This window comes from Prionailurus viverrinus, chromosome A1 (assembly GCF_022837055.1).
Source record: "Prionailurus viverrinus isolate Anna chromosome A1, UM_Priviv_1.0, whole genome shotgun sequence".
NCBI lineage: Eukaryota > Metazoa > Chordata > Mammalia > Carnivora > Felidae > Prionailurus > Prionailurus viverrinus.
In genome coordinates, this window is record NC_062561.1 from 176,586,190 (window position 1) to 176,706,502 (window position 120,313).

The 120,313-nt window shown below is 45.1% G+C and overlaps 2 protein-coding genes and 1 long non-coding RNA gene across 3 annotated transcripts; 1 reads left to right on the forward strand and 2 right to left on the reverse strand.

The window, feature by feature from the left end:
• Nucleotides 1-10,463: 10,463 nt before the first annotated feature.
• On the reverse strand, nucleotides 10,464-65,738 carry NSG2 (neuronal vesicle trafficking associated 2). Its single transcript, XM_047872386.1, has 5 exons — nucleotides 65,616-65,738; nucleotides 64,564-64,714; nucleotides 47,872-47,955; nucleotides 11,575-11,685; nucleotides 10,464-10,655 (listed from the first exon to the last, which is right to left on the reverse strand). The coding sequence occupies exons 2-5, from the start codon at nucleotides 64,690-64,692 to the stop codon at nucleotides 10,464-10,466; spliced, it is 516 nt and encodes a 171-aa protein (XP_047728342.1). The 5' UTR covers nucleotides 64,693-64,714; nucleotides 65,616-65,738.
• Nucleotides 65,739-88,668: 22,930 nt separating this feature from the next.
• Nucleotides 88,669-103,684, reverse strand: CA1H5orf47 (chromosome A1 C5orf47 homolog; the record flags this gene model as incomplete). The annotated part of the gene is made up of 4 exons (XM_047857450.1): nucleotides 88,669-89,083; nucleotides 93,791-93,939; nucleotides 95,176-95,261; nucleotides 103,528-103,684. Coding segments are annotated over 3 exons (369 nt in total), but the record flags the coding sequence as incomplete, so codon positions are not given.
• Nucleotides 103,685-103,780: 96 nt separating this feature from the next.
• LOC125175548 (uncharacterized) lies at nucleotides 103,781-112,953 on the forward strand. The gene is made up of 3 exons (XR_007155871.1): nucleotides 103,781-103,866; nucleotides 111,367-111,542; nucleotides 112,628-112,953. It is a non-coding gene; the product is annotated as an uncharacterized LOC125175548 (long non-coding RNA).
• Nucleotides 112,954-120,313: the final 7,360 nt, after the last annotated feature.

Consider the following 120,313-nt stretch of genomic DNA (forward strand, 5'->3'; position numbering starts at 1 on the left):
CTGCGTTGTTTTTTCTTTATCAATTAGTTGGACAATTTGCATAGAACGGAATAAATTGCCAACATGAAGAGATACATCCTCCTAATCACATGTGTTTGTTTTAAGCTGCAGGGGGAGGGATGCCTGGGTGGCTCAGTCCGTTAAGTGTCTGATTCCCGGTCTCAGCTCAGGTCTTGATCTCACAGTCGCGAGGTCAAACCCCGTGTTGCGCTCTGAGCTGGACGTGACGTCTATTTAAAAACATAAAAATAAAAAATAAAAAAAAGCTGCCAGGGGAAAAGCTCAGCCCCACAGACAGTCAGTGGACGCTCTCTGTCCTGCAGGAGAGGAGGACCCGGGAGCCTCCAAGCCAGAGGGCAGAGGCTGTGAGGAGGGGGGAGGACGGCGGATGGCGAGGGCAGACACAAATGACAGCACACAGGGGTTCAAAGGTCCGAACCCAGGAGCTGGAGCAGCAGGGCAGGTTCAAACCCCATCTTTGCCTCTCTGAGCCTCCATTTCTTCATCCGTAAACTGAAATGATAATGATAACACCTAGCACATATTCTACGGAGTGAATCAACAATTCTAAAATAAGTAATACACTAGAAAGATAGACGAGATGCAGTGAGGGCCCAGGAGACGGGCTAACTCGGAGAAAATCTCCTGCAGAGTGAGCACATAAACACTGAAGAGATGGAAATGGTGAGAAGGGCAGAGGGAATGCGAACCTTGGGGCACCTGAGTGGCTCAGCTGGTTTAGCGTCTGGCTCCTGATTTCGGCTCAGGTCATGATCTCATGGTTCATGGGTACAAGCCCCACACTGGGCTCTGTGCTGGCAGCATGGGGCCTGCTTGAGATTCTCCCTCTCTCTCTCTCTCTCTCTCTCTCTCTCTCTGTGTCTTCCCTGCTTGCTGTCTTTCAAAATAAATCAATAACTATTTTAAAAATTGTTTAAAAAGAGTGGGAACCTCACTCTGTAAATTCAAGTGGACAAGATCTCCCTCTTTTTTTCCCCCAAACTCAGTTACATTCTTATCTGAGCCCCCAGTCTGCTAGGCTAGCAAGAGACATAACCTCAGTCCTTTGAGGCATTTGGTTCTGGAATCTTAGGCATCTCTTAGCAACAAGTGTGCCTGTCTCCATGGCCTCTTTCAGGCGTCTTCTGAGCTGCCTCCAGTCTTTGAAGGCCCATCCATCCTCTTGGACATGCCACCATAGCCATTCCTCTGGGAGGGGGTCACCCTTGGTGGGGGTAAGCGGTATGCAGGGCTCCCTCCTCTCCATGACCCACAGAACTATCTCTTCTATCGTCTGCTCCCTTCAGAGGATCCTTTTTTCTGGACTAAGACAAATCTTTCCCCATGTTTCTTCAAGACACTTCATCTGTATGCAGGAACTATCTCCCCTCGGTGGTATAGATTTTGGAAACAAAAGCAAGAAGGTCAGGAAGGCACTTTCTGCTATACTCCCTGCCATATCCCTTTCCCACACAATGAACACAAAGACATTTGCCTATTTCACTCGGGCGTGGTGAGGAGGATGGAGAAAGGGGAAAAAATCAAATCAAAACATCATCCCAGATGAAAGGGCATTTGAGGCTGTGGGTGCCATCCATGAAGGGCCAGTTTGGTGGGATTGAGTGTGGGTAGGAAGGGCGGGTCATCCACAGAAGACGCGAGGGGGTAGGAGGAGCCAGGGTTAAGACTGCGATGGGCTTTCGGAGCCTGGATTTGATCCTGAGGGCCAGGAAGAGCCAAAAAGAGACTGGAGGCAGGTGAATGATAGGGTCAATGCAAGCCCTTGAGAGAGTGGAGGGAGACAGTGAGGCTGTGCGACAAGAGGTGAGGAGGTCATGATCTCAGGTTCTGGCAGGTGAAGGGGCATGCTCGAGTCATACTTTGAAAGTGGAGTGGGCAGAACTTAGCAGCTGACCAAATGTTGGTTGATTTGGGCGGCGGCGGAGGCGGGGTGGGGAGGACGCATCTAAAGCGATACCTCGGTTTCCAGTCTGGAAAGCTAAGTAGGTGATGAAGTCATCACCCAGTTTAAGGGCTGTGAAAAGTGAAGCGTATTTGGATAAAATACAATGAAGCTTTTGAGGGACATACTGAGTTTGAGGTGCAGGCAAGGGTATTCAGTTAGAGATCAGCAGGAAGAGGTGTATGTGAGTGTGATTCTCCGGGAGAAGGTGTGCACCGGGGACGGACACTTAGAGGAGTTATTGACACAGAGACTTTTTTCATCCATTGATTTAATCATCTGCCCAGGAGTTCACAGACAAGTCATTTGATCATAAAAATAGATTGTGTGCCTCTGTGATGCAGGGGAGGATTCAACCCAGTTTGGGAGAGATGGGAAGACTTCACAGAACAAGTGATGCCTGAACTGCATCCTGAAGCATGAACTAGAATGTGCATGATGGGTGAGAGAGGTCGGAGGCTGAGGAGTTGTCTGGAGACTGCTCATCTGAAGGATCACGGAGCTGGTCATGAGCCCAGCCCCGTGTAAGTCCTCACCACTGTTACAATCAACCTGAAACAAGAGATGGGGTCCAGATGGAAAACGGACTTCTTTGCGTATTGGTCTGGACAATGCTGTCTACAATGAAACCTAAAATTCCATTAATAACATCATAAAAGTTGTTTTTCGTTCATGTAATAACCCGGTATAGGCAGGTGGCTCTCCTCCCCATGGAGATTCAGGAATCCAGGCTCCTTCCATTATTCCAAAGCCCGAGAGTCCTTGGCTTCAAGATGTTGCAGAGGAGGGGGGAACGGGAGGGAAGAGAGTAGAGAAGCCCCATCACCTGCTTCTACGTGCCAACCTAGAAGTGGCACACATCACTTTCACTCACATTTGAATGGTGAACACTAGTCTGCCATCAAGCTTGGAAACAAGGTGGGCTGGGAAAGACGATCCCTCATCAGTCCGTCAGGGCCCTCTTAGGGATAACTCCACGCTCTACCATGGGGTCAGGGCACGTTTTAGAGAGCCAGCAATGTCCGTCACCAACAATAACAAATTGAGCAATAGAGGAAGTATGGAAAACTGGTATAAGGAGAGATTCCTTGGCTGCAACAGGGCCCAGGGAGAAAGAGAGATGCAATTGATTGACAGCCTGCCATAGGTGCAGATAGGAGGAGTGAGGGTGGTGGTCGTCTCCTTCCCACCCAAGCATGTTACTCCCATTTGTCTTTCAGTGCAATCCCTGTGGATTCACACAGTGGTCCCATGTAAGGCACAGAGGAGGTAGGAATGCTGAGGGTACAATAAAGGAATAAAGAAAGCTCTATAGGGCTCTAGAGGCACAAGCAGTCGTGCGCTGGGCCCCTGGTAATAGAGAGAAATTCAAAGGAACACTGTCTTCCCTTATCTCACCAGAGCCTGAGGAAACGAAACCACATGGACTCTAAGGTATCTGTGACATTGTCCAGCAGTGTCTAAGAACGTCTGGGGCATCCGTGGGGCTCAGCAGACCAGCAGAACCCAGCAGGTTCACATCTGGTCTCAAGCACATGTGAGACTCCACCTGGGCCAGGGAGGAAGGTCTTTAAGAGGAGCTGGAATCCTCCATGAGCAGATGGAGGCATGTGTTCAGGACATTTAAGGTATTGTTGTTAATAAGATCCCATCGTTACTCTCACTGGTGAGGCCTTGGGAGACCGAGCTTCGATATAACACAAGGCATTGACCTCCAAAAGTGTTAACGTTCAGAAAACAAATGGCTCTATCTGTGAGTCTTTACAATTAAACACAAAGGAAAGTGACAGACTCTCAAACACAAAGTTAACGATTCAAAAACTCTCTAGTGATGTTAGAAATGCTAAGTGTCAAAAAAATGCATGTATCTAAAATGAATTTACCTGTATACTAGAGACAAATAAATAAGTAAATACATAGTAGATAATGACATCATATTTTCCACAGCCAGAGATAGCGAGCAAGCAAGCGGTGGGGGGGGGGGGGGGGGGGGGGGGGGATGCTAGAATGAACCCTTTGGTTCTGCATGAGAAACAGAGTTAGCAAAATAAATTTATGCGTGTTTGATTTTTATAGATGGATAAATGGTAGACGATAGATAGACAAAAAGAGAGACAGAGGCGTATACATGATTTATGATACATTTATGATTTCCAAACCCTGCCTGCTGAGAAGGTCTGGAAACAATGACACCCCTCTAGCAATAAGCTCACACAATACCCAGGTCTTGGTTGCTAAACACCACTCCTCAAAGAGGGAACCAGGGCTCCTTCGAAACATGGCTGATTCCAGATCCGGGAAAGGGAAAACACACAATGGGCCTGGAACATCCATGGTGCCAGAAAATAAGGAAGTACCAAAAAAAAAAAAAAAATGTATTTAAAGAACATGGGAGCTAACCTGAAAGCAACCTGAAAGCACTCCCAAAGACAAACCTGAAACAATTTGAGCAGTAAAATAAATAATGACAGTATTTGATGATAACCCAAAGTATAAATAAATATCTGAGTTCATAATAATATAAACAAATGATGGAATCAGCAAATCAATGAGAAGAAGGGACAACAACCCTTTCTTACAGAAGAATCCCAATTCATAAATGTAGAAGAAATGAGGGAAATAAAAAATGACTATTAGAACACTCCAGTAGCAATTGCTACAGGCAGGATCTACTGATGAATGCTAAAAATAGTTCGTGCAAGTTTAAGGAGATACAGGGTATTTGTATATTCTCCAAGTACCTTCCCCAAATTTTTACTAATTAAAGAGAAAAATAGTAACATCACAATGGAGAAACCTGCCAAACAAATACCACCTAAACTTGAAGATCAAGGTTAACATCACCAGGAGTAAGATCACTATCACCCACCCCCTGAGGTGATGCTCTGAAAACAGGAGATTTCGTCTGTGTCATCCTTCCCCCAAATCCATATTCTCCATGTAACCATGGAAAACATCAGACAAACCCAAACTGAAGGACAATCTACAAAATACCTGACCCGCAGTCTTCAAAGTATCAAGGTTGTGAAAGACAGTAAGACTGAGGAACTGTCACAAATCGACGGAGGCTAAGGTACAACTAAATACCCACATGGGGTCCTGGAACATATCCTGGCACAGAAAAAGAATTTTAGTAGAAAACTGGCGAAATCTGAATAAAATCTGTAGGATGGTTATTTTTTTTTTGATACATGTAAAGAGTTTGATCAAAATTGCCTAAATTAATGTTATCATTAAAATGATATATTTGTGTAACTGAATTTATAAATTAAAAGTCATCGGAGGGGCACCTGGGTGGCTCAGTCGGTTAAGCATCAGCTCAGGTCATGGTCTCACGGTTCATGAGTTCAAGCCCTGCATCAGGCTCTGTGCTGACATTTTAGAGCCTGGAGCCTGTTTTGGATTCTGTGTCTCCCTTTCTCTCTGCTCCTCCCCCACTTGCTCTCTCTCTCTCTCTCTCAAAAATAAAATAAACATTAAAAATCATTTTAATAAAAAAAAATTATTGGAAGACATGAGGAAAATGAGGACATGTGGTCTGTGTTAAGCAGCCTCTGGACATCCTTCCCTTGGAAGGAGACAGAGAGGCAGAGACAGAGAAAGACAAAGAGAGAAGAGAGACAGAGGGAGAGAGTGTCTGGAGAGGGGGTGGCCATCTTTGAGGGCAACTTTGACTAATGAACTCTGGGTCTGGATTCTCAGAAACAGACCATTTCTGACAAAAGGGCAGAATCAGATAAACACCCGGCTGTGCCAGATCTGAGTCTGATCTGTGGGGAACAACGCTGATGTTGCCATGGAAACCAGTCTTTTTTTTTTTTTTTTTTTCCGCCTCAACTGTTCAGGAGCTCTATTTTTCTAAAGAGATGGTGATGCGTGCTTCTTGGAAAAATTGTCAGGGATTTCTTTCTTCTTCTTCTTCTCCTTCCCTTTCTCCTCCTCCTCCTCCTTTTCCTTCCACGTGATGCCCCAGTCAGATTAGAACACAATGTAGGGGGAGGGGAGGGGAGCAGGATAAGTTGATCAACAGCAGTTCTGACAGGTAGTCTTTCGATTTTCCAGAAAAATGTATGTCTCCCTAAATGTCTCCTGAAGTGACTGACAGCTGGGAACATCCTGGTGCCGTCACTGCCTCTCCCCAAGGTGCAGCAATTGTCTCTTCATGCCTGTCCCTTCCCCTCCCCCCCCCCCCCCCCCCCCCGCCCCCCCCCCCCCCCCCCCCCCCCCCGCTCAGCCTGGGTCGGGAGCCCCAGGGGAGCAGCCCCTACTTCCTGTGCGTGTTTAATCTTTGCATCCGGCACAGGCAAGAGGAGACATCCCAGGAGCATTTGTGAGGAGCAGCCCAGAGCTGTCTCTCCCCTACACCTCTGTGGTGCTCTTCTGCTACTGGGGAGCCCTCTGCTCAGTGGTGTCTTCTCTCCACACTCATAAATTCTCACCATCAAAATGCAACTCGTCCTTCAAGGCTTACCTTTTTTTTTTAATTTTTTTTTTTTCAACGTTTATTTATTTTGGGGACAGAGAGAGACAGAGCATGAACGGGGAGGGGCAGAGAGAGAGGGAGACACAGAATCGGAAGCAGGCTCCAGGCTCCGAGCCATCAGCCCAGAGCCCGACGCGGGGCTCGAACTCGCGGACCGCGAGATCGTGACCTGGCCGAAGTCGGACGCTTAACCGACTGCGCCACCCAGGCGCCCCATCAAGGCTTACTTCTAAAGCCAGTTCCCCCCAAGGACCCCTGACTGATGCCCACACTGTCACGCTCTCCCTTCCACCCTTCCTTCACACCTTCCCTTCTGTCTTATCTCCCTGTCAACTGTGTGCCTCTCCAGGGAGCGGTTCCCAATGTCGGTGAGTAGGTTAAAAAGTGTGCCAAAGCCACAAACGGAGCCTATTCTGTGAACCAAGGTGCTGTTTTATCATGACTTCCTGTCTTCCCGTAACTCTCCATCAGCTAGCAGTGCTCAAAACCCCATCCTCCAAACCCCAGAGCTGCTTTTCCCTGACAAGCCCCTCTGGTTAACTGTTCTAGAATGAATCCCCCCATTCCTTAGGTATTGTGGGAGGAGTTAGGTAGCCTCTTTTTTGTTCTGCTGGGGAAGCTGTGACTCCACCAAGAATAGCACATGGCCCCAGGGTTGCCCCTAAAACCAGAAGTGTCTGTCCCCCGTCTCCTATCTGTCATCCTCTCCCTTCTTTCCGGTCACACACTCACAGTCTCTTCCTTCCAGAGAAAAGATGACTTTGGCTTATTTTTTGAGGCGATGGAGTGGCAAATCCATTTATGACACAATGTTTGAACATGTGTTCATTAAGTCTTCAGTTGACTTTGTGTAATTGAAAAAAATAGCGGGTGTTTACACGTTGGCCATATGGTCAGCCTGCCTTGATGACTGGGATGCCAGCCCAGATCCCTGCCCTGGCTTCACGGTGCCCTGAACAGAGGCTGAATTCCAGGGCTCTGTGGGTGCGGGTAGGGTTGTCTAATGCCGGAGCTCAGCAGCCTGTGCAGCCCCAAAGGCAGGAGGCCTGCTATCTTCCTTCCCCTTCCCACCAGGCATGCATGAATGGCCCCAATCCCCAGTGTTAGCAATGGGCTTGGAGCCTCAGCTTCCAACTCTGCCCAGAGTCAATCCCGGTCTCTCCCTCCAATATCTGGTCATTCAAGTTTGAGAAGAACCGTGAACACAAACCACGAACCACCAAGCAAAGTACAGGGATGAGCAGTTACTGCCGAGGGGCACCGTGGTTAAGACCCCAGTACCAAAACCTGTAGGTCAGAATCGTGGCCCGGCCATTTCTTAACCCCATGGCCTGGTACAGGGTGCTGCACGGCTCCGTGCCTCCACATTCCTCCATCCCAAAGTGGGGAGGACGATGTCGGCATGGCGACAGTGACGCCAACGATGGGGGGGGGGGTCCTTACCTCATGGAGCTGGTGGAGGGTTATATGACATGCTTAGCACCCGGCACGCAGCAAAGGGCATCCATGTGCTGGTTATTCTTTTGTTTTTCCTTAAGATTTTTTGCTTTTAAGTAATCTCGACACCCTACGTGGGGCTCCAACTGGCAGCCCTGACGTCAAGATTTGCATGTTCTACCAGGTGAACCAGCCGGGCGCCCCACGTGTTGGCTGTTCTTAACCTTACCCACTGATGCCAAGCCCCAGCGGAGAATGAGCCGGTTTGCTTTTGTGATAGCTGTGACTCGACTTTGGGGGGAATGAACTATAACCTTGACAGGGCTGCTCAAGGTCTTACAAAAGCGGGCTGGCGGGGGGGGGGGGGTGGGGGACAAAGGAATCACACGCACCTGGGTTCGGATCCCAGCTCATCTGCTATGGCCCTAGGGTCTTTATCCCTCTGAGCGAGCCTCAGTCGCTTTCTCTGTAAAATGAGGGTCACCAGCTCCTCCCTGCCGTGGTTATAATAAACCCTACAGCTAATTAGGCAAAGGACCCCAGTGATCACTCATCACCTCCTTCCTCAAGCTGTTGGCTCACAGCCAATGGTATTATCTCAGTGGCATCCTCAAACTTGCCTTGTGCCATATCTGTGCCCATATCCGGGTCTGTCTCCAGACGTCAGGGCGGTGACTATGCATCATTCATCATTGAATGCCCCGTGCCCGGCACAGCCTGGCCCTCCACGGGTGCTCAGCTGACACTGAAGGGGTGAAGGACGCTGCACTGTAAGACAAGGGACCAGGTGTATCTCTTAGCCCCAGCTTCTGACCATAGCATCATTTCCGGGCCCGCCTGCCCGAGATTTCCCCCCACAGCCCATTTCCAGCCCCAGTCTAACAGGATACTCTGCCCCCAGAGCCCACTCTGGCCCCAGCATCTTCCCTCCCCCACCAGGCTCACCGAGCCAGAAGACAAAGAAAGTGGCAAAGGGAGGTCAAGACTTTTCAGACACATCTATCTTTATTTGTCTCCTGTCAGAAAAGTTCAAGAGTTACACCAAAAAATACTTCAGCCTCTGCTGCCTACTGACAAAAATACGCCACAAAATTATAAAGCGCTCAGCGGTGTTGCCAGGGACAATTTGTTATTCCGCTTCGATGACAAATGAATTTACAGGTGACCGGAGGGGATGTGGTGGGAGGAGGAACGTCAGATGATCGCGTTTGGCAGGATAGTTTGAGCTATGCCAGTCTTATTACCCGGCTGTTGGGTACGAAGATTTCGGCAACATAGCAAGCCAGGAGAAAATGCCCGTTAAACGGCCTGTCACCGCTTCATGGGGAGACGGTACTGCATCTCGAACAACCAACTCTCCCAGCCCGTTCTGGCCCTGGAGGCACCTGCCACAGCATGGGCCTCCCGGAACCCTTTGCAGGAGAGCTGGGTGGGAGTAGGCACAGGCTGATGTGGTCCCAGGCAGCAGGAGGCCCGGCCAATGCCAGATGCTGCCCCCCTAGCCAGGAGCTTCTGAAACTAGATTGGGGACTTTGGGTGCTTGTCCAACGGCTGTCAGTGCAACAGGTGGGCAAAAGAAGGTCCACATTTTTCAGCTTCTCTGAGGACCGATTTGGCATTGCTGCAGCCCCCATCTTTACGTCTCCCTGGCTGTCACCTGAGGCTCCTGGTTATGACCCTTATCATAAGAAGAACAAACACGAATTTTAAAATGTGGTCTAGCTTGGCCGAATGTTACATCTGCCTGTCCTGTGCCTTCTTTCTTCCCGCAGCCTCTCCTCTCCTCTCCTCTCCACCCTCGCTGTCTCTTAAACATAGGCGGTACCCACGTGTAGATCTAGAAACACTAGAAAAAGACAGAGAACGTCTGCCTGCTGCTCAGAGTTTGCTTGTATCCATCCCCGGGCTCCCTGGGTCAGCCCGAGCCCTAGCTTAGATTCCCATATGGACAGTTTGTGCTAATTTGGCCAAACACACCGGTGGTGGGAGCTCCTCACTTTGGGTCGTGTGTGTTCCGGGCTTACCAATGCCGAAATCAGCCCTTCTCTCCAGCTAGGCCGGTCCTAACTTCCCATAGTCCTCTCCTGCAGACCAGAGGCCAGCCACACAGCCCCAGCCTGCATCACTCACATTTTCGGTACCTTCCAAACCCCATGCTGAAACTACAGTTTCTCTGCTAAGAAGCCCAGAGGCTGTGCTCTTTACGGCCCGTCAGCGTCTTCCAGATCCAGCCAGTTGACTCTTTCTGTTCATTTTGTTTCCCTTCCTGTTTTTAAATTTTCCTAACAAGTAATAAGCAGTGGCTTTGAAAATATCTTACATGGGAACAATCAACACGAAACATGCCTTTGTACATAATCCTGACTTGGGGACGAATCAACAATACCAAAAGACAAAAAGAAATATCGATTCAGACAACTCCAGTGCACGATATTTTCGGTGAGTTCCCTCCCCCTACCCACCCCGGCCCCGCCCCCACCCCCATATCCCAGGAGTACAGTGGTGTCTTGTAACTGGAGCTTGGCTTAGCCAATGGGGGGGTCCCCCTCCGCACCCCCCACTCTGGCTGGGGGTGGGCCTCTAATGGCCCTGGGTCTTGGGCGGCTTGGGCTCATGGATGACAGCAGCCGCCGACAGCCACGGCCCGATGGCCCGAGCAGTGCTCTGCTTGGCCACACTGTAGTGGCTGATGACCGTGTAGAAGCGGCTTCTGGAATTGGGGTCCTGGGATGAGTAGTAAGCATCCAGAGAGGCCGGGATACAGCGCTTGTGCTGAGGACGAGAGACACAGAGTCAGGGGGAGCTCAGCAGACTGCTTCCAACCCAACCTACGCCGGGGCCCCCCCATCTGGGGGCCACCGCCACATAGGGTTCTCAGCCAGAGGCCAGGTGATGTCACCTGGCCTGGGCCAGGCCACATTACAACTCAGGTAATGTTTATGCAAATAGCTAAGAAAGGGTGTGACTTATAATAGGTACTCGGTAAATGGCAATTTATAAATATTTCTATCACCTGATTTTGCTGAAAAGCAGATTCTGTCTTTAGTGCAACTAATATTTGTCGAGAGCCCATCATCTAACAGGTCCTTTGCTAACTGGTTTTACCTAAATTCTCTCCTTTAAGGCCTCACAAAAATCCTGGGGGCAGGTATTCCCGGAGCCCATTTTGCAGGCAAGAGAACTGAGGCTCAGAGGGGCGAGGAGATGCCCTAAAGCCACGTAGCTGGCTCGGTTTTTCAAGGGAAGGAGCCCAGAGCGGGGTGCAGGGCAAAGGGCCCACCAGTAGGACTCAGGGAGACCTCAAAAGCACCCACCCCCTGTGCTCGCATCTCTACGGGGCCACCACAGGACCTGGGAATCAGACATCAAACCGGGAAGACTGGTGCCCAGGGCCGAGCTTTCTGTAGAGGGACCAGCCTATCTCAAGCAGGAGTGAGCTCTCCCTGACCGCCGGCCTGTACCCCAAAGTGGGACCACCTCCGGACTCCTGACTCTGGAGAGCACTATCTGGGAGGAAGAACTCTACGGCCTGCCGGAAGGAAGCCAAGTCCTTCGTGAAACTCCTTGCGTGACGCATCTTCCATTTTAATCAGTCTGCAGGGAGGTTGCCTGAATTTGGGTGAGCTTGATTAACCCTCTGACTGAAGCTGGCAGTCACTTGGGGGCCACTCACCTGCCAGAAGTCCCTTACCTTATACACAAATCCCTCTGGGCAGCTGTGGTCATAGGTGAAGGCTTTGTAAACCACCAGGAACACGATGCAGGCGAGGAAAGCGAGGGCCAGGCTGACGAGAATGGTGACCTGGAGGAACACAAAACTGGGAGTCATCCAGCCTCAGCCCACCCTGCCTTCCGTCCGCCGCACAGCCGCCTTCGAATTCCGGAGCTGTAGGCCACGTGGCGCGTCCGAAAGAGCAGGGGCCTGGGGCCCAGAGAACGCGCTCTGTCTCACTCCGTCACTAACCTGCAGGGTGACCTGGAGAAGAGCGCCTGTACTCTTTGGGCCTCCGTTTCCCCCGTCTGCTAGATACTCTCCGAAGCCCCTTCTCGGCCCAAGCGTGATTCTCCCCGTTTACGTTTCCTGTTAATTGTGTGCAGGTGCACGGAGGGTAGGGGGGGCGGTGATCCTTAAGCCACCTGTCCCTTCCGGCGCTCCCGCCTTCCTCCACCACCACCCTCCCTACCACTACTGAATTCCCATCTCAGACACAACGGCCTCTTCCACCTCCACTTGGACATGCCATAGGCACCGCAGACACACCGTGGACGCGTTACCAAACCAACCCCCTGCTCCTCCTGCCTTTTTTCCCCAGCTCCACTCAGGCCAAAACCCTGGGAGTCATCCTTGACTCCTTTTCTCACATTCGACATCCAATCTACAGCGGAACTTACTGTTTCTCCCTTCCGACATAGCCGTAATCCGACAGCTTCTTACCACCCCGGCCATCTCCAACCCGGCCAAGCCAGCAACAATTCTCTCGTGTGCAGTTCCAAAGCAGCCCCTGACTAGCAGCCTCCTCGACCCAGGCAACGCAGTCACGCACAGTCCTTTCAAAATCTAAGTCAGGGCACGTCCCTTCTCTGCTCAGAAGCATCTAACCGTCTCTAAATTACTCACACTGAAAGCCCAGCTCCTAACCATTATCTACAAGCAAGCTTTAAAAAAATAACACAACGCTAAACAGACTGAGGGCACCATGAGGATTTATCAGAAAGGAGTAAATGTCTACTTTCGGGGTTCCCTCCAGGCTTGCGCTGGCCCCATCCCACTCCGTGTACAAAGTGGTGGGGTAACCCCCACGACATTGGGTGCCTTGTGTCACAAGCAGAATGTTTTTTCGTGTTATTTTTAAAAGCTGGTGGCCTTTTGAGTCAGTTGGCCCAGAAATAGGGCAGAATTCCTCTCACGGAGAGAAGATTTCTTTGATTCAGGATAAAAATCAAATCAACCTAGGGGGTCCCCAATCCTATCTCCTTCCCAAACCAGGAAGGACAGAGGGGATGGAAGTCTATGTGGCTGCATGTGTATATCAAGTTTTAGGACAGTGTGCTATGATGATGTAAGAAAAATATATAGTTGGGTCTTGTTCCCAGTTCCTGGCACAGAACTCCTAAAACCCTTGTAATTTCCTAAATGATAGAGTACTAGAAGCATCTTTTGTTCTAATATTTGGGTTTTGTGCCCAGTTCCTGAAATAGCCCAGATCCATAAAGATGAAAGGAGTGTTTTTTAGGATTCATAACAAGTCCCTTTCGACCACACCTGAGTTTATGTTAATGACGGGACTTTTGGAAAATCCCAACGGATAGGGGTCAGTTGCCAGGGAGTCAACTTAGTGATTAGAGGGTTGGGACTTTCGATCCCATCCCCTCGCCCCCCGGGAGAGGGGAGAGATTGAGTTCAATTAGAGGGTTGGAACTTTCGACCCCATCCCCTCGCCCCCCGGGGGAGGGGAGAGATTGAGTTCAATCGCTGATGGCCAGTGATTTCATCAATAACGCCTATGTAACAAAACCTCTATAAAAGTCTCAACTGAAGAGATTCAGAGAACGTCCATGTTGGTGAACAAGAACGCGTCCATATGGGGGGAGTGCGACTCATCCTGTACTCCACGCGGGGACAGATGCCCTGTGCTCAGGACCCTTCCAGACTTTGCCCTGTGTATCTCCCCTGGGGGCTGTTCGTTTGTATCCTTCGTAACAAATCAGTAATACTAAGTAAAGCACTTTACTGAGTTCTGGAAGCCGTTCTAGCAAATCATCAAAACCGGAGAGGAGGCTATAGGAGCCCTCAGTGAACGGCGAGTCGGTGAGGAGTACAGATGCAACCTGGGACTTGGGACCCGCATCTGAACTGGGGCAGGCTTGTGGGACTGAGCCCTTAACCTTGGGGGGGGGGGGGGTTTGCACTAAGTCCAGCGGCCACCGTCAGAGTCCAGCTAAATTCTAGGACGTCTACTCAGCGTCCACCGAGAATTGGAGGATTACTTGGTGTGGGAACACCACCGCACGTCTGATGTCAGAAGTGGTGAAAGCATGGAGGAAAAGGTAGCTCTAGATGGTGACATGTGAAAGTCACTTCTAAACTCTCGTCAGCACAGTGCACTGTGCACCCCCTCCGGGTGCACGCTGAACCCTCAGCAGCCTCCTGCCCAAGGTTGGCGTGGGGGAGCGCAGAGATCAGACCAGAAGCACTCGGGTAAGATGTGGAGAGAGCTGGAGATACCAGCAGAGGCTGGAACCTGGAGCAAGGGAGAGATGCCCCAAACCCGCATACACCCCCTTACACACTCTGAAGATAGTACTTGATGAGTACAAGGCCACTAGCTAATGTTAAGGACCTAGGAATACCTGGTCAGCGGATGTGTGAAGTAGACGGAAAGAATTTTCAATGCCCAGATTTCCCAATAGCCAAAGGCAGAAACAGCCCCAATGTCCATCAAGTGATGGATGAAGAAGCACATCGTCTGTCCATACGCATAGAGACGGAATGCAGATCGGTGGTTGCCAGGGCCTGGGGGTAAGGGGAGTGGCAAGTGACAGCTCATGGGAACCGAGTTTCCTTCTGGGGTGACGAAAATGTTTTGGAACTAGGGAGAGGTGGTAGTTTGCCCAATACTGTGAATGCGTTAAATGGCCCCGAGTTCTTTGCTTCAGTTAATATTGTATGTGAATTTTACCCCGATTGAAAGACACATGCCCAGAGCTCAGGTTGATTCTGTCCCTCAAAAGGACCTTAAGGTCCTGCTAGCATCCCCTCACCAGAGCTGCGCGTGAGACAGACCCAGACATGCTTGCAGACGCAGCCACCCACAAAGGGCAGCTGTAGAGCTCATGCGTGGCAAGGTGCATGCAGCCCCCCCCCCCCCGCCTCCACTGCTGACCCGATGCCGGGTCTTGGGGAACCCCCAGAAAGCCCCCATCCTAATGTGACCATGTGCGATCCCTGACTGGGCAGAGACAGTCTCTTTGCCTAGCCCAGCATGCGCGTCCCCAAGTCAGCAGCAGGTCGGTGAGGAGGAGGAAGCACCGGGAGCTGGAGCAGGGCCCAGCACACCTGCCCATGGGACACGTTCCCCTTAAGGGGACGGAGGCCCTTCCCTTCCTAATGTCCCTGAGTGAACAACCCCCATCTAGGAGGGGCAGGGTGTGATTTACCATAGCGGTCCCAGAGCTGGACCGGTTAAGCACAACAAGTGTTTCTGGAACAAGAAGAGAGAAGGAGGGAGGGGAGGAGGGCGGGAGGGAAGGTCCTGTAGGAATCAGTGCTGAGGCCAGGATTCTGATGTTTTGGGTCCGGGACGGTGGGTCCCGGACATGGGCAATCTTATGAACTCTCTGGGTGATTGTAACGCACAACCAGGGACGAGGACCGCCACCGTAGCATGACTAGGTGTGAGTGGTTCTCAAGCTGGCTACCCATTCTTAGAATCACCTGGGCAGTGTTTGAAATAATGCTGATGCTCTGGACCTGCCCCAGACCAATCACCCCAGCGTCTCTGATGGTCGAGTCCAAGCCCCAAGGTGGCTGTCGTGCACAAGAAGTGTAGGGAAGAGTGTGGCACGTAGGCGCTGGGCAGGGTGCCCTATGTCACTGCCAGAGACAAGGGTCTGGCGCTGAGAAGGACGCCAGAAGTGCCACCCACCCGAGGGGCTTTGCTGAGCGAGTCTAACTTCTTCCACATGTTCCGTAGCCCCAGAACTAGGGTGAGAAGAGGCCATTTGAACCAAAGAAGAGTGTGTGTCCCTGTCCTGAATCTTGGTAACTTCTGCAGCTGGAAGCCAGTCATTTCCTAAAAGCCTGTCAGGGAACACAGGGCTGTGAATGAAGCACAGGCCCTCCCTCGGAGCCTCACAGCCTACTGGGTGAGGGAGAGGTGGACAGATGGGGGCGGGCACGTGCAACACAAGGGCTGGCACCGTGAGGGCAGCAGCACGGGGGACTCCTGGGCCTAACCAGTCTGGAAGTGGGGGGCCGGGGAGAGGATCAGGGAAGGCCTCCTGGAGGAGGCAACGTTGGAAGTGACTCCAGGGAGGAACGCCAGGATAGGGAAGGAAGAAGGTTCTGAGCAGAGAAGTCGTATCTGCCACGGGGTGGAAGCTGGGACTGTTCTGGAAGCATCACATGGTTCACCGTGGCTGGCCCAGAGGATGCAAATGAGGGAGAGAGGGGTCTGGTGCAACGGGATGGTGGCAAGAGAACAGATAAGGAAGGGCCAGGCTACAACTTGGGCTTTATCTCCAGGGGAACAGGGAGCCCCTGAAGGTCTTAAGGAGGGAAGTGACAGGATACAAATTATGTTTTGGAACGATGCCTCTGTGAGCAACACGGAGGCAGGTTTGCAGGGGCTGGAGGCAGAGAGGCCAGCGAGAGCTGATGCGTGAGGCCATGCCCCCAGCGCTGAGACCGGGCCTGGGGCCGTGAGGGTGGAGGGGTGGATGTTTTGAGAAGCTCCTGGGAGGTAAGCAGAGTGAGGTGAAAGGGAAGGAGGGAGGGGACTCTGGGGACGAAGGGTGACATTAGGGCTGGTCTGGATTCTTGTGAGCTGAGCAGCATTGGTTGTCTGAAGGGAAATGGGGAGGAGGAGTAGACCAAGGTTCCCGTTGTGGTACCTGGATGAGCTACTCCCTGAGGAGGGGTCTCCACGGGGCATCCGGGGGAGCCGGCCGTCCTCAGCTGGCCTATCCCTTTCTGGCAGATTCGTTAGTGCTTTGGTCCCTACAGTAAAACTCCCAGCACAGAGGGGGATCCCCAGAGAGGACCCCAGAGAGAAGCTCCCACCTCCCCACGAGCACCTCGGAATGTGAAGACCTAACTACACGCCAGGAGTCACTGACTCGATCATCTAGCCTCAGAGAGGCCCCAAAGCCCTCGGCCCCACTTCTCGATGCAACAACCTGGGACTAGAAATAAATCCAGGCTAGATTTGGGTTTCTGCAGGGATGGCATCCTCACCGCTGGGAATACCCGCCGCTCCCCGTCTCCGGGCCCGCCCCTCGCGCGTTCATCCGAGCATCCGCTCAACACACATTGATGCAGGGCCCACAGCGGGCCAGCTGCTGCCATACGGTCACCGCCTCCAGAGCCTATGGCAGAGACGGGATCAGATGCTGAACAAGCGAATCACAAAGAAATAATCATGAAACGAGTCCTGAGCAGGACCTGGAATTGTGCGGACCAGGGATAGGGTGGGCCAGGGTGGGAGAAGGGGCTTCACCTAAGAGAGTGGCCCAGGATGAGGTGCCAGCCCAAAGACCCACAGAGAGAGTCTAGGGTCCCAGTGGGCCTGGAAGGAGCAGTGTAGCTGAGACAGGGGACAAGAGGAGAGGCCGCTGAGATGAGGCACCATAGGGCTTTGAGACCAAGGTCACCCTTGTCCTGTCCAGGAGAGGCACTTCCCACGACATCCATCCCCGTGCTTTCAGCTAACAACCTGCTCAGCCTCGCCCCCCAGGGCCAGTCTGGCCCGTCTCTGCCAGCCTCCAGCTCCGGCCACCACTCCCTGGCTCCACACGGTCCCCTCCAGCCATGCCCAGCCCCACAGAGTTCTCCTGTCCTTGTGCTTCTCAGCCCGGAACTCCCGTGTGTCCTTCCTCGTCAGGGAGAATGGCTCCTCAGCCTTTCCGTCCAGCCCCACTGTCCCCTCTCTGCCCGGCTCTGGACAGGGTCTTCTGAGGCTGCTCTGAGGGTGCTTACTCTGTCATCATGACCTCTTCATACCTCTGAACCCTCCGTTTCCCAGGGAACGCTTCAGGCAGTGAGTATATCTCATCTTTTCCTCTGTGCCCAGCACCATGACTCCTACACAGGGGGACGAGTAAACATCTCCTGAACTGGAATGCTGAATCGAATGAAGACCGTGCAATGCACACGTGCACGCACGCACACACATGCACACACACACACACACACACACACACACACACTCTTCCCCAGACATACACAAGCAGACAGACGTGCAACCTGGTCCAAACCACGCTGCGTGTATCCTGGATGGAGCGCTGAATTACCTGCACTTGGCCTTCTGGTCTTTTCCATCCCCTATTCTCAATCCCATCCACTACAGCCCCCCAACACGCGCTCAAACGAAAGCACCTTAACCTTGAAAAGGATCAGGATTGGGGTTGGAATCTGCTAACACCTGCCTGAGATTTCTCCTCAAACTTTCGAGCGTAGGTCAGAGAGAGAGAAGACAAAGAACTCAACACGGGGTATGCAGCTCGCAGTTCTGGCAAAGCCGTGCCAAGACGGGCCATAACGACCACCCACCATGAGCCATATGTCCATACAATGACAGTAACAGTGGTAGGAATAGCAATACTAACCATAGGTGCTAAGAGTTGTTGGGAACTCACTGTATATGAATATTGGCACAATTGTAGGCAACAGGTAGCATTATTATCCCCACTTAGCCAACGGGTAAACTGAGGCTCGGAGAGGTTAAATGACTTGCCCGAGTTCCCACAGTTGGTAGCAGCTAGGTGCAGACAATACACTGAGGCGCCTAAACGGCACCTTGACCTCTCCATTCCAGAACCAGCCCGGTATCTTCCACCTCAGTCAGAAGACAAGGCCTTTCCTGATTTGTCTTCAACATCCCCCCTGGGGCTCAGCCCCTTTCCTCCCACTGCCTGATGCACCCTGACTCCCCCACCTCTACGCTCTTGCACCTGCTGGCCCTGTATGACCCGGATCAGGTAGCTCCTCTTCCCCAAAGTCTTCCCCAAAAGTCTTCTTAGCCCCTCCCCTGGCTGCTCACAGCTCCCTGGCACCTTTCTCAGTGTGCCATAATTAACCACCCCTGGTCTGCTTCCCCTCTTGAGCGGCAGTGTGGAATAACACTTCACATTTCTATTTACTAAGCACTGGTTATGTGCCAGGCACTGTTTTGGGCACTGGATATGGATTTATCCTTGTAAGCCGCCCAACAGCCCTATGAGGTAGATACATCTTCATTTTTTTGGATGAGGAAACTAAGGCACAGAGAGGCTACCTCATTGTCGGACTCATACAGTTAATTAAACAATACAGTCTGGAGTCTAACTCAATGAAGTATTGGCCCGGGCTCTTCAGCCCATGCGATATTCCCCATAAGGCATTTATTCGCTAAATATCAGCTGAGCACCTACAATGTGCCAAAAATAATTCTACACATTGGGCATCCAACGCCAAGGACAGGGGAGGTCCCTGCTCTCATAAAGGTTACCCTTTTAGCGAGTTTCTTCTTGCATAAAAGGGGAACAACAATAGTTTCTGCCTCTCAGAGGCTGGAGGATTACATCAGATAATGCGAAGCCTTGGAGTGAGTTGAGCAGTGGCCCCCCCAAGAGATACGTGCATGTCCTAATCTCTGGAACCTGTAAATGTGACCGTATTCGGAAATGAAGTCTTTGTAGGTACAATTAAGTCAAAGATCTTAAGATGAAATCATCCTGGACTATGGGGGCCGGCTCTAAATCCAAGAGTAAGTGCCCTTCTATGGGACACACAGAGGAAGACGAACACCCAAGGAGAAGAGGGGTTATTTGAATACAGAGGCAGAAACTGGAATAATACCCTGGTGAGCCGAGGGACAGCTGAAGCCACCAGAATCCAGAAGAGGCAGGGAAAGACCCTTCAGAGGGTGCGCAAGCCTGCCTTGATTTTGGACTTCTGGTCTCCAGAACCGTGAGCCTAAATTTCTATTGCATTAAGCCACACGGTTTGCGGTAATGTGTTCTGCCACGGCCACTGTAGTGCCCTCCCACAGTGGCCGGCCATGCTGCACCTGGGAGAGCTCCTTGATTTCTCCCTGTCACCTGCCACGTTCCTCAGCGTGTTCTTCAGAAGCTCCGGCCACTCGGGAAGACCGTCACTTTTCTCAACGTGTGTGGCTCTGGTGCGCTTTCTCAGCCCTTCCCCCTTTAGTGAACTCCTAGTCATGCTTCAAAACCCAACTCACAGCACGTTGCCTTTGCTGGGAAGGTGCCCTCACTACATTTTTTTTTCCTGCACCACTTAGCGCTCAGCTCCCGTACCGTACCACGGTTGTCTGTTCTCTTGAGTGTGTGTCACGGGGGCAGGGACCTGATCTTGTTTGTCTCTTTGGCCCCAGCTTCCAGCTCACGAGCTGGCACGGGGTACGGGGCCAGGCGGATGCAAATGCATATCCCACATTCCCTCCCCCACACCCCCTTTCTCATTTTTTGGCACAAAGCACTGCCAGCAGCGAATTTCCAGGGCCCTTCTTAACTGTTCCGCAGCCTTGCAGGGTGACCGGATACAATCACTGCACGAGGTCGTCTGCAGTCGTTTGCCTGCTGCTGGAAGAATTCTTGGTTGCCCCTGAAGCGATTTCCTTGCCTGTCTGCTGTGCCGGTCAAAGATGAGAGGCTTCCTTCAGATGGCTGGGAGGACAGACCCGCCATTCTGGGCAGTGTCCACGAAGTTCTTTGGAGGGGGTGGGGGAACCCCAACCCAATAGGGTTCTCACCCTGCATCTGTCTCTGGTGAGCTGTGTGATCTGGGCAAACACTTCACCTCTCTGAGCCCGTTTCCTCATCTGTTAAATGGGGACAAATATCCCAGCCCACAGGACCGCTGGGAGGATTAAATGAGATGACGCCTGTAACGTTGCCTGGGGCTGTCCTGGTGCTCAGGGAGGGCAGGGAGGGGGGGAGCTTAACCAATAACAGCAATCACTTACCGCCTGTGCAGTACTGTGCTGGGTACTGTGTCGAGCACTTTTTGTGTATTATCTTTTAAAATCTTTCACGGTAAACCTACAAGCCCAATTATTACCCACACTTGACAGCTGTGCAAACAAAGGCACAGAGGCACAATGTAGCCGGCCCCAGGCCACCTGGTTATTGAGTAGCGGAGCCGGATTGGAAGTCTGGAATATTTGATCCTGCAGTTCCCCCCACCCTAACCACTGCCTTTTGGTAAACATGTTTCTGTCCTGCTGCTGCCTTGGCTTGGAATAGTGCAACGAAACAACAGACAGCGCGGACTCTAAACTTGCTAGGGGTATGTCACCTAGACGTGGAAATCCCAGGAGTAAGGAAGACAGAGGAGAAAAACAGAACCCTTCCACCGACTGCCAAGGATCTAAGATCCTCATTAGGGCAGGAACCATGAATTTCATTAACATTCATGTACTAGAGCCTCGCGGCATCACAATGCCCAATAAACCGCCCTTTTTATGAAAAATGCAAACCCTGGAAACCTCAAAGCAATCCAACCACTCACATCGGGGAAATTAAACTTTGTGGGGACATAAAAACGGAGCTGCCCGACACACATTCATCTTTTTGCGTGTGACAGCTGGAACCTCCAGAGACGGAATTAGGCCACCCGGTGCCTTGCTCCTGGCTCGGTCCCAAAGATCCTGACAATAGGCCTTGAGTGGAAAGTGCGAGGGGATGGTAGCTTCCATAAATTCTGCCCCGGTGACATTCTGGTTCCCCTAGCCCTCTCCCTAGCACCAAGCTCTAAACTGGAGTAGAGCTTTAGAGCCAGATTGTCTGGACCGAAAGCCCAGCTCTGTCACTAACCTGCTGTGTGACCCTGGGCAAGTTGCTTGCCCTTGGGAATCCCTGACCTACTTGTCTCTAAAATGGGGGTGATACTGATGGCTACCTCATACTGGCTATTGTAAGACAGCATGTGGTAATGCATGAAGCCTTCGGGATGGGCCCCGCCTGTGATAATGACCTTAGTTAGCACCCATGGAGCACGTACATTTCATGTCCTCAAAACTCGGTGGGGAAGGTATTATCAATGTGCCCATTTCACAGATGGCAATGACTTTACATATGTGAAGGCAGAGTGAAGAGTTAAACTCAGGTCTGCCTAACTCAGAAACACAGCTGCCTTACCATATGCTATACTGCTGATAAATCTATAACTTTGTTACAGTTTATTTTTATTCAAAGCGCATGGCACCATTATAATAAGAACAACATTGGAAATCCAAGAGGAAAACACCCATTACAATCGCGCCATCATCTCAAGTCTGTTTTTACACACTTGCTATTTATTCTTATCAACACGCATCCCCGCATAAATCTCGATTCCTTCCACTTCTTTCCATTTTACCCATTTGTGGCCCATCCAACTTCCTGTGATCACATAGAAAGCATCCTCACATACCGAGTCTGACTCCTCCTTGCCCAAGGCAGACCTCCACTGTATCTATCACCTGCCGAAGGGCTCTGAGTCATTACCCTAATCCACACAAAACCGTCACGAGGTACAACCAAGATGAATAATGCAAAAGGCAAAAGCACCATGTAAATGCTAACACTCCTTGCGGCCGTCACTGTTGCTGTTATAATCTTGCAGGATTAGAGCTGATTTCGGTCCGGGTGTTTCCTCGGCGTGAGGACCATCGGGTGTTCCCCTGGGCTGCCCTCACCTGTGGCCCGTCCTCCCTGACTGACAGGGCGATGGCATCTGTCTTTGGGCTTCCAAGGGCCTGAGGGTCCTACTGGTGATTCTTGTCGCTGGGGCAGAAAGGCGCCTCTGATGGGGGGCATCCCTTCTCTGGTTTTTCCTGCCTTCCCCTCCCAATCCACCATCCCTGCTGGCCCCCAAAAGGATCTTCCTAAATTATCCCTCAGCGCATTTTATCGTGGGGCTGAAGATCCCATCTCAGCCTCCGGCGGGCCTGACCTCCTGTCCCGACAGAGTGCGTCTACGATTTGCGGAGCATCAGAACCGTCTAAGGAGACTGACCGGCTGCAGGCTTCTGGGCCTCACACCCAGAGACTCTGGTTCCCTCCATCTGCCCTGACACCCAGAAACCAGCATTTCCACGCAAGCCCAACAGGTTGGGACGCAGATGGCCTGGAAACTGTAGTTAGAGCAAGGCAAAGACCAAAACTTTGTCCGGCTTCTAGGAGAAGAGAGCAAGAAGCTCACATCCTCGATTGGCAAGTGCTCGACACGTTACGCATACGAGCTCGCTCAGTCCCAGCCGGCATCCCAGAGAGTGCGTACGGTTGATGCTCCTGCTTTTCAGACGATGAGCCTGAGCATTGCAGGCACTGGGTAAGTTGCCAGAATTCTCCAGCCCATCAGTAGTGGAGCAAGATCTAGAAGCCGGATCTGTTGAGATCCAAAACACATTTTCTTTCTTCAGCACTGCCCTGGCCCCTGTGTTCCTGGCCCACATCACCAACTGCTACGGCCCCAGGAACCCTCACACACACATGCACACGCACACACTGACGCACGCAGGCAAACACACACACACACCAACACAGACACACATATGCACACCAACACAGAGATTCACAGAGACCTACACACGGACACACACACACACACTCCCTCTCTCCCCCTCTCTCTCGCCCTCCCCATTTCCCTCCCTACTTCCCGAAAGTTTTAGACTTCCTGCTACTGGCATGACTTTCCACTCCCTTCCCCCTGGAGGGTATCTCACAACACACACCAGGAAGCCTTCCTGGACCTATCCCTCCGGAGGGACACCTCTCTGAAGCTCCATGTGCTGAGTCCTGGCCACAGTCACTTACTGCTCTGCGTTTACACGACTTCTTGTCCCAACAACCCACCCCACCGGAACCACGAGCTTCTCCAGGGCAGGGGCTGTGCCTCAGTGACCTGCCCAGTTCTTGTTCCGGCCCTGCCACAAAGAACATACGCGTCAGCTTTGAAGGACTCACACCCATTTGCTTCAGCCACAGCCAGAGCCAGACCCCAGAGCAGGGCGGGTCTCCTCCACCCAGGAAGCCCTCCGTGCACATCACGGCCACCCTCAGACGCACACAGCTGTCTCCCTGCATCGCAGCCGACCGCGTCTAGACGCAGCCTGCAGCCGTATCTCCATGGAAACACCGGCCCTGCAGCCCAGATAGCCCATTCCATTAAGCTACTTTCATTCCTCAATCCCCTTTCTTGGCGGAAGAGTTGATTTTTAAAAAAAGGAGAGAGAGAATCAGGTCAGCAAAACTGGTTTGGGAAATTAGAAATCATCCTCCGAGCTCCGAAGTGTGGCATTGCTGGGAACGCCAGTAGGGCGTTTCTAAGCCACATAAGCTACCCCACGTCTTCCCATAAATCTTGCAAGGGTGCGAAAGCAGTCCTGCCATTGCTACAACAGCCACACGGCAGAGGGTCCTCGGGCGGGGGTCAGCTGTGCTTGGGGGAGGCAGCAGCTCGGCTCCTCTCTTCCATTTGCCACCTCGGTCCGCAAGGAGGAAGGAATCCGTACCCCATCTTCTACCTGTTCGCCCCTCCCGCCCCCCACACATAACACATGTACCCATCCGGCCCGGAGGAGTCTTGGAGGAATCTTTACAGAGACCATCACCCTTGGAAAGGTCCACTTGCAAGGCTGGCGCTTGGCTGGTGTCTGGGAGCTTGCGCATCAGGAGGGCCCCGCCATTCCCAGACCTAAGAAGAGTGGCTCACTGTGCCTTAACTGTACACATCACATGGGTTGTGCTGAACACCGGCCTTCCTTCGGGGGCTCTGGAACTTGGGTACGTGCTGGGCGAGGGGTGCCGACGCGACCAGCTCCTAGGAAAAACCCTGGGCGCTGAGTCTCTAACGAGTTGCCTGGTAGACACCACCTCACGCATGTCACAGCTCACTGCTGGGGGAATTGGGTGTGTCCAGTGTGACTCCGAGAGGAGAGGACTCTGGAAGCTCGTGCTCAGCTTTGGACTTTGGGCTTTATCCCATGTACCTCCTTCCTTTACCAACAGCGTTTTGTATCCTTTCGCTATAATAAAGCATAGTGCCGAATACAGCCATACCCTGGGCCCTGCGAGCCCTTCAAATGAATCTAGAGGTGGTCCCGGGGACCTCTGATACAGCGCCCCTCACTGTCCCCCTTTCTGGTTCCCCTAAAGGAGAGGCATCGTGGATCTTATTTTTCAGAGCCCAGCAGGCAAATCTATGGACGCTATGTCTTCAAAGACGGGCCCCAGGTTCCAGCCCGTAATCTTGCCCTCCCTGCCCCTCTGAGTTCAGGCCCCACGAATATCTCTTCTTTTCTTGCTTCGTGGATCATGACAGGGTAAGGGTCTCCTCCTTCCTGCACAGGAGGAGTCTGAGCCATCTCTTCTCCGGTCTGTACCTCCTTTCCCTGTGGGTGATCACTGGGTCAGCCTGACGTTAGGATTTGGGAGCAAACGCTCTCTCTCTCCTATCTCCCGGCTCATGTTTCCTCCCTCTGGTGAAGCATCTTCCCTCAGATGCTTTCGATTGCCCTTTCCTCCGACCATAGTACGAGATCCCTCTTTGGGGTGAGGGTGGGCAAACCAAGAGGAGAAGCCAGTGACTCTCTAGGCCTCCCCCCAATAGATACAAGCCCACTCTGCTCATGGAAGAAGCTGTCTCTCAGGTTATCGGGTGTTCACCAGGAGTACTTTGCCTCCTAATGTACGGACATCCGTGGCAGGGAGCCTCGGAAGGAAAGAATGGAAAGATTCTGGCACCCAAAACTCTTCCTAGCTCTGGTCAATCTACGGATGTGGGTATGTGGACTGACTCCACAGCCTCTCGGCCCATTCAAGATGCTCACCATTGTCAAGTTCAGGTAATACCTAGAAGCTGAGCCTTCCCTCAAGGCCCAAATAATCTCGGGTCAGCCGGAGATGTTTCAGTGTGGCCTCAAGGTGGAATATTTTTCCATCAGTCTGTTCTGTCCTGATGAAGAGAGAAAAGTGCAATGGTGGTCCCATTTACACGTCCCCGGCCTCAGCTTTCTCATCTGGAAATTGGGATCATAATAACTACCTCGAAGCCCCAGGGTAAGGGTAAAATGAGATCACTATGTGAAAATACTGAGTACAGTGCCTGTCACGGAGTCAGTGCCCAGAGATGTCCATCCCCTTCTTAGTCCTCACCAAGGATCTGGGAGGAATAAACATACCTCAGGATCTAAAATCTTATTTCCTCTGACTGCCCCACAGTCCCACGCTTTGAATGGTGGTTTGTCTGTTTGTTTTTCATGCCAAACAAACTGCACTTATTGAATGCTAATGAGTTCATTCTCTTATTTTTAGATTCCTTGGACTGAAGGACAGACCTGTGAAGGAGAGATAAGCAGAGTGACCCAGACAAAGACCCATGATGTTTTTGTAGGTCTGTTTGCCTAGTCAGAAGGAAAGAAAGTGTTTGGGTCTTAGGAAATACCTGGCCAAGACTGAAGACGGCCATCACTACAGGCCAGGGCTGGTCTGAAGCCGGTGCAGACTCAGAACGGACGTGCTCTCTACTTCCAGCTCCTCCCCCTGCTTTTTTGCATGACTTTGGACAAGTTCTGCGACGTCTCTAAGCCTCAGTGTCTTCATCTCTAAGACGGGTGTTACAATGATTCCTAGCCCACAGAAGCACTGAAAGGTGCCGTGAGGTGATCCAGATCGGGTTAGCTTTGCTCTGAAGCAGTACACGTTCAGCAAATGGCAGAATGATTTCTGTCACGTTACCTCTTGGACAGAACTGCTGACCCTAAAATGGTGTGATAGGCCTCGAGAGTGAGCATTCGTTTTGTTCACGCCCATATTCTGTTTAATTCCCCTGCCGGGGTCAGTTCCTGGAGAAGGAGTTGCTTTTGTTTATAGGCTGTGCTTCCATATCCAAGATGATTGCATTGCAAAGGTTTAAGAGGGACAGTAAGAATTATTAAACACAGTATAGTCGTTTTAACCTTATTTCTTATTTGTAACTTTTAAAACCAACCCTATAAGGTAGGTCTTACCATTTATAAACGAGGAACATAACGGGCTCCTGGGTGGCTCAGTCGGTTGAGCGTCCGACTTTGGCTCAGGTCATGATCTCGCATTTCATGGGTTCGAGCCCTGTGTCAGGCTCTGTGCTGACAGCTCAGAGCCTGGAGCCTGCTTCGGATTCTGTGTCTCCCTGTCTCTCTGGGCCTCCCCCACTCATGCTCTGTCTCTCTCACATGCTCTCTCAAAAATAAATAAACATTTAAAAAAATTTTTTTAATAAAATACATGAGGAACATAAGACCCAAAGACATTAAGTCACTCTCCTAAGTAAACTCAAATAATGAACTGAGAAGCAGAATTTGAACTCAGGTATGATCCCAAAGGCTGGGATCTTCCACTCCTTCTGCTTCCTCTGGAATGGCTACTATTAGAGTGGCTGTTTGGAATACAAAGGTCTTCTCCATCCCTAAACCAAAAGGATTGTATTATTACACTCTTTGGCCAGCTCCCCACGGAAGCCCCCAAAAACCCATTAAAAAAACCTATTCTCCTGGGCCCCAATGAATCCCGCTAAGTAAATTGCTTTTTGAAAGGAAAAGGAAAAGGAAACATCTGTGGCCTGAAACTTTATATGAACAATAATTCAAGGGTCTTTCTCAGAACCCGGAAAGGGAAACCCCCTATGGAAGAGGTGTAGAAGTGTGGACCGAGGTAGAGCCAGGAATTCATTGATGTTTGTAGAGCCCTTGAAAGAGGAAAAGCAGAATTTAAACTGGAACATTCCAAAGCAATTCTTTTCTCAGTTTAATTTGCTATTGGCATAATCATGAGAAAGAAGAAATGAGGGTCTGGGGGCCCAGCTTATGTGGGAGACAAACCTCTGGCCTCCTGAAGTATTTTTCATTTCCAAAGTACAAACCATTGTTCGACTTGGGCCAGAGGACGTGAAGACCTCTGACAGGGAGGCTGTTACAGGATGGAGAGGCTGAGGGCTTACTTCACAAGGTTGTGCCTTTCTAAGTTGACGAATGAAACACCAACACAGAATAGAGATATAAGCAAGTGCATCCTTGATCCAAACAACCTATTAGGATGCAAGGAGTCAGCATTTCCTGGTCATCTACTATGTGCAAGTACAGAACAGCCAAGCAACATAAATGAGAGAAGAGGGTTGGTGGTGAGGCAATAGGACTGCGGTAACTGAGGTGGGGGGGAAAGGCCACATCGACAGGGGGCAGCAGCAGCTCAGACCCAGGCAAATGCCGCCAAGGACAGGAATGAGGACCTATTACAGCTGATTTTCTGCTTTTTCAAGAAAAGACGGAGATTCTGAACTTCAAGTGAAACATCCCGATTTTCAAATTAGGGGCCGCAGGTGCAAAATTATGTTTTCTTTCATTACTCATCTTAAATGTTTCAAAGACCTTATAAAATTGGCCTTTGCAGCCCTACTTTATAGGAAATAAGTTTCCAAAAGTGGTTGGGTCAGGGTCAGGTAGCGACAAAGGTTGAAACGAGGACTTGGCCCCTGGAAGGATTCTAGGAGGGAAGGGATGAGGTCCGAGGTGAGCGGTTTGGAGCTGAGTGGAAAGCCAGCTCCCAGGTGGCACCATGAACACGTATGACCAATTACTGGACAGGGCAGGGGGCTGGTATTAAAGGGCTCTGGAGCATGTGTCCACAAAACATCTCCAAAGAGGCCTAGCACCTTCTACCACAGTGGATGCGGGGGATGTGGGGGTGTGGAGAAGACGGACCTGACATTTATTGAGTATCTGCTACGAGCCAGGCCCTGGGTTTTGCACGCATCACTCCACTGAGTCGACACAACGACTGTTTGATGAAGATATGACTGTCCCTGTTTTACCGAGGTGAGGTGAGGGGACTTACCCGGGTCACACGGCAAGGCCAGGTCAAGGCCTGCTTTCTAACATGTGCTGGGCTGGGCCTTCTTCCTGCCTGGGCTGCCGAGCAAGGTGAGTCCTGGAGCAACCTTGTCACTCACCAGCATTTTGTAAATAGGGTCCAGACAAGGAGACGCTCACAAATCTGGCCAGGGCTCTTTTGCACAAGGTGAAACTCAGGAAATTAAGATGTCACACAAGCCTTGCTGTTTCCACAAGGAGTGATTGTAGCTACAAATCTGACCCAACATGCAGGCAAAATGGGCTGTGGGCAGGTAGGTAGGTCAGGCGCTTTATTTACTGCTGCCACGATTATGATTTTAATTTGGTGTGAAGGAAACAAAAGGCTTCTGAGGGATCAACATACAGGTGGCACGGAAGTTCAGTGTTGGCTTCGCAGAGACGGGGAAGCAGGGGCTTAAAAGGGAAGCAGTGGGAGGTGGGAGAAGGAGGTAGGCTCAAGCACCAGACTGGCCTGGGATCCGGTCTCTGCTCCACCATCTCCTGGCTGTGTGACCTTAACCAAGTAGCGCCACCTCTCAGAGCCTCACTCTCCCATCTGCAAAAATGGGATTATCATGCCAGCTAGGTACCTACCAGCCACATTGGAAGGACTCGCAAAGACACTGGATGTAAAGCTTCCAACAACGCTGAGTATCATCACTGTCGTTATTACTGAAATACATTCCCGAAGCGGTCACCCGTAGAAGCAACTGCTTCACTTCCTGTCACTGAAATCGTCGACGCTTAGCTGTACCTCTTAATTTCATCAGAAATGGTCTGGTGAGTCAGAGCCTTAATTAACTTTTGCATGGTGTTTTTGGGGCAGGGATCGCGCCCTTGCATTTCGCCCGTTCTCCCTGGCTCCCAATAATGGAAGTGCATGTCCCTCATAAATTGTTCTGACTCTACAAACACGAGCCCATCACCCAGTAGACACACAAAGTAGTGCACGCAGCCAGCCTGCAAGGCCGCAGAGAGACCTCTCCCCAGCAGCACACTAAAGCAAGGGGTTGGAACCTAATGAAATTACCTTCCCTCTGCCGAGTTCCCTGCAGAGATTGCAGTCTGGGCTCCTGTTTGTGTGCTCATTCGGCTGTGACCTCAGGCTTTCCCCTCTCGGCAGTCCCTCCCCGGTAGGATGAGTTGGGCATTGTGACCCAGAGTGAAGGGTCATGTCCTTTCCTATCCGCCGCTCTTTGCAGGATTGCAGAAAACCAAAGGGTTGGGAGTGAGGTTCAGGTCAGGGCTGCTTCCCAGACGTGGAAATCAAGCAGGGCAAAAGACGCAGAGAGTAGGACGTTGTTAACAACAGGCTCCGTGGCTGAGATAGTCAGTGCGACGTTCGCCTGTGCCGTCTTCTCCTTGAGAGTCCCCAGCCTTGAGGATTCATCTTGGCAGCCCCTGTATCTGGCCAGGGCTTGGCTGCAGTAGGTGTTCAATGAATCCGTATGGAGTAAGTAAATGCCACCTAACTAGTTTCATTCGTCTTATTTTTATGACACCCCTCCCCCGCCCATCTTTTCCCAGAAGTGATCGAAAGCAACCTACATGCTACGTGATCTAGTAATCACTAACATTCACTGAGGGCTCACAGTGTGCCAGGTTCTGCCCTGAGTCCCTTACAGGGCTTCTCCCCTGTGTCTTCATAACAATCCTTTGTGCCAGGTATTGTTAGGATTACCCACATTTCGCAGATGAGGAAAATAGTAGGGAAGTAAGCGGAAGGAACAAAGATGGGATAAATGGGAGGCAGGTGTTATCACAGTGCCCATACTTGGAGCAGAGGGGCAAAAATCGACTCGGGGTTTAGAGCAGCCTGACCAAAGAAAGGAAGTAGATCTCTTAGAGTCCGGAAGATAAAAACAAACCGCTCGGAAGATGCACAAATGGTTTTCGTCTGACTTGTGTGGCCTTGGGCAAATCAGCTCTGTCTCACCCTCTGTGTCTTCCTCTGTACAAAGGCAGTGCTTACAGTACTGTCCCCCTACCGGGGCAGTTATGAAGGTCCAGGCGACGATAAAGACGGCAAGCCCAGTGCCTGGAGCCCAGAAGACACTCCATCAATATTCGCCCTCCTATATTTTCTCTGGCCTTTTTCCCCATCCACTTATTGAAGGAGGCATCTTGGAGTGTGGGTGTTTAACTGTAAAATCATCGGCAAGGCTGCCCAGCCAGCTCATTATTACTTAAAAAGAAGAAAGGAGCTGTGCAAGGCGTCTCGGGGCTTTTCAAACACGCCCGCTCCTGAATTTCACGAGCAGTGGGTGGCTGAATGGTTTGGTGAGTTCCAGCCTGGGCCCTGCTTGAGATCCACGTTAAATGAAAGGTGCCTCCAACTCCCCATTATGGTGCCGTGCCCTGGGAGGCTCGGGAAAGTCACGCTTTTCCGACATCGCCTGCAGCCGAGAAATGCAATTGATTTTCCTGGCCTCATTTTTCGTGTTTTAAAGAACTATTTCCCCAGGGCTCCTCTGAGAGCTGAAACGGAGAAAAATCTCATTCATATGTTACCATGTAACCTAAAGACTAATCATGCACCTGACAACAGATAGGGGCGGAACACCTAGTCCATGGCAGATCCAGGGCCAGGCACATGGGCCGCAGGGACGTGGACAGCTACATGGTCTCTACCGTCAAAAGAGCCCTTTAGAAAGAAAGCTGTGAGGAAGACAGCACCACGCAAGGAAGCCAGCCTGGAAGGAGAGCGGGAAGAGTGACGTGGGCAGAGAGAACAGCGTGTGTAAAGGCGTGGGGATGTGGATGTTACCAGACGGTGAAAGAGGAAGCTTGATGGGTAAATAGAGGCAAGCTCAAGAAGGAGTATGGGGTCAGACTAGAGTTTATTGGGAAGACAGGAGAGCTAACATGTGTGTAATATCTGGTGTCCGCTGACATGCTTCCATTTGAACATTAAATATTGCTCTGGCAGTTTGGATGGAGATTCGATTGGAGGGGGTAAAATTGGGAGGTGGGAAGACCAGTCAAGGGCTCTAAAAATAGTCCAGCCCTGAACACATATTCCACGAGTGGCTTCTTCAGGGCCTAGCACGGAGCTAGGTAGCCGGGGAAATAAACCTAGGTCTGCTGGGTGCCCGCTGCATTTTGATGCTTTACAAATGTTTTCTCGTCTAAGTATTACTAAACAAGATTGGTGTCTCCATTTTACAGATTAAAAAAAAAACAAAAAAACCTAGCTCAGGGAAGTAAAGAGAGGTGAATCACACTGGGAGCTCCACGGCTGAAAATAAGTGTGGCTCTACTCTGCAGACCAGCGTCAGAGATGACAGCAGGCTCCAACACGAAAGGAGAGACAATGTGCTGTCTCTTCAGAGTGAGATGCTGTAATCTAGAGCCAAAAATAATTCATGTGTGCCTAAAGGGTAAACTGTAAATACAGAGCCCCGAGCTCTATTGGTATTCAATGATAAGTGATGTTGCTTTAAAATCAAATAAATATGCACACATGGAGGTTTTAACTGTATGCCATCATCTCCGGAACATTAGATTGTGGGCCAGGTCTGGTACTTCCATGAATCACCCATACCACCTACCCCAAGGCTTGGGTCACGGTGGCTATTTGGTAAATACTTATTGACTGAATGGGGCCACTTAGAAAAAAATTGCTGAAGGAGGTTACAATTAAGAGAATGACAATGGGTGCATTAAAAAAAAAAAAAAAGCTTTCAAAGCTTTAGAGAGGCATCGGGGAAATACAAAACAAAACCACACTCAGATATCACCTCACGCCAGTCAGAGTGGCCAAAATGAACAAATCAGGAGACTATAGATGCTGGAGAGGATGTGGAGAAAGGGGAACCCTCTTGCACTGTCGGTGGGAATGCAAATTGGTGCAGCCGCTCTGGAAAACAGTGTGGAGGTTCCTCAAAAAATTAAAAATAGACCTACCCTATGACCCAGCAATAGCACTGCTAGGCATTTACCCAAGGGATACAGGAGTGCTGATGCATAGGGGCACTTGTCCCAATGTTTATAGCAGCACTCTCAATAATAGCCAAATTATGGAAAGAGCCTAAATATCCATCAACGGATGAATGGATAAAGAAATTGTGGTTTATATATTCAATGAAGTATTATGTGGCAATGAGAAAGAATGAAATATGGCCCTTTGTAGCAACGTGGATGGAACTGGAGAGTGTGATGCTAAGTGAAATAAGCCATACAGAGAAAGACAGATACCATATGTTTTCACTCTTATGTGGATCCTGAGAGACTTAACAGAAGACCATGGGGGAGGGGAAGGAAAAAAAAAAAGAGGTTAGAGTGGGAGAGAGCCAAAGCATAAGAGACTTAAAAACTGAGAACAAACTGAGGGTTGATGGGGGGTGGGAGGGAGGGGGGGGTGGGTGATGTGTACTGAGGAGGGCACCTTTTGGGATGAGCACTGGGTGTTGTATGGAAACCAATTTGACAATAAATTTCATATATTGAAATAAAAGCTATAGAGAGGTAGCTGGGTACAAACAAATTTTGTTTATTAATTTTTCACATATTTACTGAAAACTACCTACACCCTCCTAATAATACTAAGCCAGATGACTTTATGTTTTAATTCTTTTTTTAAAAAGTTCAAAGAAACAGATGATTTCTCTGTTCTTTCAAATTTTCTAGAGCACTGAGAAAGAAAAAGGCATGTTCATTCTCTTTACAAAGACAACATAATAATAATACCATACCTGACAAAGACAGCACACACACAAAATCACTCAACGTAACCTCACAACATTATTAAAGCCAAATTTCCAAATAATATATTATCAGACAGAATTCAGGAGTATACCGTGACCAAATGTGGACATGTGAGAATGGCTTAGTATTTAAAAATCTGTTTGCATAATTTACCATAATGCCAGGCCAAAGAAGACAAACCATACATGCAGAAAAGGCATTTGGGGAAAAAAAATCCATGAAAATATAAATGGCGAAATGTTAGGAATAGCAGACCTGAAGGTACTGGCCAATGCAATTAGACAAGAAAATGACATGAGGAGTCTAAAAACAAACTACAGGGGAAAGAGCACAAGGAGACTAAATATCAGATAGGAGAGCAATATTAGCATTAGTGGCAGATGGTACAATTACATATGTAGAGAACACAAAGGGTTACATTTTTAAACAAAGTATTAAAAACAGGAGAAGTTAGTAACAACTACCCGGTGGGCAAAGAAATGTACAAAATTCAAAAGGATTTTTATCAAGTGTAAATAACAACCAGTTAGCAAATATAATGGAAGGAAAGGTCCCTTTTACAATATCAACAAAAAAATAGATAAAATACTTTGGAATAAACTTAATCAGAACTGTAAGATGATTTTAAAGTTCAGCTAGAACCTCTAAAAAAGACTTTGGCAGATGCAAGGTTAAATGTGTAGCTACATAGACCCAATACTTTACAGATGTAGCTTCTCCTCAAATGATCTATTAATTCTTGTAACTAATACGAAAAAGTAGCATGGGTTTTTTTGGAACCTGAAAATTATATTAGTATTTATCTGGAAAAGGAAACACACTAGAAGGGGGTAAGGTGTCTCTGAAAAATCAAAGGAATGAGGGAAGCACAGTTTACACAGATTGTAAGATGTGTCATAAAATTATGTAATGGAGACAACTTGGTATGGTCTCCATTTTCAATAGCAAACAGTTATAAGATCAATGAAAGAAGAGAGAGCCCAGCAGTACATTCAAATATTTACGGGAATGCAGTATCTAAAAACAGTGGCATGACATGTCCGGGAGAGGAAAGGTTAACTAATGAATGTGGAACGAGTGGCAAACTGCCATTCACAAAGAGAGAAAGCTGGATTCCTACCTTACTCATTGCAAATTCCAGATGGATCAAGATTTTAACATAGAAAATAAAATCATAAAAGTGTCAGAAGAAAACATGAGTTCAGGGTGGGAGAAGGCCTTGATTTTCATAGAATCAAATGTATCAGTATTTTCCCTTATGCCTTCTGGAGTTGGTGATTAATTTAAGTTAAAGCAAAAGTAGGAAATCCTGCAGGCTTAATAAATAAGTTACACCCTACACAAAACCAAAAGGCAAAGGTCAACTGAGAAAATACCAAATAAGTGAGAATGACTAAGTTCTCAGCTTTGGGAAGAGGCCACGCCCATCAGTAGGAAGGAACAGCAAGTGGTCCACCCAAATACGATGTTTTCCAGGAAGGAAACAAAGGTCAAACAGTCAATTAGTAAACAGAAAGGGGCTCCATCCCACTGATAATGAAAGATACACAAACCTAAACAAAGGTGAGGTGCCATTTACTACGTATCAGATTGGTAAAGCTTTTAAAGATTGTTAAAATCAGCAATGTGGGGAAGAGCACACTTTCAGGCATGATGGAGGAAGAACACACTGGTGGAAACATTTTAGTAGATAACTTGGCCAAACCTATTAAAATTGAAGACCCAAAGACTCTTTGGCAAAGCTTGTAAGATAAAGATTCTCATATTCTACAAATATACTTGAAAAATATATGAAAGATGTGTGTGTGTGTGTGTGTGTGTGTGTGGACACGCACACTAGGAGGTTCACTGCAGCAGAGTTTCTCACGACAAAAGACTGAAAGCTAGAACAACAATAGGGCACTGATTTTGAAAGATTATGAAAACCCTCAGTCGACAGTCATTAACAAGAACAAAAAAGGATCTCAATGTGCTGATGTGGAAAGATCTCTGAGACGTATTATTAAGAGAAATCAAGCAAGGTGCCGGAGAATATATATAAAATGGTCCCATTTGAGAAAACAAAATGGATATCAAATGTATCTATGCATACGTAAATCTATATATGCTGACATGTAGAAAATGTCTCTAGATGGGAACATAAACCATTCCTGGACCATCCAATAGAGCTTTCTGCAATGATGGGAATGTCCGATAAATTTGAGCCATCCAATATGGTAGCCACTAGACTCCTGTGGCTATTAAACACTTGAAATGTAGCTTGTGTGACTGAGGAATTAGATTTTGAATTTTATTTCATTTTGATTAATTTCAGTGAGTATAGCCACATCTGGCTAGAGGCTTCCAGTTTGGACAGCATAGACATAGACAATGGCTAGTTGAGGTGGGAAGGATTAGGAAGGGAGAGAAAAGGAGACATTTTTCAGTTTATGCTTCTTATACTGTAGGAACTTTGCACATGTAGATGTGTTACTCTTATTTAAAGAGAAAAGTTACGGACCACCTATTGTTTTCAAGGCCACAGGGGATGTAGAACTCAGGCAGGGGTGACATCTGTCTTCAAGAGCCCAGGCTTTCACAGGGCATTGGAAAATTGTAGTTAAGAAAATAGCTGCACAAAGGAGGTGAAGTTGACCAGCTCTCTCCAGTGAGGAAAATCCCAGAGGAAACAGTTCCACATCTGACAGAGGGGAAGGGAGGACAAGCTACTAGGATGGTGTTCATCCAGGAGGTGATGTTTGAGCCAGGTCAATGAGATAAATAGGTGGGCGCTAGACCCTGGGGGAGAGAAAAGTATTCAGGGTGCAGGAAACAGCTAAGCCGAGGAGTGGAGGAGATAGGCCAGAGTGTGCCCAGGATCCTGTGAGTAATATAGGTTGGCAGGAGGAACTTGAAGGCAGGAAGGAGGGGAGATTGAAGAGATGAGCAAAAGACAGGTCATGAGGACCGCGTGCAATGAACTAAGCAGTTCAGATATCACTGTGAAGGCCAGGGAAAGCCCCAAAATGATTTCAAGCAAGTGTAAAAAGTGATCACAATGATTTTGAGAAGAGACACACATTGGCTGTGACATGGAAAGTCAAAATCAAAGGTTGAAGGTGGAAGTGAAGGTGCAGTTGAAATATATACAAGACTTATTTTTAGCCTCTATAGAGAAATAATAAGAAAGCTATTTATGGGTCTTAAATTGCATTCTGCTCATGAAACAATCACATTTGGTCTGTTTAGAGTTATGCAGTACCAAGGGAAAAGAAAATTCAAAGGGCAGTATTTTTCCCAGCTCCCAAGGCCATCTCATTTTTTTTTTTAATTTTTTTTTCGACGTTTTTTATTTATTTTTGGGACAGAGAGAGACAGAGCATGAATGGGTGAGGGGCAGAGAGAGAGGGAGACACAGAATCCGAAACAGGCTCCAGGCTCTGAGCCATCAGCCCAGAGCCCGACACGGGGCTCGAACTCACAGACCGCGAGATCGTGACCTGGCTGAAGTCGGACGCTTAACCGACTGCGCCACCCAGGCACCCCATGGCCATCTCATTTTTCTTGAACCCCTAGGACCTTGAGAAGTCTTTTGTCTTTACCTTAACTAATTTTTCCAGGGCTTCAAATCTCCAGGAGATGGCTAGGATAAGAAACTGAATAACTCAACAAATCTGACACATCTCAGTGGGGCAAGAGTGGCGTGATTCCTGTTTTTCGACCAATAAACATGGTGGCAAATCCTAGACCAACGCTTCTTCTCCTTGGCACCCATGACATTTGGTGCAGGATAATACTTTGTAGGGGTCATCCAGTGCGATACAGGCTGTTTAGCAGCATCCCTGGCCTCTACCTACTAAATGCCAATAGTATACACACACGGGTGCACACACAAACACACGCACAGGCCACAGCCGAGACAGCCATAAATGTCTCCATCCATTGCCAAGTGTCCCCCGGATGCAAAATCACCCCTGGTCGAGAACCACTGTAAGAACATCAAAGACAGAGGAGCCCTTGGAGACAATCCTACCCAACTTCCTCATTTTACAGATGGGAAAACTGAGGTCCAGAGACTGAGCCTGGAAGTCAGGCATCCTCACCCAGGTTAGAGATTTGTTGTGGACACTAGAGATCTTTTTCTTAGCTTCAAAGAAATGCAGTTAAAAACAAATCGGCAGAATTTTCATTCAAGTCAGCTTCATCTACGTGTGTATTCATTTATACTTTCTCTCTCTCCTCTCTCTGCCTTCTCTCTTTCTTTCCCTGATATACATGATTCATCCTAGAACTTCTATTTGCTGATTTGGTTTTCTAGCCACAAATGCGACCAAAATTATTATTATTATTGTTGTTGTTGTTGTTATCTAAAAAAATTTTAAGTTTGTTTATTTACTTATGGAAAGAGAGAGCGAGAGAATGCAAGCAGGGGAGGGGAAGAGAGAGAGAATCCCAAGCAGTCTTGGTGCTGTCGGTACAGAACCCAACCTGGGGCTCGAACTCACGAACTGTGAAATCACGACCTGAATCAAAATCAAGAGTCAGACGTTCAACTGACTGAGCCATCCAGGTGCCCCTATTATAATTATGTTATTAGTAAAACATCCATTCTCTCTAATTCGGCATTTTTGTTTCTTTGTTTTCCCCTTGTTCACAGTGAAGAGGGTAAGCGGAAGATATCTAATATATACCAGGGGCTACTGTGTGCCAGAGCCTCTGACAGGCACATCACAAACATAATCAGGGGCGCCTGGGTGGCTCAGTCGGTTGAGCGTCCGACTTCGGCTCAGGTCATGATCTCGCGGTTTGTGAGTTCGAGCCCCGCGTCGGGCGCTGTGCTGATAGCTCAGAGCCTGTTTCAGATTCTGTGTCTTCCTCTCTCTCTGCCCCTCCCCTGCTGGTGCCCTGTCTCTCTCTCTCCCTCAAAATAAACACTAAAAAAACAAAAATTAAAAAAAAAAAAGTAAACGTTACAACAATCCTTGGAAGTGGGCATGGGTAACCCCATTTTGCAAAAGAGGAAACTGAGACCCATGGAGGTGAGGTGACTTGCCCAAGGTCAAACAGCCAATGAGTGTTCTAGAACTAAGTTCAAACCAGCACCCGTCAGATTGCATAACGCGACTGAGTTCAAGTTGTGGAGAATTAGAATGAGCTCACGATTAACACCCAAGTAAGAGTTGACTGTTCCCAGAGAACTGAATTCCCTCCCAGTTTCTCAGATCGTGGAGCTGAGGGGCTTGTCAGCACCTCCAGGAGGAAGCTAGGCCTGTGTGGCAGTTGCTATGACAACTAATTTTCTTATAATTATAGAACATGGTGGGGACACATGAGCTGCACATACAGTCACTTTGTTAGGACCTGTCTACCTCTGACAGTTCCAGGAGCTTAAACATCACAAATTTTTTTAAATCACATTTAATATAATCATGCATTGTGGCAACGGAGGCCCAGAGAGCAAGAAAGTCAGGAGACGAACCCTCCCACCATGTGATGGGACCGAGAGGCAAAGCCACGTGACAAGCAGTGAGGAAAATGGCATTTCTCCCTTGGGAACTTCTGCTTCTCTTTTTCCTTCTTGGATCAATGCATTTCAGGGCTTGGCCAAACAGTGTATGCAAAGAAAAGAAAGAAGAAAAGAGCCAAAGCAAAATTAGACTAATGCTTGGCAAACAGCAAGGACAGGCAGCAAAATTTAGCATTCTAACAGAACAACACTTCTCAGTTTAGTTTAATTTAGCCAATTCCCAAAATGTGTAGGTTTTCCCAATTTGGAAGATGGGTATAGACAAAAGACCACATATAGACACTCACACATACACCCAAGAACGCCCATAGAGGGGTGCCTGGGTGGCTCAGTCAGTTAAGCGTCTGACTCTTGATTTTGGCTCAGGTCATGATCTCAGGGTCGTGAGATTGAGCCCCGACTTGGGTTCTGCATTGGGCGTGGAGCCTGCTTAAGATTCTCTCTCTCTCTCTCTCTCTCTCTCTCTCTCTCTCTCTCTCCCCCTCTGCCACTCCCCGACTTTCTCTCTCTCTCTCAAAACAAAAAAAAGAAAGAAAGAAGGAAAACATCCATAGACACACACATCACAGTGGGTCAGAAAAGCCTGATTCTACCCTTTATTGGCTGTGTGATCTTGAGTATCTTAACTAACATCTCTGATCCTCAGTTTTCTCCTCTGTATGTTGAAAACTGATCTCTCCTTCATGAGTTATTGTGAAGATAGCATGGAAAGTGACTAGCAAACTACCTGACACATACAGAAGCTCAATAAAATGGAAGTTATTGTTATTAATTAATTCATTGCAAACAATAATTTTTAAATATTGTTTTACTTTCCACGAACACCTTCCTCTTATGACCCCAATGTGGGACTGGAGAAAACATCATGAAGTCCTGCCTTCGGTGGCACGTTCAGCAACCTAGCCAGGTAGCAAGAGATCTCTGCCGAAGCAGAGACGGGCACAGGGGCCGAGGGAAATGTTGGGACCGTGGGGCTCCCAGGTGAAGAATTAACGTGGGGGATCGAGGACTGGTTTCTGGAGGAGGTGACAGTTGAGCTGGGCCACAAGACAGAGCACGTGGGGTAGAGTCGAGTGAAAAGTTCACGGGCAAAGACCTGGAGGTGAGAACGGGCATACGTACGGCAGACTTGCAGAACTATGTGAAAGTTGAAGCCCTGGGCGTGCAGGAGGTCAGTGGCAGAGGGACAGGAACTAGCAGCAAGGACCACCTCTGGACAAGCCTGCAATGCCATGCTGTTGGCCTGTAGGAAGTAGGGAGCCACTGAAGATTCCTCAAGCAAGATAGAGTGATCTGATGCGATTTTGCTCATGCTGGGTGGAAGGGGGTGAGATGGAGACAGAAGTTCAAAAGCCGGCACTGTGGACAGGGTGAGTGAGGAGGGACACGTGTGCCAAGACAACGTCAGTTGAGACGGAGGGCCAACCGAGATGGAACGAGGCACGGCTTTGCCTTGGAGGCCCAGCCTAGGTGGATGCATCCCATCGGGTCACGTGGCTGACTCCCCAGAAATATATTATTGCGTAAGTACAAGGGCGCCCATGGTACGGTGTTAGTTTACATTAACTCCGTCCTCACACCAGGCTTAGACTGTGGACATCACTAGCCCATTTTACAGATAGGGAAACAGAGGTTCAGAAAGGTGAAATGACCTGCTTTAGTCACACAAATCCCCAACCCATGTATTCCCCCTTCTTCCGTGTGGCCTTTCGTCACGCTCTTGGGGACGGGGCGTGATTCGTCATGTTTGCCCATTTCCATGGTTCGTTACGAGCTTCCAACAGTTTAACAACTGGTTTGCAGACTTTTCATAACTGGCTCTCAGGACAGGGTGTGAGCCAGCTCCAGCCCACCCTGCAGGAGTCCCATAGGAAAGAAGAATGTTCACAACACTCTAGCAGTCTTCTTGGCCATCAGATGTATTCACCCAGTCACTTGCTTTCTTGTAGCACTTACTTACCAAGGCTTGTTTGCATCGACGAGAATGAGAAGCCAGCACTAAAAGCAGCTTCAGTTATTTGACTATGGAGTGGTCACTGAGTCTCCCCGGCCCTCCCTGAAACCCTGAGCACATTCCTTCTGAGACAGCACCATGGATGTTTTTGTTAAAAACAAAACAAAACAGAAAAGCCACATTTGGTTTTCAACGATCAATTAACAACAACACGCATTTCTGAAAGCTACCCTAACAGTACAATTCCATCAGGCTCCGAGAAAGTGCCCAGACAAAAGCATAGGCCAGCATCTTTATTCTGATTTTCAGTAACACCCTAGCCAAAAATGCAAGCATAAACATCAAATACTATCATGGCCTTTCTCCACCGGGTACTCATATGCAGATTCTTCCCGTGCCAGATAATGACTCTGCTCTTAACCCAGCAGGCAATGTTTTTAATAACTCACCTATGACATTCCTCACAATAAAAAAATAGGAGAGCCATAAAAACCAAGACAACAGATAATAAAGTAAAGCATCTTATCTCCATTTGCCCCTGTCAGCAAAGATTAGAATCCCTCCCGAGGAAAGCAGCCCCTGGGGTTTTGATGAAAACTTGGCAGAAGCAAATGGCAAAGGTAGAAATGGGGTCTCACCTCCCTCGGAATGTGGCGTCAAAAAGAGACATTTATAAGAATGTGTCATTGTCAAGGAGCTGAGAAGCAAAGATGAGGCCCCGATTTTAAATAAAGATATTGAAGATGAGGCAGGCAGAGCTCTGGTGTTATTAATAAAGGCAGAATTTCTCGGTCAGCCAGGGGGATTTTTTTTTTTTTTTTTTTTTTTTTTTTTTTTTTTTTTTTGGTCTACTCATTCATCTGTTCACTCAGTTATCGAAGCCATCTTTTGGTTCCTAAGGTGGCCAGACACTGGCTAGGCTCTTGGGGTCCGCAGATGAAGAAGATACCACTGTGGCCCCCAGTGAGTGCAAGACGCGGCAGGTAACTCGATGACGTCCACAGCATGTTACTGGTGCTAGAACAGAGGCTCGTACAGCAGGTGCAGGAAACCCAAAAGGAAGGATAGACCATGCGGGCAAGCTGGCAGAACCACACGGGCCAGGGGCCACTCGGGTTGGGTGTTGAGGGATGAGTAGGGAATGTGTGCAATGGTGAAGGCAGCCAAGGCATTCTGGCTGGAAGGGACAGCACGAACAGAGGAAGGCAGGCAGTGGGGGGAGCGCTTTGGGCAGTCGGAGCTTGTGGGAGAGGCAGGCGAGCAGCGGAACTGCAGACGGGTTTTAAAGGTGGCAAAGCCCTCATGGGATGGGCTCCTTCGGAAGAGTCCTTCTCTGGGGCGGTGAGGACAGGCGCCTGAGAAAGGAGGCAGGGGGACCCAGGACGAGGCCGGGCCTTGAGAGGATGGGTGAACGGAGAAGAGAGTACAGTTATTGGAGACTTTCAGGAGGGAAAGAGGCCTGGACTCTTCCAGCTTTTAGACGTGGCCACCGACCCTGGCAGGCTGGTTCTGGCACGGCACTATGTCCTTTCTTATGTTGGTGCACGAGCGGAGCAGAGGCCTGAGACAGAGGGCGGAGACCCCGTCCCTCGGTCACCCAGAAGAGAAGGAGAAGGAGGAAAGGAAAACCTGGCAGGCAAATTGGCTTAGCAGCGTCCCCGGGGAGCTACTCACTCGTAGCTCAGTTCCCTTCCACTGTAAGCAGCCTTGAGAACTGAGTGGGTCAAAGAATTGAGTGGATCAGTGGATGGATTTTTGTTTATTTTGTGTTGTTTCTTTGTTGTTGCTTGCTTTTAGTAATAACCCACAGGCCCCTGTTCTCTAAGAATTACTAGCCCTCCCACTCTCAGGGCTCCCCCACCCTACTTCCTGTTAATGTGTCCATTTGTCTGACAGGAACGTTGAGTTCTGGTCCCTTTGCACTAATGCATTCCTCCCATTCCGTCTTCTCCCACTGATCATGCTCTGGGTGTCCTCCAGATATCCCCAGGATCTTTCCCCACGCACTTGGACGGCCCCCAATCTGCGCTTGCCTAGGCCATGGCCACCAGAGTCAGACTTTCTAGACCCTGAATCAGGATGTGGTCAGACACGAATACTGAGGCAGTTCCAAAAGACTGGGATTCCAGTTGCCACACACCAGCCCCCCAGTCTATGCCAGGCCCTGTGCTGGGAACCGTGTGGGTAGGCCCTCCAGGGATCAGAGGCTGGGGGCCAGGCTGCGGATGCGAGAGCAGCCAATTACCCTACAGCGGCATTCAAGGCCCCCATGTTACTTGCAGAACCAAGAGGAGGCACCAAACCCAGCTGAGAGGATCAGGGGAAGCAGCCCAGAGTTGCTGATCTGACAGGGACAATACAGCTGAGAAGGTGGCCAGAATGTTCTCGACTAATCCACATTTGTGAGCTCCTTCCAGAGCGAGAGAATTCTGTCTCATGCACTCTTCGTCTCCCGGCAACGGGCCTTTGGCCCCAGCTCGGAGCAAATACTGATAAAGGCAAAAAAGAAAGGGGAGGAAGAACAAGGAAGGAAAGAAGGCAAGCCAGCCACAGAATTGGCAAGGGCAATCCCAGGGTGGCACGAAGGTGTGGCAGAGGGAGTGGGATAGGGTTGGGTTCTTATTTTGTTCTAACATAACCGGGCTGAATGGCCTTCGGAGCCACTTCACTTCTCTGACCATCAGTTTCCGCATCTGCAAAATGGAGATAACAATAGGAGTACCTCTGGGTTGTTATTAGGCTGAAAAGTGGATTAAAAGCATATTTTAACAAATACTAGGATTATTCCTATTATAACCGATCTATTGAGGAACAGCCTACCAAAAAATCTGCCTACACTCCTCAGTAGGCAAAAAGGTGGCTCCAGAGGTCCCTGTAGATAGCCAGAGAGACTGCCCATGAATCCAGACATTGAACTGGCTTCTCCTTGAACAATTCCTGCACTTTCCCAAGGGGGAAAGCTGGAAGGGGAGGCCCAGATTTGCCTCCAGCCAGCAGACAAAAGCTGGCTAATTAGGCAGGAAGCTAAGAACCCAGGAGGAAGAAAGGGGATCTGAACAGGAAGGAGATAAAATGATCATTCATTAAGACCTAGAGGGTACCAAGGACTTACACTATTTGTTATGTCAACTGTGTGGCCTGGTTTATTACTGAGGAATCAGGAGCTCAGAAAGGTGAAGGGACTTTCCCAAGGTCACGGAGCCAAGAGGTGACAGGGACGTGATCTCAGTTGCCCAGGTCATTCTAGCCCCAAAGACCCAGAACACCTCTCATTCACCTGATACGCTGGCCTCCAAATGCAACACTCAGTTCCTTCTCACACCAGCCTGGGGGACAAGCGGGTCTGACAGCATGGCCAGATGCACCAGCACTTTCCACAACACCAACATCCTCCCCAGCACCAGCACCTTGCACGGTGCCAGCACCCTCCATAGCACCTTTCACGGCAAAATCAACTTTAGAAGAACACCTAGGTCCCAGGACTAAGAAAGAAGGAAGGGCTCCTCTCTGCATGCTCCTGTTGTCTCAAATAGCCTGATGAACAGTTTCTCAAGTCTGTGACCCCTCGCAAGAGCCTTCTTGGTTTTAGAAAAGGCAAACATTCCAGGTGATTCTTTCAGCCAGTCTTTTTCGGTTCATCTCCCCTGCCCGGTCCTGTCCTCTCATTCTCTCATGTTGCCCCCAGCTGCTCTGTCCGGGTCAGTTTTGAAATGTGAAGCAGTGAGCTGTTCTTCCCCTGTGAAGGTCCTGGAATGAGGGGCAGGTGTCTCCTGGTCAGCCCCACAGTCACCCCTGCCGGTGAGCAAGACCGCGGGGAGGCAGCCCAGCCACTGTTTACCAGCACCACACTCTCTAAGACTAGCTGGGAACTCTCTGACTTCCGGTGCTGGTTCTCCAGCACAAAACTCCATCCTGAGTTCCAGGACATTTACATCCAAGGGCAACGAGACCACCATCCTTGGCCATCACCCCCAGGCACCTCTCACTCCAGGCATCCCCCCAGCCTAGATCTCCCAGCTCCTGCTCCAGTGGACAGCATGCCCCTGCCCAGCCAGCCAAACGAGACACTAAGGAATGTCCCCAATAGCCCTTTGTTCTACCAGGAAAAAGTCCTATAAATCCCATCTTCAGAACAGCCCACCGGATCCCTGAGCCCTGCTGCAGCCAACAGCTCAGACCCTAAACTCTTCCTAATTGCCTTCAAAGCCTCCTCCCAGGCCCCTGAGATACAGGCCCCCTCACCCCTACAGATATACCCTCCACACCGCTCAGGGGCAGCTCTCTTTGAGAAAGCAGAGAGGCTTGTGAATGCTCACTGCTTTACGTAAACAAACGGGGCTCCCGCCCACACCTGACAGTCAGTGCTGACGAAGGACAGGTGCCCCCAAACCCAATACCTTCCTTCCCGACTCCCAGGACCAATCGAGTCAAGCTGCATGGGGAGCTTCCGCAGGCCCAGACCCTGACTGAGCCCCTCCTTTTCTCTTAGTTGACCCACTTCTGTTTGAGCGGGAAGTGACCACCGTGGGCAACCTGGATGAACAGAAAGGCCAGTCTGGCCCAGCTCTGAGCCCTGGCCCTGCTACCTGCTGGCTAGAGGAGCAGGCCACGGTCACTGTCCTGAGCCATGGTTCCCCTTGGAGACACGGAGGGATACATCAGTCTCTCGGGGGCTTGTGGACGTTAAATAGGATTAAATGGCAACATACCAAAAGTGCTCAGAGAAGAGGAAAAAAAAAATCATCCAGCACCACCCCAGATAACACGGCCACAGACGGCATATGTTGATACATTTCCTTCCACGTTTCTCCCCCCTCTGTTTACTTGTGTGTGTGTGTGTGTGTTTTTTCCCATAGTTCCAATCCTGGAAAACACACAATTTTAATCTCTGCTTTTTTCACTTAACTTTCTCTCTGAAGTATTTGCCCAAATTATTGTGTGTCTTCATCACCATCATTTTAAAATGACTGCCAAATAAAGAATAATTCCACCAGAAGCTTGTAACACTCTATTTGGTAAAGATAAATAAATAAATAAATAAATAAATAATAAATAAATAATAATTCTACTTCTTTTCTGATTACTGAAATAATGCATGCTCATATCAAATTTGGAAAGCAGGGGAAAGTCAAAAGAAGACGAAAATAATCTCATGGGTAATTCAGAGTAAACTAACTACTCTCTCAGAAAAAGGAAACCTTGAGAAACTGCCAAAATAGCCCATCATAGGGACACGGGGCTTGTTTACAGAATCCTGAGGAGGTTGGTGACAATGTAGCATTGCTTCAAATATTTTGATTTTATAAATAACACCGCAGTGCACATTGTGGTTCGTGAATCCGGGCATATTTCTGATGGTCTCCGCTGCGGGGGGGGGGGGGAGGGGGGGGGGCACAGGTCAGCTCACTCTCTGGCCCAGTGCGTCCTTATGCTCCAGGATGGCCCCGGCCTCCCCTGGAAGCTCAGTGCTCATTCTTTTAAGGTCTGCAGTTCAGGCCACGCCCATAGTCACCGGGCCCACGCTGAGCCAGACAGGAAAGCCACAGCCCAAAGTAAGAGAACCCGGCCCTCAGAGGTGGGGGAGGTGGTCAGCATCCAAGGAATTCTCACCCTCCCGAGGGATGCATACAGAGGGACCGCATTCCCTCCCGGGCTCACACACCCAGATGCGCTAACACAGATTTAGCAGGGAGATGGGGAACGGCTTGTTTACCATATACACACTCCAGTCCCAGAAAACCAACCAAGAGCTGTTTTTACTTTCAAAATCCCCAGTCACGGTTGACACTAAATAGCTACGGTTTGTTGGGTACTTACCATGAACAGATCCAAAGGCTCTGCATGTCTTCTGTATTTCACCCTCCCAGCAACCCTAGTATCACCTCCATTCGACAAATGAGGTTTGCTGGCTGGGCGCGGCCCCTTGACTGGTCTAAGGTGGAGACAGGGCTCCTACCCAGTCAGACTGCTCCCATATCCATTGTCAGAACCACTGGTTCTAGTAAAATCATGGCTGATTTTGCTTCCTAGATATCTTTTAGGTCTTCCCGTGTCTATCTGCTTGCTATCCTTGTTCAAGCCACCGTCTCTTTCTACTCGGACGATTGCAGTAGCCTAATAGTCTCCCCACGCTCCCTCGTGTCTGCTGCAGTCCATCAGCCACATAAAAGCCAGCGTGCTTTATTTAAAACCCACTTAAATTGGGGCGCCTGGGTGGCTCAGTCGGTTAAGCGTCCGACTTCGGCTCAGGTCACGATCTCACGGTCCATGAGTTCGAGCCCCGCGTCGGGCTCTGGGCTGATGGCTCAGAGCCTGGAGCCTGCTTCCGATTCTGTGTCTCCCTCTCTCTCTGCCCCTCCCCTGTTCATGCTCTGTCTCTGTCTCAAAAATAAATAAAAACGTTAAAAAAAAACCCACTTAAATCATGTCTCTCCCCTCCTTGAAGTCCTTCAGAGGCTTCCTTTATGCTTCTAGCATAAAACCCAAATTCCCACATATAGTCTACAAGGCCTAGAACTGTCTGCCTTCTGCCCACTTCTCCTGTCTCATATCTGCCTGATCCCTACCCACTGCCGACAGTCTCGCCTCGTTGCCCTTATTCCTATTCGAGAGTTGGGACCAACCTCAGGGTCTTTGCACAAGCTGTGCTCGTCCCAGCTACCTAAGTGACTTCTCCAGGTTATTTCCCTGAGGTCTTCCTTGCACAGCGTGCTTCATGGCTCCTTCACGCAACTTATCACAGTGATATATACTTATCAGTCCTCCAAGTGAGGAGGACCAAGAAATAGAAAGTCATCCATTTGGTTTTTTCCACTAAGAAGTCAGCTTTTCTTTCCTTTTGTCTTTTTTGCATTTTGTTGCAACCATCCACTGACTGAAATTTGAGGGTTTTGTAAAAATACATTTCCATCACATTTCCCGGGGACTGTGATGGAAAGACAGAGAGACGGGGACAGGCGGAGAAAGAGGAAAGGAGACACATGTATCAATTATCAAATTATCTGAGCATTCCAGTGCAGAAGAGAGCGTAAGTAGTGTTCGAGAGGCAGAGCTTTTGTTATTTGATTAGACTCTGTGCCCCCGGACAGTGTGGCCTCGAGAAATCCTCTAGAAAAAGCCTATGCCATTTCCCACTCTTCAGTAGCAGCTACTCTACTGGCACGAAGAAACTTGAGCTGGCGGAAGCCAGCCTTACCTTTACAGTTTGTGTCACCCCGTCAAGAAACTAACCGTAAATTCAGCGATTTTCGGCACCCGGAACTTTCCTTTGTTCTTCTGTTCAGGCTGATATTCCGTTCTTGTCTTCACAATCACCTGAAATGTTCAGCCAGTGTTAGCACACGTGGAGACTTCAAACAGTTCTCCGCTTTTCTTTTTCTCAGTAACTAGAATTTTTATACATCGCACAAAGAACAGAAAATAAAGAACTTCCCTCTCAAACACACAAGAGCGTAGAAAATTCAAATTATCCGTACTTCCCCATTGCAACAGAGGCAACCATAGGTGACAGTTTTGGTCATACCTTTCCAGATGTATTTATATGTATCTATATGCGTCTATGATGTATATGTGTGCTATTATGCAAACATATATATTTTTATGTAACAGGTTCGTGCTTTGTGAATCATAACCTACTTTTATCATACAACAATATACTAACATTTTTCTTTTTTTTTTTTAATTTTTTTTTTTAACATTTATTTATTTTTGAGACAGAGAGAGACAGAGCATGAATGGGGGGAGGGCCAGAGAGAGAGGGAGACACAGAATCTGAAGCAGGCTCCAGGCTCTGAGCTGTCGGCACAGAGCCTGACGCGGGGCTCGAACTCACGAACCGTGAGATCGTGACCTGAGCGAAGTCGGACGCTCAACCGACTGAGCCACCCAGGCGCCCCTAACATTTTTTAATGTAGACAAATACGCAATTGTATTTTGCCTTTTGATGCAGCATGATATGTCACAGATGCGTACTCTACAATTAGTCCGATGGGTCTCTATTGTTGAACATTTAGGTGGTTTCCACAGTTTGGGTGATGTAAATAAGTTATGATGAACAACCTGAAGCTCAACCTTTCTACATACACTTCACTGCAATTTGATTTAAGGGCTTGCACCAAGAAAAACATAAAGGTCGTTGAATCTCTTGGATCATATTTTTCTGAAGTCTGAATATTTTGCAGAGGTGGTTAATATCTTATCAAGATACGCTGTCAACCTGCCAAGGCATTTATGGAACTGCGTCCCACTGTGTAGGCAAAGTGGAAGAAAAAAGAACCTGACAGGTAATCAATAACAATGGCTGAGTGCCATAGCATCAGGAAGAACACCGAAGCTGTCCGAGACTCAGGGCCTCACCTGTAAAACATGGGCAATAGCCATAATCGTCACCCCTATTGAACAAGGTTGTTTTGAGGGTTAAATGAGATGATAATGGGTAATATTTCTGGAATTATTTATTATGTGCCAGAACTGGATCGAGCACTTCATATGCATTTATCTACATACCACTACTGTTTCCATTCTTCTGACAAGGAAACTGAAGCTCAGAGATACTAAGTCACTTGCCCAAGGTCACACAGCTACAAGGAAGCTGTCCTCTAACCATGATCACTCTTACTTCTCGCCGGAGCTTAGATGAACTGAATCTTCACTGAAAACTCCCACCACGTTTTCCCGGAGACAGCAGTCAATTGTACTGACTCGAGCAAAAATTTCTCCTGTGAAGCATGTTAAGTCTGTGAGGCATGCCATTGACTAAATGTAGCTCAAAAAGGAAAAGGTGGGGAAAGGACTACTTTACTGAACATCTCCCGTGTGGATAGCTTCAATATGTTAGGTAAGGAGGCTCGGGGCCCTGCCCATCTAGCCCCTCTCTTCCTCCCCATCATCGAGAGCCCATTGACAGATGTCAGTTCTCCTCTTGTATCTCACCTCTCTCCAAACAACAGAAGCAAGCCCTGGCTCCTTGAGATAGGGAAGTGGGGCAGCCAAATAAAGGTGAGGGCTACTGGGGAGATGGATCGTTGTGTTAATTGTTTATTTTCTTTCAGCCTCCTATTCCAAAGGACAGGAAAGCAGATGCCTCTTTGCCTGCAGGTAATAAAAGCAGGTCTCCTTCTTTGCAAATTGACTATATGGCAGATAGCGGGCACTGAGTATTTGACGTCTGTATCTCAATTCTATCCTGTGGGGTAGATACTGGTACTGTCGGTATTGTAGGGAGGTGTAAGGGTATGAATACCCTTTGAATACTAGCTCTGCTAAGCCTTCTGTATCTTTGTTTTCTCACATATAAAATGGGGCAGTGACCATAAATACCTCATTAGGTTGTTATAAGGTTTAAATGAGTTAGTAGAGGATAAGCACTCAGACCATTCATTCAATAACAAATGTTTATTTGAACACTGCCTCTGAGTGCTGACAAATTTTCTTCCCTAGATGTTTGAAGCAGATGTGGAATTGAGCTGTCCTGTACCTGTCAGCCCGTAGGTCCTCCCTACCCAGCCCATCAAGAGCAATACAAGGACTTCTCAAGAGGAATGCTGTTCAAGCATGCTCCTCCTGACCTCCTTGTCTGGAAAAGGAAAAAAAAAAAAGGTAGGGGGTGATAGATGAACAGAAGTTTACTGGGTGAGCAAGCCAAGGAAAGACATTTTCTGCAAAGTGAACCATGTGGCCAGAGAAAGAAAAGTGTGAGATACCACGTGGTCTACACAGTTTGCTGTTTGCTTTCATGTGAACTTCAATGGATACATGAGAGTCGGGAGCTAATGTAACTAAGGAAGCAACTGCTTAAAGCATAGCTCGTATGCTAGGTGCTTCTATTATTACCTAACTCAATGTTCTGGGTATGTGCAGGTGCTTTGTGAACTTAGAGGCTATTCTACAAATGTTAATGATTCAAAATATTTTGGATATCACTAGATCAACTGTCAGGTTATAAAGTGGTGTGGAAAACATAGATGTCTGCTCATTCTGATCGACGTTTTTTGAAATATTCACAAGCTGGGAATTATAATGTCTTTTCCCTATTTTAATGTTGTATGTACGTATATATACGTACATGTGTGTGTGTGTGTGTGTATTATAATGCATCTTGGTATCTATTTCTAGACATAGTGAATTTCCTGGTCATTGTGTCATGTGAACCATAGGGCTTGGGGCAATAAATGCCTTTGCCTTTTCTGGTAAGTAGTATTCTCAGATGGCCCTCTAGCTTCCTAACCCCACCACTCCCCACCCCAGTGTATGTGTGCAGGATAGTCTCCTCCCTCAAGAGTGTGGATAGGATGATGGCCTCTGATGGCATAGTTACTCCTCTGGTGATATTTTGCTGTTATAAAACTCCATCACAGCAGACTGGAGAGAGATTCTCCTGCTGGCCTTGAAGAAGTAAGCTGACATGTTACAGGAAGGCCATGCAGCTGGAACCTGAGGGCAGATTCTAGATGCTGAAAGTGACCCAGGCTGATAGCAAGGTCATTCAAGTACAAGTAACTAAATTCTGCCAACAACCTCAGGGGGCTTGGGAGGGGATCCCAAACTCCAGACAAGAAGGCAGAGTGGCAAACACCTTGACTTCAGACCGGTGGGACCCCAAGCAGAGAGCCCAGCTGACCTGTGCCTGGACTTCTGACATACAAAAACTGTGAGATAATAAAATGGTGTTGTTTTAAGCCATTTCCTTTGTTGTCTGACACTAGAAAACTGATGTGCCTTCCCACATGGCCAAGTCCATCTCAACAATCAACCATCTCTTGGGTTGATCCCTTTGCTGCTAGATTTTTAGCCGTCAGATCTCGGCCATCTACACATCACACATCAAACGTGAAGAAGCATTTGCTTCTTCAACCTTTCTTCTGCCCCGCTATTTCTACAAACATCTTTTCCAAAGCTCAAAAAGCCCAAAACCATTTTCATCATTCCACATTAATTTAAAAGACCCTATGCATAGCTGACATCTTGAGAAAGATGTCTTCTGATACCTCAAGATGGGTGACAGAACCTTAAAAATATTACCGTTGGACTGAGATAATGAATAATCATTATAGGCCCTGTCATTCTAATTATCATAATAAACATTTTGTGGTTGCATCTCTGGCATCCATTTAGATCAAAAGTTTCCAGATATCCTTTTGGGAACTCACCCTTGCCCCAGTGCGTGGCAGCCATGTGGTCTGGTCGGGCCGATGCCTCCCTCATGGTAGGAACGGTCCCTTAATTAGGTTAAGCCAATCAGGGCATACCATCCTATTGATCATAGACCTTGATTGGCTCAGAAATGGTCATGTTACCCAATTTGGACCAATAGTATAGGAGGCAGTATTGACTAGGGACTTGGGGAAAGAAGCCTCCTTGCTCTTTATGGGTGTTCCTCAAAGAGCATGCTCTTCCTCTGGTTGGTGTATTGAGGACTTGAGTTCTGAAACTTCTGTAGAGATTATTGTCCCAATGAGGAGGACCCAAGATGAAGACAAAGGTAGCAGGTGAAGGAGGGCGGAGCCCGGAGGAACCTAGGGAAACGGAGATGGGCCCTGATCACATGCTGCCCTCTGGATCATACCTTGCCTGAAGTCCACTTTGGACTCTGCAGTTATAGGGACAAATATATACTCCTTGGACCTTAATCCAATGTGGGTTAGGTTTTCTGTTACTTGAGGTAAAAAGCTCTATCTGATAAAAATGTGTTCCAAGAAAAATGAACTGAAAACTGTTAGAATTTAGCAAGATGGCCAAAGAAGCATCACAAAATCAATAGGGTTTTTTTTTTGGGGGGGGGGGGGCACCAGCAAAAAAAAATCACCTCAAAATATAATGCGTCCACCAAAAGATACAGTAAAAATGTTCATGGCCACTTTTTTCATAATATCTCCAAACTGAAAACAATCTAAATGTCCATTAATAGGAGAATGCATAAAGTGCAGTTTATTCATAATAAAATGGAATGTCACACACGTGGGTGAATCTTAGCGACATTACATTGAACAAAAGAAATCAGACACAAATGTTTTCTATATATTATATGATTGATTTCACATATATCAAGTTCAAAATATATATTAAAAATTTATATATTATTTATTTATATAATTTATATATAATATTTACAATAAATACATAAATAATAATAGTATTTATAATTATATACCATATTTCTTCTTAAAGTATCCCATTTACCACTTGCAGTAATGGGAGGTGCTGAGTTTGACAGAGTGGGGGTCATAGGCCTCCTTAAAAACCATGTCCTGCTTTTTCCCTGAACCTGTATGACTGGCTACTTATGCCCTGAATGACTTTCTTTTTTTGTTTTTAATTTTTTAAATGTTTGTTCATTTTTGACAGAGAGAGACAGAGCATGAGCAGAGAGAGAGAGGGAGACACAGAATCCGAAGCAGGCTCCAGGCTCTGAGCTGTCAGCACAGAGCCTGACGCGGGGCTCGAACCCACAAACCGTGAGATCATGACCTGAGCTGTAGCTGGATGCTTAACCGACTAAGACACCCAGGCACCCCTGCTCTGAGTGGCTTGCTAATGTAAACAGTTATTTTGGTTTTGGAATCCCATTCCTCAAGCCACTGAGTTCAAACACAGGCCAAGGGTCACACTGGTGACCCATGCTGGTCCTCAGTCATCTCCTCTCTTTAACTAAGCTACATTTTCTCTAAAAGTAACCCAGATTACCGTGTAATATTTTACCTTGGCCCCTAAGGAAGTGTTAGCTCATTAGAACTCCATATCCACATCAAAAGCAGGTCTTTGCCCATGTACCTAGAACAAATAGTCCTCTGCTCTCTTCTTTGACCTCTCAGTATTCTTGTTCACTCCTTCCCCCTTGAAACGCCCTTCTCTTTTGGGATCATGGCAGTATCGCTCTTGGTTTTTTTCCCATTCACTGACCAGTTCTCCTCAGTTCCCTCTTCAAGATCCTTCCCCTCTGCTTGACCTCTCAGTGTTAGAATCTCTCAGGGTGAGGTCATGGCCATGCTTCCCTCCTACAAGTCCCCTCTGAGTATTTGCTCTCCTATTACTTCCAAGCCCATCCTTATCCTTATAACTTAATCCAGACCTCATCTAGAACTCAGCTTACCCTACTGGACATTTGCCCTTGGACCAACATGCCTAAATGTACCACGTCCGCAGCAAAGCTCTTTGTGGATCCACCTGCCTCTCAACATTTCTTCCTCAAGTCATCTCCCCCAAACAGCAGTATTATCCAGGCTAGTGCTCATGTCAAACCAAATACAGGAATTCTCCCATGACTCCTCCCTTGCCTTCACTCCCCAAATCCACTTCAGCACCAGCTCCGGCTTCTCAAGCATTTCTCTCAAATCAGTCCACCTGTCCAGTTACATTGCCACCACCCTAGTCCAGAGCATCATCATCTCTCCATGAATGGTTTCTCTGGCCAGCTTCTTGTTTCCATGCTTGCCTCCCCAAACTTAGGGAAAAGAGTTTTCTAGATCGAGGGAACAGAAGATACCACTACACATTCAGAAAACACTCAGGAGGCTGGCACACGGAGCAGCCACAATGAGCGGTTTTGAGTGGCCAGAACATAGAGCAGGTGAAGTGAGGGGGAAACAGAGCTCTGAATGCCACCAAGCATCTTGAAGGTTAACTTGAAAGCAGTGAAAAGCCAAGGAAGGATTATAAACCAGAGAGTGGCTTTCCAGATGTATCATACAAATAATGGAGAAGCCTCTGGCCACAGTGAGATACACTAAAAAGATGTGGAGAACAAGAGAAATACAACCCTACAGAGTTATTGGAATCAACTGGCTATTGGGCGTGTCATGAAATTTGATGTTCAGTTCCCGTGGAGGGAAGCCAGAAACACTTCCCTTCTATAAAAGAAGATATGGCAACAGTCGCCTTTTTTTTTTTTTAGTACTATGAAGGGGAAAGCATAAGAAATGTGAGCCAATCATTAATTGTACCTTGGAGGAATCAGCTTACATAAGCAAAGAAAGAGAGAAGAGAAAATAAATTTGCAAAGAAAGGCTCTATTCTCTGCAGTTGAAAAAAAAAAAGAAAGGTAAAAAAAAACCCGGAGCCCTGAGCTCCTTGATTAATAACAGAAATGGGGAGGGGAGGGTGGGGAAATGGAGAGAGAAGAGGACACATTCTTTCTTATTATTTAAAGTAGGGTTTTACAAATATTTGGGAAAAAATGAACCTCCAGATTTTCAAATACCCTTGTGGATTTGGGCCCCGATACAAGTTTGTTTTCTTTTCATATTTTACATCAGTCCCCATTGTCCTGTCAGCGGCTGATATGAAGAACATAATTTAACATAATTGGCATTGTGAAAACGGGATAAATTATTCATCCCGAAAGGACCCCTCGTCTGGATATATTCCCCCTTCACTGGCAAGGCCAGATAATACATGGTGGTTCAGATGGCACAAAGTACAGATCATAAAAATTTAAAATACTACTTCCTGGGATTATCAATAATGAAGAGGTTCCCACATGGAGAGGCCCCAGGATTGGCAAGAACAATAAATAAAAGTGCAGAAGTGTTGACAAGGAGCAAGATTGTATTTTTATGAGCTGGACTTGCACGGGCTGAAAATAGATCGAAGCTGCACCCTGAAGCTCGTCTCTGCAGCTAAGAGAGAAGTTCAGAGCAGGACAATGAATCTGCTGAGCACCTACCGTGTGCCGGGCACTATTGCTAGGGGCCCTGGTGATGTGTAGTTGGTTAATTCTCCTAACTCTCCTTACAACGTTCTCCCCAATCTTCATGCAACCCCTTTAAAATCATTAGTGGTCCCATTTCTTTTCAGATGAGAGAATTTAGCCTCAGAGACGTCAGCCACTTGCCGATGACCAAATGACTGGTAAGTGGCTGAACTGGTGGTTCAAACTCAAGATCCCCGTACTCTTTCCTGTCGTTGACTCTGCCACTGTGCCAAAAGCTTTACAGCCTGTTTCTCAGGAAACCCTCTCAGTGAATCTGAAGTAGGAGTGATTATCCCCATTCTACAGATGAGGGACCTGAGTCCTGGAGAGCAGAAATGACCTCACCACCTCACACACGGCTACGAAAAAGCAGGGCCAGACCTCGAATGTAAGCTTTTGGCTCAGCTCCAAGTACCACCCGCTAAGAACGCCACCATTCAAGAACTATCACCTTCCGATTCTGCTTTCATGGCACCTGACACACATTAGGAGCTCCATGAATTACTGTTGAATGAATGAGTCCTATCTCTAAAGAGACAAGGTGAAATTGATCAGATGGGGCCTGAGTACTTCGCTGGGAACATTTTCCCAGCTCCCCCGCTCACCTCTTAACCCATACTCCGTCTTTTGGGGTTTGAGTCTCTTTCTCTGGGCCCTCAAAGCTTGGCGAGGGCTCAGAACAGACTAAAATGTTAGTGCTCAGAGGACATTAGCGGTAGTATTGTCCAACCCCCTCTCTCACAGGGGAGATGGGAGCCCAGAGGGGGGAAAGGGATTTGCTGCCCCTTCTGACACAGAAAGATTGGGTCACAAGCAGGACTCTAGTATGGGTCTCGTCACTCCCAGTCTAGGGCTCTTTCCACAGGATCAGGTCTCCTTTCCTTGCTCAGAGGCAGAATGGAGGCTGGGCCACTTTGGCCTCAGATGCACCAGCTGTAGTCCAATAAGACTACGTGTGTCCAACTCCGTGGCAGTGCATAGCACGTGGCCAGATGATGGACCCTCCACCCAGTCCTCTGCGGGGAAAGGGGAGGCTTCCAGCTCCTGTTATGAGCAGAAACTCGCTGCCTGGGCCAGAATCCTTAGAGTAGAGGTCCGCAGGTCTGCCTCTGAGCCTGTCCTCTGTGGTCCAGAGGCCCAGCCCACTTCACCGCTCAGCACTGCTTGTGGTCTGAGGCCAGCCCTGTGCTCTCCACGATGATCTTGATTCTGGGACTCAGCTGCTGAGAACGATAAGAATAGCAACAGCAACAAGAACGATAGCCTTGCATTCACATTTACTCCGCGCTGGACAGCCGGGTGAACATGCGACTTACATTGGCTCATTTCGCCCTTAAAACAGTTCTCACGGGAAGAGATGATTGTCCTCATTTTTAACAGCGAGGAAACAGAGGTACGGAGTGGCTAATAAACTTGCCCAGGGTCGCACAGCAAGTAGGTGACAGAGTTAGGGTTCAGATTCAAAGCGCGCTGCTACAATGCCTTCTGCCACATGCGGGGACACCGGTTTGCTCCTTGTGTGAGTGTGCGAGTCACTTCCATGCTCCAAGACTGTCTCACCATCTGGGAGAATGGGGGTGACTTTTTAGAAGCGGAAAATCTGGTACATGCTCATGGTAAAAAAAAAAAAAAAAGAGTATGAAAAATAGAGAATGAAAGCCTTCAAACGGGCCACCTTCCAACCCCTATCCCTACTCCCTCAACATTGAATGGTGTCTTGTGAGTCTCTCCAAACCTGTTTTGTGAAATTAAGGGCAAAACATACACACAGATGTGTTTCCACAAATAGGATGACTCCATACCGTGCTCCTTAAAGCTGTTTTAACGGAGCGATGTCTGTCACTCCTTCCACATCACACAAGCAAGGATGCTTCTTTCTCACAACAGCCACTTAGCCTTCCACAGCCCTGCACTCAAGTTCATCCCACCCGTCCAAGCGCGTGGAACATTCCAGTTGTTCAACAGGCCTTTTTTAAATACATAAGCCTTGGCGTACTTGAAAAAAATATACCCCTAAGGTCACTACCTTCCGGTAAGAAGCATACCAACCAAGTGGTATCTATAGTTTAAATTTTATAAGCGATGTCAACACACCCTCTGCAGAACACTGCACCACATTATGTAACCAACAAGAGTGTGCCGAGAAGCTCTGCTTAGCCCCAGACATTAGCTCTGCTAACAGCACCAGACGTTACCAAACGTTGTCATTTGGGGATTTTTTTTTTCTTTTTTGCCAATCTAATAGGTAAAAAGTTATATTTTGCTTAAAATTGGGTTTTTTTTTCGTTTTTTAATGTTTATTTTTGAGAGACAGAGCACGAGTGGGGGAGGGGCAGAGAGCCAGGGAGACAGAGAATCCCAAGCAGGCTCCAGGCTCCGAGCCGTCAGCACAGAGTCCGACGCGGGGCTTGAACCCACGGACCGTGAGAGCATGACCTGAGCCGAAGTCGGACGCTTAACCGACGGAGCCACCCAGGCGCCCCTAAAATTATATTTTTAAATTGTAATTTTTTTTAATATATTTTTTTCAATGTTTATTTATTTTTGGGACAGAGAGAGACAGAGCATGAACGGGGGAGGGGCAGAGAGAGAGGGAGACACAGAATCGGAAACAGGCTCCAGGCTCGGAGCCATCAGCCCAGAGCCTGACGCGGGGCTCGAACTCACGGACCGCGAGATCGTGACCTAGCTGAAGTCGGACGCTTAAGCGACTGCGCCACCCAGGCGCCCCATAAATTGTAATTTTAAATATGCTTAGTGGTCATTTTATATCTATTTGATGGAATTGCCTGGTCAGAGCCTTTGCCCCAATTCAGGGCGATTTATAAACTGTTTCTTGAGAGTGTCTGAAGAATAGAATAAGGGGGCTCTGTGAATCTCAAATCTGCAGAGACGTGCACTTCTGCTGCTCCCTAAGGAAAGGCTGACGGTTCTGTGATCCTGTGTTGCAGAGAGAAGAAGAATCCTCTGGTAAAGCCACAAGAGAGGCCAAGAAAGCACACAGGACTCAGTGACAGGAGAGGCATTTTCTTTGGCCACATTCATCCAGGTCCACCCTGTTGGGCCCCCCTGTACCCTCACCTTGAAAACCCCATCCTTCTCATCATCTTTTATTTTTATAGTCACCGTCCAAAAATGTGAACTTCAGGAAACACAGTCAGGATGCCCAGTGAAAGGTAGGAAGCTATCTGTGTGCCATTAGACCATTTTCATGCTTTTTCTCCACAATAGCCCTGTTAGGTAGGAATTATGCTCATTTTACTATAGGACACACACACACACACACACACACACACACACACAGCCCAGAGATGCTAAGCAACTTGCCTAAAGCCACACAGTAAGTAAATAGCTTAGCTGAGACCCAAACCCAGGCCTCTGGGGCTACAAAGCACCTGTGGTTTACCACGCAAAATACAAAGTGTACCAAACATCCATACTGGATCTCCAAAAGTCTGCATTCCTTTCCTCCCACAAGCAGGTGAGCCAGCCTCGTCCAGGACATATAAAGACTACTGATTACTAAATCAGTAGAAAGGAAAGGAACGTTTGCCCACAGCCTGGTTGCTAGCTTGCCAAATACATGATTCATCTGGGGCTTTGCCAAGGTGGAGTTGTGTTCATTTGTGGCTCGCTTTCTGCAGACCTGCCACCCATTCGTTGGCATCTCTTAGCACACCTGTGTGCAGGTCTTGGTGCATTGATCCTTTGGGTGTCCTAGGACAGCATTTCACCTCTCTGAGTCTGTTTTTGCATCTGTAAAATGGCCATAATGCTTGCAACCTCACAGATGGGTTGTGGGGACATCCGAGTTACTGTGGTCACTTAGATACACCAAAGGCAGCAGGGCCCTAAAGGCATGTCCTACAATATGGTATCTGCAGATGGATGTTCCAGCCTCTAGAAAGCTTGTGCTCATGGGCTGCAGAAGCCACCCAACTGCTTGGATTCAAGTCTATTCCTACATCTGTCAAGTGGAGAAACTAAAGCCCAGCTTTAGGCTACGCAAGGGACAGGGGACCTTACTCAGCCAGCATTTCCCACTGCCCGTTGCATGCCAGGCTGCACGATGAGACAGAGCCAGGGCCCTCAGGCCCTAGTGGGCAAATACCCTCAGTGCCAACCAGACACCAAGTCAACCTAAGTCCGCCCCCCTCCCCATTCCCACTGCCACTGCCCTAGTGCGTGCCACCACCGCCTCCCTCATGAACATGGCAGTGGCCTTCTAGCTGACTTCCTGCCTGCCACTCACTTCTCTCCTTCCACCACTCATGGGAGAGGCATGGTGCAGGAAACCCAGTCACCTCTGTCTTGGGAAAACTACTCTGGTTTTGTAAGAGGGATCCATGAGAAGGGACAAGGAAGAGGAGACCAGGAGACCCAGCATGGGTCCCTCGTCCTTAGGGTGGCCCACAGCAGCCAGAGGAATCTTCCTCAAATAGAAACCTGATCCTATTATTCTCCCACTTTAAACCCCTTCAGAAAATACACTGAGCCCCCCATGAACTTGGGCCCACTTCACCTCATCTCTCAAATGTCTCTCCCTCACTCAGAATGCCCAGCCAACCTGGCCTCCTGCCTATTCCTCCAACTCCCTCCGTGCCTATCCACATGCATGACCCTCTGCCTCTACTCCCCTTACCACCCATCCCCCAGGTGTCAAGCAGGGACCTTCCCCGGGAGGACCTCCCTTGACCAGCCTGCATCACAATCAGGTCTCTTGCGCCTTATTCTTTCTCACATCACAGCCCCATATTCCTTCCTTAGAGCCCTTCCTGCAGCTTGCGTCCCTGTACAGCTGTTTGTATGATGGCTTGCTTGAAGTCTGCCCCATTGGACTGGAAACTCCGTGAAAGCAGTGGTCCCGCCTGACTTTTCATGGCTGGCTATGCGTAGCTGAGCACAGTGCCTGGCACATGGAAGGCGCCCAAGAAGATGTGCTGGACGAGGGAGTGACTGAGTGAGTGAATACCTTCCATGTTGATAAGTAAAACCATAGCTATAAGTATGGGTGGCTAGGCAAGGTGCCCAGAAGAGCTGCCATCTGAGCTGGGTTTAGGAAGATGAGTTCTGGCTTATTAGGCAAAGGGGTGAGAAGGGCATTCTGGGCAGAAAGAATGGCCTGTGCAAGGAGGAGGAAGCAGGAACCACTCTGGAGAGTGTGGAAAACTTGAGGGTAGTGTTTCTCAACCCTGCCACTGTTGACATTTGGGGGGTGCATCGTATGCACTGTAGGATACTTAGCAGCAGTCTTGGCCTCCACCCACCAGATGCCAATAGTGTCCCCCCACCTACAGTTTTCACAACCAAAAATGTCTCCAGACATTGCCAAATGTCCCACTGAGGGGAAAATCACCCTCCACTGCTCTAGGTAGGTCTGACCTGCTGGTGTTCAAAGTACAAAGTAGGAGTGGTGAGAATGGAAGCCAGTGGGCAGAGAAGGATTTGCCAAGGCCAGGATTTGAGGAGTGTAGACTGTGGAGATGACTGAAAAGGGTTCCCGTGGGAGAAGGGCCCGGTCCCATCTTCCAGGGAGGCTCCCTCAGGTGCAGTGTGGAGGTGGGATGCTGGCCCATCTCCCCTCCTGAGGCAGGCACCAATCCCTCCAGTATTGGGCAGAGAGGGAGCATTGGAGGCTGGGATGTTCTCTCTGGAGGATGGTGCCCAGGCCTCACCTGCTGATCCAGGGAGCTCAAGGAGGAGCAGGGCCGCAGATGAGAGTTTGAGGAAGCATTCTTGGGGGTGGGAGGCTTCTTGTTATTGAGGGCAGCACCGTGCAGAGGGGAAAATCGGGGTTTCAGGTGCACTGGGATTCCAACCCCAGCTCTCCCACTCTGTCTTTGAGGCTTGGGCAAGTCACTCTATTGACCTGAACCTCAGTTTCCCCATCAGTGAAATGGGTGCACTATCCACCCCCCAACAGAGCCATTGGGGAAGATTAACTGAAATAATGGATGTGAATGCCTTGTGAGGCCCATTCCCAGCCCAGAGACAGGGCTTCAGACATGCTCATTTCTCCAGTTAGCCTCCGAAAGGTTTCCCCCTGAAACTCCGTCTTCATACTAAAGCACATTTAGTGAACAAACCTAAAGACGATTGTCACTATCACACACCAAGCACACTCTGCATTTCACATTTTCAAAAAAACAACAACAACAACATTATTCAACATGAGGGTTAAATATACTTCCTTCTGATGTGCCCATTTTCGAACACTCACCATCTGACTGCAACCTAACCAAAGAACTAAAAGCTGCATCAGGACTCACTTCACCTTCCCTACAGTCCTGTGACTTGAGCCCCGATACCCATATCCCCACTTTACAATGAAGAGGCTGAGGGAGCTTAAGAAACTTGCTGCAAGACATCAGCCAGGGCAAAATAGTAAAAGGTGGGGCAGGGCCGGGCTTCAGCATCTCTGCTGCCAGCTCAGCACGTGGAGGACCCCAAGTGCAATTTCACTTCTAAGGCATCCGTTGTCACGTCGGGGGGAAATGTGTTTACTCCTGCGAATATTATAAAATCAAAGCGCTAGCATGGAAAACCGCTACGATAATTTCCTGCTCAGAGAAGAGAAGACAGAGGTCTAAGGGAGGAGAAAAAAGTCACATGAGTCACATTGTTAGATTGGCAACTGAGCTCAAGCCAAAGCCCAAGTCGGTGGACTCTCAGGCCAGCTGGCTCCTGGTTTCTGCTGAAGTGGAAGCTTGTGGAACAACACTGCTTGGGTTCTGGGTTCTCTAGACATTGCCAGGATGCTCCCTTAACTATGTGCTTTGGGAAGTTACTTTACCACTCCATGCTTGAATTTTGTCATCTTCAAAAACTAAAGTAACAATTCCCTTATTCAGTCCTATGAACTATTGAAAGCGTGAAAGAAAAGTGTGTGTGTGTGTGTGTGTGTGTGTGTGTGTGTGTGTTAGTGTGTTTACATATAGCTTAGAATAGAACCTAGTATTTAGGAAGCACTTGGAAATTATTATTATTATTCTTGTATAGTTACTTTTATGCCAGGTACTTTACATATGAGGCCATATCTGACTTTGTTCTGACAATTGTGAGGTAGGGATGATCCTCCCCACTTCAGAAAGGAGGAAATTGAGGTGCCTGGTAGGAAAACTTTGTCATGAATGTCTGTGACGAGCCCCTGTTAGGATGTGTCCCTCTAGGGATTTGCATCTTCCAGAATGCATTGCTTTCCCTTTCTATGCATTCAGGTCCCCAATGTATTTGTCCTTCAGGCTTTGGGACAGCTTTCCGGTACATCTGGATTGGACACTCAATGGTTATTATTCCTTTTCCTCTCTAAACCAGAGAAGAAAGCCCCCAAAAGTGAGACGATGGAATGGTGTTGGAGTAAAGGGAGACAGAGGCCATGGTATCTCTGGATGATTTGCAGGTGTTTATAGGCATTGGGGGAGGGGTGACCTCACCGCAATCCGTTTTCCTTGCACACCTTTAAGGGACATACAGGTCTTCCAGGCTATAGCTGTTGGCAGAAGGGTAAAGATTCTTCCCGAAGCCTCACAAAACCTTAAGAAAATATCTCCTTTTCCCTCTCCAATTTCCATTATATCTGGGTTCGGATTCCAGCATTGCTGCTTACTCCTGTCTGTAAGGTTGGATAACTAACCAAATTTCTCTGAGCCTTCGCCTTTTCACCTATAAATTTGTGTGCATAATCCCTGACTCCCATGGGGAGATGTGCACCTACCACAGTGACACTCAACTTTGGCTGCACACAGGAGTCACTTGGGGAGATTTCATTAATACTGATGCCTGGGTCTCATGCCCAGAGCTTCTGATATAATTGTTCTGGTATGTAGCCCAGGTATCAGGATTTTCAAAGCCCCCCCCCCCCGCCCAGATGATTCTAATACGCAGTCAAAAACTGAGAACCTCTGCTATACTTGTAGCAGATACCTAGCTAATACTTTCACATACCTAGCTAATTCTTTCACATTTCTTTAGTGTTAAGTGCCTGTTCACATTTTATTTTTAAAAGCCTTATCAGTCTCTCATGATGGCTTAAGGATCCTTTATCTCTGCCACCCCCATGTACATTCTCAGATTGACAACCTCTGCACTTTCAAAACAGATGACTCAACCCCCAGCCAATCAGCCAGGCCCTCTATCTAGCTTTGGCTCCTCTTCTGTTCATTGGCTAGAGCCAATTGGTTAAGACACACAATGCCCTCCTGGAGATGCCAATGAGAAAATCAAACAGATGGAATGATCCATTGTTTGCTCTTCAGCCAGGGAACTATATCATTTACCTCCAAATCTAACTCTCACAGTGTGCAAAAGCTCACATTGCAAAACCCCAAGTTCTCTCAACTGGATCTTAAACAATAATGTTTCTCCCACCTCTGTCCACGGAATGACTTTTGTATCAGTGCCCACCTTTGTACAAATGCCCACCTCCATTCTTCATGGACTACTCCCATGTCAGGAGATGTGCCATCAGCCAGTCATTCATTTCCAGCCACGCCTCCCCCAAAGAGGCTCTACTCTAGTCATGCTATTTCTCCAAAGCTCTCCATGCTTTGCCTATGTCTTAAATGTCTTTTCCTCCTGTAGTCTATCTGGAAGATTTTTACTCACCTTTACAAGCCAAATTCAAATGTTCTCCTCTGCAGTTTACCTAATCTGTCCTTCCAGCCCCCTTCCTCCCCAACAGAATTTAATTGTTTCCGCCCCTGTGCTCTCACAACCTGTGAAATTCTCAGGTATAGCATTTACCCTGATGTATTATATTAAGTATTTTACTAGATGGGGATTTTGTAATTTGTCTTTTCGTAACCAACTTGTAGGGCAGGGATAGGGCCTCAGCAGGTGCAAACTAAATGCTTGTTGGACTGCATCCAATTCTCTGTCCTCAAATCTATACCAGTGAATTTTTGAAACACCTCCCCCAAATAATCAAGACAATTTTCTCTGTCACCATCTACAAGCTTATTAGCACTCATCTGCTACGGTAAAACTTTAAAAAAGAAAGATTAATTTTCTTGCCCATGTATGTATGTGTGAACAAAAAATGAGTAAACACTTACCATAAACCTGAAATAACATGAGAAATGTCATGTCTCTGAAAGGAATAACTACCTTTTACAAGAAAGGGGACATATTTGGCTGAGGGAATGAAAGGTTTGGAGAGGTGGGATTTTTTTTGCTGCTTTATTTCCTGAGGTGGGGGAAGCATGAGGGACCGATGGAGAGAGGAGTATCTGCTTTACCTTTTCCGGAGCAGGCAGCTGTAAGTGGTTAACCTCCAAGGGAGTGATGAGAGGGACGGTCTGGAAGCCATCCTCAACCGAAGGCGGCTTGGTTCCCTTCTCACTGGGGTTACTGTTCAGCTTCACCATCCTTACACCTTTCTTCCCAGACCTAAGGCAAGCAGTGGGGTTCTAGTTACAGTAGGAGGTGAGGCAGGGAAAAAGAGAGCTGACGACAGAGAAAAAGCGCTGTCCTCAACAGCTCCACTCGGCTTTCAATATAGAGATCAGTCATCTATCTATCTTTTGCTAGATTTCCTGACATGATTCTCATTATCCAGTAAAACTTCTTTAATCATCAAAATATGCCACCCACCCATGGGGTTCAACAGCCTTAAAATTCGGGAAACTCAAGGAAAATCCCAGACTTACACAAACAATATACAAGCTTTAAAAAAAAAATCCAAGACACTAGAGCTAATACAGTCATATAATCTCAGTGAAAAGCTTATTTGTACTGCAAAATTAAATCCCATTATTCTGGGTCACTCTGCAGTATGATAAATTTCACCTTACCACCACACCTTACCACCTTGCTATTTTATTATGTTGGCTTTGCTTCAGCAATCTCCCTAAAATACAATAAGTACATTCAATGTCTCTATGTATACTGCACCCTTTCACATGATATGTAGGTTGTACATGAGGTGCAATTTCCTAAAACAAAAAAGGACTGGCTTGAACCTGATCCTCTATTCAGCCATGGAATGCCTCCATTTCCTCAATAGCGAAGGGCCATTTTTTTTTTTTTTTGCTTCCATGGAAAGTTAGCAACCCCCACATTGCAAGATTGCCAACTAAATAAACAAATCGCATATATTTCTCTCAAGCTCCTTTGGAAGTCAAACGGTACTCCCACCCCAACCCTAGAAGCCCAGACAACTGAATTTCTCTTGTCAATCCTGATGATGGAACATTATTAGACAAAATAGGGTTGTTGTGGAGGTGAAAGGGATGGTAAAGGGTCGGAGGATATTGAGCAGTGGTTATAGCAAAAACAAATGCCTACTTACTGTGATGCACTCTTGGGGGGTCAGAGCAGATTCAAGCCAATTTGAAGAGGAGGAGGACGGCCAGGAGTCCTCCCTCCTCAGCCCGAGCTCGTGGTGCTGAAAGGACAGCGCCTTGCCTGTGTCTGGATTGGGAGTTTCTGAGAGCGAGGCGCGAGCGAGAGGGGAAGAGCTCCTGGCAGCTGCCTGCCTGCTCCCTCACTCGCGCCCCCTCCCACCGGGGAACGGGCTCCCACACCATCTGTCATCTGGCACCACCTGCTGTTTCTCATGCATGGCCACAACCAGGGCATGGGACAAAATGGTTTCAAGAAGTGGGAGGGATTCTGGCTATAATAATGGTAGTAATAATAATAATAACCATTTAACAAGCAATCCTTGAGTCTTTAGAAAAACGAAAGGAGACATATTCATTAGGAGGAGGGACCACCTTTTAAAATCTTCCAGAGCAATATTCTGAAAACCCAAATGGTACAGGACCTACACTGTGCTCTGACCTGGGGTAAGGAGTGAAGGGGAACTAATATTTATTGGGTATTTCCCATGCAGTGGGCACTTTTCCAGTCTCTTTCAGACTATTTCCCTCATTTGCAAAACATGATGGGGTTAGTATGAGGTGTGAATGTGATAACAACAGGAAGGGAGCTCAGAGCAGGTAACATGGTGAGCACTGCATGCGACAAGCTACTATACTCACAATGCCACTATAAACACACAGGTCAGCTAAGGTCGCATAGCTGGTATAGTACCAGGAACTGAAAGTTGAGCCCTGATCCATGGCCACAGGTGTTTGTATGCAGTCCACACGTATACTTTCCAGGTTGGTGTCTGGAATCAGGGAAGGCAAAGTCCTAGACTTCAAGGTCTCTAAAGTTCTGACTGTGAGGATCTTGGACATTTGGATTCACTCCCCGCCTCCATTTCTTTATCTTGGATGTGGGAATAATAATTCCTCCCTTGCAGAGTGGTTGTGAATAAGACAAGATTGTGCTCAAGGAAACCCTTTAATATAACTCTATTAGTCTATAGACTATAGACTATTACTGTAATAGTCTATAGACTATTATTCTCCTATTGAGTCCTGAAAAATATGTTTGACAGTTGAAAACAAAAATATGACATCTTTATGAGGTTTTCCATATGTATAGATGTAATATATAGGATAAATGCAACATAAAGAGGGGAGGATAAAGGGACCACTATGGTGGTAATGTTTCTATATTCTAAGTGGTAAAGTATTGATCCCCACTAAACAGTGAAGTTAGCTATGTCTATTTTAATCCCCAGCATTACCAAAAATATACAAAGATAAGGTCAAAACTGCAATAAGGAAATTTAAATGGAATACTAAAAAATTCAAATAACCCCAAAAAAGGCAGGAAAGAAAAAAAGAGGAACAACAACAAAAACAAAGAAAACAAGAAACAAATAATGAAACAATAGTCTTAAATCCAAACTTAGCATTGTCATCCAGAGTTGACAGTTTAGAGTTTAATCTTGGTGTTGTATATTCTATGGATTTGGACAAATGTGTAATGACATGTATCTACCATCAAACTATCATACAGAATAGTTTCACTGCCCTAAAAATTCTCTGTGCTACACCTATTTATCCCTCCCTCTCCCCTAATGCTTGGCAACCACTGATCTTTTTACTGTCTCCGTGATTTTGCCTTTCCAGAATGTCATATAGTTGGAATAAATAAGTTGACTTTTTAGATTGGTCCTTTCACATCATAAAATGCATTTATGTGTCTTCCATGTCTTTTCATGGCTAGGTAGATCATCTTTTTTTTTTTTTTTGGCACTGCGTAAGATTCCACTGTCTGGATGTACCACAGTTTATCCATTCACCTACTAAAGGACATCATGGTTGCCTCCGCATTTTAGCAATTATGAATGTGGCTGCTCTACACGCTTCTGTGTGGGCATAAGTTTTCAACTCCTTTAGGTAAAAACCAACAAGTGCAATTCCTGGATCATATGATAAGAGTACATTTAGTTTGGTAAGAAACTGCCAAACTAACTTCCAAAGTGTCTGTACCATTGTGCATTCCCAGGAGGAATGAATGAGAGTTTTCCTATTGTTCAGGGTTTTTTTTTGTTGTTTTCTTATGTTGAGTTTTATTTTCTTATTTCTTACTGTTGTTATTCTTATTCTATTGTCATTCTTATTCTATTGTTATTCTTATTGTTTTTATTTCTTATTGTTGTTTTCTTATTGTTGAGTTTTGAGAATTCCTGTGTATATTGGATAACAGTTCCTTATCAAATATGTCTTTTGCAAATATTTTCTCCCAGTCTGTGGCCTATCTTTTCATTCTCTTGACAGTATCTTCTGCAAAGCAGAATTTTTTAGTTTTGCTGATGTCCAGCTTATCAATTATTTCTTCCATGGTTCATGCCTTTGGTGTTGTATTTAAAACATTACCACCAAACCCAACGTCATCTAGATTTTCTCCTATGCTAACTTCCAGAGATTTCATAGTTTTGTGTTTTACATTTACGTCTGTGATCCATTTTGAGTTCATCTTTGGGAAGTGTGTAAGGGCTTCATCTAGATTAATTATTTTGCATATGGACATCCAGTTGTTCCAGCACCATTATCAAAGATCAGTTGACTATATTTATTTAAGCTTACTTCTGGGCTCTCTATTTTGTTTTATTGGTCTATTTGCCTATTCTTTCTCCAGTAAAACACTGTTTAGATTACTGTAGATTTATAGTAAGTCTTGAAGTCATATAGTGTCAGTCTTCCAACTTTGTTCTTCTTTTTCAATATTGTATTGGCTATTCTGGATCTTTTGCCCCTCCACGCAAACTTAAGAATTAGTTCATTGATATCCAGAAAATAACTTGCTAGGATTTTGATTGAGATTGCATTGAATCTATAGATCAATAGAAAATCTGGCATCTTGGGAAAAACTGAGACATTTATAATATTGAGTCTTTCTATCCATAAACATGGAATATCTCTCCATTTATTTAGATCTCCTTTGATTTCATTCATTATATTTTTATTTTTCTCATACATTCCATATATTTTGTTAGTTTATACCTAAGCATTTCATTTTTTGGTGATACTCTAAATGATATTGTGGGTTTCTTTAAAAATGTTTGAGAGAGAGAGAGAAAGAAAGGGAGAGAGAGAGCACAAGTGGGGAAGGGGCAGAGAGAGAGAATCTCGAGTAGGCTTCATGCTGTCAGCACAGAGCCTGATGAGGGGCTCGATCTCATGAACCGTGAGATCATGACCTGAACCAAAACCAAGAGGTGGATGCTAAATCAACTGAGCCACCCAGGCACCCTGGTATTGTGTTTTTAATTTCAAATTCTACTTGTTAGTTGGTGGTGTATAGGAAAACAATTAAGTTTTGTATACTAACCTTGTATCCTGCAACTTTGCTATAACTGCTTATTAGATCTAGGAGTTTTGTTGCTGATTCTCTCAGGTTTTCTACGGAGACTATCAAGTCATCTATAAATAAATACAGTTTTATTTCTTCCTTCCCAATCTGTATACCTTTTATTGCCTTTCATGCCTTATTGCATTTTATGGGACTTATAGTATGATGTTGAAAACACAGTAATAAGACATCCTTGCCTTGTTCTTGGTCTTAGTGGGCAGTTTTCTAACATTAGGTATGATATTACCTGTAGGTTTTTGTGATGATGTTCTTTATGAAGTTAAGAATTTCCCTCCCCTCTAAAAGTTTTTATCATAAATGAATGATGGATTTTGTCAAATGCTTTTTCTGCATCTATTGACATGAACATGCAATTTTTCCTCTTTAGCCTGTTGATTTCCAAATGTTGAGCCAGTTTTGCATACCTGGGATAAATGGTTGTGTGTATAATTGGTTGTGTGTATAATTATTTTTATACATTATTGGATTCAATCTGCTAATAATTTGTTGAGGATTTTTACATCTATGTTCATGAAAGATATTCATCTGTAGTTTTCTTCTTTTGGAAACTCTTTGTCTGATTTTGGTATTAGGGCAATGTTGGACTCACAGAATAAGTTAGGAAGTATTCTCTCTGTTCCTATCTTCTGGAAAAGATTGCAGTTCATTGGTATAATTTCTTCCTTTACTGTTTGGTAGAAACCACCATTGAATCCATCTGGGCCTGGTGCTTTCTGTTTTGAAAGGGATGGGCTACACGGGCGATGGGCATTAAGGAAGGCACTTGTTGGGATGAGCCCTGGGTGTAATATGTAAGTGATGAATCACTGAATTCTGCTCCTGAAATCAATACTACAGTATATGTTAACTAACTTGAATTTAAATTTAAAAAAAAAGGTTATTATTGATTCTATGTCTTTAAGAGATATAGATCACTTAGACTATTTCTTCTCGTGTGAGTTTTGGTAGAGTGTGTCTTTCAAAGAATTGGTCCATTTTATCTACATGATTAAATTTGCGGCCATAGAGCTGTTCATAGTATGTCTTTTTATACTTTTAGGGTATATGGAATTGTAATGATGTCTCCTTTTTTATTTCTGATGTTAGTAATTTGTGTCCTTCATTTTCTTTTCAGGTAGCCTGGTCAGAAGCTTATTAATTTTATTAATCTTTTCAAGAACCAGCTTTTGGTTTTGTTGATTTTCTCTATTGATTTCCTTTTGCTTACTTCTTCAGATATGTATTGGCCCTGTTTTCCTTCTTCTTATTTTCTGGGATGCCAATTACATGTATGTCAGACCTTTTCCCAACATCTCTTAAGGGAACGTGTCCATGTGTTTTCTCTATTGTCCATGTGTTTTTCTTTTTCCTCTTCATGCTTTAATCTAGATATTTTCTGTTTGAACTATCTTCCACTTCTCTAATTGGCTCATAGGATTTTTATGGGCTTTTTTGTTTAACTTGCCCAATTTCCTGGCAAATTGTCTATTGAGTTTTAATTTTAGTTATTTAAAGATAGTCTTTATAGTTCCTTTTGTAGATGTCAGGTCTTTGACATTTTGCATTTTATCACCTGTTTTCTTAATTACACTATTCACAAATATTTCAAAGTCCATGTTTGATCATTCTAGTATCCAGATCACATATGGACCTGGGTCTATTACCTTTTTATTATCCCTTGGTTGACCCTGCCATGCTTATTAATTTTTTATTGATTATTTCACACTGTGTATGAAAAATATATGGAGGCTGTAGATTCTATTATTTTCCTAAAAAGACCATTTAATTTTATTCTGACAGGTAGTTAAATAGGGGCAAATTCATTTGGATCCAATTAGGGATTGAGTTAGAGGCCAGGTTTCAGTTCTTGTAAAATCTGATCTACTTTTGGTTTGAACAGTCCCTTGGGGGTCTCAAATGATAACCCAGGGTGTTCATCAAAACTCCTCCTCCATGGCAGACACTGAACTCCAATTGTTGTTTCTCTGTGGCACCATGAAACATCAAAGGTTCAATTTAAGTCTCTTCATATCCATTCCCTATTTGGGTTATCAGCTTCAAGGACGACGTTGAAATCAGAAAACACCTTGAGGGAAAATATGGTACAGAAGTTTGGGCTCACTTTCCAGCAGTTCCCTTTTCTCTAGGATCTTGTCCCTTCCAGTCCTGGATAGCTTGGTAGCCATGAATTCCAAAGTTTGGCTCTCTAGCCCCAAGAGACTGATGAAAGTTCTTGGCCACGTCTTTCTGCTAAGTTTCTAGGCATATCATTAAGCACTGGCAGTGTGAAGGGGAAAAGCAGTGAGAATTGAGCGTTTGCCCCAGTCCATTATTAATTTCTTTTCAGAACCTTAGCTCCCTAGGTCCTTGCTTCACCGGTTCTTCTCCTTCAAACAGCTGTTTTGTTTGTTTCAGTTTTAATTAACAAAGTTTTTTTTCTAATATTTACTTAATTGGGGCCACAGTGTGAGCAGGGGAGATGCAGAGAGAGGGGGACAGAGGATCCTAAGAGGGCTCTGTGCTGACAGGCTAACAGCAGTGAGCCTGATGTGGGGCTTGAACTCACAAACTGTGAGATCACGACCTGAGCCAAAGTTGGACACTCAACCAGCTGAGCCACCCAGGTGCTCCAACAAACTTTATTTTTTTTAAAGCAGGTTCAGGTTTACAGAAAAATTGAGCAGGAAGTATACAGAGTTCCCACATACACCCTCTCCTGCCACCACCCACCCTGTGCAAACACACATCCAGTTTCTCCTGTTACTGACATCTGACATTAGTGTGGAACGTTTATCACAATTGATAAATTGGTTCAAATTGGATGAGCCGATATTGATACATTATTATTATTAACTAAAATCCATTATTGAAATTAGGATTTACTTTGTATTGTACACTCTGTGAGTTTTGCCAAATGTATAATGTATCTACCATTACATGTATATAATACATTCATCATTACAGCATCATACAGAAGAGTTTCACTGCCCTAAAAATCCCTTGTACTCTACCTTTTCGCCTCTCCCTCCTTCCCCCCAAAACCCTCGCAAGGACTGACTATAAATTTGCCTTTTTCAGAATGCCATATAGTTGGAATCATACAGTATGTTCGCCTTTTCAGATTGGCTCCTTTCACTTAGCAATATGCATTTGAGGGTCCTCTATGTCTTTTCATGGCTTAATAGCTCATTAGTTTTTACCACTGAATAGTATTCCATTGTTTGGATATACCACAATTTATTTATCCATTCACGCAGGGAAAGACATCTTGATCACTTCCAAGTTTTAGCAACTATGAATAAGGCTACATTAAACATTTGTGTGCAGGTTTTTATGTAAACATAAGTTTTCAACTCATTTGGGTAAATACCAAGAAAAGGGAATGCTAGATCATATGGTAAACGTATGTTTAGTTTTGTAAAAGACTGCCACACTCTTCCAAAGTATTTGTATTATTTTGCCGCCCCAATAGCAGTGAATGAGAGTTCCTGCTGCTCCACACCTTACTAGCATTTAGCGTTGTTAGTGTTTTGGATTTCAGCCAATCCAAAGCTGTATCTCATTGTTTCAAATAGCTGTTTCTATTTTAGCCAAAACTTTAGTTGTTCTCAGTTTAGAAGTATTGCCAAGCTTCTCCATCATGCCAAACAAGAATTTGGGACTTACCCTCTCAGGTCCTAAGTTCAAAATTCCCAGAGAAGGGCTCTGATGGGCCCTAGTTGAGTCCAGTGACCACTTCTGACAAGGGAAACAAAATTTGAAAAAGATCACAACTTCCATTCAAACCACATGGTTGAAGTGGACAAAAGCGCTTCTTGGAAAAAAAGGAAGGGGGTGTTTCCAAAAAGTGGGAAGGAGGGTTGATCACTCAAAATAACAGATATCTAAATACCACAGTAGTGGGGTGCCTGGGTGGCTCAGTCGGTTAAGCGTCCGACTTCGGCTCAAGTCATGATCTTACAGTTTGTGGGTTCGAGCCTCGCGTCGAGCTCTGTGCTGACAGCTCGGAACCTGGAGCCTGCTTCAGATTCTCTGTCTCCCTCTCTCTTTGCCCCTCCCTTGCTTGCGCTCTGTCTGTCTCTGTCTCTCAAGGGTGAATAAATGCTTTAAAAAATCAAATAAATAAATACCACAGTAGCATGCTGAAAAGTTTAAACTTTATCAACATCACCCTTAACTAATAGTATACTCTTAAGACAATGTATTGGCATTCCTGGATGAAACAGAGAAATAATTATTCTTCAAATATTATCTGACAATTGTAGGTGGCTTGCACCATAAATGACCTACAAAGAATATTTTTAAATCACCCATGTGTTTAGCATGTCATAGGCATTTTTTCACTTATAAATTTTTAAGTTGTTATTCATTGTTTCTATGAGTTTTCAATCATTTTCCTTAATAACTGTGTGCATATTATGGAAATTAAAGATACAGTCTTTAGAGCCAGACTGTCTGGGGTCAAAACCCAGCCTTGCCACTTGCTAGACTTCTAGTCTCGGGTAAGTTTCTTAACCTCTTTGTGCCTCAGTTTCCTTATCATAAATACAGGACACTACTAATACTTACTGTGTAGGGTCACTATAAGGAGTTAATATCTGTAAGATGCTTAGAACAACACTTGTAAGTATTTACTCAACTTATTCAATAATTAGATACACATTGTTTTAGACCTAGCTCCTATATTAATCAGTTTTATTTTTAGTTTTCTAATTTATACTTCTTAAATGTTTTCTTCTTCTTGATTTCCTTAAGTATATTTTATTTTTCTCTTTTGAACTTCCTGGAACAAATATCTAGTTTATTGGTTTGCTTTCTTCCTGTTTGAAAATGAGAAATTAATGTTATTATTTTAATTTACCTCTGGTTATTGCTGTTCTTTCATTATCATTCTTCAACTATTTCATAACTAAAGATTTGTTTCTCTGACGCAAGAGTCACTCAGTAAATAGCTTTATTTTTATTTATAAATGCTTACGTTTCTTTTTTTATTTTTGAGGGAGAGAGAGAAAGAGAATCTTAAGCAGGCTCCGTGTTCACACAGAGTGTAACTTGGGGCTCTATCCCACAACCCTGGGATCATGACCTGAGCCAAAATCAAAAGTCAGATGCTCAACTGACTGAGCCACCCAGATGCTCCATTTCAAATGCTTACTTTTCATTGTTGCTAATTTGTATATTTTGAGATCCATTTCCAGTTTTATGGTTTGTAGTCCAAGCGTGTTTTCTGTAAATTTTCTGATTTGCAGAATGTATTAAGTTTTCTTTGTGGCCTAACATATGAACTATTTCTGTTAAATTTTCTGAGCATAAGAAAATAAATCATTTTCTGTACAAATACAGATTTTTTTATATATAACTATTAAGTCAAATCTGTTACATAAAACATTTAAATCTTCTGTACCCCAACTGATTTCTCACTTGCTTGATCTATCAGGAAATTAGAGATAGGTGATGCTATTTTGATCACTGTCGTGGTATTTCTCCTTGCAGTAAAGTTATGTTATCTGACATACAGCTTCATGATGTCACATCTTCTTGTAAATTTTGCTTTTATGGATGTAAAATGACCTATTATTCCTTTTTAGCGCTTTGTGATTTTAATTCCTCTCTATCTAAACTACAAATACAAACTCCTCTTTCTATGGTTTGTATTTGTTCTTCCCAGTTTTTGGATTGAACTTGGACTTTATTTCTTGCCTAGGTCATTATAAGTCGTCTTTTTAATATGGGAACTTAACTCCTTAAAGTGAACTCTTATGAAGACATGTATTGTCTTATACTTGTCATAATCTTCATGGTTCCTTGCTATTTCTTTCATGGTTTTCTACATACATTCTTTTCTTTACTAATTTGAAAGGCACACATAATGTTTTAAAATTATGTCTTCAGTTATTTTTTAATATACCAAAAACATATTTGAATCAACATTCATCTCCCAGCTTCAAGAACAGAACAAAATCCTTTGATCTCCTCCCATGTAAAGTGAGACGATTAGCATACATTTTTTTTCTCCTCCTTTTCCTGCCTCTCATTTCTCCCACATTTATCAGATATTAAACCCAAGTCTTTACTTTCCCTGATGCACATTTTCCCATTGTATTTCCATTTCCTGAGACACGCTTGTCAAGATTCAGAGTGGGAGAAAAGTGAACACAGTGTGAGTCTTTTCCCAAAGCGCTCAGTGAGACTGTATCTGAAAATAATTATGTTACATACATAAGTTTCAAAGGATCTGTGGGCTTCTGTGATAGGTTTTCATTACATCTTAGCATTTAATGTTTTGTTTTGTTTCCATGTATAAGATATATCTCCAATGAAAGAGATGATAAAAGCAATTTAAATGTCTCATTATAAATCTTGTTAAGTTGTCAGTTTAAGAATGTTATTCAAAATTTAATGGTGTGGTAGGAATATAAGCTTTTTAGAAATCTGTTCTAAGAATCTCCCAGAGGCCAGCATAAAAGGAAGCTATGCTCATACTATTGCTAGCAGCTCTATATTTAAATTTCAAACAACAGCAGTCAGAAAGCTATGAAAAGCATGAGATTCTCTTTCTTCTTAAAAAAGGGAAGAGGGCATTGCCTACTTTTGATTTAAAGGGAAAATGGACAATAGAGAGGCAGAAAGGCAAATGACAGAAAGGCCAGTCCACATTTCCTCTCGGATTGGCTAGAAATAGACGCAGAAGAAGGATTTCTAAATAAAGGAGGCGAGTCTTGGGGGTGGAAATTGACATCAGCTTAACTCAAGCAGGATGACTTATGAAGAACCCTTCCAATTAAGTCTGGGGATCCGCCTAGAGATAAGTTGATAAGAATAAAACCTTTTAAAAGTTTCAAATTTTGTCTAGAAGTATACGTCTTTAAAATGCATTCCAAGGAAATTTTTCCTGTTAAATGATCCATTCACCTGTGCCTTCCAACAAAAGTTTTCTCAGTCTGTGTTGTAAAATGAGTCACAGTTGAGTGGAAAGTTTTGGTTGTAGAAGAGGCCCCCCCAAAATCCAATTCTGAGAGCTCTGAATGCATGAAACATTTTAGAGAATGTTCTCACAATGAAGAAGGGAAGGGGGAAGGAAGCAGGACCAGGGGGAGAACCTGAACTGTGATACAATCTCAACAAAGCCCTCAGACAATCTCACAAGTACCTATGATGGCCTTTCTCAGTTGTCCTGAGTTCAGATGCAGATGGGCACCTTTCTCCGAGAGGGCAAGACCTTGGGCAACGTGGCTTTCTTCAGCCAAGGGCAGTTCTTGGAGAGGGCTAGAAGCTAAGGCTGTCAGCCAACACCTGAGGGGCAAAAGACTCTCAGTCCTGAAGGGGGATCTAACTGCGCAGCATGGCAGCCACCACAGGCTCTGTCCTAGGCTGTCCTCGCGCTCCCTCATTCGACAGTCACAACCTGGGACTTCAAATATCCTTCATAAACCAATAACTCCTAAATGTTTGTCTCAAGCAGAGAGATTTCTTCTGGACTCCAGACGCATACATACAACTCTGTTCCTTGACATTTCCATTTCAATGGTTCACAGGCACTTGAACCACAACATGTCCAAAACGAAACTCCTGATCTCTCCCCTCAAACCTGTTCCTCCCGTGTTGCCTCGTGGTGAATTGCACCATCATTCATCCATTATCCGACCAAAAAACCGAGGATTTCTTGACATCTGATTCCTCATTCCTACATCCAGTCACCGGCTCCTGATCATCCTCCCTCCAAAATACATCTCACATCGGTCCACCCTTCTATTTCCATGACTCCTGAATCTATCCTGTCTCCCCATCTAACAAGTCTTGTGGCAACTGTATTTTCCTCCCCACCAATCTATTCGTTATACTGTAGTCCAAGCCATTTCTGTAAAATGAAAGTCTAGTCATTTTATTTCCTTACTTAGAACCCTTCAGAGGCTTTTCTTCTTCATCTCCTGCTCCTCCCCCCCACTCCTCCCTCTCCTCCTCCTCCTTAAAGATAAAGTCCAACATCTCAAACTTAGCCTGAAAGGCTCTTTATGGTTTGTCCTCTGTCTATTCCACAAGTTTCACCCCTGCCACTCTTCCCCTTACAGCTATGCTCCAGCTTCCCTGACTCCCCAAACACACTCCTTCCCAATCCAGAGACTTTCCACGTGATGTATCTTCTATGACTTCCTCTTCAGGGAGTGCTCTTTCTCATTCCTGTAATAATTTCTTAAAATTCTTCAGAGTCACTTAAATATGACTTCATCAGAGAAGTCTCCCCTGAGACCTCAGACTATATTTGACTCCTCTTGGCTCCCATAAGACTGTTTTTTATGTCGAAATACCTACTGTTCTTAAAACTTTTTATGATTATTTGTGTAAATATGGCTTAATGAGAGTAGGGATTGAGTTCTTCCAACCTAAATCTCAATAACCAGGAGGTAGATGGTCCACATCATATGAAATATTGTTATGCAGTCATTAAAATGATGTCATAGAATATTAAGTAACATGGGAAATGTTTATAATGTTGAATAAAAAGAGTACTCAAAATAAGAGAGACATTATGATTTTGACTCTGTGAAAATATAAACGCTGAATACCAACTACTAAAAAGAAAGAATATGGGGTGCCAGGGTGGCTCAGTCAGTTAAGTATCCGACTTTGGCTCAGGTCATGATCTCACAGTTTGTGGGTTCAAGCCCCGTGTTGGGCTCTGCACTGACAGCTCAGAACCTGGAGCCTGCTTCAGATTCTCTGTCTCTGTTGCTCTCTGCCCATCCCCCACTCATGCTCTCTCTTCAAAAATAAATAAACATTAAGAAAGAATAATTATGAAATGTGACAGAGGTGCTAATTATTGCCATAGTGGCAATCATGTTACCATAGGTAAATGTATCAAATTAACATGTTGTACACCTTAAATTTACACAATGTTATGTGTCAAATATATTGCAGTAAAAAAGACTGAAAGATATAAAAATGTTTATGGATATTTTTCTGGATGAAATTTTGGTGGATTTTCATTCTTATCTCAACACTTCTTTGCTCATCTCTCTCAAAACATGTGATTTAGGGGCACCTGGGTGGCTCAGTCAGTTAAGCGGTCGACTTCGGCTCAGGTCATGATCTCCCGGTTCGTGAATTTGAGCCCTGCGTCAGGCTCTGTGCGGAGCCTGCTTCGGCTCCTCTGTCCCCCTCTCTCTCTCTGCCCCTCCCCTACTTGCACTCTCTCTCAAAAATAAACATTATAAAATAAAAATAAAATAAATGTTCTTTATTTCTAAATCAATGGAGGGAAATGAGTAATTTTCTGTTAGAGAAAACTCTACTGAGTTCTAGGAAACAAACTTTTCTAAACAACAGCATTTTTTTTTTTTTAGTAAGGTAAGTCAGCCAACATGGTGAGATCAAATAGTTGAGTGCAAGTTTACTGGGTGTTATGGAACACTTCGTGGAAAATTCCTTTTATTCCTCTCTGACACACCAGAGAGGATTTATAGACTGTAAATACCTTTTACTATTTTTTCTTCCAACTTTAGTGAGATGTAACTAATAAGTATTGTAAATAGTTAAGGTGTACAATGTGTTAATATGTGTATACATTGTGACATGATCACCACAATCAAACTAACATATCCATCACATCATATAGTTACCACTCTTCTGTATGTGTGGTGAGGACATTTAAGATCTACTCTCTCAGCAAATTTCAAATATACAGTACAGTATTATTACCAAAGTCACCATGCTATACATTAGATTTCCAGAACATATTCATTGTGCATAACAGCAAACTGTATCATCTCTCAAATTTCATACCTTTTAACCAGCACCTCTCCATTTCCCCCACTCCCAGCCCCTGGCAACTATCATTCTATTCGTGGCTTCTATGAGTTCAACTCCTTTAGATTTCATATATAAATGAGATTATGCAGTATTCGGCTTTCTGTGCCTGGTTTAATCATTTAGCCTAATGCCCTCCAGGTTTAATCATGTTTCTATAAATGACAGGATTTCCTTCTTTTTAAGACTGAATAATATTCCATGTGTGTGATTATACATACAGCTGACCCTCGGACAATGCAGGAATTGGGGCACTGGTCCCCCAAGCAGTCCAAAATCTACATATAACTTTTGACTCCCCCAAAACTAACTACTGTACTAATGGTCTACTATTGACCAGAAGCCTTACTGACAACATAAACAGTCAAGTAGCAATATTTTGTATGTTGTTTGTATTACAGACTACATGCTCGTGGTAAATAAGCTGGAGGAAAGAAAATGTTAGGAAAATTATGAGGACAAGAAAATACATTTACAGTACTGTACCATATTAATAAAAAAAATCAGTGTGTAAGTGGACCTATGCAGTTCAAAACCATGCTGTTCAAAGATCAACTGTATACATACATATATATACATGTATCACATTATCACATTTTTTTATCCATTCATCCCTTGATGAACAAAGGTCGATTCTATACCTTGGCTATAGTGAGTAATGCTGCAGCGAACACGAGAGGACAGATATCTCTTTGAGACACCGATTTCTTTCCCTTTGGATGTATACCCAGAAGTGGGATTGCAGGATCATATGGTAGTTCTATTTATAACTTTTTGAGGAACCTTCATACTGTTTTCCATAATCGTATCAATTAACATTCCCACCAAAAGTGCACAGGGGTTACTTTTTCTCCCTATGCTCACCAACAGTTGTTATCTTTTATCGTTTCGAATTTTAGCTATTCTAACAGGTGTGAGGTGATATCTCATTGTGGTTTTGATTTGCATTTCCCTGACGATTAATGATGTGTAGCATTTTTTATATACCTGTTTTCCCTAAACAAAGAGCAACAAGGATGTGAGCGTCCCTCTCAGACTATGAACTCTATACGTCGGCAAGGAATGAAAACTTACGGCATTTGAAAATTTCCCATGAAAAGCTCCTTTTTGCAGAGAAGTTCTACTTGCTTGACTTTTTTATGTTTAGATGAAAGAACTGAGGAAAACTCATCCCTCGCTGACCCATATAGGGTAAAAGGGCCCTTGCTTCCTCTCAGTCCATGCTCAAAACAGGTGCCAAGGTTGTTCGGTTAAATGTTACTTGGTTTGTATCAATCCTCTGCTCAAAACCGTTCAGCAGTTTTTCCTCTAACTCTGAAGAAAAGGAAAGTCCTCAAAGCAGCACAATGCAATCTGGCCTCTGTCACCCTCTCACCTTATCTCCTCCTCCCACTCACTCTCACTCACTCCACTGGACCTGTTTTTTGCCCCCCCTGTGCTTCAGCCTTGGGGCACTGGCCTCTACGTAGAATGCTCTTAGGGTCTTTCCTCATATATCTGCATATATTCCTTACTTAGGTTTTTATGTAAATGTTACCTTCTACGTGAGGTTTTCCTTTCAGCTCCCTACCTAACACTGCATCCCTCGACACACACCTTCATCTCCTTTACTCTTCTCCATAGTATTTTTTTCGATGTTTATTTTTGTATTTTGTGTATTATCTCTCTTCCCCTGAAGACATGGATTTTTACATCTTTTGTTTGCTTCTATTCCTCCAGGGCCTAGAAGAGAATCTGGAACATACGAATTTATCGTAACAAAAAGTGGGAAAATCCAGGCTCAAGTTGTTTTATTGCCAGAAGTGTGGATATTTTTCCACACTTCACTTCACTTTTAAAAAGTGAAGAATAAAATAAACCACAGTGATGGTCAACAATACATATGAATGTTGGCAATATGATACTAAAAATATTAATATTAAAACTCCAAAAAGATTATATGTAGCCTAATGTACTCATTTGAAAATTAAACACAGGTGTTTTTTTTAACATTTATTTATTTTTGAGACAGAAAGAGACAGAGCGTGAACGGGGGAGGGGCAGAGAGAGAGGGAGACACAGAATCTGAAACAGGCTGCAGGTTCTGAGCAGTCAGCACAGAGCCCGACACAGGGCTCAAACCCACGGACAGTGAGATCGTGACCTGAGTCGAAGTCGGACGCTTAACCGACTAAGCCACCCAGGCGCCCCAAAAATTAAACACAAATTTTAAGGGGACACGTAATTACAAAAAAACTACATAAAAAGGAAAGTAGAAAAATCATATGCATGATCAGCAGGATGAGTATCTGGAATACAGGAAAGGGAGGGAGGATGGGTTGAAGGTGTTAATGTGATTTGATATTGCTTTTTTTCAAGATACTGTTTCGGGGATAGGTTCACAGTTGCTTATTGCATTATTAAAAGTCACTAAATAAAAGCAGACCATGCGCTGATCAATGAGAATGCGATGAACCAAGATTAATGATTAACGAAATCTCTACCCTTGAGATTCATAAGTGTGTCAGGATAGAGATATGGTGATCAAACTTTCATGATGACATGAAATTAAACATAATCAAGTAATAGTTGATGGCCCAAACTTCTGGATTCAGCTTAGTATGTACCAAACCGGAAGGAGCATCACTCCCATCCTAACAAAAAGAGAGCTGACTATCTGCAGAAATCACAATTTTCCTTTAACCCATCAGAGTACTGAGGCTACAGTGGAACCAACTTACTTGAAATCTAAAGAGAGATAAGCATGCCAGTAACTTTCTTACCTGAGTTAGAACCCAGACACTTAACAAGTTGGTAAGAATAATTCAGCTAAAATTTTAATGGATTGTGAAAAGCTGAATTTGAGGCAGTCTGAGAGTATAGAATCCACAGGAACAACAGACATGAGAATTTTCACCTGTTCACAGGTCTTCTCCACATCTTTCACCAGGTGCTCACTAGAAAGATTGAGGACACAGCAAAAGGCCAGAGAAAGCCTTCTTCATGGTGTAGAACTTGCATAGGAAAATGGCTGCACCACAGGAAAGGCACAAAGCTGCGTTCAGATCCTTCCCTATCTCTAGTGGAAAAGATTGGCAACATACATGACCAGATGAGAAATTTTATCAGAAAAATTAAAAGCATAAGAAAGAATCAAGTGAAAATATTAGGAATTTTAAAAGTGCTGGAATAAAAAAATTTAATGCCAGTAAAGAGATGAAAACTATTCTCTGAAGGCTCATCAGTAAACTTGAAACAGTGGTGGAAAGAATTAACGAACTGGAAGATGAATCAATAAAAATTGCCCAAAATAAAAAACAAAGATAAAGAATGGAACGAAAGAGAACGGAGCATTCACAAGCTGTGAGACAATACCGAATGTCTAACGTATGTGTAACTGGAATACGAGAAGGAGAAGACAGAAAGAATGAAATGGAAGAAATATCTCAAGAGATGGTGGCAAATTTTTCCAAAAGTAATAAAAGACACCAAAGCACACATCCAAAAAGTTCAGAAGATATCAGGAACAAAAACAAAAACAAACAAGCTGCAACAACTTCAACACATCGTATTCAAACTGCTGAAGACCCAAAACAGGGAAACCCTTAAAGGCAGCCAGAGACAAAAGAAACTTGACATACAAAGAAACAAAGACATATACCACAGCAGACTTCTCATCTGAAACTATGCACGCTAGAAGACACTGGAGTGTCACCCTTAACATCCTTAAGAAAATTAATCCAGAGTTCTACACAGGGAAAATACTATCCAAAAATAAAGAAAAACATAAAGATTTTTTTTTCAGAGAAGGAAAAATCAGAGTAATCATTACTAGCGGCCATGCACTACAAGAAATGCTAAAGGAAGTTCTCTAATCAGGATGACAGCAGACAGAAACTTAAATTTACACAAATAAAGGAAGATCACTAGAAATGGCATAAATTAAGGTAAATATAGCATTCACTTCTAAATTATTTTTTTAATTTTTTTAATGTTTTTATTTATTTTTGAGACAGAGAGAGACAGAGCATGAGCAGGGGAGGGGTACAGAAAAAGGGAGACACAGAATCCGAAGCAGGCTCCAGGCTCTGAGCTGTCAGCACAGAGCCTGACGCGGGGCTGGAACCCACAAACCGCGAGATCATGACCTGAGCCGAAGTCAGGCGCTCAACCGACTGAGCCACCCAGGTGCCCCTAAATTATTTTTAATTGCTCTAAAATAGTACTTGAAGGTAGACCAAATAATTTAAGCTGTATACTGAAAACCCTAAAGAGACCACTAAATTTTTTTTAAAGAAGTAATAAAGTATAAGCTGTGGTAGGCAGACTTCTAAGATGGTCCCTAATGATATCTTCTTCTGATAATCACTTCTCCTTGAATATGGGAGGAACCTAGAGACGTGCTTCAAACTAATTTGTCAAAATATAATTTGACAAAAGAGATGGAATATCACTTGTGTGATTAGGCTATAAAAGACCAGACTTCCACATTGTTACAGACTCTCACTGTTTTGGAGAGACCCAAACAGCAAGAAACTGAAGGTGGCCATAAGCCAAGGGCTAGCAAGAAACTTAAGGTTGCCAATAACGAATGAGTAAACTTGAAAGTATATCTTTCTCCAGTTGATACTTCAGATAAGAACAGAGACACTTAGCTGATACTCTGAAGCACTGGGAGAGACCATGAAGCAAAGGGTTCAGTTCAGCTGTGTCTATATTCCTGACCCCTAGAAACTGTGAGATAATAAATGTGTGTGGTTTTAAGCCACTAAGTTTTGGGATAATTTGCTATGTAGCAATAGGTAACTAATGCTTAAACTAATAACTTAGGGGGCGCCTGGGTGGCACAGTCGGTTAAGCGTCCGACTTCAGCCAGGTCACGATCTCGCGGTCCGTGAGTTCGAGCCCCGCGTCGGGCTCTGGGCTGATGGCTCAGAGCCTGGAGCCTGTTTCCCATTCTGTGTCTCCCTCTCTCTCTGCCCCTCCCCCGTTCATGCTCTGTCTCTCTCTGTCCCAAAAATAAAATAAAAACGTTGAAAAAAAAAAATTAAAAAAAAAAAAAACTAATAACTTAGATTCAATGGAGTAATAAAAAATACCCAACATAGAAGAAAACAGAAAAAGAGAACCAAAAGAGACAGAATCAATAGAAAATAGCTACCTAGGTGACAGACTTGAATCCAACCATATCAATAACGGTATTTACTGTAGTCTAAACACGCCAATTAGAAGACAAAACTTACCAAATTGGATTTTAAAAACTATAGGCTTTCTACAAGAAATAGACCTTAAATATAAACACAGACATGTTAGAACTAATAGCATGGAGAAGGATATACCAGGCAAGTGCCTACCAAAAGAAGACTAGCATAGCTATGTTAATATCAAAGTAGACTTCAGAACAAGGATTATTACCAAGAATATAAAAAGACATTACCTAGTGATAAAGTTGTCAATTTCTCCTTTACCATAGGTCAAACCATTCTAAATGTGTATACACCTAATCACATTGCATGAGAACAGCATTACCTTGATACTAAAACGAGACAAAAATTACAAAAAAAAGGAAAACTATAAACCAATATCCTTCATGAATATAAAGGCAAAAATCTTCAACAGAATAATAACAAGTCAATTCCGATAATACATTAAAAATGTATATATTACATCACAACCAAGCAGGGTTTATTTCAGGAATGCAAGGCTTGCTCAGAGTTTTATAATCAACCAATGTAATTCACTTTATTAGAGCTTCATGCACTTCTCCCAAGCCCCACCTCCTCCTTAAACCCTGGAAACCACTACTCTGTTCTTATTTTCTATAATTTTCCCATTTCAAGGAAGGTACATAAATGGAACAATACAGTACGTAACCTTTTGTGACTGGCCTTTTTTTTACTCAGCACAATTCCCTGGAGACTCATTCAGGTTGTTGTGCATATCAATAGTTTGCTTCTTTTCATTGCTGAGTAGTATTCCATGGTATGGAGACACCAGTTTGTTTAATTATTCATCCACTGAAGGGCATCTGAGTTGTTTTCAATTCTTGGCTCTTATAAATAAAGATGCTATAAGTATCATGTATTTTTATTTGATGAAATCAGACCAATCCAGTTTGAACCCTTTGCTTAATTCTATGTCATTAAGACTTTCTCCTATGTTTTCTTCTAAACATTTTATGGTTTTACATTTTATATTTACATGTATGATCCATTTTGATTATTTTTTTACATAAGGTGTAAGGTTTGGGTACAGGTTCATATTTTTGCACATGAATATCCAATTGTTTCAGCACTATTTATTGAAAAGACTACTTTTCTTCACTGAATTGCCTTTGTACTTTTTCTTTATAAAATATCGAGACTTATGCTTCTGGGAAAATAGATATACTTTTCCCTATTCCTACCACTAAAACCTTGGATATTATATATATAACCTTGGATATTATATATATAACAAACATAAGAAGACTCTGAAAGGTGTGAAGAAGAAGACAGATCAGCTAAGAACCTGAGTGCCCAAGAAGCCAGCAACCTGGAAATGCCAATGGGCTCAAACAAAAAATTCCCAATAAAAGCCTGCTCTACCTGAAAAAAAATAGCCTAGAAAGACAGAAAATTTTAATAACTTCTCTTCTCCAGCCAAACACCACAGAAAAAAAAAAAAAAACTGGATCCCAAATAACACCCATGGCCGCAAAGGCTGAGTGGAGACTTCAGACTTCCACCTTTCCCCTGAATTGAAATGTCCCCTCATAACCCAATGGGGTTATGTCAGAAAAGGCCAAGTAGGGAGCCAGAATTTTCAACCCCGCTGGCAAGTAATGAGGCTTCTCTTTCTTCCCACACTCCCTTACTCCCCCCTTTCCATTGTTGACACAGTGTCAATGGACATCACATGAGCAGCAGGAAGGGAGGAAAAAGAAAACAGAGAAAAGAAGAAACAGAAAACATAAAATAAAATAGAAGAGTTAAACCCTCATATATCAAGAACTACCTTAAATATAAATGGTATGCGGTGCCTGGATGGCTCAGTCGGTTGAGTATCCAACACATGATTTCTGCTCAGGTCATGATCCCAGGGTCGTGGAATCTGCACTGAATGAGGAATCTGCTTAAGATTTTTTTTTCTCTCTCTCCCTCTGCCTCTCCCCTGCTGTCTCTCTCTCTCTAAAATTAAAAAAAAAATTATGGGGCGCCTGGGTGGCGCAGTCGGTTAAGCGTCCGACTTCAGCCAGGTCACGATCTCGCGGTCCGTGAGCTCGAGCCCCGCGTCAGGCTCTGGGCTGATGGCTCAGAGCCTGGAGCCTGTTTCCGATTCTGTGTCTCCCTCTCTCTCTGCCCCTCCCCCATTCATGCTCTGTCTCTCTCTGTCCCAAAAATAAATAAACGTTGAAAAAAAAAATTAAAAAAAAAAAATTTAAAAAATATAAATGGTATAAATATATCAATTAAAAGACAGAGATTGGCTGAGTGGGTTAAAAAACATGACCCAACTATATGCTGTGTATAAACATTTCAAATACAATGAAGGATATAGGCAAGTTGAAAGTCAAAGGCTAGAAAAAGATGTATTAATTAAAACAAGGCAGAAGTAATTATATTAAGATCCCATAAAGTAGACTTAAGAGTAAAGAAAATTACCAGACACAGGGAGGAACATTAATTATATAATGATAAAGGGTCAATTCACAAAGAACACAGAGCAATACTAAATATGTTTGCACCAAGTAATATACAAAATATGTAAAGAAAAACTGATAGAACATAAAGCACAGACAAATACACAATTAAATAAAAAATGAAAATGCGACATACAAAAACCTGTGGGACATAGTTAAAGCCGTGCTGAGAGGAAAAATTATGACACTAAATGCATACATTAGAAAAGGGGAAATGTCTCAAATCAGTCATCTAAGCCCCCAATTTAAGAATCTACAAAAAATAAAAAATAAGCCCAAAGCAGGCAGAGGAAAAAAATAATTGAAATTAAAGAAATCGATCAAGTTCCTGGGCAGCCAGTGATGACAGGTGGCTGACACCAACTGGTCATGATTCTGTCTACTTAGTTGGTCAGTGTCTCTTCAGCAGTAGATACTTTCTCATGAGCACTGGCAAGTGATACAAAAAATTCACACTTTGTGCCCCTTCCCGTATGTCCATCCATATGCCTCTGTATCAGATCTTTTTGTCTCCAATATTCCAGTCCTTCCTACCACGCCCCAGATCAGATGACCAGGTCATCGATAGATTCATATGGATTCTCGCCTTGAACCACCCCACCTATCACACAAAGTGGATAACCATTTGTGCAGCTCACAACCCTGCCCTTTTCCCTTTCCAGTATCTTTCAGGGCCACTCTGGAACATGGTTATAGTACTAACACCATCTATATTGACTTGCACCCACAATGGAAAAATCCATTCGTAAACCAAAGCTCAGACTTTTCCTCCTCTTTTATCTGGTTGTATGGGACCGCTTATATGGCCACAGGTGCAAGCAGAGGGAAGGGAACTAGTACAACTGATGTCGGTGACATGAGGATTGGACTATCTGCTCACACAGCCTGCTGCTTGTGCTGTCTGGCCCCACTTAGGAACTTTCTGCTGGGAAGTCTTCCTTCGCAGATGTGCTATTTCCACTTTGTGAGTCTGCTGCTGGTTTTTGTTTGTTTGTTTTTGTTTTCTGCCTCATGGCCAAGCGATTTGTTTCTACCAAAGCCTCAAACATGTTAAAGCTATCTCTCAAATGGCATTTAATTTTATGCTGTGGACAGTATGACCTTGATTTATAATTCCACTATGGGGCCCCTTTGGTTGGCTTTTCATAAGCTTCATACTACATCTTTTCCCACTAATGATATCTCCAACACCAAAGGGTCTTCCAAATCATATAATTCAAGGAGCAGGACTGCTTATTTCCGGGGCTGGACCTACTGCAAAGCCCTTTCCTGAACTGGGTCCCACTCAAAGTTGGCAACCTTCTGTGTCAGCTAATAGATTGGCCTGGTCAATATTTCTAGGTGAGGAACGTACTGCCTTTAGAACCAAAGAGGTCTACCACGCACGTGCTTCAATTTTTGTGGCAAGAAATTCAGGATGGATGTGGAATTTTTTTTTTTTTAATGTTTATTTATTTTTGAGAGAGAAAGAGGCAGAGAGACAGAGAGAGACAGAGAGCACAGTGGGGGAGGGGCAGAGAGAGAGGGAGACAGGGAATCCGGAAGCAGCTTCCGGGCTCTGTCTGAGCTGTCAGCACAGAGGCCAACGCAGGGCTTGAAAGCATGAACTGCGAGATCATGACCTGAGCCAAAGTCAGACCTTAACCAACTGAGTCATCCAGGACCCCCATATGGGATTTTTTTGTCTTGTTTTGTTTTATTTGTTTTTATCACAGGCAAACTCTTTTTGTCTTTTCCTCCTAAGTTTTCAGTTCCATATAGGCCTTTAAAACAATGCAGGGAAAGAGACTGCAGCAACAAAAAGCAGTAGATAAAATGATCTACGTAACAGCTGATTACTACTTAATACTGAGTAGAAAATAATGGTTCTTCACGGAGAAACATTTCTAAATTATTTTCAGAATTCTAAATCTCTCACTTATTGACTGAAAAAAAAATAATGTATCTATTAGTTAGGGGCCTGAAAAGGAGAAGAATGTTTCCTTTGATCTTTGCCCCAAAATTATCCTAAAATACTCCATATTACAATTTAGAATTTGCATAACTTTTCTAACATTCTTTAGGATGAAAAGATGGCTTAAATAACCATTACTTTTAACACCGAAAATAACTGTCACTATGTAAATTGTAGGTTTTTATCATAAGACAATTGGGAAATTTAGAAAAAGGAAGCCAGAAACCATTTAAATGAATCGAAGTTTAATTTAAAGCAGTTATATCATAATGAGGGATGAATAAAGTGGTAGTTTGCAGACACATTCATTAAAGGGAAACATTGGTAAATATAAATGCCTGCAATTGTATTGCTATGTCAATTTAAATTTTATGTATAAGATTAGTTTAAAAGAATACAGAGTAAGTACTAATTCACACTTGAAAAACACTTGCATAACACTTGTGTGCATACAACCATATTTAATTAATTTGTAAACAAATACTATTAATTTATAAAGAAGGTAGTTTTTCTATTCAAATATTAAAGTCCCAATACCAACAAAACACACCAAAATTAACATACAATTATGATTCAATTTAAAGTTCCATCTTTAAACTCTTCACAATCTTCTTTGGTAAACGGATCCAAAGATAGGTTAATCCTAAATAAAAGATGACAAAAGTGATTCTTGTTACTATAAAACGGTTAATAGTCACTAAAATATTTTAACTTTTCTAACATTGCAAAGCAACAGTTAGCCATTCTCTGTATTCACTGTTTTGGTAACTTTTACTTCCAGATTTTTCTCCTCCATTCCAGCACCGGCCAATAATACTGACGACTTCAACAGCCCCATTTACAGAAACTGTGTCACAAAAACTGTGTCACAAAGGCCTTCATCTCCAGGCCACTTCAAGGCACTCACAAGCCAGGGTACTGCTTGGGCAATGTCATCACTTGGCACTTGTGCCTTACTTCTAGGAACTCTGACATTGTTCCTAGCTGATTTATTTCTACACTCCTACTTTTTGAACCCCTACATTCTCACTGAACAAGGCCATTGTCCTCCTTTGGACGGCCAAGCCCCTGGTCTCCTGCAAGCTTCATCCGTATCCCCCTCCACCCCACCATCACTTCTCATTACTCCTGATTAAGCACCCAGAATCACTCTTTGAAACTCAGAATTGCTCTTCATCCTAGACATCACCGACATTCTGTTCTCCTCCTCTCCTCTCCTCCCATCCTCACACTGAGGTTTTCATGCACATCCACTGCCAGAACTACCTACGACCTTCACGCACCATAGACTGCACACTAGCCTCAGTTTGAAACTTCAAGCTGCTCGCTTGGAATTTCTACCTGAACACCTCACTATCACCTAAAATTCAACATGCCAAAATGAAACTCAGTAGCTTCACAAAATCGGTTCTTTCTCTTGACTTCCTTCTTTCTTATCTCCTCATTCTCAGAACTCAAGATGATCTCTCTTATCCCCTATGGCCAATCCTTTGTCTCCTCTCCACAAACTCTGCCACTTCCATTTAAGTGCATTTCACTCACTTGGACTGCTGTTAGAATCCTTGGATTTTCATTTCCTATCTTGCCTCCATTCCAAACCTTTCCACATTAGTAACATCAGATCTGATGTAAATGCAGATCTGATCAATCCACTGCTCTAAAATGTTCTATACTGGTGATGTTTGAGGTATTTGCATAGTCTTTTATGAAGTTTCCACAAAATACTTATTAATTACAAAAGGAAACATAAATTTCCTGAATTTGATCATTGCTGGGTGGCTTTATGAAAGATACCTTTGTTCTTAGGATATACACACTAAAGTATTAAGGGGTAATATTTTATTTATTTATTTTAATGTTTATCTATTTATTTTGAGAGAGAGAGAAAGAGCATGAGCAGGGGCGGGGCAGAGAGAGAGAGAGAGAGAGAGGCTGAGAGAGAATCCCTAGCAGGCTTCATGCTACCAGTGCAGAGCCCAACATGGGGCTCGATTCCACGAACCATGAGATCGCGACCTGAGCCAAAATCAAGAGTCAGACACTTAACCAACTAAGCCAGGTACCCCAAGGGGTAATATTTTAAACACACATACATACACACAGACAAAGAGAGAAAGTGCCTACGAATGAACCTGCAAATGTGACAAAATGTTAAAAATCAGTGAAGTTAGGTAAAGGTTATGCTAGAGTTCTTTGAATTTTTCTTGCAAACTTCCTGTACTTTTGAAATCATTTAGAATAAAGGGTTAAGAAAATGTTTCATGTTGCTTTACTGTCTACTTAACTGAGTACAAATCCTTGGTCCAGTGCTCACATAGGACCCTTTGAAATACAGTCTCAGTGGACTTTTATACCTTCCCTCACAAGGACTCCATAAACGAGCTTTGATCAAACTATATATTCCTGGACATTTTCTTGGACTCCATGAACTTACTCACGGCCATGTCTAAAATATATTTCCCTCCCCCACCTTCCCATGTACAAAAGTCTGATTTCTTTTTTCCAACACCCATCTTACTTTTCTAGTACTTTCCAAACCCCACTAAACTGGTGTCATCTCTCCCTAGAAATTTAATGAGCCCAGGTAATTAGCAAACCAAGACACAACTGAAATAAATGGAGGAGAGATGATGCGTTCGATTTAAAACATGTAATATTTCAAAATAACTGTAGAATAGCCTGAAGAAATTCAGAGGTCAAAGGCAGAAGAGAGATTTAGGGGTCATACATCAAGAAAGAGTAACTGAAGCTATAAAATGGGTAAATTATTTCAGAATAAATATGTAAAGAGAGAGTCGACCCAACAACTACTCCTAGGGTAGCGTTGGATATCAAGTGGTAACAGAAGGGACAAATTAAAAAATACACAGAAAATACAGTCAGAAAGGCAGAAAGTGAACCATGTCATAGCTCCCAGGACACTGAAAAAGAAAGACTGAGGGGCGCCTGGGTGGCGCAGTCGGTTAAGCGTCCGACTTCAGCCAGGTCACGATCTCGCGGTCCGGGAGTTCGAGCCCCGCGTCAGGCTCTGGGCTGATGGCTCGGAGCCTGCAGCCTGCTTCCGATTCTGTGTCTCCCTCTCTCTTTGCCCCTCCCCCGTTCATGCTCTGTCTCTCTCTGTCCCAAAAATAAATAAAAAACGTTGGAAAAAAAAAAGAAAAAAAAAATTAAAAAAAAAAAAAGACTGAAAGTAGCAGTGAGATAATATAAAATGTGAAAAGTTCAAAGAGAAAATAGAACTAAGAGATATTAACAAACAGAAACACACAAAAAAACCAAAAACCGTGGCCCATGGAAAGAGTAGTTACAATAGCACTGTTAAGACAGGGCCCAAATGAAGCTTGTTAAATTTCAACAAATATTTAATGAGGCCTTACTGGGTTTAAGGAAGGAAACAGGCTGGAATTAGCAATGGGTATACACTAAAAGTTGGAGAAGTGAAGATATAAAAGGGGAGGAAACAAAGTCTATACTTTATAATTATCATATAAATGAATTCTTACCAGAAGATGATAAGAAGATTCATCTTGTGTAATCTGAGTCTACGAACAACATAAAATGTATGGGAAAATTCAACTTGGCCTCTAGTCCTGGTTTTCCCATTAATAAATACATATTAGGAAATAAGAGTCATAATACATTTCTAAATGTATTTCTATTAGTTTTTGTAATTTGGTTTAAAATTATAATACAAAATAATGAACTACAAGGATACTTGTTTATAACAGGCTATTTCTGGAAAAGCATAGCATATTATTTTAAATTACTAAATAATTCTTACAAGATTACTTGATGTTTAGTAGAAGCCCTCTTACTGAGGCACAAGAGACTGACAAGATCAAGGTTATGGCCAGAGCAAAATTAGATGTAATCTAATATGTTTATTAAAGTAACTGGATCTGGATTAACACTTGGAACAATGTCCAGGTTTCTTGCACATTGTTCTGCCTATTCAAACATCTTTTTCTCCCAATAAATCACGGACTACTTTTTCTTCCTAATCCCCCCATCTGCCTCATTCTTCTCCTTAATTGAACAAATAAAACCGAGTATCACTAATCTGAACATTGTTTATATGCCACTATAGCAAACAACTTATGCTATTATTGACGCAATATTACACTAACAGTCATGAGTTTCCAGTGTAGCATTGCTTACAAAATGGCATTCTGTCCTAATTATTATCTTATGAAAATATTCTTCACAAAATTAAATTCTGCAGATTTACTGACTGTCAAAATAGAAGTTGTCATCGAGTGACTGTAGTAAGAGCCTACAGAAGCATTCAGCATGGTAACATGTGTATTAGGACAAGCATGTGAAGGAAAGGAAACAACTATTATGATTTATCAATTGATGTGGCATTATCAGTTACAGAAATTGTATCCAACTTAATTGTTTGAGAATCCAGAATTTCCAGTGACTTTAATAAATATACTAGATCACATCTAATTTTTCTCTGGCCACAGTATCAACTCATTATTTTTTTAATATGAAATTTATTGTCAAATTGGTTTCCATACAACACCCAGTGCTCATCCCAACAGGTGCCCTCCTCAGTGCCCGTCACCCACCCTCCCCTCCCTCCCACCCCCCATCAACCCTCAGTTTATTCTCAGTTTTTAAGAGTCTCTTATGGTTTGCCTCCTTGTTGATGGAGCTTTAGAACATAGTTTAATTTATGAGTTGTTTCCCAGGAATGAAATGATGACATCAAGGCCATAATTCAAGAGCAGTTTTGTCAAAAGCATTAAATTATACTGCAGCATCCATGGAAAGGAAGTGACTATAAGAAGTGACACAGGATGTGTAATTTTATATTGCAGTTAAAATGTTTGCCTTCATCAATATGGATGAGTTTTGTAATCTCTATTAAAAAGCTGCCATTAGGGGCGCCTGGGTGGCTCAGTCGGTTAAGCCTCTGACTTCAGCTCAGGTCACAATCTCACGGTCCGTGAGTTCGAGCCCCGCATCGGGCTCTGGGCTGATGGCTCAGAGCCTGGAGCCTGCTTCCGATTCTGTGTCTCCCTCTCTCTCTGCCCCTCCCCCGTTCATGCTCTGTCTCTCTCTGTCTCAAAAATAAATAAACGTTAAAAAAAAATTTTTTTTAAAGCTGCCATTAAATCACAAGCAAGTGTGGTCCTTCCGCTCAGTAAATTCTCATCAACATTTACCTTCTGCTCTTCTCTACTCACACCTACATCGGCGGTCTAGTCTACAACTCAGTGCTTTAACATTGTTTGTGCTTTTTAATTACGATGAATAGTTGTAGCCTCATTTCTACAGTTCTGCACACCGCATGTGACAATTAGGAAAACTACTAGACCAATGTGACCCAAGGGTGACTAACCTGTTAGGAAAGCCACTCTTCTTTCATACAATCAACTGTGTTAACTTGCTTTCACTGGATAGTTGTTGGTATTTCAGCCTGAGTCTGTATTTTTCATTTTCTTCAAGCATTCTAGAAATGACTTTGTATACTTTATTCCATACGAGAACCTTAAAAATATAAACACAGTTAAGGAACACCGAGCAGAAAGGTGGAAATACATTTTGACAGAGGCAACTGGCAGTGACTGAACTGTGTTGTACCTCAACTGAAACCACGCTAAGGCAATTCTAGCACTTACAGACCTAAAACTTAAATGTGACGGTTTTCCCATGATCAGTGATCTCTTCTGCTAATTTCCTAGCATTTCCTCTCTGTACTATTTAAATGAGCTACCCTGGATGAAGGCAATGCCTATAAGGTCCTATCCAAATGGTTCTAACACATTTAATTTTGTTTTCAACAGTTATGAAAATACTGAATTTCTATTCCACTGGGAAATTACTCGATTTTTAATGGGCAAGTGTTTTACATCTCATCTAGTAATAGCTTCATACACTGGATTACTAGGATTAATGAAAAATATACGTAAAGCACATACCCCAATGTGTGGCATATTGTAGTTACAAGTAAATATTGGCTATTGCTCTGTTCTCTTCACCCAAGAGGAACTGATTCTTGGAGGAAATATTTCTTAGTATAGTGGGAAGATCAGGTGCACACTCAAATGACATTTGGGGTTAGTCACCTTGAATGCTGTTTTACACTATACATGGATTATAACTCATATAAACTCAAAGCTCAGAAAAAATACAATTTGACGTGTCATTACCAACTAACGATTTCTTTAAGCTGAAGTGCTTAAGATCCATGGTGGAAAACAAAGATTCGTAGAGCTACTGATCTCGAATATGTTTAAAACACCCAAGTTGCCATGACATTTGGACAACCAGAGGTGAAAATGGTTCAGCAGTAAAGGTTCATCCTCGTTAGCTTTTCTTCTAGGAAGTAAATGTATGTCCCTTGTCTTTAAAAGATCAATATGTCATTAATACAGATACATTATTCTTTTCTGCGAAATCCATGATTTTCTCCTTATATTACACTACCTATCAGAGTTTGTTATATTCTGTGGAACATATATTTTTATGCTTTGAAAAATCTCCCATTATGTTTTGATTAAAATGTGTTCATATCTTCAAACACTGGAAGGACTGTTCTCTATAGTTAATAAATATTTCCAAACCCAGTTCTATGTCTGCTAAATTAATTCTATTTTCTCATTTCAGTAAATTAAATTTTCAAAAGATGGAACTGTTTTTACTGTTGAATATCTTCACACATTTGTATTTAGAGAAGTTAATCTAAAATTCAAATATTGCTCATTCTCCTTTATAATAATATACCTTTTTCTTTTTCTTCATTACTTTCGGAGCTTCATTCAAAGGTATAGGGAAATCAAACTGTTTAGCTAAATTCTTCTGGGTTAAACCTAATTTTAAAAAAAGAGAGAGTGAAAGGTAAAATATCAAGGCCAGCACATATTTTAAAGGATTCACTATCCTGAGAACAAAGACAATTATAAATGTCTCCTGAGCTCTCTTTGGGGATTTTTACACTCGTTGGTGTATTTCTGATCACAAGATGCTACCGGTTTACCAACTAGCTAATACTATGCTGGGGGAGAAAACCAAGAAAACTAGAGACAAACTCCCTTAGAAATGTCTAGAAATCCCTTAGAAATCTCCTTTCTTTTTTGATTTGAAAGGTGAGTCCCAAAAAAATCAGCAATAGAATAAACAAATACCAGAGGCCACATCTTAACCCAATGCATCTCCAAACTCTCCTTTCTTCTCCGTTCAACTCCAGACACACATTATGCTTTCAACTATTCAAAATGCCTGTGGTTCTTCAAATGTTTTGCTCTTATCCTTCCTAGCCTTTGCACATGCTGTTCTATCTGGCTAAAACACTCTGTGTGCATGCATGTGTACACACACACACACACACACACACACACACACACACACCTGCCAGGCAAGTTTCTCCCTGCTCTTCAAGACTCAGCTCACACCGTCACCTCCTCTCTACAGTCCCCTGAACAGCACTGGCTCTAGGAATGCTTAGGTCAGAGCACTTAGCACACTTTTATTTTTTTTTTTAATTTTTTTTAATGTTTTTATTTATTTTGGAGACAGAGACAGAGTATGAGCAGGGGAGGGGCAGAGAGAGAGGGAGACACAGAATGTGAAGCAGGCTCCAGGCTCTAAGCTGTCAGCACAGAGCCCAACTTGGGGCTCGAACCCACGGACCGTGAGATCATGACCTGAGCCGAAGTCGGACGCTTAACCGACTGAGCCATCCAGGTGCCCCTTTAGCACACTTTTATATCACATGTTTATAATGTGTTTCCTCCACTAGGCTGTGACCTCCCAGAGGGTAATAACTATGTGGGTCTTAGTCATCTTTCTAGCCACACTACCAGACACACAGTAGGTACTAATAAAGGTTTGTCAGGAATGAATAAGCTTCCTCTCTCTACTCACCAGACCATGCTGCCTTCCCAAATATTAACTGTGAGAAGAAAACCCAAGGGCTTGTGTGTCCAAAGACAAAATCATAAAACACTAAGCATGTGTTCCCTGAAAGCCTTTATATTCCCCTACCCAAACACTTACCCACCTTATTCCTACCCTGCCATCACCACTCTATACCTGGCTTTCTTCCACTCATTCAATATTTAGCTTTCCAGGAACCTTCTCTGATTTCACAAAGCACCCTATATGCTCAGTAATCATAACGTTTACCATGTTGTTTTATTCTTTATTAGAGATCCAATATCTAATACCATACACATTAGAAATGCAGTAAACATTCCATTTGTTAGCGAACTAGAGTATGTTGTAAAATGGCATTGCCCCATTTCTTAGAAGCACACCACGAATTCCGTGTGGGGCACACACACAGCACTAAAGAACATTGACTCACACAGTGAGAAACTCATTCTCTCCCATTCTTTTTCATTCTGATTACATCAAGGAGAAAGTTTGGAAGTAGTATGTCATTAAGACTTCCCTGAGACTTGCTCCTCTCTCTTTATGACCACAGACCACCTTTATTAGACAATCTATTTGGCTAGAATTTAATAATATTGTTGTTCCTTTATTAGATTGCTTTTAATTAATTTCTATTTGTGGCAAGTGGTACAGGCTTGCCGCTGAGGTAATGATGTAACGTGTTCTAAAAAGAAAATTTAGTCGAGAGGGGAAAATGCACATATTAAGTAAATATATTAAGCAAATGATAGTACAGATGAAATGCAGATAGGGCATAGGAAAAGAACTCAAGTCTGGGAAATCTCTGTTCTTCATTTACCCATATGGACCCTTCTCCCCTAAATGCCTAAGCCTTTGGAATACTATACTTGCATCATTCCAAATGTTTTCCATTTGTAAGCCTTTCCTAACCTACACATTACTCCCCGGGTTCAGGATAGGAGCCATCGAGTCGACCTGTAATTATTGGGGATCTAAAACGTGTCAAGGAGTATAGGGGATGCGAAAAAGAGAAAGGATGAAATCATTTCTTCTACTTGTTTTGCATACTTCACTGAAGGTACCTACCAAAGGCTTTGTCCCAACTCTAGCCTTCTTTCTGCACAGTTTCTACACACTCAAAATATGCTTCTAGTTCTTCCCTCATCACTCTCCATCATGGATCCGTTCCCAGGGTTATGCTCACACATTTTTCCCACATATAATTCCTTCCTAGCTCAGCAACATGTGGGACTCTCGTGGAGTTTCTGCCACTGTGAAGTCTTCCCTAATTCTCGCATCCTCCAATTACTCACCACTCCGAAAGCATTTACTTGTACCTCCACAATAGTATTTGTCATCCCCTGTGATATATCAATTATGAATATATCTCCCAAGTTCTGTGAGAACTAACTTATCAGCCTTGCCTGAAATGTTAGAAGAGTTTCCTGATTTGCCTGTCCCTGGATTTCTAAACTCCACTGCATCTTACAAACAGCCGAAGATAAATTTGCTGATCTTCCAGAAGTGTAACTGTCTCCGATAGCTTCACTCCACCATTCAAAAATCTTCAGTGACTATAAAATGACTGTCTCCAAGGCATTCCACAATATGGTCCAAAACTTGCTGTTCATTCATTCTACAAATATTTAGTCCATTCTCACTATATACCACTCACTGGAATAACCACCCCCTTCCCTTCAAGCCATCTCTGTTCAGTAAGCCAACATTCACTGGTCATTTATTCCATATCAAACACTGGGCTGGGCCCTATGCATGCATTGCATACTGCATTTAGTCGTTATAGTGACTTATTAAGGTAGGAACTATTATCCCCATTTTACATATAAGGAAACTGAGGATCAGAGTGGTTAACTAACTTGGCCAATATCGCACTGCTAATAAATGACAGAGCCAAGATTATGTCTTTCTGACTTCAAAGCCAATACCCTGGATAATTTCTACCATCCCACTAGGAATTTCTCCATTCATGTCCCTTGATTTCCTGCCTTTATGCCTCTCCTTTCCCTAAACTATCAAAGCCTTTTGAAGGGGTCCATCTTACAGCATTCATGTCTACTAGCTTATATTCACATTATTCATTTAGAAGTTCCTTACGAGCGGAATATTTGTCTGATCCATCTATGTCACGAGCACCTAACCTAGTGTCCACAGTGGGGGACACGTTCATGTTGTTGAACAAGTAATTCAGCTGGTTCCCCAAGAAGAGCTGGGCATAAGCATTTAATAAATGTCCCTGTAATATTAATATTAAATCCACCCAAAATTGAGTAAAACTTAAGCACTTTCTGGCTTGGTTTAAATATAAATCTATGCCAGGACCTCTCTCCCTTAACTCTATTCCTGGTCGCCCAAGCACAGCAGGGGGGGCTCCGAAGTTAAGGGCTCCATCCTCTGCCCAGCTGCCTAGCACAGAAACTTCAGAGTTGGCATGAACCCTTCCTTCTCCATCTTTCCGTCAGCCATTGGTCCTGTGTGCCAGCTCCATTGCTCTGCCTTAGGTCAGGCCTTTCATCTCTGTACTGGACCACTGTGCCCCCTACCAGGGCTGTAGACTCCAGTGTCTCCCAGCCAACCCCATCGTAGTTCTCCTTCTTCCAGATCTGATCCTGTCACCCCTGCCACAAAGGAGCAGCAAAAATCCCAAAAGAGAAGCCAACTAGAGGAAAGACGGGCACCTTAGGTCTGCACGGGGTAAAGTTACAACAGCGCAACGCTGCTTTCATAATCCTGCCTACCCAGTTACTTCTAACCGACATAGGTGGGGATCTCCAGCACGAATTCATGTATCCCCTCCCTTCTCCCCACCAGCTTCTTCACCTGCTTTCAGTGTTCTTCACTTCCAATCCACTACCTTGCTGAGGGACTATTATTTGTCCTCACCATTTGTGGCCCTAAAGCAATACAGGCTTTCTGTTGAATCCATGGTATTTGTCCTGGCTTCCTGCCAAAGCTGTAGAGCTCCCCACCACCACCACCACCATACTCTTTCCTCTTCTTAGAAGAGGACTTTTATTTGTTTCTATTATTCAAAGAAGCTGGAAACCCAGGGCTAAAATGTTTTATACTACCCCTGGATTTTTTAATTCCCCAGCAGAGGGGCCAGGAAAAAAAACACCCAAAAACAAAAACCGGAGTGCCTTTTAACAATGAGGCCATCAGACGGGCTTGAAGTCCAAAATAATGACCCTGCTTAGGTATCTCTGAAGACTTCCCACCACAGCTCGTTCTCAGGAGTCAATCAAATTATACAGAGTACCATTTTATACATCTAAATTATCAAAGCAAATTTAATCTGGAAGGATACCAAACAAATATAGATTATAGAATATAAATTATAGAATATACAGAATATAGATTATTCAACTTGGGCTTCAGTCTTGCCTACCTCCAATTCAATCTCCCTTACACAGATAGCATGGCCTAAATTAATCCAACCTCATCACTTCTCTTGTTCAAAACCTTTCAGTTTAGGATTTCAGAGTCACTGAAGACAATGGAGAAGGCGTGGTAACTGACTTCCCAAAATTTCACCCCAAACAACTTCACCTTTTGAAAATTCTACATAAGACCACGCCCTCAGCATTACTTGAAGACACAGAACACTGAAACTGCAAAATAACTGGAAGTAAAATAAGAAAAATCATTGAATCGCAGAGCTATGATCCCATGTGCTCCCCCCTCACCCCAAGCAGGGCTTTGCAGCCAACAGGGAAGCCAAAGGAAGGACACTAGAAAAAGTGCCTGCAGGAGAGCTGGAGCAACAGAAAGACTGAATCCACCCTAAATCTGAAAACACTAAGACAAAACCCTATGGATCATAGCACAAATTACAGGGAAGGGAGTTCAATGGTCAATTTAAAGGCCCAGACACCACATAAAGTATTAAACATGCCATTTAATGGGACTGACTCAATTTAAAAGGGCAAGCATGATTTAAAGGGACAGTCTTTCAATTGCATGGCTTCTGGGGGAGAAAAAGAACAAAAAGGAAGGATCATAAATTAGGTCACAAAGAAAACATCGGTAGTACCCATAAAGTGGAGACCTTACAAACACTCTGACTACAGTGCAATAAAACTAGAGTTTACTAACAGAAACAAAACAGAAAAGTCCTGAAAATTAAAAATTTTTTAAACTTTAACTCCACAGTGAGAAGGGTAATACAAACTGAAATTACAGAATGAAAAAAAAAATAGCGACACTGAAAACACTACATAGTAGAATCTATGGGATTTATAATAGTGGTTAAAGGAAAATTCATTGCACTAAATATTTTTTTTTAATTTTTTTTTCAACGTTTATTTATTTTTGGGACAGAGAGAGACAGAGCATGAATGGGGGAGCGGCAGAGAGAGAGGGAGACACAGAATCGGAAACAGGCTCCAGGCTCTGAGCCATCAGCCCAGAGCCCGACGCGGGGCTCGAACTCCCGGACCGCGAGATCGTGACCTGGCTGAAGTCGGACGCTTAACCGACTGCGCCACCCAGGCGCCCCATGCACTAAATATTTTTATCAATAAAAAGAATAAAAATAAATGAATGAAATGTCCTGCTGAAAATAAGTATAAAAAGAACACAGTAAACCAAAAGAAAGCATGTTTCATCTTTATTATCTATCTTCATTTTTTAATGAGGAAGAGACCAGAAAAACAAGATGTCTCACTAATAAATCAAAATCCTGGTTTTTTTTAATTAACAAAATGGACAAGACACTGGCTAACTTGCTCAAGAAAAAGGGAGAAAGCACGTACATACAGAAAAAAAATGACAATTTGGAAATAAGCACTGAAACACAAGAAATTTTAAAAAAAATTTTTTTAACATTTATTTATTTTTGAGACAGAGAGAGACAGAGCATGAACGGGGAAGGGTCAGAGAGAGAGAGAGAGAGACAGACAGAATCTGAAACAAGCTCCAGGCTCTGAGCTGTCAGCACAGAGCCCAACGCGGGGCTCAAACTCATGCACCGCGAGATCATGACCTGAGCCAAAGTTGGACGCTTAACCGACTGAGCCACCCAGGTGCCCCAGGAAATTTTTTAAAAATCATAAAATACCACTTGCGGACCTCTATGCAAACAGATTTGGAAACGATGAAATAGATAATTTCCTAGGGAAATACAGATTACCGTTAGACTTAGAAAGCTTGAAGAGAACAATATCCATACAAGGTATAAAGAAAGTTAAGGAATTATCCCACAAAAAGCACTAGACCCAGATGGTTTCACAGAAGAATTCTACCAAACCTTCAAACACCAGGTAGTCCCACTGTTCTATAAATTATTCCAGAGCATAGAAAAGCAGGAAAAGTTTATTTTCATTCCTTTTATGAAGTAAGTATAACTCTGATACCTAAACCAGATGAAAACGTACAAAGAAAGAAAAACCACAGATCCCTATCTGTCACAAATACCAATGCCAAAACCTAAACAAATTCTTAGCAGAGTCCAACACTACTTTAAGAGAATGACACATCATAACCAAGTAGGCTTTATTTCAGGAATGCAAGGTTGGTTCAATACTAGGAAATCCATGTATATCATATGCCATACTAATAAATCTAAGGATAAAATATATTTATCCCCAGAGATCTGAGAAAGCCTTTGACAAAAATTCAACACCCATTTATGATAAAAACACTGAAAAAAATAAAAGTTGAAGAATACTTTTTAATATTTTAAATATAAATGCCTTGGTCCTCAAGCCAGTACCTTATATAATGGGCAACACTAGAGACATTTCCCCTAAGGTCAGGAATAAGGCAAGGATACCCCACAATCTCCACTACTATTCAACATTGTACTCGAGGTATTAGCTGATGCATGCAGTATTACGCACGCAGTAAGATAAAACAGGCAATATTTTGATACATGGCAGGCATAAGAATGGGTAAAAAAGAAGTGAAATGATCTCACTTACAAATAATACCATAGTATACCTGAACAGTGACAAAACTTATTCTAATAATAAAAGAATGCAGTGAAGTGCTAGGACCTAAAATTAACACACCAACAGGCTAAGTGAAAGAAGACAATCAGGAAAGCTCACATATTGTATGACACAATTTATACGAGATGTCCAGAAAAAGCAAATCTATGCAGATAGAAAGTTCAGCACTTGCTTAGGGCTGGGGTTAGGGGTAGGGGAGGCCAGTAAAAGGGAACAGTGAGTGTCAATGGATACAGGGTACGGTGCTAATAGGTACAGGGTTCTTTGGAGGGCAATAGAAATGTTCCAAAATTGAGTGTGGTGATGGTCGTACAAGTCTGAAAAGCACTGAATTGTGCACTTTAAATAGGCGAGTTGAATGAACTGTGAATATCTCAATAAAATTTCCCAAAAAAAAAAAAAAAAAAAAAAGCACATGTAGAGGGATGAGCCCTCAAAAGAGAGGCAGGACTTTTCCAGAAGGAACTGCTCTCTATCTTAACTGCGGTGGTGAGTTACTAAAGAATATAACCTTGTCAACCGCCTCAAAATGTCTATAAATCAATCCTAAACAAAAGGTGATTTTTGAAAGATCAAGAAGTTTCCTATATACAAACAACAAGCATTTAGAGGACTTTACGGAAGAGGAACAGACGAGAAGGCCAAACACCTGGAATAAATTTAAGAGGATATACGCAAAACCTATGGAAACGTTTCAAATGGAAAACATTCCCGAAGGACACGGAAGCAGATGGAAGAAATGTTTTCAGAGAGGAAGTGACTCAACAGGGTAAAGATGTCGGTTCTGCGCAAGCTGATTTGTAAATTCAGCGAGCGCTAGGAACGCCTACAAGCACCCCGACGCCCCCCTCATTGTGGGGGACGCCGGCGGCTCCCTCCGGTGCCCTTCCCTGTCCGTCGGGCTGACCTCACATGACCCGCGTGTGCCCCTGGGCGCCCTCTCCGCCGCACGCGTGACGCCGGGCACGCGAGGGACCCGTCTTTCTGCCCCCCGCGTCGGCAGCCGGACTGACGGGAGGCGGAGCCTGGCCGCCGACGGCCCCAGTGCTCCGCCCCGCACCAAGGCCGCGGGCCGCGGGCCGCGGGCCACGGCTGGGCGGGAGGGCTGACAGGACGCTGACGGAAGGCCGAGGCCCGAGGCGCCCCACCGCCCTGAGACGGCGGCCCAGGGGACGCGGGGGCCGACTCCCAGACCGGCCCCCGACGGGCGGCGCGCCCCGCTCCCGCACGCCCGCCGCCCCCTAGGCGCCACCTGCTCGCGCCGCAGCCCGGGGACAGCTCCGCGCGCTCGACGCCGGCGCCGGTGGGGAGGCCGCGGGAGCCCGGGGGCCGGGGACCAGCTCCGCGCCGGCCCGGGCCGCCGCCCGCGGCTCCTCGGGGCTGCAGCCGGCCCCGCGCCCGGTGCTCCCGCGGCCCCGAGCCCGGCGGCGGCCCAGCTGCAAGACGCCGCCGCACCGGTGCGAGCCGAAGCGCGTCACGTAGACGAAGCGCGCCAGGTCCCGCTCCTGCTCCCTGCCGGCCGCCGCCATCGCCGCCTGGGTCGCGCAACCGCCGTGGAGCTTCCTCAGCGACCGGCGGAGCTCGACGTCCAGTGAGCGGGCACGCCGGCGGACTGGGGGAGGGGGGGGGGAGGGGAGGGGGAGGGGGACACGGGGCGGGGCGGGCCACGGGGCGGGGCGGGGGCTGAGGGGCGAGCGCTGGAGCGGGATCGCGGGGCAGGCCGTGGGCAGGGGATGTGCGTGAGGAAGGAGGGACGCCCGGTGATCACTCGGGAGACCACCCTTTAGAGGGCGGGGGACCCGGAAGGGTTTCTTTGCGGGGATGGTGGACCACTCCGCTGGAGAGTGGTGTTGAGGTTTGGGGACCAGATCACTCGGGGGTGGGGAGCAGACCGTGGGGGCACAGCCCTCTGAAGAAATGAGCTGAACCAAGAAGAGGATGGGGGAAAGGAAGCAGGCCACCGGGGCTCCCTTTCCCGTGGCTGAGGGTGAGAAAGGTTTCCGAGTGATGAGCTGACCCTGGACTTGACCCATCTGGAGTGTCAGTCAATGAAGTTGGGGGCCTGGGGGGAGGGGAGGGGAAACGGCACCCTTCACTGCCACAGGGTTCCGGTGAGACCTTGGCATGGCATATGTTGTGTTGGGCCAAGGGCCTGAGGTAGGCGGCTTACGCATGCCTACTTGAGGCCCATCGTGGTTCTGCTGCTCCCCAGCTGGATTACCTGGAGGCTACTTTCCCTCTATAAACCTCGTTTCCCCAGATGTAAACTCCGCATGACTGGGTTGTTAAATCAAAATAAGGCATTTTAAGCATCTGGCACATAGAGATAGTTCCCTTAGACTTAGACTTAACATTTCACATTTATTGAGTACATACCCTATGAAGTGCCCATGGTAATATCTTTACATTTATACTTTACAAATGGTTTTCCCATAGACCACCCTTTTAAATCCATGCAGCATTTTATAGCAGAGGAACTGAAGCTCCAAAATGAGTGGCTTCCCCCAAAGTAATAGGCAGAGACCTATTTTTCTTAAAATGAATCTTTTTAATGGAATTATAAATACGTGCAGAAAAGTGCACTGATCATCAGTATCCAGATGGATGAATTTTCACACACTAAATATATCCATGTAATAGCCACCCACGTTCAGAAATGGTGCAATGCAGAAGCACCTCATGTCCTCACCCAGGCCCAATCCCTTTTCCTTCTTTCCCAATTCAAACCGCAGCAATTAGGTTTGCCCATTGTGTTTGACTTCCTTCACTCAAGTTGTGTTTGTGAGGTACAAGGTATGGCACGAGTTTGTACATCATTTGACTACACCGCCATTTATTCATCGGTTCCACTGTTGGTGAACATTTGGTTGTTTCCTGTTTGAGGCCATTATGAATAGTGCTGCAAGGAACATTAAAATATATCTTTTGTTGAACATATATCACAAGGGGTATACTTTATTGCTTAGGGTATTCATAGGTTCAGCTTTAGTAACTACTGACAAACAGGTATTTAAGTGGTTGTACAAATTTTCACTTCCACCAGCAAAGCATGAGAATTCCAGTTGCTCCACGTGTTCATTTTGCATTGTCAGTGTTTTTCATTTTAGCCATTCTGATGGGTATGTGTATTCGGGCTTTCCAGAGAAACAGAACCAATAATGATGTGAGTGTATATGTGTGTGGAGGGACAGAGAGAGAAAGGTTTTAAGGAATTGGGTTACATAAGAATGTAGGCTGGCAAATCCAAAATCTTCAGGAATGGCCAGCAGCCTGGAGACCCAGGGAAAAGTTGATGCTGTAGTTCAGGTCTGAGGACCAACTGCTGGCAGAATTTTCCCTTCTTCAAGAGAGGTCATTAGTTTTCTATGAAGGCCTTCAACTGTTTGGTTGAGATCCATCCACACTATGGAGGATAATCGGCTGTCCTCTAAATGTTAATTTCATCAAAAAATACTTTTGCAGAAACATCTATGATAATGTTTGACCAAATATTGGGGTACTGTGGCCTAGCCAACGGGACATATGAACTTAACCAACACAGTGTGATATTGCTTTCTTGTAATTTGCATGTCCCTGATTACTTAGGAAGTTAAGCTCATTGGCTATTTGAATTTTTTTTTTCAACGTTTATTTATTTTTGGGACAGAGAGAGACAGAGCATGAACGGGGGAGGCGCAGAGAGAGAGGGAGACACAGAATCGGAAACAGGCTCCAGGCTCCGAGCCATCAGCCCAGAGCCCGACGCGGGGCTCGAACTCCCGGACCGCGAGATCGTGACCTGGCTGAAGTCGGACGCTTAACCGACTGCGCCACCCAGGCGCCCCAAGCTCATTGGCTATTTGGATATCATCTTTTGTGTTTAAATCTCTTGTCTATTTCTATATGGGATTTTCATCTGGTTCTCAGTCATTAAGAGGACTTTTTAAAAATATGTTCTGTATATTAGTTATTTGCTAGTCATATGTATTGTAATTTTTTTCTCACCTTGTGACTCACCTTTTTATGCTGTCTACGAACTCTTAATAAATAAAAGTTTTTAACTTTAGTCCAATATATCCGTATTTTTCTTTAGAATTATACTTTCTGTGTTTGATTTAATAGATCTTTGTCTATCCCAAGAAGTTCTTGGCTATCTTTTAGAAGCTTTATTGTTTATACTTCACATTTAAATATTCAATCCACCTGGAATTGATTTTTAGGAATAGTATAATATTAGAGCTTTAAGAATCATTATTTGTTTATATGGATATCTAGTTCATTTGGGCTAAAACCTCCAGTATAAGGTGAATACAAATGATAGTGAACATCCTTGTCTTATTTCTGCCCTCAAAGTAAAGTTTCAATGTTTTATTATTAGGTATAATAATAATTAAGTACTCTAGTCACTATAAATTTTTTTTAATCATGGTATTTGTCAGATTAAGGAAGTTCCCTTCTATTTTCAGTTTAGTTTGGTGTTAAATTTTATCCAATACTTTGACTATAATCTATTGAGATGGTTATATAATTTTTCTCCCTTTGTCTGTAAATGTGATGAATTGCATTGATTGAATTATAATGTTAAACCAACCCTCTATTCAGGGATAAATCCTACTTGCTTGTGGCATATTATCATTTTATATGATTGATACACTTCTAAATTTTATTTTTCAATGTTTTCTTTAGACTTTCCACTTCTGTGTTCACAACAGAGAATGACTTAAAACTTCTTTCTTACGTATTTGGTAGAATTCATTGATGAAGACACCTGGGCATGAAGTTTTCTTTGTAAGAAGGTCTTTAGTAGTTATAGAATTATTCAGATTTTCTATTCCTTTTTGGGTCCATTTAGTAAACTGTGTTCTAGGATTTGTTCAGTCTGTATTTTAAAGCTTAGTAGCAAAAAATGTTCAAATATTCTTTTATTATCTTCTTAATGTCTCTAGGAGCCTTGCAAGATCCTCCTTTTCATTCCTAATATTGATAATTTTTGCACTATTTTTTCTGATTTGGTCTCGACAGTAGACCATCAGTTTTATTAATCTGTTCCAAGAATTAACTTTTGGCTTTGCCAATTCCCTCTGTTGTTCTTTAATTCTTTCTATAACATCCTGTGATGGATACTTAAATCGTTGATACTAAGCCTTTTTTTTTTTTGTAATGCAGGCACATAAAGCGATACATTTTCCTCTGAGCATAGCTTTAGCTGCATGCCATAAGTTTTGTATTTCATATTTCCGTTATTCCATTCAAAATATTTTAATTGTAGTTTCTTAGAGATATGGGTTGCTTATAAGTATATTGTTTCATTTCCAAACATTTGAGAGCTTTTCAGTCTTTTTGTTATTTATTTTTAACTTAGTTCCATTGTAGTCAGTGACTATACTCTGAATGATTTCATTCCTTTGAAATTTTCTGAAACTTGTGTTAGAATGCAGCCTGTGGTCTACTTTTGGGAACTACCTGTGTGCAGTTGAAAAGTATGTGTATTCTGTAGTTGTTGGGGCTAGTGCTCTATATATGCAAATTCGATCAAATTTATGAAGTGTCTTATCTAGGTTTCTTTTTTTTAATACTTATTTACTTTAGAGAGAGAGACTGCACACGGGCACACACACAAGCAGGGGAGGAGCAGGGAGAGAGGGAGACACAGAATCCGAAGCAGGCTCCAGGCTCCGAGCTGTCAGCACAGAGCCTGACATAGGGCTCAAACCCATAAACTGTGAGATCATGACCTGAGCGGAAGTCAGATGTTTAACTGAGTGAGCCACCCAGGAGCCCCTTATCTAGGTTTCTTCATGTATCCTTGTTGATTTCTTCTTATCTGTTTTGTACTATCAGTTAAATAAGGTCAGACTGTTCTATAAGTTGCTGACAGAGGTGTGCTGAAAATCATCCTCTATAGCTCTGAATTTTTTCTTTTAGTTTTGTCAGTATTTGCTTTGTAGGTCTTTAACTGCTGTTAGATGCCTACACATTTACAATCGTTATATCTTCTGGTAATTTGACCCTTTGATTTTTATGAAGTGTTAGCTCTAATGATGCTTCTTGGAATATATTCTGGTGGTTATTTTTTCATGGTATATCTCCCCATTATTTTACTTCCAACCTTTTTTCCTTATAATGTCTGTTGTAAACAGCATATAGATTTTTTTTTTTGGTAATTCTACAATGTATTTTAAACATCATGAGACATTAATATTATTATTGTTTTATACAGTCAGTATTCATTTTGACTTACCAAATTTTGATAAATCTACCTCCTCTGTTGTGTTTTCATTCATTCCCACATACCTGTTTTTCCAAATGGGATTATTTTCTCTCTACCTGAAGAACAACTTTAACATTTTACGTTAGTGTGGTTGTACTGGTGATGAATTCACTTAGTCTTTTTTGTAACTACTCTTAAAGAATGTTTTTGCTGACTATCAAATTCAAGCTCGCCCGCTATTCTTCCAGCACTTTGAAGAAATTCTATTGTCTTGTCATTGCTATTTCTTTTGAGAAGTCAACTGTCAGTCAGATTACTGCCCCTTTAAAAGTGATGCAATTTTTCAGGGCGCCTGGGTGGCTCAGTCAGTTAAGCAATCCGACTTCGGCTCAGGTCATGATCTCACGGTTCATGAGTTCGAGCCCTGTGTCAGGCTCTTTGGTGACAGCTCAGAGCCTGGAACCTGCTTCGGATTCTGTGTCTCCCTCTCTCTCTGTCCCTCCCCTGCTTGTGCTCTGTCTCTGTCTCTCAAAACTACACATTGAAAAAAAAAAAAGTGATGCAATTTTCCCCTCTGCCTGTTTTTCAGATTCTCTTTTTGTCTTTGCTTTTCAGCACTTTTATCACGAAATAGTCGACTGAGTATGGTGTTCTTGTATCTATCCAGCTTGGACTTCATAGTGCTTCTTGAATGTATGATTTGCTATCATTTATCCGCTTTGGTAGATTCTAAGCTATTATTTCTCCAGCTGTTGCTTCTGCTTCATTCTTTCCCTTTTTTTTCTGAGACTCCGCTACACATATTAAGTCTTCTTGTACCCTGTTCCGTATATTTCTTTTGCTCTTTTCTGTGGTTTCCGTCCTTGTTTCCATAGTCACTTCTGTCTGGTTATTTTCTGTAGACCAGTCCACTAGTCCACTTTCCACGAATTCACTAACCTGCCATCAAGTTCTAAATTTCAGTTACGTTTTTCAGTTCTGGGATGAAATGGAAACTGAGTTTTCTGCCTCTGAATTTCTTCAGAATATTTTCTAGAACGTATTGATCAGAGTGGTTTCCCATCCCATTAGGATCCGTGCAACCACTTTTTTTCTTTCTTGTTTTTTGGTTACTTGATTTTTGAATCCTGGTGTTCTGGGGAATTTGTGCATGCCAGATAATGTATAATTAAAACTATAGATTATTTGAGAGTCTGGATAATATTTATCTTTCGTTTCTGGCAGGCAGGTAGGGTAGGGGAGTTTGAATTGATTTATAACTTCGCTTGAGTGTTTATAAAGGTCGGTGTATATCTTGTTCAGTCTTGCTCCTTAGAATGTAGTTCCTCAGATGTCCCAATGTAAAGCCTGGGGCATTTACTAGGCCCTCCGTGGGTGACCTTGAACGCTAGGCTGCCACTCATAACCTGGGCAGCATCTGGGGAGGGGGGAGAATTATGGTGGAGAGTCCTCTTGGTGCTTCTCTAGTGTTTTATGGTCTTCTTGGCAGGAGAGATGCTGGACCTGACACAAACTAGTGCCCCCCCGGCCACCACAGGGATGGGGCAGAGGCAGGGACCAGAGAAGACCGGCTTCCACACCTCACCAGTGTATTCACTCTCACTGGGCCTACCCTGTGCTCCACTGGCAGTCGGTGGGGACGGCCTCTGACAGGACTACCAGCAGGATGTCAAGAGAGCCAGGTGGGGAAAGCAGTTCCCAAAGCCAGAACCTTCTCAGGGTTCAGATCTCATCGCAAAGGACCCTCCTGAGAGTAGCCCCCCGGGGTCCCTCTCTCCAAAGCAGCCTCTGTGCCCAAGTCCCTTCCTCACCCAATGTCTTTCCCACGGGCTGCGAGGTTCTTTCTAATGGAGCGGCTTACCCCGCAAGCCACTTGTCACCCCACAAGCCCTCCAGTTGCTACATGAAAGCGAGGACCCTGACCCTTTTGTTCCCACAGCCTGTCCCCAGGCACTTAACGCAGTGCCTGACACACACGTTCCACACTCCCCTGTTGTATTTATGAAGAAATAACGAAATGAGTGGCTAGACGCATTAGAAAAGGCCAAAAAGAGAAGGAAGTTGCTCAGCTAACTTCCTCCACCAGGTGGCAGTCACCACTCCCATATAAAAGAGGATCGCCCCTTTCAAGGAGAAAGCACTCAGTTTTTATTTTTGCCAAGGAGTTAGGAGCCTGAATTCAAACCACGACTCTTTCCTTTGGCTTTTCGAAAGTGACACTTGGAGAAGGTGCGTTCCCAACCCATATGTCCCGTGGGGCGAGTGGTCCTGGCTGCCTGCGCAGGGGGCAGGCTGGGGTAGTGCTGCATAGCAAGACCAGGGGCAATTGTATAAGAAAGCATCTCAGCCCACAAAAGAGATATTTGCTCCTCCGTCGCCCCTCATCAGACAGCTGCAGGAGCTGAAAGAAAAACCAACGGATGCATATTCCTAGCCACGAATTTCATTTGGCCAGTCGCAGGCCTGGGGACATATGGTTCCCGCCCCCCCAGGAGGCAGCCGCTGACGACTGTCGGATAAGGGCCTTCCCACCTCATCCGTGCTGAAGTGCTGTTCCTTCACCCTCCACTGGCTCGGACGAGTACTGCCCGCAGCTTCTGCCTCGTTCCTGGGAATGTACAGGGTGGGGGACCTGGACCGGTCCTTGCTGCTGAGCCCTAACTTCCAAAGAGCTAACCTCAGGGACTCCTTGAGAAAGAAAGCGGCCCAGGCCAATTCCATGTCAGGGGGTAGGAAGCAGGGGGGACGGCAGGTTTTTTAACAGGAAGAAATTGTGATATATTTTTAAATGCTTACGTTAAACAAATAAAGCTTTCACCCTCAAAATACAACTTAGAATTATGTGTGTCCCAAGGAATTATAGGGGTTCCTCTTTAAGACTGGATCCTTTATGTGTTACAGGCAGAGGACGAGGTAATGGTACCTGAGTTTAAAGGCGTGTGACGGTTCAATTCTATTCTCATACCTGTCAGCAGATTTCTGCGGCCTTTGTTTCAGCTGAGGTAAGGTCTGCCCGCTCCCTTTTCTGGCCCTTTGTGAATGAGAGAACCACGGGATGGGACGCAGCTCAACACTGAGTAAGTTGGGATTGAATGAATGGGAGGACCCCGCCCTGTGGGGAATGCAGAGAAACTTCACTAAACCTGGTGGCAGGGAAATCAAGTATTCCCTCCCTCCGCTGCTGCCTACACCACCAAATCAACACCCATCTCACACATACACATGCACCCACACGTGCTTTGGCCCCTGGTTTTTAAGCCCCATCTCTAAGATTAATTAAATTGTCTGTGTCATTCATCTATCTCGTCTTCTTTCCGGAAAACCCCTCCGCATTAAACTAATGCTTAATCCGAATTAGAGCCCATCCAAGGCATCTAAGCGCCGGCTCGTTACTTGCTAAAGCGGGATCTCTCTTGCCCTTTCAAACAAGCAAAGGATTTCAATGAGACCTCCCAGGACAGGGAGGGGAACGGGGTAAGAATTTCCCTTTGTAAGCGATATGCTCCTTTTGAAGCTTCTGTGTGTCTAGGTAGGATTAGAACTGCCTCGTTTCCTCCTGGTTCCCCGAAGGTTTCGCTTTTGCAGAAGCGTGCCAAGGGAATGGGATTAGTACTGCTTGGTAAATTGTGTTTCCTCCAAAATCAGCACAGCACGGACCCGAGTCGTTCTCACTCACGTATCCCTCACTCCAACCTATAGCCCTCCCGTGCCCACCTCTCTCCGTTCTGCCATCGCTCTGGCCCATGCCGCTGTCATCTACCAACATCCACCGTCCTCACTCACAGACACCCCTGCCATCCCTTCCTAAATTGTTCTTCTGCTCCCACTCTAGCTCCCCTCTAGTCTCCACACCATCACCAGAGTAATCCCAACTCAGTTCCCACCCTTGCCCTGCAGCTCCTTTTCAGCAGCTCTGCATCTGATTTAAAACAAAACCCAAAGCCTCTGCCCCGGCTAACAGAGCCCTGCTTTATCTGGCCCTTTGGCCTCTCTGAGCTCATGCCACGACCTCTTCTTCCCCTTGTTGCTGTGTCCAGCCACACTGCTCTTCCTTAAGTATGTCAAGCTTGGTCTTGCCTCAGGACTCTTGCATGTGCTGTTCCCTCTGCCCAGAATACCTTTCCCTTATATGTCACCTTGGCTTGTTTTTCTCCTTATTCAGGTCTCGGCTTAAATCTCGCCTGGAGATGCCTTCTCGAACCTCCCAGTTCAAGTAGCTCCACTTCTCGTCTCCACCAAGTTACCTGGCTTTATTTTCCTCGTGACTCTCAGAACATTTTCCTGTTTATATATGTGTTTGTTGATTATCTGATTTCTGCTTCTGAATGTAAATGCCTACAGGACAGAGACTTCGCCCCCACAATATCCCCAGAGTCCAGAACAGTGCAAACACTTGGATGAATGATTGACTGAACAAGGAAACCCCTCAATATAATTCTCCTTTGCAGATTTCCACCTTTGGCTAATAGAGGGCAAGTTCAAAATTCAGATGAGTGGTTCTGTGCATAATAATGCTTTATCTTTGTAAGGCACTGTCTCCTGAGAATCTCCCGGCAACTCCCCATGTTGGGAACAGGCATCGCATCTTGCCAGGGCTCAGAAGTTGAAATGACTCACCCAGACCTCTCTCTCTTACACACAGAGGTGAGGTCTCAAATCCAGGTCTTTGTTTACAGGACGTAAACACCAAGAGGACAGAGACTTTGCCTGTCTCGTCCCCACAGTGTCCTCAGGATACATAATATCCTCAGCAGGTATTTGCTGGAGAAACGAGGGATACATGAATGAGCAAACTCCTGGGTAGAAGTCTCTCTGTGAGACGGAGGCACAGCCTAAAACAAAGCCGATTCCGACCTTTCACCCCATCTGGCTGCTCTGCTCTCCGTATCCAGAGGACGCCCCTCCCCTCTTGGCCCCTGGATCCTGGGTCTGAGAAGCTTCCAGCTCAGGAGGTGTGCGCACCACCCCTCCCAGCCACTATGCTCGCCCTGTCCTTGGGACTCCAAGGTTTAAAAATTCAAGGCTTGGGGGCGCCTGGGTAACTAAGTCGGTTAGGCGTCTGACTTCAGCGCAGGTCATGATCACACAGTTTGTGAGTTCGAGCCCCGCACGGGGCTCTCTGCTGTCAGGGCGGAGCCCGCTTGGGATCCTCTGTCCTCTTCTCTCTCTGCCCCTCCCCTCCCCCACTGGTTCTCTTCTCTCTCTCTCTCTCTCTCTCTCAAAATAAATAAACTTAAAAAAATTTTCAAGGTTTTCACGAGGCCAAAGTTCTTGCTTCTCCGCATGGCCTGCGATGCAGCAGTTCGGAGAAGCAGTTCTGAGAGCTTGTTAGAAAGACAAGAGTTTCAGGCCCCCAGGAGTGCTGAATCAGAGCCTGCATTTGAACAATATCCCTAGCTGAACTTGGTGCCCATTAGCACTGCAGGGCTCGGAGCTACCTTTATCTGGCATTCCGATCTCTATTTTGCTTGTGAAATACCTGAGCCTTGGGGCCCCATCAGCTCTCAGGCCCTCCTTCTGAAGCACAGATCCTTTGGCGGCTGTTTTGAGAGCAGGTCTAGGAAAGAGAACTAATATCCAAATCCCGTGAGTCACTCATTCAGTAAACATTTATTAAGCACTTACGCTGTGCAAGGCACATGACTGCTCCTGAGGACACAAGCACGGGTAAGACAATATCTCCCCCGCCCCAGAAAACCGGGTAAACAAATGATGTATAATGCTAATTCCACATTGTAAGAAATACTAGTCCGAAGGTGTGCTTCTGATAACAAAGTGTGATGGGTGGGGAGGCGGGACGGGGAGACTTGAGAAGGAGCGATTCAGGAAGTCCTCTTGGAGGTGATGTCTAAGTGAAGTCCTGCAGGGTAGAGGGGTTGCGTTGAAGTCTGAGGTCGGGGAGAGGCGGCGGGGTAGGCAGATACTTTCTCACTGAGGAGGCAATTGGTAGGAAGACCCTGCCCCAGAAGAAGGGGCTTGCATCGGAGGAGGGCCGCAGTGTGGCTGGAGTGCACAGTGGAGAGAGGTGAGGGTGGGGGCCGGGGCCAGATCCCATAAGGCCTATGGGCTTGAGACAACAAAAGCAGTTTTTTGGCTTTTTTAACATTTGTTATTGAGAGACAGAGAGACAGAGTGTGAGCAGGAGAGGGGCAGAGAGAGGAGGAGATACAGAATCCGAAGCAGGCTCCAGGCTCCGAGCTGTCAGCACAGAGCCCGACGCGGGGCTCGAACTCACAGACCGCGAGATCGTGACCTGAGCCGAAGTCGGACGCTTAACCCACTGAGCCAGCCAGGCGCCCCGAGAAAACACAAGCAGTTTTATCTCCAGGGCCATGGGATGCTGTGGGAGGGTTTGGCAAGGCAAGGGCAGAGCCAGATTTCTGTTTGACCCCAGCTAACATGGTGGGGTGGATGTTGGGGGGAAGGAATTGTAGCAGGTGGAGGCAGTAGCAGGGAGGGTGACCGCAAGGAGGCAACGCTGAGGCGGGGCAGGGGACCGGGCGTTCCCCCGACTTGGTCCTCACCACAGCCCTGGAGACCGGTGTCCTTGTCCCCTCCATACAGAGATAGCAAGTGCACTGTCTCAGAGAGGGGAAGGGACTTCCCCAAGGTATTGGCAGGCCACGATGGCCAGATCTGGCACAATAACGGTGATGATAATGACAGTCTCCAAAGTTTATTGTTTAAATGCTGCTTTTTTTACGATTGCCTCATTGAAGACTTAACCTCCGCCCCGAAGATGGGGATTTCATTTTTTTACCCCTTCTGACTGGTGAGACAAACAATATTCAGAGCTGAACTGAAGTGGGCAAATTCACTCACCCAGAGGTGGCAAAGGGACAGAAATCCTGGGGTCTCACCCTAGAACTATGTCCCCTGTCTCTGGGGTATGAGCCTGACTTCTAAATCCAAGTCACCTCTAGTACCCAACACCACGCCTGGGGCCACCTTTGCCTACGTTTTGCCGTTTATAAGGGCAAAGGGGAAATAGCGGAGGAAGGGAAAATCGCATTTGCTGGAAGGCAGCGTGACGGAGCTGTCAGCTGGCAGACTCCAGGCCTAATCTCCAGCTCCTCCCCTCCTTTTCCTGCTTATTTCCCTAAAGTGAAAGATTCTTGGCTCATCTAAAACTCTCCAGAACACCAGGGTTCCAGGGCACAGTCCCTGGGAGTTTGTGTGCAAACCGGTAGCAGAGTCCTGACCCTCTGTGCAGGGTACGGTTCCCCACCGTGGGAGGAATCCCGTTCCCAACGTGGAAAAGAGACAGCAAGAACAGGGCGCAGCAGCGGCACTTGGCCTGGAGTCGCCACACTTTCCCCGTCACCATGGCAACGCTTGCCGGCTGGATGGGACAGAATGCTGAGAATACGCAGAAGGGAAATGATGTAGGACAGCGGCAGCAAGAGGGTTCCTGCCTGACGCACGCACGGCCACCCTGCCACCCTGTCCTGCCCCCAACCCAGCACAGGGACCAGCACTTTCTAAGTGCACAGAGAGTAATAAGAACAGCAGTCGTTCGGATGCTGATAATGATGAACACGTACTGAGGGCACTAACTGCCGGACGGAAACAGATCAAGGCGCCCAGAGACCCCACGTCTGAAGGTCGTGGAGCTGCGCTCTCCGTATTAACTCAAAGGGGAAAATGATATAAAAATAAATACACCGAAATCCAGGAAAGATTCCAATTTTCTGCCATCGTGGGCAACTACTTGCCATCATTGCAAAATGTCCCTGTCCCGGACGAGAGAGGAAATGGTGTGGACGGCTGTGGCCCCAGCTGTTTGCAGCGTGTGTGGAGGGTGGGGCTACAGACCTCTGACACAAAATTGTATTTCTTAACTGAATTCCACTGCCCGCCTCTTCCAGTTCTTCCCCGCCCCCCCCCCCGGGACCCGCCCCGGGACACCCCTTGGGGAGGACTGCTGATTCTGACTTAAGTAGGACCCTTTAGGGGACTAAATCTGAGTCCCCATTTGCATCCTTTCCAGTTTTAGAGTGTCGAGTTTGCTCTTTGTTAGGTTTGAATTCTTTGGGGGGCAAAGAAAAAGGAAGTTGCTGATGACTGTATTTGGCTGTGGCCTTAATGTCTCCCTCAGAAGGGTGTTGCTGCAAATCTATGTTCAAACATTCTAAGTTGGTTCTTCTAGGCTCTCTAGCATCACATCTGTTCAGAAACAGCTGTTCAGGCTGCAGCAATGATCAAAGCTGTGTATTCCAGAGCTCCGGTGCTCTAAAAATGGCAAACACTTCTCTTTCTCTTTATATACATATATACATATATATACATATATGTACATGTACATATATACATACGTACATGTACATATATACATATGTGTACGTGTACATATATGTATATATGTATATAATACATATTATATATGTCATATTATATGTGTCATATATATAATATATGGGTATATATAATATATATGATATATAAAATATGACATATGATATATATGGGGTATATATAATATATATGATATATATGTATATATGTATATATGTGATATATATGTATATAATCAAGAATATATATTCTCTGCAGAAATCTATTTTAATGATTCTGACATCTCAGTCCAGAAGCAAAATATTCATGTGCCATTTTAAAATTCACCAGGAAAATTCGTCAGTAAGAAGGCCTCTCCCTGCTCTTTTGGATTTCAGAGCTATTTTTTTTTTTTTAAGTTTTTATTTTGAGACAGAGAGAAAAAGAGAGGGGGGAGGGGCAGGGAGAGGGGAAAGAGAGAGTCTCAAGCAGGCTCCACACTGTCAGCGCAGAGCCTGATACACGGGACTTGAACTCATAAACCGTGAGGTCATGACCTGAACGGAAATCGGATGCTTAACTGACTGAGCCACCCAGGTGCCCCAGGACCATTTTTTTTTTTAAGTTTGTTTATTTGAGAGAGAGAGAGTTTCTGTGCACCCACGCGCAAGCGGGGGATGGACAGAGAGAACCCCACGCGGGCTCCGTGGTGGCCGTGCAGAGCCTGACACAGGACTCAAACTCACTAACTGTGAGATCAGGCCCTTAGCCGAAATCAAGAAACACCTAACCAACTGAGCCTCCCAGGCGCCCTGGATTTCATGATTATTTGGAGATTACAAAGACTTTGCAGTCTCAAGAATGAGATGCGTGAGGGGAGGCTTGATTTGTACGATCTCTATATAGAACATGTTCAATTATAGTTCTATAGGAAGAAATAAAACCCTTTCTCCTGGGTGAGAGTTTCTTTGAATCTAAAAAAACATATCAGATGTATAGAGGTATATAATACGTATGCAAATCTCTCAGTCTGTCTGCCTGCCTACCTGCTTATCCATTCACCCATTTGTCCATCCATACACCCACCCATCTGCCCATCCATCCGTCTAGCTAACTAGATATCCTTTCTTGACACCCATGTGATTTGGTTGGTCGGGTTTCTCCTTGGCTTTCTCAATTTAGGAGATGACGTAACTACACCCAAAAATAGCTATCACAGCATTGTTAAAGACATCCTTGTCAGAGACAATAAAGGGCAATGATTTTGCGATGGATTTGTAAAATGGTATTCTTTCAGTATCATTTCTTTTTAATTTTTAATGTTTATTTTTTGAGAGAGAGAGAGAGACAGAGCACGAGCGGGGGAGGGGCAGAGAGAGAGAGAGAGGGAGACATTGAATCTGAAGCAGGTTCCAGGTTCGAGCTGTCCGCAGAGCCCGACGTGGGGCTGGAACTCACAGGCTGTGCGATCATGACCTGAGGCAAAGTCAGACGCTTAACCGATTGAGCCACCCAGGCGCCCCACAGTATCACTTCTTGGTGAAATTTTAATGCAATTCCTCTTTGATTGGTTGGAAACTTAAAAGGGGGGCGAGGTCAAACAGGACCTGGGCGTCTGTGTGCCTGGGTTGGAATCCTGGCTTTGCAGACTGGTTAACCTTTCCGAACGTTAGCCACACGAACAGTACCTACCTCGTGGCGTTGTGGGAGGCGGAAAAGAGGAAACGCCTATAGCAAGCGGGATGCCTGGCATCTGGTAGGCACGCCATCCATGCTAGTTGATGGGGGAGCGTTAGGCAAGCTGAGGGGCCGCACCCCCCCTCCACTCCCACCCCCAACCAGGTGGGATGTGTGCTATTCCTTGGGCACTCCTGGCTGCCCAAGAATGAAGGAAAGGGGAAAAACAAATGGTTAACTGATAGAGATCATAGTCCCGCAGGACCTCAGTCTCCATCACCCCTCCACAGTGATGTGGGAAACGAAGGCAGAAGGAAATGGCGGATAGAACTAAATTTCCTTATAACCGGCCGCCGCCCATTGACAAATACTTGAGGCTGGCAGAGTAAAACGTCCAGGAACTCCTTACTGTCTTAATGCTTTGCTGGGAAAGAAAAACCACCTTAGCCTGACAGTAGCCAGGCCTCCAGTATCCTGGGAGTCTTCTTTAATACATGAAAATCTCACTGGAAACTTCCCCTGGACTTTACGTCCCCCCAACCCCATAGTATATAACCAGTTTCTCCTCGTGGTCCCCGGGGCAGCTCTTCCTGCCCACGGGTCCTGTCCCCGTGCTTCAGTAAAATCACCTTCTTTTGCACCAAAGACGTCTTCAAGAATTCTTCCTTGGTCTTTGGCTCCAGAACCCCACTTTCACTCCAAAAAAAAAAAAAAAAAAAAAAAAACCTCATCACTAGCTGTTGTAATTGTTATTCTTACTCGAGAACTGTTCGTGATTCTGGAACTGGGGGGTTCATGGTGCTGGAGGAAAGGGTCTTCCTTTGGACTTTGTTGCCCGCCCCAAACTGATCGGTCTTTCACTGGTGGTTCAGTCAAAAAGAAAAGGTATGCATTAAGAAGTCTGTAGCTCCTCCAAGTGAATAGAAATGACACTTCAACTCCCTTGTCCTTACTCCTGGAGAAGTCCGCCAAGTCTGGTCACTGAACCAAAGACACACACTTAGGGAAGCCAGTAGATAGACAAGAATCGTAGAGATGGCCCAGACCCAATCAAAACTCCCATTCTCGCCTGCAACTTTTGTTTTGTCTCCCTGTCTCGGTACTTTGAAACGTGATACCTTGCGCCCAGATTAGTTTTAAGAACGAAGCTTCTGTTTTAAAAGCAAATACCAATTGGAAGAAAAAAAAAAAAAAATCCCGTCCATTGCCATCCCCGTGGCAGTGAGGTTTATGGGGAAAGAACGTGGGATTTGGTAGATGGGGCTTGAATCCAGCCTTTACCTCATACGGGTTGTGTAACCTTGCAGGACACCCAACTTCTCCTGGAGATAGTTCTGTCTCCTGTTCAGTAGCTCCCAGGGCGGGGGGGGGGGGGGGGGGGGGGGGGAGGGCGGGGAAGGGAGGGTGCTGACTATGCTCATGTATGTAAGTGCCTAACATACCAAGGTAGTCAGCAATTACGGGTTGCCTCTTCCAGAATCAAACCATTCCCTCATTGCCGAGTCAGGCGAGCTGAGAGTCACCTGAGAGATGAGGCCATTCTACACCCCTACCCCCAACCGTATAGCAGGTCTTTGGAATCAAATCTTCAATAGCCGGCTAAACACACAAGGGGCCGCTTCCCTTTTCCCTCAACTATGAGAGGTGAATTCTGCCTCCACGCATTCTGATAAGGCGGCTCAGGTCTGTACTGGACCCCGCCTAAGACCTTTTATGCAGTTTCACACATGTTTATTACACCCAGTTCTCATCCTAACTCACTCCAGAACACGTTTTGAATGTCCTGCCGCCTGTGTCGGGTTCTGCAGCGGGGTGGGAGGGTCATTCCTGGGGATGTTTGGTCCTTTTCTCTCTCTTGGTGTTGGGGGTGGGGGGGGTGGTGGGAGACGAGTGGAAA

What these genes read in the sequence shown, in the direction of transcription:
- NSG2 (XM_047872386.1), bottom strand. Translation starts at nt 64,692, where the DNA reads ATGGTGAAGCTGAACAGTAACCCCAGTGAGAAGGGAACCAAGCCGCCT. An exon ending in AGCTGCCTGCTCCGGAAAAG is followed by an intron (nt 47,956 to 64,563) that starts GTAAAGCAGATA and finishes TGAACATTTCAG; the next exon opens with GTGATTGTGAAGACAAGAAC. An exon ending in CGAAAATCGCTGAATTTACG is followed by an intron (nt 11,686 to 47,871) that starts GTTAGTTTCTTG and finishes GTGTTCCTCCAG; the next exon opens with GTCACCATTCTCGTCAGCCT.